Below are 134,428 nucleotides of genomic sequence, written 5' to 3'. Positions count from 1 at the left end.
TGCTTCAGCAGACCTGATACCCTTTCACATAGATCTCTAATTACATCTCCACTCTCTGTAATTACATCTCCACTCTCCATCTGTTCCCTGTGGAATTGAAGATCCTGCCAGGAGGCAAATGCCAGAAGAGTTGTCACTTACAGACAAAGTTTGTGGAATTGGTTTTATTCCTTTCTCAACAAGATTTTATTTATTTATTTATTTATTTATTTATTTATTTATTTATTTATTTATTTCCCCATTAGGGGGAGGGGCAGAGAGAAAGGGAGAAAGAATCTCAGGCAGATTCTGCAATGAGTGCAGAACCTGATGTGGGGCTTGACGTGGGGCTTGATCTCACAACCTTGAGATCATAACCTGAGCTGAAACAAAGAGCTGGACACCCAACTGACTGAGCCACCCAGTGCCCCCATTTATTTTATTCTCATCTGTTACTCTTGACCATCCCACAGGCAGGTCCTGAGAGCTTTCTACTCTTGGGGACTTTGCTAAGCTCTAAAGATACCCATAAGAACAACAGTCCCCACTCTCAAGAAAGTTACAAGTAACAAACAAAAGAAAAGAAATAGAAATGCCATTACAAACCTAAACCCTCGGGATCCCTGGGAGGCGCAGCAGTTTGGCGCCTGCCTTTGGCCCAGGGCGCGATCCTGGAGACCCGGGATCGAATCCCACATCGGGCTCCCGGTGCATGGAGCCTGCTTCTCCCTCTGCCTGTGTCTCTGCCTCTCTCTCTCTCACTGTGTGCCTATCATAAATAAATAAAAAAAAATTAAAAAAAAAACAAAACAAACCTAAACCCTCCAGTTGTATCATTGTACTCCTGAGTTAATATTATGATTATCATTTCCTAAAAATCAAAATCCTCCCAGCCATAGATCAATAGACTAAAAGTAAGCAGTTGAAAATTTTTTGTTTATGTGATTTGTGAGAATTTTACTTCTTAATCAAATCTCCACAAAATTTAAAATTTAATAATTCAACTAGAGTTTGAGGTATAAGAGAAGAGACAAAAATTCAGGAAGCCCCAAGATTTTTCCCTTTACCCTCAGACCAAATAGAGTGTTGGGTGTCTCCGTGCTTGTTGACAGTGCTGTAGAATACTTCAGGCTTATGTCTTTTTTTTAAAGATTTTATTTGTTTATTCATGAGAGACACACAAAGAGAGAGGCAGAGGGAGAAGCAGGCTCCATGCAGGGAGCCTGACATGGGACTTGATCCTGGGTCTCCAGGATCAGGCCCTGGGCTGAAGGCAGTGCTAAATCGCTGAGCCACCCGGGCTGCCCCCTCAGGCTTATGTCTTGAAACCTACCACTCTTGGAGACCTTGGTAGCCTCAAAAACTGCAGAGAATTTGGTGAGGTACCATTTATTGTGAGGCAGTCCCAAATGTTTAGAGAACATTAATGGGAAACATTCCAATGAAAGATTTAACATGGTTCCTCCTGAGTGGACTCACTCCCAGATCCAGTATTAAGAAGGAGAAGATCAGAACAGTTTTAATATTAATAGATAGATCCTTCTGCCCTGATTTCTATTCAAGTTTCCTGTGAAGTTGGTGAGTGTAGGTGGGTCCCTGTGAATCAGGATGCACCTGAGAAATACGATAGAGTCTTGTGTTGATGGGTCTAGGGTCTAGGCTGTGAGCCAGACTCCATGGGTTTGAATCCTGGCTTTTTCCTCTGCTTCTCACCTGTGAAGTGCTTAAGTTCCCTAAATTCTCTATGTCTCAGAGTGTTCATCCCTAAAATGGATTTTAAAGTGTTGCATAACAGATAATTCACATAAGTGTGCCTGGTAACAGTGAGTGTTCAGGTCGTATTAGCTGTAACAGCAAGGACGTGGGGGCAGGACGTGCTGGGTCTGCAGCCGTGCCATTGTGAGTGTCTATAGCTCCTCTCTCCACCCACCCATGTGCCTACAGTGGACCCCCAAATGCTCTTAGTTACAGTTGCATAACAGCGCTCCAATTCATACCAGCCTGCTCCTCCCAAGATCAGGTCCTCCTTGTCTCTTCCCAGAATTTTTGCAAGAGTTCCCTAACCCATTTCTCCACCTCCCAGGTCTCTCTGTATCCAGCCAGGCTTTCCTGCTGCCTCCAGAGTAATCTTCCAAAACCACAATCACACCTCTCTTCTGTTTAAAACTTTTGTTGACCGTCCATCACCCAGTATGGCAATATCCAAAATGCTGTCACTAGCATATCAGCTTCACTCTTTCTTTTTGTCATATCTTCAGGGGTCCTTGTGCCAGTTTTTTGCCTGTGTCTGTAGCCCCTTGCCCTCACTTACCACTCGCTCTGTATTTTAGGGACTTGGAGTCTACCAACTACATTTTCTGAACTCCTTTGCCAGCTGCTTCCTGTTAGGACTTCGGGCCTGCCGATCAGCCAAGCAGCCAGGAGAGTGGAAGTCAGAAGAAGGAGATGATCTTTGTAGCCGCTGTTGCTGGAAATTCGAGTGGTTGTTGGTATGCCAACAGGAGTGCAGTGACTCTAGATTCCAGCAGCCTGCCTGGGGGTGGCCCCTCTCGGGGGTTCAAGCCTAAGGCAAAGTAGCACCGCTTTACTGCATCCAGAACTGAAGGCACCAGCAACCTCCAACACTGTAGAAGCAAGTGTAGACCCCTGGAACCCAGCCTAGGGGCATTAATAGCCTCAGATCCCCTTCTTTTTGCTGGTCCAGCTCTTCCAACAGCTCAGTGACCAATCCCCTATATTAAATTTCCTCATTTGAAATGCCCAAGGCAATTTCTATTTTCTGTCCTAGACTCCTGCCCTATTAGTTATGTACTATTTTTCTCTAAGTTACTCCTAAAACAACAACTAACCTTTGTCCTAAGCAATAACATCTAGGATGTCGGGGATCCCTGGGTGGCTCTGCGGTTTAGCGCCTGCCTTTGGCCGAGGGCACGATCCTGGAGTCCAGGGATCGAGTCCCAGGATCGAGTCCCACGTCAGGCTCCTGGCATGGAGCCTGCTTCTTCCTCCTCCTGTGTCTCTGCCTCTCTCTCTCTCTGATAAAATAAATAAATAAATAAATAAATCTTTAAAAAAAACCCAAACATCTAGGATGTCATAAGTTGGTGTATATTTTTCTAATATATATTAGACTCAACAATTAACTATTGATATTAATATATTAATATATTAATATAAAAGTGTTCATCCAGGTACCATCTAAAATCACATGCTGTGCTGAGACATACCCCCATTCTGGGTATATATACGCTGTCATCTGGGGATACAATGCAGCTTCCCCTTTACCATCTAGCTGCAGCCTCCCTTTCTGGCTTCCATCCCTAGGTCCCCTACAGAAACTCTTCCCTCCTCCTCTCTATTCTTCCTCCCAGAACCTCATGCTTTGTTCAGCAACAGGCTTTTTTCCATGGCTTTGCATGCTTTGTTCTCTATTCATGAAAGCATCTTCCCTCCTTCCCTGAGCAGAAAATTCTTTCATACTCTTCATTCAATTATTCCCTACATTTTGAAGTTTTATTCAAACTTCAAATCCTGGTTAAAGTGAGCTTTAAATCTCATCATGCTCCCTACAGTACAGTGAGTTCCTTTGCAGATTCAAAACCCCCCATTCCACAAATTTCACACAGTAAGTCAGAGCATGTTTGTTGAGTGAATACTAGAGATGTAGATAAATCATCTGATGCCTGTGGCTTTGTTGAGATAGAAGCTGGGAAAAGGCTACCTTGGAGGAGGGTACAGAATGACGTGCATGATCACCATGGAGCACAAGGTGTGTGCTTCCCAGGTGACACATATGGGATATCCCAGTAAATTGAATACAGGAAGAATTGCAGATCCTAACTTTAAATAATTAGAATTTAGTGGAATATGCTTTGCACTGCACCTCTACTGAACACAAGGGCTCAGCAGCCGCCTCAGGATCTTCTATTTCTTTGAGTTCTCTCTTCATGTACGTGGACTGTCAGGTTATTTGGTCTAGAGTAAGAGGACATTTCTGAGCCAACAGTAAGCCAACCATGAATGACTCAAGAGGTCAACAGCATCTGTACTATTGTCCTATTAACATTTTCTAGACATGTACTCCATGGAAAGTGCAATGCTAAACTGGTTTAGAAGAATTTTTAGAATATATGGGGAGCCTGGGTGGCTCGGTCAGTTAAGTGTCTGCCTTCACCTCAGGTCATGATTCCAGGGTTCTGGGGTTGAGTCTGCTTCTCTCTCTACCCTTCCCCATTGCTCATGTTCTCTCGTTCTCTCTCTGTCTCTCTTATGCTCTCTCTCTCAAATAAATAAAGTCTTAAAAAATTATAATATGGAAATAATAAAGGTCAAAAAACATAAACTTTGGAGTCCAACAGACTGGGTTCATTCTCCTATTTGGCAACTTCCTATTTGCATAAATGGAAATGTTAGTAAACTTTTCATACCTTAGTTTTCTCATCTGAAAATAGGAATAATAATACCTTATAATATTGTTTTGAGAATGTGATAAGATAGTACAGAAAAAGCACCTATGAAGTGTTCAGTTAATAGAAGCTGTTGCTTTATCACTATTAATATAATGGAATTAATGAAACAGAATAGAAATTGCCACCAGGGACATTAGTCTAGGAGAGCAGAGAGCAGAGATCTCAGGGGGGTTGTATGGAGATGGAATGTGGAGCTGAGCCTTGAGGGATGTCAGTGGAGTGGCCATTCTGGCTCTGAAGGGCTGAGGACTCATAGCTCTAAAGAATGCAGGGTTGTAAAGTGGGGGTGACAGATTGGCCAAGATTGCTTGGAAGAGAGTTCTCTTTGAAGTGTCAGGCTGACTTTGAGGCCAACTGGGCTAGCTTTCAACCCTCAGAGGGCAAGGGACACATGGACACAGGGATACAGGACAGGCAAGCACTATTAGCTTTGCAGCCAAAATAGGAGCCTTATAAACCAGCCTTACAGATAAGTTTTGAGTTCTTTCTTGATTGCATCAGCCTGCAAATCATCCCCACTGCCTGCCACGTTATCCACAGGATTTTCCACTCTTCTGTGTCACAGTAAAGGAGAATTTACAGGAGTCCTTAAAATAACTCATAGGAAGGTCTTACTTTCTACAAGAAAGTTATTTGTAAAAGGACATTTTGTTGAGTAGACTTTTCAGGGCAATCTGTGCAGCATGATTCTTTTCACAGTGCAAATCACCACCCACACTGTTTATCGTATTTTCACTTTTGCTCCCCATTGGGTTCTTCGAGCTGGCAGACTTCGAAAAATGCCAAGGATACTGGATGGCTTTATTTTGATTTTTAAAAATTTGATTTATTTATTTGACACAGAAAGAACAAGCAGGAGGAGTGGCAGGCAAAGGGAGAGAGAGAAGCAGACTCCCTGCTGAGCAAGGAGCCTGTTGGTGTGGGTTGGGGGCTCAATGTAGAGGCTCAATGCGGGGGCTCAATGCAGGGTTTAAGGCGGGGCTTAATCGCAGGACCCTGGGATTGTGACCTGAGCCAAAGGCAGACAACCGACTGAGCCATTCAGGAGCCCCAGATATTCGGTGATTTAAAGGCAAATTCCATTCTAGGTATTGGATAGTTGTTTAGAGGAGGTTCTTTAAGGAAATTCAATGATCAAAGACATTGACTAAGCACATGAAAAGCAAAGCTTAAGAATGTCTTTTAAAGTTTTTTGTTGGGCAGCCCAGGTGGCTCAGTGGTTTAGTGCCGCCCTCGGCCCAGGGCCTGGTCCTGGAGACCCAGGATCGAGTCCCATGTCAGGCTCCGTGCATGGAGCCTGCTTCTCCCTCTGCCTCTCTTTCTCTCTGTGTCTCTCATGAATAAATAAGTAAAATCTTAAAAAAAATAAAGTTTTTTGTCGAAAACAAAATTCCACCAAAAGTATTTAAGTATTTAAAATGGCACATAATAAGAACGCAAGACTTTTAAAAGTATTTAAGTATTTAAAATGGCACATAATAAGAACACAAGACTTTTAGGACCTACAACACGGTCAACTAATGCAAGCTAATGCAAGCTCTTCCCTCAGCATGGCTAAAATACGCAGGTTGAACCATAACAGTTTTCAGGTATATAGCTGAGGTCACAAGGAGAAAAGAAAGAAAACCCCACAGGTTCCAGGAGCACAGAGGGAATAGAAGGAGCAGTAAGCATTGAGATCAGGCTGGGGTGCCTGGGCTGATCTCCAGACCTGGAAATAGATCCAGGTGGCCAGGAGTGTGGATTTCCATGCCCTCAGGAGCAGGAGATGAGGCCTCAGGAACTATAGAAAACACAAAGGGGGAAGTGAGATGCCTGATAGGCCAGTGTATCTTAGTGTATCAGGGATAGAAGACACTACCCAGCAGCCCAAAGGAGATGGGAAGAAGCTTGTCCCCAGGCCAAGAGATAAACATAAAAATTGGTCCTGGTCTAGAGATATTTCTGGGACACCTGGCAAAAGCCAATGTAAAGTCCTCTGATCCCCTCTGATAGGAGCTTCACACAGTGCATTCATAGGCAAGAGGATGCCACAATCATTTAACAGATAAAGAAGTGGAGGCTCAGTAAGGCTGAGTGATTTGTCCAGGATCACAGGGCAGGTAGAGAAATCTGGGCCGAAAGCAAAGTCCTCCCTCGCTACAGTCCTTTCTCTAGCAGAAGTATGGGCAGCTCAGGGTACCTCTGGGAGGTACCCAGGACATGGGCAAGATGGCACTGCAGACACCCTGGGATCAGATACAACTGTAGAGGTGCCTGACCTCAAATGGATGCCAGTCATATTCTGGTCACCAAGAGGCATGGCACCTCTTCTTCCCCACCTCCATACTGCTCATCTGAGTAGGGAGCACAAGGAGAAGGGATGTCTAGTGGGAACTGGGGAGGAATTACAGTTTGGGAATTGATAACTCTTCCCATGAAGGGAGAGTCTTTTTTTTTTTTCTTGAAAGCCACTTGAACTTTGTCTTTGCAATTAAGCTTATCTCTTCTTGTGTTTGCTTAGCTTGTGGGCAGGAGATGTCATTACCCTCTTCTAATTTTATGGAAAACTACTTGCAAGTGTTAAATTTTGAAACAGCCACTAACCTCCTTGACCTTAAGACTCACACACACACACACACACACACACACATACACACATCTGGCCCAAAGGAGGTCATTGCAGGTTGCCCAAGAAGGCCCCACCTGGGGTCCTGCAGAGAGAGGAAGTCCTTGCATCATGTCTGTCAGGCTAACCATTTGCTGTGAGAGCTGGCAGTCTTCAGCACTGTGCCAGCCTCTTGACCAGCCTCTGAGTGAATCATGCCCAAGTACTGCCTGGACTGGGTAGGCAGGTTGTGCTGGGCCAAGGAGAAGGGTCTGGAGGGAGTCAGCTCTCAGACTTGCTCTTCCTCAGTCACCAGAAAAGGTGTTTTCACCCCAGTCTTCCTGCAAGGGCTCTGGGATGGATGTTAACTTGACCTAAGGAGAAAAATTCATGACCTTTCTTCCCACTCTCCACCTCAGAGCCCAGAGAACAGCCCTTATGGGTGTGTCATGTGACATCCATGGCCGGGGAAAGAGTATCTGGATGTGGACCCAGGTATCGCTTTATCTGAGAAGAGATTCTGTGCAGGCAGTGGCTGCATGAGAAAGCATGGTGTATCCAGGGCACCACGGCCAGTAGATGCACTTAATGGCCGCAAGGAGCGGGGGTTAATGGCCTCATTGTGGCCATTTTCTTACTGATTACTTCATTGGTTTTAAGAGCTCCCATGCTCAAGTTTCTACTGATTTACTCCCTGATAAGTGTTTGAAAAGTTCTTTGGATAGGTGGTGGGTGAGGTGGGGTGGGTGTGGTCTTAGATATGACTTGAATTTAATCCAGCACTCGGCCATTGTGGTCATTAGACAGACACACACTAGTATCAGCCTGTGGATACTAGCCAACAGCACTCAGATACCATCTCGGATCACATGGCAGTCTAGGATTTGGGTAAAATTAGCTTGAATTCTTCCAGAGTCCTCACTAAGATTTTTAGAGATCTTTAGGGGGACTGTTCTCCCATAAACATCCTGCGTCCCACTAAGTCCCTGACTTATGTTCAATTTAGGATTTTTGAGTTTACGATGGTGTGAAAGTGATACTCATTCAGTAGAACCCATACTTTGTGAATTTTGATTTTTTTCCCAGGCTAGTGATATGCAGTACAATCATCTCTTGTGATGCTGGACAGCCAGTGCAAGCCTTGGCTCCATCAGCCACATGATCACAAGAGCAAACAATCAATACACATTCTGTACCCATGCAAACTTTCTGTTTTTCACTTTCAGTACAGTAGTCAATAAATTACATGAGATAGTCAATACATATTATATAATAGGCTTTGCTTTAGATGATTTTGCCCAAATGTAGGCTAAAATAAGTGTCCCGAGTACACATAAGCTAGGCTAGGCTAAGCTATGATGTTCAGTAGGTTAGGTATAGTAGATGTATATTTGACTCATGATATTTTCAGCTAACAATGGGTTTATTGGCACAAAAATCCTTTGTAAGTTGAGAAGATCTATACTGTTTGAGGTGTACTGTCTCATCTCTGTGACATCAACCCACAAATGAAACTCAGCCCTTCATCATTTTCCATTTGCACATGTATTGATTTATGAATTACCTTTTACTGAAGCATCTGAGGTGGTTGGAGAGGGAATTAAAGAAAGATGGATGGGGATTCACTACGGCAAATGAGTAGCTTCAAATTCAACATGAGGTTTCCTGGAAGCCTTTCATGCCTTACCACCAGCGGGGGTGCCTTCGTGCACCATCACCTCACACCCACTCGCTGATTCCCCTTCTTCCTGCCTGCTCTACTGCTCTCTTTCCTTTCCCTGACATCCAGGTGGGAGAAAAGTCCTCCCCGGCATCCTGCACAGCCCAGCAGGCCTTTTCTACCAGGGACGGGAAAAGAGTAGCTGGCTCTTGGGCCCAAGGTCACATGTTGCCAGCCCTTTCCACCAAGTGTTCCACAACCCTTGCTCATCATAGACCTTGGGTTTCACTCATTTTCTCTCCCAAGCAGCTTCTCTAGCCATTTACACATACACACAGTTTCCTTTCCAAGAGAATTCCATTGCCAATTTTTAAGATAATGAATTTTTCACTTCCTTACATATACATATATAAAATAAAAAGTCACTGCCCCTGGAACCCCTGGATGGCTCAGTCAGTTGAGCATCTGACTCTGGCTCAGGTCATGATCTTGGGTCATGGGGTTGAGCCCTATATCAGGCTTTGACCTCCGCTTGGGAGTGTGCTTGGAATTCTTTCCTCTGCCCCTTCTCTCTCTCAAATAAACAAACAAAAAAATAAATCTTTAAAAAAATCATTGTCCCATTTGGAAGAGATTTGGATCTTATGGGTACCTGCAATACAATGAGATACATTAAAAAGTCCACAGTCAAGATTCAGAACAAGACGTGACTGTTATCCTTTGAGCCACTCTGCCACCACCAGCTGGGTGCTAGGGCATTGGTGGTGCCTAAAAATGGCTGTGAGTTCTGGGCTTACAAGCCTGCTTAGCATTCTCCAGGGATCATCCTGACATGTAGCCTGGAAAGCACATTGTTCCCGGGCACTCAGAGGAGGCCCAAGCAGAGAGGGCAAAGTGGAGCACCCCTCTGCACTGGAGGGAGAGGTTTACTGGTGCTAGGATCTGCATGACTGCCATCAACCAGTGCCCTCTGGGCATAACACTCAGAAGGGAGTTATCCCTCCATGGCAGGGCATATGCTAACACCACCTGATGGGGATGCCAGAGGAGGGCTTTGACATTGAGCACATGGGTGGATGGGAGGACTTCTCAGGTGCTTTATTGGATCAACATGTCCAAATTCTGGAAGTTTGGGAGAGGATGTGTGAGGGGATTGGAGATGCCAGAGCATGCCTCTAGTGGGCTGACATGCTTATGTTAGCACTGTGTCCCTCAGGCTTGTCTTCCTACAATGTCAATGACTCCTATACAACAAGAACCTGAGGCCTGCCGGGCTTCCAGAGCAGATGCTCCCGTAGTCCAGACAGTTGGTAGCTAAGTGTGTAGTCATCCTGCTGATTGTGCTGCAAGTGAGAACAGACAGGGTCCCCTGGCAGGACAGAGTACTATCCAGGAAACAGAAAGCTCTGGCTACCATCTCCCCTGGTGCAGGCTGGAATGGTGGAACAGGAATGCAGAGGAAGGAGAAAGAATGGATAGGGACGGGAAGAGAGTAGCTGGCTCTTGGGCCCAAGGTCACATGTTGCCAGCCCTATTCAGGTCCTCTCACACTGGGGTTTCATCTGTGCCTGGTTAGACACACACATGTACACACATGCACGCACACACATGCACACACACACACACACACACTGATTCTGGCTGCCCAGCCCCAATGATTCAGTGATGTGAGGGGATGTGCCAACCTAATTCTCCATATAGCTTATTTTCCTTTTAACAAGAAGATCTGTGGCCTCATTATCTTTTGATGGTTTTTATTTACTGACCTATCATGGATACCTACTAGGTGCCAGGGATTGAAAATACAAAGGAAGAAATGAAAAAGAATACATAGAGAAATAATCCCAGTAGGATTGGGAATATAAATCCCTGAGCACAGAGGATTTATAGAGGAGGTAAATGGGTGACGGGTGAGGGAAGGGTGGAGGGTGTAGTGAGAAAGCAAACATGGGACAGAGGCCCCCTGACATGTTCAGTCAGCCCAGCAGGTGCTACCTGCCTTCTCTCTCCCTCCCATTCTCTGCCAAATAAAATTTAGCTCCATTTCCACACATCAAGTTTCCATTGTTCCCACCTGCCCTTCAGTATGTGGCACTTTGCTTAACACTTTTCACTGGAGACTGAAGTGGACAGTGCAGAGCTTGTAACTATCAAGAGGATTCCCAGAATACAAAATAGCTCTAGGAGCTTATGACGCTTTGTAAAAATAAAGTTTGTGTCATGAAGAAGATGGAAGAGATCATAAGGTTATGAAAATATGGTAGAGTTTTGAGTTGAAAGGGATTCTTTGGTATTTTTCTGTGTGTCTAAATCTAAGTATACGCACATATATGTGCACACACATACGTATATATGCATACCTGTCTACCACACAGGCACATACAGATGTGTGTACAGATATGTATGCATACACATACGCACACGCACATCTCATGGAGGATTGGCATATTATAGGCTGCAGGGACTTAGGGCTTTGCACTTGATTGACATCCATTAATGTTTGCTGAATTAGAGCAAACCTCCACTGTGCCCATCCTGTTTTTTTATTGCTGACCATTGCTCTTAGCAGTTAATGTTTGAACCTGGCCATAAAGGAGTCGGCAGCTGCTGACCTATGGCCAACATTCAAAGCGGAAGGAGCCCCCTATAAATCAGCTCACACTGGGCAGCCCAGCCAGCAGAGCTGCAGGTCCACTGTGGAGGGAGCCTTGTTGCCACCATGAACTTCTCCGGCAAGTACCAACTGCAGAGCCAAGAAAACTTTGAGGCCTTCATGAAGGCAGTCGGTGAGTATTGGGGTGGACACCAAGGCTGGGGGTCCTGGCAGGTGAGAGTCTGGCCCTACTGGCGGTGGCTAACCAGAGTCTCGATGCTAGGATAGAAGGAAAGTTTCAGGCTTTGCACAGCCCAGAGGCTACGTTATGGATATGACTTTCGCAGTCATTTGCAGCTTATGCTATTGGTCACTGGACAAGGTCACTCCATAGGCAAGGGGAAAGAGCACTGAACTAGAGTCTGATCTAGATTGTAGCAATCTCTGCTGATACCTCACTCACTCACTCATTCATTTTTCTGACAAATGTTGATTCAAGGCCAACTACATGCTGAGTACTGTGCTGGATGGATACCAGGGAGACAGAACAATGAGCCACATTTCCAAGTCACAGTTTAGAGAGAGAAAAAGAGAAGAGACAAATACAATAAAGTATCCCCTAACATGTACTGAGCACTGGCTCAATACCAGGCACTGTGCTAAGTAAGCTCTTAATATGGAATATCCCGTTGAATCCTCACCAAAAATCTCTGAGTTGAGTACTAATTTTTTCCCCATTTCACAGTCAAGACAACTGAAGCCTAGAAAAATTAAGTAATCCTAACCAAAGTCATGCAGGTAGGAAGCATTTGCATTGGGATATGAAGTGGACTGGATGCTGGTTCCAGAGACCCCATTTTAATCCTCTGCACCCCCCAGACTCATGTGCAGAGGATGAGGTGCTCATGGAAAGGCATGGATAGAAGGCTTAGTGGTGGCGAAGGTGAACCTTGGCTGGGCCTTGGCAGATGAACAAGTGTCCCCCAGGGGAGTGGTAAAGGGGAGCATACTCCAGGTAGAGGGAACCCTATGAAGAAAGGGGCGATGTGACACAGAAGGGTGACAAAGGGGAAAAGTGTGGGAAGACAGCAAAGGCAGAGAGAAGAGGACCTTCAGGGCTAGCAGAGAGCTAGGCTCTTCTATAGGATGTCACACCATCTCTGTTTCAAATCCCTTACCTGGGCCATAGGATCCTCTACCCCCACTGCCAGCGTGTGTAGACTTCACTTCAACAGGGTAGAGGTGCCCTGAAATGTGTAAAGTTCTGTCCCAGGGCAAGGGACTCCCACTGCACCTTCCTCAAGAGCCTTGACAGCAGAGGTCGAGGCAGGAATGGGTAGCTGGAGGCTTGCGGGGCACAGTTCTGGCTGGCCCGTGTTGTCCAGGCATATTATTCCTAGCTCCCCCTCTCACCCTCAAGAGGGACCTGGCTGGACCTCAAACTGTGTGGTCACTCTGGGTGTGGAATGAAACACTGACACTCAGAATAAAGTCTGGCATGAGATAGCGGAGCAAGCGAGAACCAGGGCGCTCACTAGAGGAACGGTTCTTTAGGGCACATGCATGACTTCTCATTGACCTTTCCTCTCAGAGGTCAAAGCCCATGTTGTTCACGGGACTCGGTACCTGCCTCTGGCTTCTGGGGATACACGGCACCTCCCCGTTTGACTCCACACCACAAAGTTTCTCTGTGACCACTGCCTTGCCTCTGCTCATCTCTGAACCTCAAATGGTTTTCACCAGGTCTGCCTGATGAACTCATCCAGAAGGGGAAGGACCTCAAGGGGGTGTCAGAAATCGTGCAGAATGGGAAGCACTTCAAGCTCATCATCACCACTGGTTCCAAAGTGATCCAGAATGAGTTCACCTTGGGGGAAGAGTGTGAGCTGGAGACCATGACTGGAGAGAAGGTCAAGGTAGGAGCTGCTCCCTTATGCCACCCTCTGCTTCTGGAGCCTGGCCCCGGGGCTTCATCCTACCAGACTCTCACCTCACAGTTCCCACCACAGATACCTTGTCTGTGACTCCACTTCTGGGATGGAAGCCAGACACCAAGACAGCTCTAGGGAAGAAGCTCTTGGGAGGCCCTTCCAGTTTTCCTATGACTGCCTGGGTTCTCTGGCCCCAGGAACCTGGGCTTTCTCGTGTGGAGGATGTGGGGGGACCAGGCGCAGGTTCTCTCAGGCCCACCAGTGGACAAGCAGGAGTCTGTGAAAAACTCTAAACAGAGCTGTGACATCATCCTTGAGCCCAAAGTAAACTTGCTTTGCTGAGCCTGTAGCTGCTGGCAACATCAAGAATAGCAAAATACCAAGGCCCCAGGCAGGCCCTCAGACCAAGCCTCCAGAGGTCACTGAGCCCCTGGCCTCAGTTGCCTCATCTGTACAATGGGCATAGCCACTCTTCCCTGACTGAAGGCAATGGGCAGGGTGGCATCACTCTGCTGGGCTGTGGCTCAGGGTGTGTGCAATGAGAGGTGGGTGTGCACTGTGGGAATGGCCAGAAGGTGATGGCAGAAAGATCCAGGCAGTGGGGTACCCCTCCCTAGAGACTTCTCTTCCTCCCTGGGAAACTCCACACACCTGGCACAGCCAAAGCCAAGAGCAGCCATCTTTATCCCTCCCCCTCCAAACAACTTTGTGCTTTGGCCTCAGCATGTTGGTCTTTTTATCTCTCTCTCTTTTTTTAAGATTTTATTTATTTATTCATAGACACAGAGAGAGAGAGAGAGGCAGAGACACAGGCAGAGGGAGAAGCAGGCTCCATGCAGGGAGCCCGATGTGGGACTCGATCTTGGGTCTCCAGGATCACACCCCAGGCTGCAGGCGGCACCAAACCGCTGCGCCACCGGGGCTGCCCTCTTTTTATCTCTTATGACAGCTTCTTATTTCTGTTTCTCCAGATATAACATTACAGGTCAGGAAATCTGTGATAAATTTTAGGTGGGAAATTCTCTTGTTATGCCCGTAGTAAGGGGCAGCCCATCATGGGTTTTACCACCGACCTTCTCCAATTGTGCATCTTGGAGGCACATTGTTAACCTTGGCCAGGGTCTTCTGTTTCCTGCTGGGTTTCTGTTGTCTCTTCCTGGATGCATAAAGCTTGAGAAAGAGACCACAAGAGAAAATAAAAATGTGCTGGAAGGAAAATACATCAAAGCTAAATAGATGTTCTTCCAACTGGCCAATATTTAGAATTTTGCTTCTACCTCCATCTACCAGTTTGGAGATTTTACCAATTTTATCTTAGTGCCTGTATTTGAGACCGCTTAGGTGTTCTATGCTCATTTCTAGTTCACATACCATACATTAAAAATTTGATAAAAGAAGCCCTGACATTGTCTTTAACTTTTAAATGCACTTCCCATCTTTATAGCCAGGAGACTGGGGGATGTGAGTGGCTTGGCTGTTGTAAACCAGGACCCAGTCAGGGGAGCCAGTGTCACTGGCAAGGGTTCTGCTGTCTCCCCAGACTTTTCCTCACAGCTCATCTCTTCTCTTCTGCAGGCAGTGGTTCAGATGGAAGGTGACAATAAGCTGGTGACAACTTTCAAAGGCATCAAGTCTGTGACCGAACTCAATGGCGATGTGATCACCAACGTAAGTTGGCACTCTGAGCTTGTGGCTCCCAGTGCTTGATGGGAGGGAGAGGTAAAGGGTGAGGTGCAGCTCTCCTACCACCTTTCCTGTGGTCAACTTCTGCTACCACTTACTGAGGACCCATGATATACCAAGCAGTTTACATACATTATCTCTATCTTCCCAACAACCCTGAATTTTCTAAGTGAGGAAACTGAAGCAACAAATAGGGAAAGGCAAAACAAGGGTTCCCTGAGTGGGATCTGTCATACAGGGCTGTCATCCACAGTTGCATACTGCATAATCCTAGAGGGAGCCACTCCCATTGTAGATGATATGTGTATTTATTATGATCTTGAGGTGGATACTGGTTAACCATCTAGGTTTTTTTTTTAATTATCCATTTATTTATTTATTTTGAGAGCAAGCAAGTGAGAGAGTGGGGGAAGAGAGACAGAGGGAGAGGGAGAGAATCCCATGCAGACTCCGTGCTGAGCATGGAGCCCTATGTGGGGCTTGATCCCACAACCCTGAGATCATGGCCTCAGCAAAAGCCAAGAGCCAGACACTCAACTGAATGAGCCACCCAGGTGCCCCAACCATCTTGTTCTAACAAGATGTATTTGGATAGTTTTCCAACAGATAGAAGTACAGTATCTTGAGGAAGGGGTACCTTTTTTTAATTTATGAAAGACTCCACAGGTGTTGGCCCTGGCCCCCAGTTGGTACTTCCCCACCTCTCCTGATTTTCTTCAGGCTGCTCATCCATCCCCACTTTCCATGCCAAGGTCAACCGCTTCAACTTCCTCCTCTTCCTTCTCTCCTCATTGCTATATCCCTTTCTTCACTCATACCCAAATAGGATGGGGTAAGAGAGGTGCTTGCTAGCAGGAGATACAAGGTCCTGCAGAGCTACCGGCATGACCCACCCTTTTCAGTCTCCACAAGGTTGTAGCCATAGGACTTGCTCACAGGCATTGACAAGGAGAATCATATTCATAGCAATTTTATGGCAGTTTATAAGAGTGGCACACTCCAGTTGTGTAATCATTCTTGATGCCTGATTGTTGGCCATGTCCATGATTTTGGGGTGAATAGTACAAGGTTTCTCCTACAGTTGTGTTCCTCTGGATCTTCTTTGCTCCCAGGATGTGCTTGGGGAGTAACAGAAGGCAGAACACTACCCAAGGGGTCTGTCATTCTCCTCCTTATCCAAGTGGGAAAATCCCTAAATTAGGTAGAGTGTGAAGGTCAACAAGGAAACATGCTGTTCCCACCCCTGCAGGGCACATTCATAGTACAGCAGGAAGATACCAGCAGGGTGGAGGGAGATGAGTTTGTCCTGGACTCAGTCCTGGCCAAAGTACTTTGATAGGCTTTATTTCTGCCTTGATATGCTTTTGATATTTTCCCCTAATCTTGCCCTCTGCTGGGAGGGAGGCAGGATGAGGGATTTAATAAATAGGTTGACCTGTCCAAAGTCATCCAGCTAATGAGCTGTAGAACCAGGGTTCAAACCTAGCTTTTTTTATTCCATTCTATTGCTGCTGAAGCTAAGCTAAGGGGCTCCTTTGTAACCCTGATGACATTAACCCACATCATTGCCACAGACTTTTTCAAGAGAACTAGTGGGAGGCAGGAGCGGGGGGTGGTTGGGGGGAGAAAGGAACAAAAACTCAAAAAACGGATGAATCCAATGAATCCAATGCTTTTGTTTGCTTCACAGCTCTTTGGGAGGAAAATTTTGCACTACCTACTATGTTCCAGGCTAGGTGCCTGCGTATTTCTATGTACATGTGTTCTTGCCCCTCAGCATGTGTTTGGTACATAAGTAGGTACTCAATGAATCTTTGGGAAATTGGATTGGACTGGACTCATTTGGATGGTCTTGCTCTAACAGCCATCAATATAGAAAGGAATTCACTAAAAGGCAGGACAACTTTCCACCCTGAGGAAGTGAAGTGAAAAGACCCGGCATGCGATTTTTAGGAAAGATTGCCAACTCTTCCTCAGATTTTACAGAAAACAGAGAAATCTTTGAGTTGTTTCCTATGCTAGCATATTTGGGATGAGTTTGTGGCCTTAATTACCTTTTACAATTCAACATCAGATGAACATTTTGTGATTTTTTTTTTTTTTTACTTTCAGACCATGACATTGGGTGACATTGTCTTCAAGAGAATCAGCAAGAGAATTTAGACAAGTCTGCACTTCATATTCTTTTACTGTGTAAAATTAATGTAATAAAATGAACTTTGTTTTAAAAAAAGTCTTCCCAATGGGCTTGTCATTGATGGTGCTATTGGTATCAATGGGCATTAATCACCTATATTTTTGTAAATCTTGATGATCTGTGTATTCTATCCTTCTGGGTCAGGTCTGAAGGGTAATTCTCACCCTGAAAGTAGACCCTATGCTGCTCATTCAGGTGATCCTATGAGAAACATGAGATGTGGCTGGATCTGTTCAGCAGCCCTAGAATGACCTTTCCCGGTCAGCCATACAGGCAAGGAGCTAGAGCAAGAGGGTGTGCTGGCTCCCTGTGGGGACAGAGAAAAGGAATGCTGGGCAGGCAAAGGGGAGCTATGCCCACCTGTGTGGTCACAGTGGCTCCACCTACTAGGGTACATGAACAAAAAGAGCAGACACTGATCCACCAAATGAATAATTCACCTTCCTAGTAGAGGGCTGACCAAGGAGCTTAGCAGGAGGCACCAGAAGTGGACAAAGGAAGCACAGGTGGACATTTCCTCCATGCTATGGGCAGAGGCAGAATGTGGGAAAAGGATTTCTTTGAACAGCACTTTGTATCAGGCTCTGGTAGCTACTACACATTGAGTGGCACACCCCTTAAAATTCACATGATGAAGTCCTAATCTCCAGGACCTCAGATGGTGACCTTATTTTGGAATAAAGATACTGCCAATATAATTAGTTCAGTTAAAATAAGGTCATACTGTAGTAAGGTGGACCCCTAATCCAATATGGCTGGTGTCCTTATAAAAGGGAGACATTTACAGGCAGAGACATCCAGATGGGAAGTATGTCATGTGAAGTTTAGAGTTCTGCTGCCATAAGCCAAGGATGTGCCAGAAGCTAGGAGAGAAACCTGGAACAGATCCTTCCCTACCCTTTTCAGAGGGGGAGCATGGCCCTGGCCTCACCTCCATCTCAGACTTCTGGCCTCCAGAACAGTGAGATAATATGTTTCTGTCATGTAAACCACCCTGTCTAGGGTACTCTGTTATGGCAGCCTTAGCAAGCTGATAGGGTGCTTGTCCCCCATATCCAAAGAGTTGTCATGTCTTTCAGCTCCCAGAACTACGCCAGGCCACAGAAAGCTCTCAAGAAAGATGCCTTAATATGAATGAATCTGTCACATTTCCCACCTCCTCTCTTTCCACTTCTGGGGCCGAAACCCCATTACTCATACTCTCTCCTAGGATAGTCTCACAGGACCTATGGCATCTCCTTGCCCTCTCTCTCTTACTGACAAATCTCTACTGACAGTCATCTTCCTTAAAAACAGCAATGATAGTAATGCTTCCTAGTTCACTGCCAGCACGTAAGAGTCAAACTCCAAAACCCGCGTTTCATGTCTGTCAGGGGTCAGGAAACTTCTCCTGTAAAAAGCCAGAGAGTAAATATTTTCAGTGTTATAGGCCATCCAATCTCTGTCACAATTCCCCAGTTCTGCTCTTATAGCACAAAACAGCCTTAGGCGATACGCCAACAAATGGGCATTGCTGTGTTTAAACAAAACTTTATTTATGGACACTGACATTTGAATTTCATATCATTTGCATATGCCATGAAGTAGTATTCTTGTTTTGTTTTTTTTTTTTTTCCCACCATTTAAACATAGAATACCATTCTTAGCTCACACATCACATAGAAACAGGTGGCAACTGGATCTGACCCATGGACTGCAGTTTGCTGGCCCTTCCTTGATTATAGCCTGTCCCACCCTGTCTAGCTTTCCTATAATATACATTCCAATAAAGCTAAACAACCTCTTATTCTCCCAGCAATTTAACTGCCACCTCCTACAAGAAGACTTCCTAAATTGCACAGCTGAAAGTGTTCTTTTTTTTTCTCTCTCTCTCTCTGATGTTTTATCAGCACCAGTCTATTGGCTGAAATTCTTCCTGCCTTGCACTATACATAGTATTTGCCATATGTTTTCCCTCCTTCTCTGGTATGGAACAAGGTTTTGGGGGAAAAAAGAGACCATAATTTGGGGAACTAAGGCACACTTAAGGAAAGAGTTTCAGAGCTCAGTAAGAACTCAGAGTTGGGAGATACAGGGGGGAAAAATCCTATAGCACACTACAATATACCATTCACAAAAATAAATTTCAAATGAACTAAAGAGCTCAATAAATAAATGTGGAATATTAAAAATAGGTGTTATATATAAACAAGTATATATTGATGTATAGACCTTAAACAATTTGCAAAAACCATGGAAGAAAAGATTAATTCATATTGCTACCTCAAAACTATAAAGTTTTGCATGAAAAGAGACTCTATAAACACAGTTTTAAAAGAAAAGCAACAATGTGGGAGAAAATATTTGTGACTTAGACAATAGAGGTCAATAGAACATAAAAGCCTGTAAGAAACCTAGCAAGTCAATGGGAAGATGAGGTGAGCACATTAATGGCAACTCACAGTGTGACATGGGCTTAGTCTCAAAGTACTGAGGGAAGAGAATTATAAGAGGAGCTATCATTTTACAGATCAAACTAGTAAAAAGTAAAAGGAGTGATAACATGGAACGTTTGCAAGAATGTAAGGAATGGCTCTCCCCAGTGGTAGAGATGTAAATCGTTACAGCCTGTGTAGAGATGTAAATCGTTACAGGCTGTAATTGTTACAGCCTGTGTTAAATGGATTCTGTCCATTTAACAATACCCACTAATATTTCTGATGTGAATTCCCTAACACCTAGCAATGCCAACATTGTATGTCTCTCTAGGAAGTGTTTAAACACATACAAAAAAAAAAAAAAGCATATAAAGCATACAATAGCCAAAACTGGAAACAAATGTCCATGAGTAAGAAAAGGTTAGATAAACTATTGTACAGCCAGACTACGAAATATCTTGTGGTAAAGTAAATCAGGGAGTCAGATCTTTAGGTGCTGTCGTAGAACTCTCAAAGCTTTTTTTTTTTTTAAAGCAAGTTTCTGAATAGTATCACCTGTATAATATCATGTAAATTTTGTTAAAATATGAAACAAAACTATCTGTTTATAGACATTTACGTGCATGGATATAACCATAGATTGTTGGAAAGCCAGATACTAGCCATCACCTCTGGTATGGGTGGTCAAAATAACTTTTTGCATTATTTATATTGAATTTTCTGCACGGAGCTAATTTTGTGGAGCTGATTTTTTAAGAAGTAGATGATTTAGAGTAAAAATATTGGGTCTGAGGTGTGTTGGTTGAGCATTGATTCTTGGTTTTGGCTCAGGTCGTGATCTCTGGGTGGTGAGATTGAGCTCCCCATCAGGCTCTGTGCTCAGCACAGAGTCTGCTTGAGATTCTCTTTCTGCCCCTTTCTCCACTGCTCCCACATGTGTGCACTCTCTCACTCTCTCTAAAAATAAAAAATAAAAAAAAATTGGTCTTGAAGACATGGTTCTAGTCAACTAATCCCTGATTTTGGATCTCAGTTTTCTCATCTGCAAAATGGGCAGCACAATACCTCTTCTTGTGGTTTTGGTAAAGAGCCAATGAAATGATGCATGTGCCATCCAAACAAGGCATGTCACTACTGTCCTTTGGATTCCTGAGAGAACTACAGTTGGGTCTGACCTCCACAACTTTAGCAGAAGCTCTGTTGTGCTCAGAGAAGCATCTGTGTGCAGATGAAGAGACACGGAGAGGAAAGAGGTTTGCTAAGACCACTCAACTGATGAGCTACACAGGAGGAGGAACATAGTAGAAACAAGATCTCTTCAACCAAGACTCTTGGGATCTGACAAAATTCCCAAAGCCTCCTCCTATCTGAGGTTCCCCTGGTAAAAAATCTTGCTTTTGGAGGGGATTGTTTGTGTTTGTGCCTGAAAAAGAAATTAATTTTATGCTGAATTTGGATTTTGTACAGGTGCCCAGAGAACTTTGGGCCTGAAGTCAACTATAAATAAATTGAATAAACAGCTGTTGATGGTATCAGCTATTTTTGCCTTGACTCCTCCTCTCCTGCCTGCCCCCTTCTCTCCACCTGTCCTGTGAGCATCCCAACAACAGAGTGCACTCTGTACCCATGAATGCTGATTGATTTGTAAAGTCAATTTAGGCGTCTATATTCATGCAAATGTAGACTTTTCCAAATATCTTCTTTTTAAAAAAATTGATTCCCATTAGGGTAAAGGAAGTGATTTTAGGGGGTGGGGTGTCTAACTTAATCTACATTCAATCTTCAGAGTACTTTTTCTATATATATCAGAGGCACATTGACCATCCCATGATTTTCTAGTATTTCATGGAGTAAACATGGGGTAAATATGGAGATATCAAATTAAATGTAGGGATGCCTGAGTGGCTCCGTGGTTGAGCATCAGGCATCTCAACTGTTTTTTGCTCAAGTCTTGATCCCAGGGTCCTGGGATTGAGTCCCACATCGGGCTCCCCGCAGGGAGTCTGCTTCTCCCTCTGCCTATGTCTTTGCCTCTCTCATGAATAAATAAAATCTTTTTTTTAATTAAATTAAATTAAATTAAATTAAATTAAATTAAATTAAAATAAATGTATCTTCTCCACACAATCCGACCTCATTCAGTCAAATCAGGACTGAACAGTGGTAAGCTCTGACAAAAATCCCCAGGAGACTTGCTGTCTAGGGGGATGAGATCAACCCATAATGGCGATAGTATGATCCATGCTGTGATCCTGGTGGGCACAAGCTCCAGACCCTGCCTGAGCAAGTGACATTTCAGCTGACTCTCAAAGAATTCAGAAGGATATTTGCATGGCCAAGAGGCGTGGTATAAATGGACACTTGGCAAAAGATGAGGCAGAAAAAGGATATGGAGTCTCTGTCATGAATATTCTTTTACTCTGATAAGGAGTCTGGACTCAATCCTGGAGACAGTGAGGAATCACCGAAGAGTTTTTAGTTGCAAGAATAACAGGATGCTAAATGCATTGTAGAGAATTATTCTGGCCATGGTGTCAAAGACCAATGAAAAGGGCCCATGCTGAATACAAAGACACCATTAAGAGACTGCGGCAATGGCCCAGGTGAAAGATGTGGGTCTTGAACCAAGGCATTGCCTGTGAGGATGAAGCAAAGTGGAAAGGTCCAAGAGCACAAATTAGAATTAATGGGTGCTAGCCACTAGAGGTGAGAAGTGCACTGGAAAGATATGTGTCAGGGATATATCAGCAGGAAATAAGGCTCACTCAAAAGTGTTCTCCTGGTGAGAATTTGATGGAAGCATTATTTACACAGGTGTGGTTTGAGTAAAGGGAGCCCTCAGGTAGGTGAGACACCCAGGGATGAGCAACCACTGAAAGCCATTACCATCCATAGGCCTGAAGGGTCAACATGGGGGACTGCATTACTTGAACTCACTGAGCACTGGAGCCATCAGAGAGCCACCCAACAAAAGCTAAAGCCTGGATAGGCAGAGAGGGCACAGAAAAGGGAGGGTTGTTCTGAGGAATAACACATCTCCTTCCCATCTTCTACTGGAGCCTCCCATTGGCTGAGCAATAAAGCAGAGATCAGCCTTCTGGGCACAGAGCAGAGTAGAGAGGGGTGGAGAAGGAAGGTAAGATAAATGGCAACAAGCTAGGACAATGGGAACTCCTTCAGTCATAAATGGGAAAAAACCACTTAATCTCACCTAGACCAAAATTAAAGTAGGATGGGGGGAAGATGGGGCTCACTGATTCAGAACTGCAAAGAGCAGATGGGTCCAAAGTCTGAGAACAATGTTACCGATACTGCTCTCTCTTCTTATCCAGTCCTTTTTCTCCTTCTGTGTTAGCTATGTTCTCCCAGAACTTTCCAAACACCAGTGAATATGACTACTAACACTTCCACGGTCACAAATTGAAAGTTGTATTCCCAGAGAAGAGCAGGGACTCTTTCTCCTCCAATTCAGAAGGGCCCTGGCAAGAGTCTAATTGCCTAGTTTGGGTCACATAGGGTCATGTGCTGGAATCAGTTAGTACCAGCTCCCAATTCAACATATAGCTTGGTTGCTTAGGATGCTGGTGATGGTGAGGATTTGTATGTATACCATAAAAATCAGCAAATGTCACAAATCAGGGCTCTTCTTAACATTGTTGTTAAGTATTTATCAGCACATCATTTTGTGTGTCAGGGAATGCTACACCATGATTGATCCAGGCTGGGTCCTGAGGCAACCTGTCCTGAGCAGCCTCTTATGAACTTTATGGTGCAGAGGAGAGTCTCCAGTCAGTGAGTCAGCACTGTTTTCAGAATTGGAGAGGTGCTGGGCAGAAGAGACCAGCTCAGAAGTTCATTATAGGGAATGAAGGAGAGGGAGGCATCTAATAGCCCAGATCTTGGGGAACTAGGTGAATGCTGAGTGGAGATCTGGAGGGAAATGATGAGTTTAGCTATGAACATGAAGGGTCTGAACATCTACTATTGTAAGCAAGGCAAAATTCCCCTCAAGAAACACACTCTAACAAGCAAGATGGTAAATAATGGGAAAGAGCTGTCCTACAAGGCCTAATGTAAATGCCACTGAAGGACACAAACCACACACCTGGACATTACCTGCTGCTTCAAATTGTAGGTCCCTGCACTGCTCCTGGCTCTTTGCCATACCCAGGAAGGTGCTTACTCTACAAAGGGATTCCACACACACCACACCTGCCCAGGACAGGTGGACAGAAGGAAGACCGTGAGACAGGGCTGTAGTCTACTTAGGGAGAACTTACAACCCCTGTCTTGGTGAATGAGGAAAAGAAGGCAAATTGCATACAGCTGTCAATGTGATGTAAGGGAAGGAAGATTCATTCTCCGGGATCCTGGAGATCCAGATTCAAGTCCCAAATCTTCTGCTCAGCAGCATAAATAACTGCTCTGAGAGCTTAATAGCAGGACTACTGTGGGAGGCAGAATCACGACACAAAAGATGTCCACACGCTAGCCATGGACCCCGTGAACAGGTCACTTTATATGGCAAAGGGCTTTTGTACATGTGATTAAGGTAAAGACCTTGAAATGGGAAGATTATCTTGGATTATCCAAGTGGGCCCAATGCATCCTTTTAAGTGAAAGAGGAAGGCAGGAGAGTCAGAGAAGGAATGATGAGATTGCTGACTGGGGCCACAGACCAAGGAGTGTGGGCATTCTAGAAGAAGTTTCTAGAAGCTGAAACAGGCGAGAAACAGATTCTTCCCCCAGAGCCTCCAGAAGGAACCCAGCTCTGCTGATACCTCAATTTTAGCCCTGTGAGACCCCACTGCACTTCTGATCACCAGAACTATAGGATGATAAATCGGTGTTATTTTAAGCCACTGAGTTTGTTTTATCTGTTACAGCAATAGTAGGACACAAACACAGCTCCTAAAGACATTTGAGAAACCTTAGCCATGCCTGGACCAGGGTGTTCTCAGACCAAGCTGAGCTGGGGGTGCTGATAATGAGGAGGAGTTCATGCCAAAGTTATTGAACCCATATGGTGGCCCATAGTCATGCTGTGTTCTGTGCTTCTTTAAGACTGACAAGATTGGGATCCCTGGGTGGCGCAGCGGTTTGGCGCCTGCCTTTGGCCCGGGGCACGATCCTGGAGACCCGGGATCGAATCCCACGTCGGGCTCCCGGTGCATGGAGCCTGCTTCTCCCTCTGCCTGTGTCTCTGCCTCTCTCTCTCTCTCTGTGACTATCATAAATAAATAAAAATTAAAAAAATTAAAAAAAAAAAAAAGACTGACAAGATTTTCCTCATCAAGGAAGGGTATTTGTATGTAATCTGAGCCTAGAGCAGACACAGGAGCTTCCAGAAGTGCTGTTTATCCTCACACACTGTGTGTTATCATCTGCAACTGTGTACGCCTTGCTTGGTCCAGGAGTTTACACCTCTGACTTCGCTCAGATATGTTGCCATTCTCTGCTGTGTGCCACAACTATACCAAATTCCCTCCTGCATTCTTTAGAGAAGAAAATCCTGAGCAATTGGCCCAAGCAGTGGCTATATCGGGCCCTTAATACATATGTCTGTCAATACATCAAAATGGTGCAGTGAGCAAGTACTTAGTCTGAAGGGGAGTAATCAGTGATCTTAGATTTGTGAGGTATGGACCTGAGGGGTATAGACTTCAGAATGCAGACTTCACCTCAGTTTAAGTAAAGATTTCCTCAATAGTGTTTGGTTTTTTAAAAAAGATTTTATTTATTTATTTGAGAGAGGGGGGAGCATAAGCAGGGAGGAAGGGCAGAGAGGAAGAAGGGGAAGCAAGGTCCCTGCAGAGCAAGGAGACCAATGTGGGCTCCTGTCACAGGACCCCAGAATCATGACCTGAGCCAAAGGCAGATGCTTAACTGACTGAGCCAGCCACCCAGGTGCCCTTTAATGGTGTTTTTAATTCTTTGTTCTGCTACTTCTATGAAGCAAACCCCATTTTTTATAGATTGACAACACCCAAATTAACCTTTTAAAGTTAAGCCAATTGGGATCCCTGGGTGGCGCAGCGGTTTGGCGCCTGCCTTTGGCCCAGGGCGCGATCCTGGAGACCCGGGATCGAATCCCACATCGGGCTCCCGGTGCATGGAGCCTGCTTCTCCCTCTGCCTGTGTCTCTGCCTCTCTCTCTCTGTGACTATCATAAATAAAATAAAAATTTAAAAAAAAAAATAAAGTTAAGCCAATTGTCCCAGTATAAATATTCTCACCATGGCCAATGTCAAGCTATCAATGTGATGTGCACAGTTAGCTCTCATGAGCTGGTAAGAGCTGGCCGCCTACTGGGGCTCATGTCTACCCTTCACCTTCACTTTCTGTAGGGGGAAGGGACCCTCAACAATAGCATGGCTGGAGTGCCCACGGAGTGCTTAGGATGGACCAGGCACCATTCAAAGGGCTTTTACATTTTAGAAGTTTAATTCTCACAGCAACTCTGTGTGGTAGGTAGAAATGTGGAAATAGGCATGGGTGAAATCACTAGTCCCAGGTCATACAGCTGACATATAGGAGAGTTGAGATAGGAACTTCACTGGTCTCAATGTCCATAATCTTAAAAGGACACTGTTCTCCAAAACTTCATTGTCTGATACAGCAACCAGAAGCCATGTTGGCTATTTAAACTGAAATTAATTGAAATTACATAAAATTTAAAATTCAGTTCCTCCCTCCTACTAGACACATTTCAAGAGCTTGAATAGTCACATGTTGCTAGTGGATACTGCATTAGACAATACAGATACAATATATTTTCATCATCACAGAAAGTTCTATTAGATAGCACTGCTCTAAATCGACTATGATCACACATATTTGCTTGGATATACAGATGATTTAATGGCCTTTGTTGACTGTAGTAACATAAAAACTCAAAATATGCAGTTTTATGTCTCTTCTGCTCTGAGATAAGCAAATCCATTCACTTATTCATTCATTCAACACACATTAGCTGAGTGCCTACTATGTTCCAGGACCCACGCTAGGTTCTGGGGATAGAAAGATAAATAAAGGGATATGGCGCCTGCCCTCCAGAAGCTCAAAATCTGATGGAGGAGGCAGACAAGTAAAAAGGCAATTATAACGCCATGAGGAGAGTACTCTGGCGGGGAGTTCAAGAATGATGTGAAGGACTCAGACAGGCACCAGCAGAACCTAAGCATTCAGGGAAGGCTTCACAGAAGGGGTGATTTCCTGATTGGATGTTGAAAGATGAATAGGAATGGTCAGGTTTTAGATATTTTAGATAGAATGTCTCAAAATTTGAAAAGAAGCCCAGGAGAACATGGGTCACCCTTAGGGGCCCATAAGTGAGTGGGTTTGAGTGATGTCTAGGATGCAATGGGAGTGACTAGAGCAGAAGGCAGGTGTTCTCAGGTGGTATGCTGAAGGACAGATGTGGGGGAGGGGACAAGGGAAAGAGAAAGAATTTCATTTTGAATTTGCTGAGCATGATGTGCCTGGAGAACATTTGAGAGAGCATCAATTTGCAACTGATGAATTATTGAATTCTACATCTGAAACTCATGATGTACTACATGTTGGCTAATTGAATTTAAATTAAAAAAAAAATTTCTGCCTCAAGGTGATTAAACAAAGGGCCTGGCTGGGCTCATGTAGGGAGTGTGTGCAGAGTAAGAGAAGGAACCAAGAATGACCAAGATGAACAAACCCAGCCCCAGGAAATGCCGACATATCAGGGGTAGGAAGAGAAATGGGGTCAGGGAGGAAGATGAAGAAACCACATCAGAGGATCATCCTAAGGAAGTGGTTTCCAGGAATCCAGGGCTGGGAGTGAGAACTGATCAGAGAAGCCAAATAACATATGGACTAAAAGCTACCCACCAGAGTTGACCTTGTACGAGTCATTTTAGAGGAGTTTAGGCAGCCAGCCTGCAGCGGGTTCAGGAAGAAATGGAAAGTGAAGAAAAACAGATAGTAGCTACAAGAGACAAGTTCTTTAAAAAAAGAAAAACTTAGCTGTGAAGATTATGATCAAAGAGTCCTCAGCATGTTTGTGGATGGCACTGAGGAAGGCAGCGGGTGGAGGAATGTTAAGGATCCAGTTTGAAGAGGGCATCACAGGTGAAGCAAGGCCCCGAGGACATCAGAAGGGCAGGGGTCCAGAGCACAGGTGGTGGGTTAGCTCATGCGAGGAAAAGGGCTCACATTCCACTGGTGTGAGGAGGAGGAAAGAAGGTCAAGCACAGACAAGACATGAGTGAATATGGGAAAGGGACTGAGGGCATTGCATCTTCTGGCCTCTGTTCTTCTATGAAGCAGGAGTGAGGTTCGGCTGAAAGCAGAGGACTGGAGGACGGGAGTCAAGGCCTGAAATAGCTAGTGTGCAAAAGGGAGAGACAGTCAACCAGGGGCACATGAAACACTTCCAGGCTGCGCCCAAAGGCGAGCTGAGGTTGGCAAGGAGTCTGTAGAAGTGCCTGTATTCAGAGAGGCACTGTTTTCCCTGGCTGTGCTCAGCATCTCCAGGAGCAGCAGAGGGAAAACAAGACAGCGGAATTAATCCAGGGTTGGGACTCTGCCAGGCAGGAAGGGAGAATAGGTAGGTAGGAAGGAGCACTGATGAACTGGCTTATTTGGAAGGAGGTCAAGACAGAAGGAGGGTGAAACACTAGAGTGTACATGATGTCATCGAGTAATCTGGGGTGGAAAAAAAAAGACAGAGTGGTGAAAAGGTAGGAAGCAATGACCAGAAAGTTAGACATCAAATATGGAGAAATTATGGCCAGAGAGGGTGTTAATGGAGAAACTGGAAAGACATCTGTCGTTGAGTAAATTAAGAATCTGTGAAGCAAGCAGATTAGATGATTTTTGTAACTGCACACTGAAGCCCCAAATTTGAGGCAGAGGGGATGGAAAACAAAACCATGCATATGGGAGGATGACCAGCAGGTGACAAAGAAGGGCAGAGGGTTGGAGGAGGTGTTTTTTTTTTTTTTTTTTTAAAGATTTTATTTATTTATTCATGAGAGACAGAGAGAGAGAGAGGCAGAGACACAGGCAGAGGGAGAAGCAGGCTCCATGCAGGTAGCCCGATGTGGGACTCGATCCCAGGTCCCCAGGATCACGCTCTGGGCCGAAGGCGGCGTCAAACTGCTGAGCCACCTGGGCTGCCCTGGACGAAGTTTTACAGGACAGCAGAAGAGTGATCATTTGAATGTGTGGTTGGGTCCCTGGGAGAATGTTGGTGCCATCTCTAGTCTTGTTAGTAATGAAGGCTTGGAAGACTTGTCAATCTTCCTGTGAAAACTTCTGGAGAAGGGGGTATCCTTGAAGAAGAGCCAAATGCCAGGTATGAGCATTCTGCAAAGAGGTAGCACATTCATAGAGCTTTGGACCAGTTCTGGGCATATTTGCAGAGCCATTGGAGAGGTTAAGAGGGAGGCAGCAGGTAGTTCTGAGGATGAAGGGGGGATGGAGAAACTAACTCTTTAGGCAGAGATGACAAATGGGGCTTGGAGGTAGTAGTTAGAGTTGCGGGGTCCAGGGTGGCATGGAAGTTTTTGGTGACACCCCCAAATGGAGAGCTTTGCTCAAGGATTCTCCTAAAACATTGGTGAAAAATTTAAGACCCCAGAAGATAACAGAACAACTAGACTGGCTGATCCTAAGACCTTCGCTTTTGGGTGGAAACCACAGAACCTCCCAGGACATAATTGCAAGTTGGTCACATCCCCAAGGAGATCCTAACCTAGGCATGCAGAGTCCAGATTAGACATTACTCCTGGTGAAAAAAGCAGAAGCCCCAGGGCATGGGCAGTGAAAGAAATGAAGCAAGGGAAATTATAATTATTCCTTACTAAGAACAGAAATTTACTGGGGGCCTATGATCATGTCTAAGATGATAAAGACCATCCAGGCACATGTAACCAAATAAAACCCCCAAAATCACCTCCTCTGAACTCATGATCATCAGGTATAGGTGTTTCCAAGTTTCTCTCTCAGCTTCACCCCGCTAAGACTTCAATCCTGGTTGGTCAATGGCCAGGAAAATCTCGGTTACTGTCCAAGTCACACCCACATCACAGGGAATCAGGGCTTGGCAGTGGGGGGTGGGGAGCAGGAGACACTCCTGTGTGTTTTAGAAATAGTTTCAGAACACTTGGAATCCAGACCCTAAAATGAAGCCTCAAGTGGCTAAGGGCAAAGCCCTACCTCTTTGTGCATATTCATCTCATTCTCATATTTACTAAGGGGTTTTGATTCTCTGAGTAGAACCTAAATGGCCTGAACATGGCCCCTTCTTCATAACCCCACACTAACCTGAGGAAACTGGGTATCACCAATCCTAGTCACATAAGACCTGAGTATTCCAGACCATGAGTAAGACCAGCAGCCCCAGAGAGACCTGCACAGATAGGTGAGCAGCCACTTGAGATTTCAGGCACCTGCCACCCTCAGCTCAAACGTAATCTCTTCCATGACATCCTTCCCAATGCATCACACATACACACACATGCACATGCGCCACATACCAGACACATGCCCTCCACTGAAGCCCCCATATAGTTTACCATTGCATTTATTAAGCTTGTTTAATTGTTTACATTTTGCTTCCCCCGCTACATTTGAAGCTTCTTTATCCCTAGGGTGTTCCACCCCATAAATATTTGTAGGATAAGTTGGGCTAGGCTGGGCTGGGATAGAGTTCAATTAAGTTGAACTGAGTTTAAATGAATCAAAATGAACTGAGGAACACAGAACAGTGCATTCCCACAGCCACAAGAGTGAACATTATCCGGCCTTCCTCATCAAGGGTCTTCCCCCAAACCCACCAACTCCAACTTCCCCCAAACCCAAATGTCTCCCCAATTCTCCAGCCATGGTGCCCAGCCCACCACCAGACAGGTCCTCATTGCTTCTTATGGAACAGAGCTGGCGCTGGCTCATTGCTGGGCTCGGCCATGACCTGCATGGGCTGGTTGTTCAGGGCAGCCTCACGCATCTTGTGGTACATGAACTCATTCTGGCGGAACATGCGCAGCTCCATCTCCGTCTGCACCCGCATAGCCTGTGGGACACAGACACACCATAAACAGTGATGACAGGCCACTGGGACATACTGGCTTCTGATCTTCCTTGGCTCTTTTCAAAAGGGCAGACAATGGAGCAAATAACTCCTAGTTACTGAGATTCAGCTGTATCCACTGAGAGGACACACGGACACACACTTATACACACTGACACACACACATACTCATCCTCTAGGGGCCTCAATGTCCTGGGACTGGGCTTGGTTTGTTAGGGAGAGGAGTCAGACCCCTGAGAGAGGAGCTCAAGGGACTGTTCTCAGCAGAGAATGTTTGTTTGCAGGAACTGGATTTGAATCCTGGATCACACACACATAGGTCCCAACTAACATTGTGGGACTTTAGGCCAGTGACAATCCCTTTAGTGCTCAGTTTCCTCACACATAAATGGGTGAGATTCCTTAATACTTCATAACAGACCAGAAAGATCATAGTGTGTGACACCTAGGAAAATCCCCATGCACCCATATTTCTATTCAAGAAATATTTCTCAAGGGCCAGTCATCATTGATGAATTGAGAATACAGCAGTGAATGATATACTAGGCATAAAGTCAGTCTTCTCAGACACTTTATGACAACAAAGTCTGTCCTCTTTCCCTGTACCATACTGCCTGAGTACAGTCCTTTGAACCCTGTCACCCTCAAATAAACAAGCCCTTCAAAGCACAAAGGAAGCCAGCAATTATAAAGAGCATGCTACTTGCTAGGCACTGTTCTGAGTGCTTTTCACACATTAACTCACTGAACCCTTATCACAGCTCTATCCCTTTTCTCCATTTTACTGATAAGGAGACTCAGGCCCACATATTCCGTGTTTGCACTCACACAGCTGGAGAGTAGTGAATCTGGAGTTCAATCCCAGTAGTCTGATTCCAGAGCCTGTGCTCCCCAGCTCCACTCTACAAAGCACATCTAATGTACATGGCTGCACCCACATTGCTGGGTAGGCTTTCTCCATCCATACTTGGAGCATCTCAGACTTCAAACCTCAGCTGTGCCATCCATTCACTATGTGACTATAGACAGGTTACTCCCCTTCCCAGGGCCTTAGTTTGCTCAGATGTAAAACAAGGGGAGTGGACTAAAGCATTTCTGAATTCCCTTCTGGTTCAGTGGGTAATCTGTGGACTTTGCAAAAGCAGAAACTGGAATCCAGCTCCCACCCTTAGAGAGAGCTTAGACCAGAAAAGGAGGCCCAGCTCTGAAATGCTACTTGCCTCTAAGTCCTTGGTGATGGGGTGGGAGGGTCCATGGGTCACCAGGAGAATGGCATAGGCTTTACAGATCATCCCATGCCCCACCTCAATGTTACCAGCATGCCAGTTGGTCAGCCCTGCCCGCATCACGGCCATGCCCAGTTGGGCATTATTGGGGTGGTAGAGCTTCCTGTGAGGACATAGCAAATCATTGTAACAGATAATCCCAACTTTCCTTACATTTGCACAGCATCTGACGACTTACCAAGTACCCTTACTGACTTGGTCCATCTGCTCTCCCACCAGTGCTGAGGCATCTGCAGCCCATGGAGCAGAAACTGAGCCACAGAGAAAGGGAGGAATTACCAAACACTCCCCAGGGTGAGCCTGTGGGAGTGAGACTCTGCCCTGGGCCAGTAAGCCTAGTCATCATGGGCAAAAGAGTCAGAGGACCCTGCAAGATAACAGGAAGCTGGGAGCTCTCGGGAACACCCCAGCCCTCTTCCTGGAAAGCAGAAGTTCAGGGGAATAAAAAGAACTTCAATGTCCTTCTTGGGACAGAACTGTATTCTCATCTCCTTGAGAATAGCTCCTAACAGAGCTTCCTTCTGCATATTGTACAGTTTTCCTGACTTTTATATATGAGTAATGTTCTCTAAAAAAAAAAAAAAAAAAAAAGTAAAAAAGAGCCTGCTTGTACCAACTTACTCTTTTGGCCAAAGAGCCAAAGATACAAAGTCACATGCCAATATAGACATGGAAGGCGAGGGCTTTGCATTTTGTAAGCAAAGATGCCTGACACTTCTTTTATTTATTTTTATTTTATTTTATTTTAATAAAAGAAAGGTTGCAGGATTGCCTGTGCTAACTGCTAGGGGGACATACCTTTCCAAGCCCTTGAAATCAAGGTGGACTTAGCCGTAAGAAAACCCAAAGCATTGGGACACCTGAGTGGCTCAGCGGTTTGGCACCTGCCTTCAGCCCAGGGTGTAATCCTGGGCTCAAGTCCCACATCAGGCTCCCTGCATGGACCCTGCTTGTGTCTCTGCCTCCCTCTCTCTCTGTCTCTCATGAATAAATAAATAAAATCTTAAAAAAAAAAAAAAAAAGCAGGATGCCTGGGTGGCTCAGCAGTTGGGTGGCTGCCTTCAGCTCAGGTAGTGATCCCAGAGTCCAGGATCAAGTCCCGCATCAGGCTCCTGCAGGGAGCCTGCTTCTCCCTCTGCCTATGTCTCTGCTTCTCTCTCTTTCTGTGTCTCTCATGAGTAAATAAATAAATCTGTAAAACAAGAAAAAGAAAACCAAAAGCAGAAGATGCCATCCAAGTGATAGATGAGCTGGAGGATTTGGGAAAGACCAGGGATGACAGATAGGCTTCATCTCAGGAACCAGCCCTGATGATTTGGTCATTATGCTTGGAGCACTGTGGTAAAAAGGCTCATTTGTAAAGATAAAGAGGACCACGACCAATTCCTGATGCCTGCTGTGGGTTACAGGAGGGAGAGATAGCAGTGTGTGTGCCATCTATTTACCATCCCTGGAATAGACACATTTCCAGGAGACTTCCTGAGACCCAGCATTGCTACCTACATATAGCCGTCCACCATCCTCCTGGCATAGTACGAGGCCTCCTCAAAGGCCTGGAGGTAGGAGAGGACCTCGGAAACAGTGCTCAGCATCCGCAGCGTGTAGAGGTTTGTGTCAGCAAACACTGGCTCCTGCTTCTGCAGGCATTCCCGGCATAATTTCACCACCTGGAGGAGACACAGGACCTGTCCATTACCACTGCACCACAACACGCCCTGCACTCACATAAGGGAGCATCATCACGACACTGGACACTCATTCTTTTAAAGCTGAGGACACTGCTGATAGGGGTGTAAAAGCAGTAGTTTGTGATCTGAAGAGCAAAATGGTCCTATTTCTCTACAGTGTAGGGATGAGGAGGGTAACGGTGTGAGATATGGGTGACATGCCAAAGCGAGGCGTTCTCATCATCAGTCAGTAAGTAGCAGAGAGTTATGAAAGGGAGAGACTGATTGATTGATTCCCACAGCAATGTAATGACATAGGGACTACTAGTACTCCCATTTTGCCAGATAAGGGAACTGAAGCACAGAGAGGGTAAGTGCTTTGCCAAGTCACATAGGTAGTAAAACATGGAGTAAGAATTCAAGCTAAGCAGTCATATTTTATCTTAACCATCAGTCCTGTGATTCTCCACCTTAGCCAGGCTCTGGAATTATCTGGAGACCTTTTGCTGTTAAAAAAACAGCAATGTCTGGGCCCTACCCCAGACCAAATGAAACCAAATATCTGGATGAGGGACCCTGGAATCCATAGTTCAAATAAACCCCTGGGTGGTCCTTATGCACGGTAAGGTTGACAATCATTTCCCAATGGAAGTGTACAAGATGAGTTGGCAGAGAGGTAGGCTCCCAGGAGGATGTTGCATTGGTCCTGGTGAGGAATGAGATGAGCCTGACCCGTGTTAGCTTGGAGTCAGGCTTCCCTGATTGACTCATGTTTACACATAGGCTTAGGTGAGTGAGACCAAAGTGAGATGGTCTCTAGATTTTAGTTGTTCTCTGTTCTCCTCTTCTTCCTTTGCCACTGCCATGGAAGAAATGCCATACAGTGCCTTCCGTTTCAAATGAGCAGAAGCTAATTTTGCTCTCAGACTCTCCCAGAGCCCCATGTGACAAAATGTGGGCTGGCAATCAATCCATCCTGAAGACAATCCTCTTAAACCCATGGGGCCAGTGTCCAACCTGACACCTGGCCCCGGTACGTTTGAACGGAGGAGGAGAAATGAGAAAGAGGAGAGAAAACAGAGGAATGGAACCAGTGGAGCCCTCCAAATTGCTCCAGCTTCTATGCCATGCCTCTGACATGGGTTTTCCATGTTGTACAATAACACTCTATTGATGTGACTGTCTCTCCATCTGAGAGAACCCCTGGGAGGCAAGGAGCATGTCTTGTGTTGTCACCCCACTCGGGGTTTGAAAATGTGCAATGAATGAGTAAATGAGAAGGATGAAGATAGTGGAAAAGCAGATAGAAATAAACATAAATTAATCTCTCACATTGCCCTGCCTTAGTGGCTTCCAAACCCAGCTACAAGCCCGAGTTGTTTTTAAAGAGCTTGGAAACAAAATACTGATTCACAGTCTGTTGCAGATTGGATGAATCACATCTGAGGGGGTGAGATGCAAGACTGTGCATTTCCAACAAGCTACCCAGGTAAATTTGATGCAATGCTCTGCAGGTCAGTGTTTGGCAGTGGGTCTCAACTTTGGGTGCCCACTGAGATCACCTGAGAGTTTTAAAAATCCTAATCTCTGGGTCCACCCCAAGAGATTTTGGTAAAGTTGTCCTGGGTCAGTGTCTGAGCATCAGGATTTTTCGGTGATTCTAATGTATAGCCAGTTGACAACTCCCATTGCTTTGAGAGCCAAGGTTGAATGCTCAGTTAGTAGGAACTGAAAACTGTTACCAGGGTATGCATTCAATTGCAAAAAAGAAACCAATCCACATGCCATCTCCATTTCTCCACCTCTGATGCCAACCTGAGAAATCACAGATCCCCCAGGGACCCCTGTCAGTCTGCCTGGGCTCTCCTCAGACACAGTATCAGTAGGTTGAACAATCACTTGAGAGCACATCTATCTAAGAGGTGCTAAAGGCTTAAGGGCAAGAGGAGTCCAAACCAAGGGATATCCTAAGAAGAACAACCTGCTTGATAGCCTCCCCATCTCCACCCTACCCCATTTCCCCCGCTTACCAGAGAACCTTTCTGCCCTCTTCCCCATCTCATCCCTATGAAAATGAATTCTTACCTCATGGTACAGACCCTCAGAACGAGCCTTGTCTATTTTTTCCAGTGTATCCTTGGAGAATTGTATCATCTCCTTTACCACCTCCTGAGAGGGCTGGGAAAGACAGGGACAGTGATTTAGAGACCTCTTCACAAAGAAACCCATTGCATCTCTGAATAGCTGACATCTTTGACACTCAGTGTCGTGCAAGAGTGATGCCGTCCTCATTCTGAATGTTTCATTTCTGTACATGTTGCTCCAGATCCCTATAGCTTTTGCAGCTCCCTCACCATGCTTCTGACTCATGTGCATTTTTCACTGACCAAGCTCTGGAGCCTTGCTGCCAGCCAGTTGTTTTCTACCTTATGCTTATGTATGGGTTTTTGGACCCCAAGGCAGAATCTAACATTGATCTCTGTGGTATTTTCTCTGGCATTTTGTATTTTCATTCTATCACTCAAAATATTTTCCATTGTTTCTCTTTACTTCAAGTTAACCACATGTTCCACAGGCACGCTCTTGCATTTTAGTCTTCACTCAATTCACTGATTTAAATACTGACCAACACAGGTCTGGGAACAGAAGCCTATGGCTTGACCAAAAAAAAAAAAAAAAAAAAAATCCTACTCTAGTTTGCCATTGGAGTTCATTAAAGAGGAAACCTATGGCTGTGGGCATTCAGATCCTTCCAAAGTATCTTAGCATCCAGTTCCTATTTCTTTGTCTTGACCAAATTATATCATGAGTTTGTCATCTGTCTCTGAAATCTGGATTTGTTAGGCTTACAGCATTTGCCAGAGCAGTCTAGTTATCTTATTTTTTTAAAAGATTTATTTATTTATTTGGGGAAGAGAGGGGCAAAGAGAGAGAGATAGAGATAGAGATAGAGAGAGAGAGAGAGAGAGTTTTAAGCAGACTCTGCACTGAGCAAGAAGCCTGATGTAGGCTCCTTGAACTGACCCTGAAATCCTGACCTGAGCCAAAACCAAGAGTCAGATGTCTAAGGTGCCCCTATAGTGATCTCATTTTTTTTTTTTTAAATTTTTTATTCATTTATGATAGTCACAGAGAGAGCGAGAGAGAGAGAGGCAGGCTCCATGCACCGGGAGCCTGATGTGGGATTCGATCCCGGATCTCCAGGATCGCGCCCTGGGCCAAAGGCAGGCGCCAAACCGCTGCGCCACCCAGGGATCCCGTGATCTCATTTTTTTTAACGAGGTTTTAATATTTCAGGGAAAGAGGTACCTTAATTAAAATGCCCATGAGGACATTATAATTTTGAAGAAAGAGTTCCAGACTTCTCAATGTCCAAAGAAAAATTTATTTGCTATGCTCATCTATATCAGAAATTCTTCTGGAATATTTTTTTTTTTTGCTTAGGCAAATCTGATAAAACTTTTTTCCAAAATGAAAATAACTTTATTATTTATTTGGACCATAAAACTGACATATGGAAGCTGTAAAAAATTAAAATATATGAAAAAAGCATGGAGAAAAAAATAGAAATCCCTGGAATCCACCCAAAGATGAACACAGCATTTTGAGGAACATTTTCCAATGTATATATACAGAAATAATATTGAAAATATTTAACAACTGATATAGGAAAGACACTGACCAATCAGAACAGATACCATAAAGAGCACGTCTTTTATGGCCTTATCAGTATGTGCTGGCTGAACTGCATTCCTGTAGGTGTGCACATGCATGTATGTATAAGCCAATAGCACCAAATATTTCTTCTAACTGGAATAGTACCAGATTTCTGCCTTGAGTTTGTTTTTTTCACTCAGTAAATATAGATATTTTCCCATATCAATATAAAAATATATCACCTCTTTCAATAATTGTAGAGTCTTCCACTGTATAAAGGCCAGAATAATTTATCTAACCAGTTTTCCAGTTTTCCAACTTTTTCACTATAAGGAGTTGAGTTCAGTGGCTCCATTTAGATTTGCCACTGACACTGTTTTGTGAGGTCACCTTCACTGAACTACTGACAAGTAACAGGAGGATGGGTATCTTAAAAATACACTACTTTAAAAATACACTACTCTTAAAAATACACTACTTTAATGGATGGATTCTCTTAAAAATACACTACTTTAATGGATGGATCAGGCTCTTCCCTCAGTCTCTCAGCTGTCCTGAGCCAGTTCTGCAGTGTCCACTTTGCAGTATGAGAGGCTCCTGGCTCCTGGCCAGGATGGCTTGCTTCTGGGTCAGGATCTTCCAAAGAACAAGCCTTATATTTATTCTTCTACCCACCTCACTTACTTCAGCTTCTGCGGAGTTCTTGATAGCCCTACAATTTTGACTATCCTTGTTTCCTTCTGCATTTAGTCTCCCTGGGTCCTTCTGCATATCTACCTATACTTGTCACATGGCCTGACTCCAACAATTGATGCATCCACCACTGCTGTGACTCCTGTTCACAGGCCTCGCTCCGGACCTAACCTTTGTCTTGACCACTGGTTATCATTTGGCCCCAGAGTACTACTTAGTCTTCTGTTAACTCAGACCTTGTCTTGACTTCAGACAAGTCATTTAAGTGCAGATTCTCTTTCCTAAACTCATTTGAATCAAGCGCCTAAGTGAGAGAGGGCCCATGTCTCACCTGGTCATAACTGGTAAGACAGAGCTCTGTAACTGGTAATCCAGAGGTATACCACCAATCTGTCAATCCTAGACTTCTGGTGTCATCCATAGTTTGTTGCCCCAAAATTGGCTCATAAAATCACATCTAGCTTATGACCACTAGTCTCTAATTTACTGTAAGTTCCAATATCTTTAAAACTCAAAATTCATAGTGAATCTTCTGGAGTAATCAGTAGCTTGCCGGATAGAGTTGGAGAATACCAAGTGATCAGATGTTAATAAAAAGTCTAGTTCAATTTGATATTGTAAGGAAGAGGTGTTACTTCAAGCTTTGGAAGTGAATCAAATTTTTTCAAGGAGGTAACTGCCAAGATTCTCAAAACAACCTGGCTAGAAGGTTGTTAATTACATGTGCAATATGTGATAAAGCTATTCTGAGAAAGGAAATGGGGCTGCTCCATTTGGCTCCACTTTTAAGAGTAAAGGTAGGAGGAAAACATGATCTGCAGATAGGATTTAAGGAACCCTGTAGAGAGAGACTCCCCTCCCTAGAAGCACAAAGTAAACAGAAAACCAGGAAGAAAAGAGTGAGGAGCTGGAGCAGGGGGAAATGCCAGTAGAGGAGGAACCAGAGGACGACTAGAGGAGGAAAGGGAGAAGTCAAAAGAGGGGGAGGAGTCATCCAAAAGGGAGGAGCCACTGGAGGGGGAGGGACTAGAAGAGGAAGAGAAGAGTGAAAGAGGGATGCTGGTGCCCAACCTTGAAACACTAGTAGCTTCCTATTGTGAAAACCAGGGGTAAGGACCGGGGAAAGCAAAAAAAAAAAAAAAAAAAAAAAAAAAAAAAATCTCAGCAATCTAAACAAGGAGACTCCAAAGCTATGGTTGAGAGGAATGTTCTACATTTTGGTGTTATTTTCTAATTTTTAAAAATATTTGGTTTTGATTTTTATCCAGGTTATAATATACATTTAACTTTGAAAGGGAGAAAAGAGTCTGGTCTCTTAATTAAAAATAAAGTAGTGGTGGGAACAAGATATGAAACAAATACTCAGGGCCACACATCAGGAAGGTGGACTGGCTGGCTTGCCATAAAACACACGTTATCCCACAGGTTCTAGAAGGTCAGGCTGAGGGTGAACACAGGAGCTTATTCTTTCCTGTCACTCCTATGGTACTGTGCTTGGTGCCCTGCCCAGACATGCCAATATACCTGGAATACCAAACCTTTGATTCTGTGAAAAGAAGGTTGTTCCTACAAAAAAAAAAAAAAAAAAAAAAAACCATATTAGGTGCACCTGGTGGCTCACTTGATTAGGCATGTGCTTTTGGCTCAGGTTATGATCCCAGGGTTCTGGGATGGAGCTCTGCATTGGGCTCCCTGCATACTGGGGAGTCTGCTTCTTTCTCTGCCTTGCCCTTCCCATGCCTCCACTTCCCCACCCCAGCTAGTGCTCTCTGTCTCAAATAAATAAATAAAATCTTTAAAAAAAAAAAAAAAAGCCCATATTAACCCCTGGTTCCCAACTGCCTGGGAAGGGTGACTCTCAACATGTCCACACCAAGCATCATTGATCTGTTGCTTACAGCCTTCCCCTCCTCCTCCTGTTTGTATCAAGCCTGACTATGCTTACACAGGCATGTGTGTGCATGGATCTGTGTGTGTGTGCGTGCGTGTGTGTGTGTGTGTGTGTATGAGAGAGAGAGAGAGAGAGGTTGTCCTTTTATTTTTTATAAATGATAGCATACTCAGTGTTATGGGTTGAACTGCACCTTCCCCAAATTCATATGTTGAAGTCCTAACCTCTAGTACCTCAGAATGCAGTCTTATTTGGAACTAGGTCATTGCAGACTTAATCAGTTAAGATAAGGTCATAATGAAGTAGAGTGGGCCCTTAACCCATTACGACTGGTGTCCTTATAAAAAGAATACCAAGTGAAGAAAAAGGGATACACAGAGGGAAGACATGAAAAGGCAGAGAGAAGATGGCCATCTGAGAGCCAGGGAGAAAGGCTGGAGCAGAGCCTCCCCCTCCCCCATAGCCCCCTGAGGGAACTGACCCTGCTGACACCTTGATTTCAGACTCCCAGGCTCCAGAACTATGAGAGTATACTCACACTCCTCAGAGGAAATCAACTCTGCTGACACCTTGATTTCAGACTCTCAGGCTCCAGAACTGTGAGAGAATACATTTCTTTTGTGTAAGCCACCCACTTTGGGGTACTGTGTTATGAAAGCCCAAGTCAACTAATGCACATGGCAATTTTGGCTTCTTAATTCTTTTCCCTCAAGAAGAGAGTTCATTCCATATGTGTACACAAAAATCTGCCTCATAAGTTTTAGTGACTGCAAGGTAATTTAATTTAAATATTTCCCTATTGGTGGTTATTTAGGTTTTATTCAATTGTTCTCGACCATGCTGCAATGTATTTCTTTATACACATGTCTTTGTGCACATATGGAAGTAACTCTGCTAGGTAAATTCTTAGAAGTAGAACTTCTTGGGCAAAGAGTTTAAAAAATGATATATTAAGAATAAAAATAAGTTAGTGGCAGGGTATCTGGGTGGCTCAGTCAGTTAAGCATCTGCCTTGGGCTCAGGTCATGACCCCGGAAGCCCCATGTCTGGCTCCCTGCTCAGTGGGGAGTCTGCTTCTCCCTATCTTTCTGCCACTCCCACCCCTACTTGTGCTATATCTCTTTCTTCTTCAAATAAATAAATAAAATCTTAAAAGAAATAAGTTAGTGGCAAAAAAAAAAGTCTAGACTGGCCAGAGGATGAACAAAAGAAATGAACCAAGTGGGGAAATAGTATTACCTGAACATTAGCACTAATACCACTGAGTAATGAATTGACAGTAGTCCCACCATCTGTACCTAGAAGTCAGTTTTGCTTGTAGTTTTTCTTTGCTCTAATCAGAGACAAATTTCTGCCCACACACAGGATGCAGAAGTTAATTAAGAAGTATATTTGTGTATTTGTATCTTAAATGCACTGGTGCACTGTGGGTTATAGAGAAGTGCTTGGATAGCCTCCCCAGAGGAGTCCAGCTCCCGGTTAAAAACCTACATGTACAGACCTGACCACAGACAATCACAAAGGCTCTACCTAGCAAGCCTGTGGGGGAAAGCGCCCTCCCAACAGTCTCTGAAGACAGTCCAGTCAAGGACCCAGGTGCTCCCTGCCGCTCATGTTTCTTTGCACAGTTGCATTCCTAGCCAGGGGGTCTTTATTCCTTGGTTTCTTTATTCGAGGCCTTGGTCACCTCAGATAAAGGTCTGAAGTGACCTCCAGAGGCCTCTTTACAAGGGAGGAGGAGGAAAACTTGGAGACTCTCTCTAACTCAGTACTCACTACTTTTCCATGCCTAGCTTTCCCCTCACACCCTCTCCCTCATCCTCCCCACCTCGGGGTCCATGAAAGTGCTGGAACTCTTTGTTCTGAGCCCTTCAGCAGTGAGAAGACCACCACATCTGTGCTGATCCACCTGACCCTTGGGGGAAAGTGGAACAGAAGGAATCCAGGTCTAGCCTTTTGTTTATACCATTGCTGGGCTCTCTCTCAGCTTAGCTGAGCTCCTGACATCGCCCTCTGTAACCCTTCAGCCGCTCAACAGTCTCACCATCAAAGAGTCAACAAGCTACTTAGGAGTGAAGCATACTAACCAATCTCCACATTGCCCCATCTCTACATTACTCATTTCCAGGGGACTAGGAGTACATTTATGATAGCCAGGCAACCAATCCTTTGCCTATCTGGTCTCAATATATGAAATTCTCAGCATTAGCCGCAAAAGGGCAAAGAGAGAAATTAAAATTTACTCAGTGCCTACCCTTTATGCCTCTCCCTTTACATATATCATTTTGTTCAATCCTCATAGCAACCCCTTCTTGTGGACACCATCATTCCTATTTTACAGATGAGAAAACTGAGCAACTTTCCAAAGAAAACTCCTGGCAAGTGGTAGCCCCAGGACACTAGCTGGGGACCTGTCATCAATGCTCTGTCCCCCATCCCATAGCAACTTTCCAACAGGTACAGGCTGGTTCTCTGGGAACTGACAGCCAGGGTGCACTGATTAGCTCTGAAATCCACCCTTGCCGGCTCCTGGAGAAGATGAGTGCAAACAGCCCAGGAGCAGGGCTACGTCTACCTTTGGGTCATCTTTCACCCCCAGGAATAGGTCATCCTTCAGCTTTTTCTGGCAGTGTTCACACGTGCAGTCAAAGTAGTACTGCTTCTTTAGCTGCTTCTTGCGGTCTTCGCTGAGGTTAAGGAAGTCGATATAGGACACTGTCAGCTCCTCTCCTTCTGAGATCTTGCCCAGGGCCCGAAGCTCAATTCTAGAGAGGGTAAAAGAAAGAGTAAGTCAGATCCAGGGCTATTAGAGTGGGGTTTCTGCTCTTCAAGGTGTCAAGGAGTTGCGTCTCAAAGACAACTTCCACCAGCACTCCAAGAAAATTCCCATTCCCCCCAAAAAGGGGAAAGGTGATCTAAAGGATAGTTGTCTGGATAATCCTGCTCTACTCATTGTAAACAAATCTTCTCCATTCAGTTAATTGCTCTGAAATCCAATTCAGCAGATTCCCCAGAGAGGGCTGGGCCTGGTCACAAAGCTATACCTAGCTTCTATGCCTGCAATTACCCCTGTACATTTAGCTACTGATTGCCTGCAACAAAGGAAGGGAGAAACAATAAAGCAAAGATTCAAACAAGAGAAGACTCGATAGTAGTTTTGCTTAGTTTGGAGGCCACTCTCTCATGAGAAGTACATACACTCAGTTGCTCACAATCGTGGCCCGTTCTGAGTCTAACTTTAAGCCCCTGCTCCCCTGTCTTTCAGTCCATTGGTTCTGGCCTACATTATGTCAGGAGACATGCCTGGAGATCACAGAAGCAAATAAACAAAGGCTGGCTCTGTTAGCCTGCTGCGTTGTCCACTTTTGTATTTACTGGGGGACATGGATTTTGGTTAAATGTGGTTAGCAAGAACAGATGGCATTTCCATCCCCTTCCAGCCTAGACCTGACCCTCCCCAATTACCTACAGCACTATCACCTTACCAAGTAAGAGATACAGAAGGTACTGAGGACAAAAGTCCACTGCAAGCTGTCATCCAGCTAAGTCAGACAAGCAGATCGGCCCATGGGCCTCTCAGCCATGCACCCTCCACAGGGAACCCAAGAGCTCCAGAAAACAACCAATGAGCCCAGCAAGCTGGATCCTAAGGTATCCTCTTATATCTCCCCAGGATCTCCTCACTGCCCAGTGGAAAGCCATCACCATAAGAATGAGTGGCACAATGCACAGGGCTGGGGAAAACATCTGCAGACAGATTCTGTTTACCTCCCAGAAAGCCTGAGTCAGACAGCAGGTAAAAGACAGCCCCTTCCATGTGCTCTGAAGTGACAACCAAGCAAGCAACTGTTGAATGGGCAGGGACATGTGTGTCCAAGCATCTGAGGTGACCACTTGAGGTTAAACAGCCTTCTCCCAAATTGGGGTACACTGACATGTCAAATAAATGTGATAATATATATACAAACAATTCATAGAGAGCCTAGCAAAGTCTCAGTGCTTGTTCATATGCCTTTGGGACTTTGTTCTTTTGTTCCCCACCCCAATTTGGGATAGCAGCTGTTACTGCAGTAATAAATGGTGAGAGGGGGTGAAGGGCTGTGTGAATGTCCTCACAGCTCTGCTTAGAATTCTCACAGTCCCAGCTGCAGGGGATCAGCCTCCCCATTTCACAAGGGAGGGCGCTGCCACCCAGAGAGGGGAAGGAATTTCCCTGGAGGTCCCACAGCACTTTGGCAACAATACAGATCAGAAATCAAGTGCCATTCGTGCTTCACCTCATCATACTGCTCTCCCTGGGCTGTCCTCAGTCTGCCTCCCAGGTCTACCATGCTCAAGAAAGGAAAGATCAAAGCCCTTGATTTTAGAGCACTGCCAGTATTCTAAATAGTTCCATGTGAACAACTCCTGGGCCAGTGTTGAGTGTGGATTTTGGCATCTGATCCTTATGGGACAAGTCAGCAGTTCTGCCCCCACCAAACCCTTCTATAGGCACAGCTCCATCATGACATTCAACAGTGAGTCAGCGCCAGCTGAGTTAGGATTTCTAGTAGCTTTGCTTCTCATCATGATTCAGCCAATTCTTGCAAGGTCTCAGAGTATCTCAAATTATTTCAATCATGTTAGAGAATTTTCAAAACCAAATTAATTTGAAGTCACTTAAATATGAAAATATACAAGCCCCATTTTTACCTTAGTTGGAACTCAGGATCAGGGGTGACTTCCACTCCATTCTCCCACTTCCATCTCTAATGCCCTACAATTCTAGAGTTCAGCTAATTGAGCCACACATAAGCAATTTATTTAAGCATTTCTTGGAGAGATTAGAAATGCAGCCCAGAGTCACAGAGACTTAGAACTAGGAAGGTCCCTAGAGATGTCTCATCTTGACCTCTGCTCTATAGATGTGGAACCAAACACCTAGAAGATGAAGGGAATCATCCAAAGTCATGTGCAATGCAGGTCAACACAGACTCCAATGCACCAACCACTCCTACCCCTGCCTACCCAAAGACCTAACTCCCACACAGAGTTTTGTTCTTAATCCAAAGAGCATTTCAAGTACTTTCAAACCAAGCCTGAGAAAAGACCCATCTGGAGCCATTAATTTGTCATTAAGAAAAGTCAAGGCAAAATCTAACCTAAACCACTAGTTGGCCAGAATCAGTAAACAGAATACTGTGAATAAATATTTATCAAAAATATCACAGTTATGGGTGCTATTTTCAGAAGCCAGTCTGGGTGAGAAGTTGGGAGTTATAAACAAACACAGTCCTTTAGTAGTTCAATAATATCAGCACTCCTTATTTTTATGATAAGCAGGATTTTGAGGGACAGTGTGGGCTTTGCTAAGGTGATGTGGACTAGAAGGGATCGTCATGCTTTGGAGTTGGGGGAGAGAGAGAAGTAAGGCGTGAAAGATGGGAAAGAAAAGAAGCAAAGAAAGCAAAAGAAAAGCAAAGGCACAGCAGGGAGTGGGTGGGTGAGGAACAAAATGATTCATATATATGCATTTAAAATACAGCATTCAGACAAGATGAGACTCTGGGGTGCAGAAGGACATTACAGCCAGAGAGCAGCCACGGAGTCTCAGGAAGGGGAGGCCCCAGCAAACCAGGCAAGTGAGGGAGATGGGTCAGAGGAGCAGGGATGCTGGCGAGGACTGACCCACCTCATCTGGGTGTGAAACATGGATTTCACTGCCTCATGACTGAAAGACAAAACAGACACCCAAATGGAAATCATTACCATAGGCTCATCAGTACAGCTAAGAGGGAGCACAGCATTCCAGCTGATGCAATCAAAGCTCTGGCCATCCAACCACCTTTTTATCCCAGCCCCTTCCAGTGGGGCTTACTTGACAAGACAGGCTGGTATAGTGGAAAGTGCACTGGATTTGGAATGAGAAGTTCTGGGTTCAAAGGTCCTCTCAGCCTTTCCTGGGCTCAGTGTCCTCAACCTGTACCTGGTAATGGGACTGCCATGAGACAGTGCATTTAAAAGTAGGTGCTAAAAAATGTAATGGAATGCTATTGTTATACCATTAACAAGCACCTTGGCCAAATAAGTGTTGCCTCTTTGATGTCTATCTTGGGGACTATGTGAACTGCGTATGGAGACTGGTTAAGTCACACAGATAGTATAAAAATGTATTGGGGTTAGAATTTGGTTCTTTCCACTATGGCAGGCAGCTAGGCCATGACAGCAAAGTCACCTTCTCTTGCACAACAGCCAAGAAGCCAGGTAAAATGTGGCTGCTCAAAATTAGTGGATGCAAATAAGCCAGAGCAGACGCCAGAAATGATCTGAAGAAAGAGCTCCTAGGTTCCTGTGGCTGTCACACATACCAACAAGGGGAGCCCTGGGTCACCACTGCTTGGAGGAATGGCATCTTGAAAGACCAGCCCCATATGTGGCTGAATTTGATCCTCAGTCATGCCAGTGACCCCAAGAGGGTTAGGAAGGGAAATGCAAATATTGGGGGGAAATGATCATCTTGGTCCCAAATAAACTTCTCTGTCTTCAGTGACTTTCTCACCTGCTTGAGTGCCTGGTGTTATACAGGCCCTTGCTTCCAGAAACAGGAAGGAAAAGGAGAATCAGAGTCCCTTCTAGATTGGGGTTTAGGCTTGATTCCTGACTGAGAACCAGAAACCATGGTCTCTGGTTTCCAGCAAGTTTTTTGGGGAAACCTGCTCATTGTTCATGGCTTGGAGTTAACTTGCATCTGTCATAAAAGCTTGTCTCTTCTCTAAGAGCAAAATAAGTAATATTGCTTAGGCATCGTTCCCCCAATCTCCCCAGCCCTGAGCCATGGAAAAGGAGGGTCTCTTCCTGTTTGCTGACTTCTCCACTTGTGCCCACCCCCAAGACACATGCTTTGTCCTTCTGTCCCCTGATCTGTGCCTTTGGAGTAGGGGGTGGCGGTGGGGTTTGGCCCCTAAGGGGCTTCATCACCCTGGGTCATTTGTTCTCTGGCTTCTGGTTGGAATTTGGCCAATGGGAGGAAATCAGAAGGTTGGAGGAGAGAGAGTTTGGGGTATTTCATCTCCTGGCTCCCTCTCATCCTCGCAATGGTTCCAGCAGTGGCTGCTTTTGCTACTAGTACAGCCAAGCTATTGGATGGGGAGTAGAGAGAGGAACCTCTCCCATGGCTGTACTCTCACCAGCTGCAGAAATAGTACAGTACACCTGCCCGTCTAAGTCTAGAGGTCATAATGGTTATATACTATTGCTAGACTCTGGACACCTCACCATTCTTTGTTAGTTTCTTAAACTTTACCCTTATTTCTGTAGATTGTCCTGTTATTAAATTCTCTTTGAGTAAACTCTGAGTGTGCCTTCTGATTTCTGCTGGGATCTTGACTAATATATGCTCCTGCCAAGCACCTTCTCAGCTGGTGCTGTTCTGTGGTGACCTTTAGATAGATAATCTCAGGCTTCGAGCTTTAAAATAGTAGTCAGAGGTTTACCTAACACATCTAGGCAGCCTCAAGAAATATGCAAAGATTCAGAAATTACCCATGTGGAAGTCTTTGCTATTTTCTTCATTACCTTTCTCCTATCCACAATGACTCTAGAATGAAACTTCCCCGTCAAAATTCATGCTAGTTCGTTCCATAATTTGGTTTAGGCCAAGTGGAGAAAATGCCATAAGGTCTCCCCATCCCCATCACACCATCCTTAGTTAAAGACATACTCACTTGCCATTGTTGAATATGACAGTGCAGTTGGGCCAACAGTCGTGGTTCACCAAGCCCAGGTTGGGGAAGATGCCCACACCCACTGCCTGTAGGCCTCTCTGGTCACTGAGTGTGAAGCCATTGCAGCTAATCTACCCAGAGAAAAAGATGAAAGAGCAAGTTGACACACATAGGTCAGGGACAGAACACCACCTTGGCTGCTGAAAGTTCAAGAAAATATAAGACTCAATCTCATCCTGGAGATGCTTAGAGAGTCTGCAACAAAACAGTTCATCTCCTGTTCTCTAGGTCACTCCAAAGGACCCTCAAGATGAGCACCATACTTGTTAAAATGCAAAGCCACCTCGGAAGTTTTGGGTAGCTGTATTCTACAAAGGCCAAAGACAGAAATGTTGGTTCTGAGGAGTCTCCCCCTTTTCTTGTGTCTGGGTCTCACATGAATCTTCCCCAGTTTCTACCTTGGTTTCTCTCTGTGCCCTGCTCTATTTTACTCTGTGTGTGTAGAGCCGGTGGGTTATATGGCCTGAGCTTGCTGATCCATAGGCATCTACCCCCACCTCTTGGACTCATGGCTACAAGAGGTCCAGCTTTGCTGCTCCAGGACAGCAGTCTCCAAAAGTCCTTCCTCTCTTTCGCTAATGTCCATAGCCCATGACTCCAGGCTCTCCATTATCTTGCCTGCCATATCTGAGAAAAGGAATGGTCTCATTTCCAAAGTGACTGGTGAGCAATAAGGGATGGTGACTGGGTCTTCATTTTCAATATGAACAGGAGAAAAAGTAGAAAATGTCGATAAACAGGAAGGTAAATTTCCATCCAAATCTACCGCTTGGAGATAACAAATAGTTTGTGTGTGGGGATGCCAGCTTCCAATAGGGTAGGAATGACTTTCTAGTAAGCAAGGCCAGAAAGGCAGAAAAAGTATGAAAGGTCTTTACTTTCCCCTGTCCTCTCTAGCCCTTCTCTCAGCCTCCCCTCCCCGCTCCACCTGGCAGCCTCTGAATACTTCTTGGTTGACCAATCCTGCCCCTGCCACATTATGAGGAATCATACCACGCCAAAGATGTGCGAGATGTACTGCATGCTGAACTGCTGGCCCTGGGGTGGCCAGTACTGCAAGAAAGTGTCCACGTCCAGCCGTAGCTCCTTTTGTTCCTCCTCCCCAAAGTGCTCCACGTGGTTCTGCAGGTCATCCACAGCGACCAGGCAGCCCTCTGTGAGCCCGGTGCCCTCTCTCTCCACCCGCCACATGATGCGGGCCGCCAGCCTGTGGAGAGGGGCAGGTTTAGGGAGGTCTCAGTGCATCCATTCATTTGGCAAACACTTGCTAAGGACTTACAGCATGCCAGGCTGAACTATATAGATGGAACTACATAGATGGAATCTCTTTTATCATGGGAGCTTTTTATAGTGGGAGAGACCCAAGTTAAAAAGATAATAATTGAAACCGAGTGTTAAGTGCTATGCAGAGAGTAAAATAGGGTCTCACAAGAGAGACTGGCTGGGGGAAGGGAAGCCAAGGTGATCAGGGGAGGTAACACGAAGAAGGAGCACTCAAGCTGAAAATGGAATGAACAGAAGGAGCTGGTTCTGTGCACATAGGGAAGGAGCAGTGAGTACAGAGACCCTGAAGAATGATGGAGAAACAGCAAGGAGACCAAAGTGGCTGCAGCACAGGGAGTGAGGAGTGGAGAGCAAATATAGGTGGAGAGGTGGGCAGGAACCAAGTCACATGGGGTCTATGAGACCATGAAAGGGGTCTGGGGACACTGAGGTGTGACAGCCTGGGTCTTTCCTGATAGTATGGCTCACTGAGATAGGCACTGGTGAAGGAGTCTAACGCCTGGGTTTAAGTCCATTTCCAGTTACTGCATGACCCCGGGCAATTCATTTGAAACTCCCTGAACTTATCCCCAAGAGGGATAATGCACATCCTGTGACATGGTATGTCATGGATGTCCACATCTGTGTGAACTTAATTATAGTCTCAGTGATTTTTTTTAAAAAAACACTATTTTTTTAAATTTATTTATGATAGTCACACACAGAGAGAGAGAGAGAGAGAGGCAGAGACACAGGCAGAGGGAGAAGCAGGCTCCATGCACCGGGAGCCCGACGTGGGATTCGATCCCAGGTCTCCAGGATCGCGCCCTGGGCCAAAGGCAGGTGCTAAACCGCTGCGCCACCCAGGGATCCCTAGTCTCAGTGATTAAAGAGAGAGGTAGGAAAGATGATCTAGGTGGGGAAACAGTGTAAACCAAGGCTTGGAGGCAGCCAGAGGCTAAGCAGATGCAGGAAACAGGGAGGGGCTGGCCTGGCTGGTGTGGAGGGCTCTGGAGGAGGAGTGGACGCAAGGTGGGACAGGAGGGAGCCCTGGAGAGCACAGGGCATTGAGTGTGAGACAGGGCTGCACTTCACCTTGAGGACAGTGAGGGTCCCCTTGTTAACTGTTAGGCAGCCCATGCCCACAAGATGAAGCCTCTGACTGAGGGACATTTTGGCAACTCTCAGCTACTCGTTGAATTCATGCTGGCCAGGCACCTGCGAGGGGCTGGTGACCCAAGGCAGATCCAGTACCCAAGGGGCTCCCTTGGCAAAGAACAGGCCCACTTCTGCTCCCATTTGGATCACAGAGTTATTTCTGGAAAGATGCCCTGCTGGGGATCCCAGGTGCTTAGGAACCCAGGTATCCCCACAGGACAGCACTGGAGAAAATAAGGCTCAGGTAGGGTGTCTGTTACCTGTAAATATTAGGGAAATGGTCCCAAAGCTCAGAGAGTAAAGAAAAATGGGTAACAGATTTCAACTCAGTATCGGGAGAAACTACCAACTGGGATTATGCAGATAAAGTGAGTGAGCTCCCCATCACGGAAGGTAACGTTTACTTTGGGCTTTAAAAACTAAGTAGGATAATGAAGAGATATCTGCACTCCATGTTTACTCCAGCATGATTCAGAAGAGGTAAGATATGGAAACAACCTAAGTGTCCATGAATGGATGAAAGGATAAAGGCGATGTAGTAAAAAACATGTTGGAATATTATTCAGCCATGAGAAAGAAGAAAATCCTGCCACTTAAGACAGCATGGATGGACCTTACTGGGGCATTATACTAGCAAAACAAACCAGACACAGACAAAAACTGCATAGTATCAGCTATATATGGTATCTTGAAAGAAAGATGAAAGAAAGAAAGAAAAAAGAAAGAAAGAAAGAAAGAAAGAAAGAAAGAAAGAAAGAAAGAAGAAAAAGAAAGAAAGAAAGAAAGAAAGAAAGAAAGAAAGAAAGAAAGAAAGAAAGAAAGAAAGAAAGAAAGAAAGAAAGAAAGAAAGAAAGAAAGAAAGAAAGAAAGAAAGAAGGAAGGAAGGAAGGAAGGAAGGAAGGAAGGAAGGAAGGAAGGAAGGAAGGAAGGAAGGAAGAAAGAAAGAAAGAAAGAAAGAAAGAAAGAAAGAAAGAAAGAAAGAAAGAAAGAAAGAAAGAAAGGTCAAATTCATAGAAACAGAGAAAAGTGGCTGCCAGGGTCTGGGGAGTGTAGGAAACAGGGAGAGGCTAGTAAAAGCACCAACTTTCAGCTGTAAGATGAATAAGGTCTGGGGATCTAAGGTAAAACATGGTGACTGTAGCTTGTTAACACTGTATTGTATAATTAAAATCTTCCAAGAGAGTAACACATAAATGTTCTCACTTGAAAAGAAACGGATAAGTATGTCAGGGGATAGATGTGATAATTAACTAGATAGGGGATGTCCTTTCACGATGTACACATATATCAAGTCACCATGATGTACTGTTTAAATATCTTACAATCTGGGACGCCTGAGTGGCTCAGTGGTTGAGCGTCTGCCTTCAGCTTAGGATGTGATCCTGGAATCCTGGGATCGAGTCCTGCATTGGGCTCCTGCATGAGCCTGCTTCTCCCTCTGCCTGTGTCTCTGCCTCTCTCTCTCTCTCTCTCTCTCTCTCTGTCTATGACTTTCATTAATGAATAAATAAAATCTTTTAAAAAAATAAGTAAATATCTTATGATCTTATATGTCAATTATACCTTGATAAAACTGAATGTTTTAAAAATTAAAATAAAGTAAAATTACAAAAGAACTTTTTAAAAAGAAGCAGTTGTTCAACAGATGGAACTAAGGAGGATGGGGAGGCTGGCAAAGCCATTTCACTTTGTGGTTTCTTAAAAATTAATAAGATATGATGATTCCATTCTGTCTTTAACTTTGCACCATACACACCCAGTGAAAATGCTCCCAATTTCACCTTTCTCATCTCCCCTGATCTTCACTTCCTAAGCACAGACCTGTGGCCCTACCTGGTTGTGTCAACACAGATTTCTGGCCATGGCCACCTAGCAACACCACTAACTATTGCAAATGCCTTTCTCATATAATGAGTACAGAGGATGGTGTACAGCACCCAGGGACTAGTAGGATATGGTGACTTGAAAAGCTCTGCCTTTTTTCTTGCTCTTTTTTTCCCCCTTTGCTCCTTTGTTTTGTTTCTTAAATTCCACATATAAGTGAAATCATATTGTATTTATGTTTCTCTAACTTATTTCATTTAGGATAGTATACTATAGGTCTGTCCATGTCATTGCAAACAAGATTTCATTGTTTTCCATGGCTGTGTAATATTCCTTCATATATATTTATATATATAAATATATATATAAATATATATAAATATATATATATAAATATATATAAATATATATATATAAATATATATATATAAATATACCACGTCTTCCTTGTCCACTGATCAGTCGATGGACACCTGGGCTGCTGCCATAATTTGATGATTGCAGATACACTGCTGTGTAACTATAGAAAACACACTGATGACTACCAAAGGGGAATGGAAAAAATAGGTGATGGAGATTGAGGAGGGCATTTGTGATGAGCATCAGGTGATGGATGGAATTGCTGAATCACTGTATTGTACCCTTGAAACTAATATTACACTGTATGTTAACTAACTGTAATTTAAATAAAACCTTTTTTTGAAAAAAAACTGTAGTTTTTAAAGGTAGCTGCTGCTATTGAGCTCTAGCTCATTTTGCCAAATCTTCAGATTTTTTTTCAAGAGAAACCAGAAATCCTAATTTTTTAAATGTGGAATTTCCCAATTTTCTAAACATTGGCAAAACAAATTTTTAAAAAAAATTTAAACACTAGGGAACCATTGAGAACATATCTGTAGCCAGCTCCAGCCAGTGGCTATGGACTGGAATGTCTGCTGTACACACCCAGTTCTAGATGAGCTCCCAGATACAGTAGTGTCCCTCTCCAGTCTCTTTGAGACTCTACCCTGATCTGTGCTCAGCCTAGCTTCCTTGGACCTGGAAATGCTTGTCACTAAGGCCTTCCCCGCCTGATTTGGGAATTCTAAGGACCACCCCCGGGGCCCCGCTCTGACCTGATATTCTCATTGGGAACCTTCCCATATCTCTTGATGGCCGAACACTCATTCTTGTGGTTCAGCCAAGCATCCTTCTGGCAGGTGCGGTCACAATAGTGGGCAAACTTGCACTGTCCACAGTGATGGAGCTTCTCCTGCCTCTTGAAGCAGGTATGGCACACAAAGTTAACAAGGCTGGAAATGGAAGGAGAAACAAATGATTGGGGTGGCACAGCAATAAAGGACCACACTAGATATTGGGTCCCTACGTGGGGGACACTATTGCACCCTTCATATAAGCCTTCCAATTTAACTCAGTAAGTATAGATTTATGACCCCTACGCAGTAGGCACTGAGAATACCTAAGCCACCAGAGGAGCGAGTGAACCTACATGAGGACGCTATGAGAGCAGACCCATGGGGTGTTCCTGTAACACACTGGAACAGACACTTGAGAAGCGCAGGAAGTCTTCCAGGCCAAGGGACTGGGTAGAAATTCTTCATGGTCCCCTTGCCAAAAGCCACAGGTCATTGGCTCCATGGCATGGGAGGGAGAACTCTGTGTCACATGACTTTCTCATTCTTGAAATGTTATGTCCCTTTCCCCAAAGAATAAAACTCATAACTATCTACAGTATGATGGAACATGAAACATGATACAGTTTACACAAAATGGGGTCTGCTGCATTGTGATACATGTCACAGTTCTGTGTGTTTTTGCAAGAGTAATAATACGAGATCACTGATGTAAGTGAGGTTATCCACTGTATTCTCCTGGCTCAGGGAGCAAGGGGCAGTGACACAGATCATGCCTGCCCACTCAATGGGAGATGGAGAGAGGCGTACAAAGAGGAGTTTCCTTACCCCATGCTTCCAGCCCTCAGTGTTCTCAAGAGAGAGCTGTGTCTCCCAGCTTAGAGCCGGCTTTCAGGTAGAAGAGGGCATAGGTTAGCATGAAGGAAACGTACTTCAAGACATAACCTGACACCCAGAGTGAGTGAAATGTTGGTATGATGCACAATATACCAATATCTCTGCAGTGTGGGAAAAAGAAATCCTGGCCACTGGAGCAAAGAAATGATGAAAACAAGCTCAGGAGTGTGCACAGAAGCACTGAGATCCCTGGGGAAAAATGGGGTATGTAAACTCATGCTGGAGTTTACAGTCTAAGGAGGGATCTCAAAAGAAGAAAACGGGATGCCAGAGTGGTTCAGCAGTTGAGTGTCTGCCTTTGGCTCAAGGCGTGATCCCAGGATCCGGGATCGAGTCCTGCATCAGGCTCCCTGCAGAGTGCCTGCTTCTCCCTCTGCCTATGTCTCTGCCTCTCTCTCTCTGTCTCTCATGAATAAATAAATAAAATCTTTTTTAAAAAAGTATAGGAAAACAGGGGCTTTTAAAATCACACAATTCTAGAGCCTGAAGAAAGGACTTTCAATAAAACATACAAGTAAGGAAATCCCTGTGTCCATCGCTGACCATGCCTTTTAAAATTCCCATAGTGAAGAAGAGTACACTGCTTCCAAGAACAGTTAGTCCACTGTTGGCCAGTCCTAATTGTGGCAGATTTCCTCCTTGTGATAGGCTCGAATGTGTCTTCCCGAGAAGCATACTCCTGTCATCTAATTTGGCTCTCTGGATGCTTGTCCTGTGGAATATGTCTGGGCAGGTCAGTGCTTCAAGAATTTGAAGACCATGGCTGTGACTCCCTTTCACTTCTCCTGTCTACATCAAACACTCCCAGTCTCTTCAATAGTCTCATTCTGGTCTCCGATGTACCCACAGAGGGTCCCTACAGCCGAAGGAAGGTGGGTACATCAGGACAATCAAGCAAGATCCAGCAACCAATGCTAGGGCATCAGGCTCAAGAATCAGCCCAAAAGCTAGGCCCTGTAGTCCTAGGACAGCATCAAGAAATGGAGAGACAGAGAGCCAAACTGAGGGCACTACACAGGCTATTGCTGCAAGCTAGGTCCTGGGCTTCCTGAAGTCCAGTGTTCAGTCTCTGGGTGGCTACCTTAACAAACTGCTGTGTCCTCATCTACTGTGAGACACCTTGCTAATAATTTGTTATTAATCATGAAGTGCTGATAGGCATGGAAAGTTAGTAGTTATTTGTAAGTTCAGAGCAAGTTTAAGGTTATCCCCATACTAATGTCTCCTCACTCCCATGCCATCCCTTAAGCTTTCCCAAAGAGAGAGGAAGAGTAGACTTACACTAGCATATTTAGAATTGCAGATTCTGCAGCCCATCATAGCTCTGCCACAGAGGGTATTCCCTGCTTGTGAAGGTCATTTGCCATGAGCGCTCCAGTAGAACAGAACACACGGGCAGGGACCCTGACCATTTAGTGGAATCTCCAAACCCCTAAAAATGGGGAACTATGAATTTCTCACATCCACCTCAAGTCAAGATGGCATTCTCTGGCAGGAATGTGAAAATCATCAGCACAGACTGAACTGCTGAAGAGCTCAAGTAATCTGGATCCCCATGAGGCTCCAAATTCTGTCTCCTGGCCTCTCAAGGGTAGATGAGGGTTCATAGTGCTTTATAATTATGGTGCCCAGAACAGAATATGGTATCCAGGTGTGGTACTATTCACACTTTTTGGATCTGGACTTGTGAATCCCATTTATAAATAAATGGAATTCAAAAATTCACAGTTAAGATCAGGTTACAAATCTAGGCATTAAAACCTCCCAAGTTTTCTTAAAGGTGCTGTAGCCAAGTCAGAGCTTCCCTCCATGTGTCCATATGATGCTGTGTTTTTAAAATACCTTTGAGGCATAACTGACATACATTTCTAAAATCTTTAACTTGATAGACACTGACATATACACATACCTGTGAAACCATCACCATGACCAAGACAGTGAGCCTAAAATTTCTGCGTGACATTGAATTTTTTTTAACCTGAAGTGGGTCTTCCCCTTGAACCCTAGCTGATAGTATTCCAAATGGTCCAGATCATTTTGAACTTTCATTCTGTCATCACTTACATCGGTATGCTGAGGCTTGAGTCATTTGCAAGGCTGAGACCAAGTCTTAGGTTCAGAAGGGGAAGGAGGAGCAGACGCCCACCTCTAGGGTATCAAGCCCCGGACCAGGAATACAAACCCAAGGCAGGAAAGAAAGGGAAATGGTCTAGAGAGAAGAGAGTTAGAAACAAACACAATCAGGGCAGCCCTGGTGGCTCAGCGGTTTAGCGCCGCCTTTAGCCCAGGGGTATGATCCTAGAGACCCAGGATCGAGTTCCATGTCGGGCTCCCTGCATGGAGCCTGCTTCTTCCTCTGTCTGTGTCCCTGCCTCTTTCTCTCTGTGTGTCTATCATAAATAAATAAAATCTTAAAAAAACAAACAAACAAACAAACAAACAAACACGATCATGCTGGCTGTCACTTGTGACTTGTCCTTTAGAGCTCTATGCCTACCTGCTCTAGGGGTGCCCATTAGGGAACCACTCCCTATCGGGACTGCTCTACCATTTTACACCCAAACTAGTAATTTTTAGAATATTCAAGCATAATATCCTCATATTTTTATTTGTACACATATATTCACATTCGTAGACATATTTCATGGGGAAACTGGAATTTGTACCTACCAAATATTACACTTTACTGTTCTCACACTGTATTTCACATTTTAAACAGAACCACAAATTCCAGGTGGTCACCTAGAATAACAGAAGTTTTGCTGCTTCATCTTTATGCGCTCTGCTTATTTCTAATATATTTAAGCTTCAGGAAGAGATAGTAGCACAAGGGCTGAAGACATGAACCACGGCCTGTGCAAGTTCAAGTATTTAAGAATCATAATAATTTGCTTTTGCAACAAACAGGCAGTGGAGGGCACAAGTGTTAGGGGCTAACCATGCAACTGCAACTGAGAGTCCTCTGGATTAACTTCAAGGCAGAATATAATGTTTATTAAGGGATATGTGATTTTAAAATGTGCTAATTTGAAGTTTATGCAACAGCTATTGTTTTGACCTGAGACCAATGTAGAATTTTTTTTCCCCAAGGAAGAGCATTTTATCCCTGACATTGTATAGAATTGCTGGTGTATGGTGATAATAAAAACCAAATCTTTTAGTCAGGTTTTTAAAAATTAGTTTTATTGTTGTTTTTAAATTCTGGGAAGGCAACACCCCCTTACTGTCTGCCCCAGGGATGGACCTCTGGCATTATCCTCTCCTTGGTCCATGTTGTCTATGAAGCTCAAATTTTCTTAGCCTGGCTCAAAGGGAGACTATACATCTATCCTGGAGCCTGCCTCCAGGATCCCATGAACTGACTTAATACACTTCTAATGGGGCCTGATTATAGAATAATCTATGTGCTATGAACTATAGCTATAATATGTCCACAAAAAATTCTAGTGGGAAGGTCCTCATATGAGTCTTCCAAGTTACTAACAACCACTTTGGCCAGAAGAAGATTGGAGATAGAGCTCCTCTGCTGCAGTGTAAAGGCTTCACCCCAGACTGGGTGATGGAGAGACGTCTGCAATCACTATACAATCAATTTTCAGACCTTTAATCAATTCTGCTATCAGTTCAGCAATGTCTCATGAGAGTCTCTGCACTTTGCTCTAATGAATTTTTAGTTGCTTTTCATAAAAAGAAAATGTGATTAATTTGGCATGATTTTTTTTCTTATAGGAACCCATAGTGAGTTCCAGACGCCAGACACTAAACCATACAAACTATTTTCTACAGGCTCACACACTTGTTTTATAATCCACTCTACAATTTTGCTAGGGCCTAGAGTCAAGTTTTAAATCCTGGTGAAAAGCATTGTGAGTTATCTCCTAATTTAGATCTCCTTGGGATGAAGCTGCCCTTTCTCTCCATCACCTCACCTGACAATAAGGCTTAGCCATGAGGCTGGAACTGAGAAGGAAGGAGTGTGTGTTTGAAGCAGACCTGGGCTTCTCGAACCTCAATGTACATACACATCACCAGAGACCTTGTTAAAACTCAGGTTCCAATTCAATAGGTCTGGACTGGGGCCTGAGATTCTGCATTCCTAACAAGTTCCTGGGTGATACTAAGCTGTAACTTTGAGCAACAAGAATGTAGAAATGAGAGCAAACCTGCTCCTTCTAGTGGGATATGCATGAAAAAGTGTCAGGCAGGCAGGAAGGGGAAGTTTAATTTAAAAAAAAAATCCTGTCCCTCTGCTCTCCACCTCCCTTATTGGTGACAGGACAAGGATTATGGAAGATGAAACCTGGAGTCAGAGCTGAGTTCAGCTCCTGATTCCAGTATCTATCAGCTGTGTGATCTCAAGCAAGTACCCTAAACTCTCTGAGCCTTTGTTGCCTTAGGTGAAAATGGGAATAACAACACCTTGATTTTGAAATCTTTCAGACAGATGAATATTACTTTTCAATGAAACATGCTTACTATTTTAAGAAATGTGGGGCACCTGGGTGGCTCAGGAGTTGAGCATCTGCCTTTGGCTCAGGTCGTGATCCTGGGGTTCTGGGATCGAGTCCCACATCAGGCTCCCTGCTCAGTGCAGAGCCTGCTTCTCCCTCTGCCTATGTCTCTGCCTCTCTCTCTGTGTCTCTCATGAATAAATAAATAAAATCTTTAAAAAAAAGAAATTCAAGCAAAAGAAAATACAAAGAAAATCCCACCACTCTCAGAGTGATTTTGAAGATTAAATGAAATGTAAAATAGCCAGCTCAAAGAGCCTTGCACCAGATGAGAGCTCCATAGCTGTCAGCCTGGTCCACCTGCCCATCTGTCACATGGGGAAGTTGGGCCAAGTGATCTCAGAGCTCCTGCTTTCTTCCAGGATCCACTAATTCTCAGGCAGCCACCAGCAAGGAAGACATCCCAGCTAGAGGAGAACCCCTGCAGGAGGGGCAGGTAATTCTCTGACAAAAATACCTCTCTTCCTTCTTACTTCCCCCAGTGAGAAAGAGTATCCAGAAGACAGGAAGTCCTAAACCCACTTTTTGGATTCCAAGAGAAAGGTGCTTCTTCCAGCCAGGCTTAGCCAGGCTTAGCCAGGCTTAGCCAGATGACCTCTGAGAAGTTCCATTTCTCTTTTTCCAGTGCCCACAGAGGATATTAACTCCCACTTTCACAATGCTCTGCAATTTTCAAAGAGATGTTGTATGCAATTCCCCTTTGTTAAACCTTCACAACAACCCTTTAGAATAGTGACCACGGTCCTACCAGGGAAATTATTCTTATAGGGATTCCCTATGTCTGCCACTGCACCCAGAACAGAGGACAGAGGAAGCCATCAAAGCCCACTTTGGGCTCTGCCTCCAGCCCTGAGCATGATTTGCCCTGGCCAGTGGGTCCCCATTAACTCCTTGCTCTGCAGCCCTGCCCTGGGTTATGTCATCTGTCAGAGTCAAGAGGCTGGAAGGGCTGCTGCTGCTTAGCTCCTTGTATGGAAATAATCAGTTACTAGATAGATAAATGCAAAGAGAAGGTGCCTGTAAGGTGGACAAGCCCTCTAAAAATATAGCCAGAAAGGACTGAACCAACACGGGCTTTCTGGACTGCTAAAAAACTCAGTCTGCCAGCAGCTCTCCCCTCAAAAACCCAGGGGAAGGGAGTGTGTCTTTAAGAACACCCCATCCCTCAAGAAAAACCCAGAGGATTTTACAATATTTTAAATTCTGTCTCTCCTTCCTTCCTTGTTCCTTCCACTCTACTTTCCTTTTACAAGTATTTATTGGGCATCTACTATGTGCTGTGCATTGACTTGGTAATTGAGGGCCTTAAAGATAAACACATAAACACATATGGGCAAGATAAGGCATGTCACTCAGGAGTGCAGGTAACTTGCTGCAGGGTTCAAGGAAGGGAGACCAGTGGGGGACTTAAGGAATCTGAGAAGTCAGTTATCTATGGGGAGGAGGCACTGTCTGTACTCAGACAATGTCAAGTTCTTCCATGGAGAAGCTCTGGCTTGAGTCAAAGACATCCATGTTGAGAGGGTGAAGGCACATATAGGAGACAGGAGTAGCTATCTGACAAGATCATAGGATTCACCACACTGGGAAATAATGCTGAAACAATGACCAGACACAGGGGGGACCTGGAATGTTACTCTCAGTAGTATGTCCATATTCTGCAGGCAAAGGGGAGCCACCGAAGGCTTTTGCAGAGAGAAGACACATGCCCAGAGTTGGGAGGCTCATTTTCCTTGTCCCCATGGCATCTACTTAATATTATTTTTACATGGCCCATGTCAACCCTTAAGGGCATCGCTGGATTCATGTTTGTACTACACATAACTTAGCATAAGAAGTTAGGTGATACTGTTTCCTTAGGTCAAAGCTAGGTATTGCCTATTTATAGGGGCATCTCTTCCATATTAAAGTGGTATTCTCAAGATTTCCTCTGCCACAACTCACACGACGAAGTTCACACACCCAACTCACTCCTGTCTGCATTTCCCACCCTCTGGCAGTGAGCATGCCCCATTTCCCATGTTCAAAACACATCTTCAGATGCATAAGACTGAAAATGATATCATTGTGGGGACAACCTGGTATTTGATCTAATTTATATTGAAAAAGCAATTATCTTCAAACTTCTGCAGTTAAGGATTATTTCAAAAAATTTAGCAATACAGCTCATGACAGGTCCTATGACATTTCATGTGTCTTGCCTCTGCAACTTAAAATGCCAGACTAAAGACATATTTCTAAGGGTGCCTGGCTGGCACAGTTGGTAGAGCATGTGACTCTTGATCTCAGGGTTGTGAGTTTAAGCCCCACTTTGGGTGTAGAGTTTACTTAAAAATAAAACAAAATAAAGACATATTTCTAAATCTGCTATGGTTATCCTCAACAACAAGTGCAAATGTTTGACAACTGTAAGTTGAATAATAAACAGTGATTCATTCATTTTCTGAACATCAAGTGTAAATGTTTAACACTGTACCTTGAATAATAAATAGTGATTCATTCATTTTCTGAAGTAACTGTTCAGGAATTTCCCTAATCCCTTTATTAAATGATTTCTATTAATAGCACCAGTTGCCCCCACCACCCACCCACCAGCTGTTATCAGTGTGTATGCCATGCTAATCCTGGTGTTCCCACAAACCCACATAGAATTACCCCAGCTAAAAGCCCAGCTGTCCCCAGTGGACCTGAAGCTCATAACTGCTCCAATTTTCAAAAAAGCCTGGCTAGCATTAATTTCTTCTAAAGTATTCTACTTTTTCTTATGTTCTTATCTTTGTTTTTTCCTACACGTGTATGCATGATCTCCTGGACACTTTCAACTCTTTAAACAGAATCACTTAGGATCCAGTCTAGTTTTTATTTAAAGAAAATTTTTTTTTTTTGTAAAAGTTCACTATCCTTGATGATTCTTAACATCTTCTGTGATGAGTCGGATTAACATGAAATTCATTTTATCAGTTGTGATAAGCTGAATAACAGCCCCCCAAAATGTCAATATCCTAATCCACAGAACCTGTGAATATTTTACACTACATAGCAAAAGGGACTTTACTTAATTCTTAGATGACGTGAGCTCTAACTAGCACTACCCCCCAAACACATACCCCATTTTGACCAGAAATATGACTCTCTAACTTCTGCTCAAGGTTCTCACCCTTCTGTCAATTAAAAAAAAAGGTTCAGTACCCTTTGTCTTGCAGACAACAGTCCAACAGTTCATTATTTGTAGATAGCTATTAGGAGAAGTTGTTCTCTAATATTATTGTAAAACATGCTTCAAATTCCTATCCTGGTCAAATCTGATTCTATGCCAGATTGGCCCAGAATCCATTTAGTTGTGGCTTTTATGTAAAGATAATGATGATGATGGTGATGGTGATGATGCTATTTTATTCAAAGTGTAATAAATGATACCCCATGGACCTTAGTCTGTAGGTCAACTGGGTTAACCAATTGATTTTTACAGTTTGGAAAAGATGGAGGTTCTATTTCAGAGTACTGGAAGAGTCCTTCCATGACCAACCAGCAAAAAAGATAAGGATCGAATCTTGTTGATGGCCTGAATCACTCTTAAGGCTAAAACCATTTCTCTTCTTCTTCCCCTTAGCATAAAATGAACTAAATAAACTATAAAAAGGAAAGTAAAGGAATGCAATGACAATAAGTAACTAAAATAAAAATAAACTTTAAAAAAAGAAACTTAAGTTTGGATATAATTTTAAAAGATATATGTAGACAGAAAAATGAGTAGTTTTTAAAATGCAAGATATGAAAAATTATAGAAAGTCAAAAGTAACTGAGGACAAGGGGTGCCTGGGTGGTTCAGCTGGTTAAGTATCCAACTCTTGATCTTAGCTTAGGTCTTGATCTCAGGGTTGTGAATTCAAGCCCCACATTGAGCTTCATGTGAGGTATGGAGCCTACTCGATAAGTGAATTAATTAATTAATTAATTAATTAAAAGCAACTGAGGATTAGAAAAGAGTTAAAATCATAAGAGCTAATAAACCAAAATGATGCTGAAGGATTCAAACAGTTTAGAAGTTCTGAGCAGGAAACAACCTTGATATCCAAAATATGGCAGTTGCTAAACTGATGTTTAACAGTCAACAAAAAGAGTACTATATAGTCATTAAAAATGCTTTAGAAGGATAATGGTTTGAAAAGTGGCTCATAATATATTGTAAGGTAAAGAAGTTACACAACAGCCCACTTTTGTGAAAGGAAGAAACGTATACATGAATTAAATTGAACCTAAGATACTGTCAATATACTAAATATATCATTTTTTAACCATTAAAAAACAAATTCTCCCAATTAAACCATGAGCCACAGATTGTACAATACATCATGATTTCAGAGATGCCTAAAATGAAATATGTATCCTAAAATTAATAAAATACATATTGTGTCATATTGCTTTCATTGTAAAATAAACTCCCATCCTCCCCATATTTTAATAAAATATCTTAATTTTAGGGAAGCATTTCCCCATCAAGGTGTACATTAATGTAGTGTTTCTCCCACTACCATCACCATACCTACAAATCATTGGAAAAATATTTTATATGCATCATATTTGCATAAAACAATTGTAAGGAGTCAGTTATACTCCAAAAACAGAACAATCATATAACAGAATAATCAATAACATATGCCAGTATGTTAACAGTAGTTTTCTCTGAATGTTAAGGTTGCAGAGAATTTTTATTTTCTTACTTTGGTTTTTCTATAATTTCTACATTTTTTAAAATAAGCTAAAAAATCTGAACAAGGCAATATCATGAATTCCCAGATTAACCCCACTTCATGTAGAAATAAGCAGGATTACTCAAGTTAAGGTATCATGGGGGCTCATATTCTGTGTTCTCCCCAAAACTGGGCACACTCAGAGTAGAGAGCATGAAGGGTAGCAAGCAGTTTTTTATTTTTTTAAAGATTTATTCATTTATTTATGATAGAGAGAGAGAGAGGCAGAGACACAGGAAGAGGGAGAAGCAGGCTCCATGCCGGGAGCCTGATGTGGGACTCGATCCCAGGACTCCAGGATGGCGCCCTGGGCCAAAGGCAGGTGCCAAACCGCTGAGCCACCCAGGGATCCCTGGTAGCAAGCAATTTTTAAGAATTCATTTACCATCCTTAGGGCTGATCCACTTGAAAAGATCATGCCCATGAAAGATAGCTCCTTGGTAAATTGACCTTATCCACCTGCTTCACCTTCATCCCTTTCCAGCCCGACCAAAAACCCCATAAGTGATGGCAAATACCTGTTCTTTCAAATACCAGTTTTTAGAAAAAAAATCCTTAGGCTAATTTGGAGTTCAGGAAGGAGTTACCCAATTGATTAGCTATACCTGGCAGGGATTGAGGTAGTGTTACATATTTGCCCAACCTAAAATGATTGTCTCTGTACTCTTGCTCCTTTATCTTTAAGTTTCAAAAAAAGTCACAATTTTCCAATCAGCAAAATTCAAGAGGTTGTCATCAGACTAAGGGCTATATTACAGGGATGCCTGGGTGGCTCAGTGGCTGAGCATCTGCCTTCAGCTTAAGGTGTGAACCCCGGGGTCCTGAGATCAAGCCCCACATCAAGCTCCCTTTGAGGAGCCTGCTTCTCCTTCTGCCTGTGTCTCTGCCTCTCTCTGTGTCTCTCATGAATAAATAAATAAAATATTTTTTAAAGAACTATATTATAAAGGCCTAGATTGTTGCTGTTAATGCTAAACTAAGTCTATCCTAGCAAAGACAATGCAAATTTGCAAGTCAACATTACACACTACAGCATTATATTTTAAAGCTACATGTCACATACATTGTGATCCAATAATTCCATTCCTAGGATACATACCTCATGTATCTGTCCACCAAGAAATAAAAACAAAAATTGCAACCACAGACAGAAGAATGGAAAAATAAACTGTGGTACATACAAACTGACACAGTTGACTCATTTTATTAGTTACACAAAACCATATGCATGAATATTTAACACTGAGTAAAAAAAGCAAGTGGCATAAAGTCAAATATATTATACCTTTGTTTCAAAGATCAAAAAGAAAACACAAAAACTAAATTATATGTTGTTCAGGAATATGTACACATATTACTCAAAAGGCAGGGGAATAATAACATAAAATTCAGGATACTAGTTACCTTTGGAACAAACCCGGGACTGAATAGGGAAAGATAGAGAAGATGCAATGTAATTGCACACTCTAGTTAAATAGGTTTCATGGAATAGTTTCATGGGTGTTCGTTTATTGTTATGCTTCATAATATTCATGTATACTATATATGTCATATATTGTTGGAAAGAATTTTCACTTAATGCAGTGCTCAACTAAAAATAAAATCTTTCCTCATGTTTGTGTTTGGAGGGTAGGGCAGAAAGCCTGGCTTGCAGTAACACGGATTAGAATGTGCCTCTTTTGTGAGTGACTCAATCCTACCTCCCCACTCAGGTTTCTTATCTACAGTGGCTGTGTCTCATGAAGTGGCAAAATGGAAGGACCCGATGGGCAAAGGTTTCCTTTGCTGCCTCTTTAGGCTATCCCAGGTATACCCAAAGAGTAGCCCCCTCATTTTTGCAGTGACAAACTTGGGAAAAATCACTTTTTAAAAGTATCTCTTTTTAATTTTTTTCAGTCAATTTAAAATCACCCCAATTTTTATAATAATAATAATAATAATAATAATAATTATACAACACTTTGTTAGCACTTTATCTGCAATGTATACTAAATTTGTTTTGTAATCATTCCTTCAAATTAATGATTTACTTACAGTAAGAAAAACATATAAACATCCCAAATATTCAGTCATAAAGAAGTGGTAGGAAAGCAGGCAGCCATTAAATACTATGTTTATGAAGAGGACATAGTAACAAAGAAGTAGCTAAATTATTAAATGTAAAACATCATAGTTTCTGTAATAAAATCCCAGCTGTGTAGTACAAATGAAACCTATGTTTTAAAATAAGCTGGAAGGAAATATACAACAACGTTTAGGGTTAGTACCTTTGTGTGAAAATATATTTTATTTCTTCCTTAGTTTTACTTTTATTTTTTTTATTTACTTATTTTTTTAGTTTTACTTTTAAAATGGAAGGAAAACCCACTCAACTCCAAACGCTCTTAAAAGGGATACTAATTGACTATATCGACTTTTAGGAAACTAGAGACACCAAAGGAAGTATTCTACATAAGGCAATGTGGCAACTCAGTGACAGCACCAAGATCATTGTTCAGAGGTTTTGTTTTCTAACTTTTTAGTCTTAATTCTGAATCCCACTGACTCCTTAACTGCACTCACCTCCAGCCACAAAACATACACAAATAAACTAATAAAGTAAGACAAACTCCTGTTGAAGAGGTATTACTGTCACCTCAGCCCCCTTACATTCCTCAGGTGACCGTCAGCCATATATTCCGTTCACTATCTTCTCCCTGAAGATCCTGGTAGGCAGGAAGAAACGAAAATCTGAATGCTGATCAAATTATCCTTGGAAAGCAGTGCCCATTCTCAGGATGGTGAGTACAGTGAGCCAAGCACAAAGCCTAGATTACCAGAGGCCATCTTGATTCAGACCACATCAATGTCAGGCAGGTCACCCCAACTTTGGGCTCAGAAAATATTCTTACAATTTAATCACTTGGCAAGGTGTTTTGTTTTGTTTGCTTTTTTAAAATAAAGCTTTAACACTAATTTAAAACTTTGGTAGTCAAGTGGGCATATGGTTGTTATATGGGAATATAAATTTAACAGAGCCACTTTGGAGAGCCTATTAAAATACAAACAGCACACTCTATGACACAATTCCTCTTCTAGCCATATGTCCTGTAGAATAATCACACATATGTACAAGTAGACATTGTCAAGGATATAACTGCAGAAATGTTTGTTTTAATGAAAAGCTGGAAACCACCAAATGTCTCTCAATAGGGAAGTGGATAAATAAGTTTCCATGTATTTATTGGGTAGAATATCTACAGGAGTTAAAATAGGCAATCCACATAGCATATTGATCAACACAGATCTACATGTGGGTAAAAGAAGTAGATCTTTGAGGATTTAAAAGAATTATCTGTAGACTTATAGTTCTCATAAGGATACATATCAAAAATATGTTTAGTGAAAAGAGCAAGTTCTAGAATGACATCTCAAATATGATGCCACTTCTGTTAAGAAAAAAAGACAAACTACAGCTATACATTGTGATATATGTATATAATAGTGCAAGAACATTCTAGAAGTAAACACATTAAAATCATAACACCTATTACCTCTGAGGAAAGACAGAGAAGATTGGGATTGGCAGAGGAAAAGATAAAAAGGGATTTCAGCCTCTTGGTAATATTCTAATTTTTCAAATGTAAATGGATTTCAGTGTTACTTGTGTATTTGCAATTGCTTTTTTAAAGTCTCAGCAATTACTTTATGCTTTAATATACTGATTATACTCAAGAAGCTAAAAACATGGAGCCTTCTGTAGGAAAATATTTCCTATAGACCACACCCACCTTTCCATTTCCCTTCCCTCTGCCCTCCCCACACACAGCACACCCACTCAGCCACGTTCCACATTCAATATTCAATGTACTGTGAAAAAAGTGCCCCAAAGCCTTTGCTTATCTTTACAACCCTCCTAGGGACCAGAGTAAATCACATTAACAATGACTCTTTGCAGAAAAAAAAAGATACCAGAAAACAGCTGTCAGAAGTGCCATTTTGTTAAAAATGATCACATGGATTCTATCCCTTTCCCTTAGGATTTTGAGAGCAAAGGATTTCAGAGTTTGGCATGAGCCACACCAACAGAAAAGGTGGCAACACCCCACATTTCATACCTGTCAAAAACTACTGCGGAATAAGCCCGCTCAGCAAAGATGACATCCGCAGCCCAGAACTCCTTAGTGGCCTTCAGACCTCTGCCCTTGCCCTCAGAAGTGAAGACCTCCACGTTCTCCATTCTCCCTATTGTCATCTCAGAGTCCCTCAGGCAGCTCAGTGGATAGATCACACTGAGCCAAGTCCCTTGTCCTTGCTATTTCAGCACCTTCAGCATCCCAAAGAGCAAGCCTATAAATGGACAAGCACCTCCCCTTCCCTACCCCCTCAGCTGCTGGGCCCTCACCTCCCCCTCTGCCACATTTCCTGGAGGTGGGAATGGGGCGGAAGAGAGGACAGTGATCTGACAAGAGTCTCATTCATCACCCAGCAAAACTGACAAGGCAGAAATGACCATGGGCTGGTGTGCCTCTCAGATTGGGTATGAAAACTGAAAAGTTCCTTTGCAAGAAGCAGCTCAGTCCTGGATGGCAGTTGTGCTCAGCTTTAGTTGGAATAGGGAGCACTTGGTCAGTATGGTATTTTTAGCAGCCAGATGCCTCTGTCAATCCAAAGCAGACAGCTGAAATGGTCCAAGAGAAGAGGTGATGCTTGCTGCTCTGGGAACCTTCAGCTGTCAGGCTTCTACTTTCTCAAGTGTGATGGGCCCCTTGTCGCCTTCCCTCTCCTCCACAGGCAGACTGTTTGCAGAATACAGCAGATGCCAAACTGACGCCCTTGGCATATACATAACATTATTATTTAGGCTACCGGGGGCATTTCTCTTCTTCAGTACTACCTGGGGCTCCCACAGCACTCCCACCCAGGGCATGAAGGTCTGGGAGCTCCCTGATGATGCAGGTGTGCTGGATGCAGGCTGTATTTGGAGAAGAGGCAAGCTTTGGCAATGAAAAGCCTCATTTCTATCCTTTTATCAAGTCTCCCTTAAACATGTGTCTGCTGCCAGGAAAATACCAACATGCTCTGTCTTTCCTCTTTCCCAGGAATGAGGGCAATGGAGGGGCAATTCTAAAATGTCCATTGACCTAAATGCCACTGTTCTTTTTCTTTTTTCCTTTTAAGTAAACTCTACACCCAATGTGGAGCTTAGACTCACAACCTGGAGATCAAGAGTCACATGCTCTACTGACTGAGCTAGCCAGGTGCCCCTAAAAGCTACTCTTCTTGATTGCCAGACAGCTGTTACTAAAGTTGAAAAGACAAATACCATATGATTTCACCTACATGTGGAATCTAAAAAGCAAAACAACAAAACAAAGCAGAGACCCACAAATACAGAGAACATACTGGTGGCTGCCAGAGGGGAGAGGGGTGGGAGAATGGGCAAAAGGGGAGTAGGAGATACAGCTTCCAATTGTGGAATGAATATGTCACAGAGATGAAAGGTACAGCACAGGGAATATAGTCAATGATATTGTAATAGCATTGTATGGTAACTGATGGTAGCTACACCTGTGAGCAGAGCATAATGTATAGAGTTGCCAAATCACTACAGCATATGCCTGAAACTAATATAACATTGCATGTCAACGACTCTTCAATTAAAAAAAAATAGAATAAAAAGCAAGCAATTTTTAAAAACAATAAATAAATAAATAAATAAATAAATAAATAAATAAATAAATAAAATAAAGTTTTGAGAGTGCCCCAAAGAGTAAACATCACATGCTCCCAAAGGGAAAAAAAAAAAAAAGATTAAAAAGGAGCTCTTCCATCTAAGTTAGCTTCAAATGAATACCTGGATTCACACTGCCTGGCAACTCAGGGCCTTGCAGCAACCAGTCTTTTCTCAGGACCCAGTGGCTCAGCCTGGTAGGGATTAGGTTGTTCTCTAGACACTATTCCCCTGGAACAGGTTCAACCCCAGCCAAGGTCAAGAAAGAAATCTAGATGCCCCAAGTCAGAGAGAGAGAGGGAGCATCAAGCCTAATGCTTTAGTTATACCTGTGAGTGTCAACCCTATCAGAATAGTATTATATTAGTGTGGTAGATAGAATATGGCTCCCAAAGATGTCCAGGTCCTACTCCCTAGACCTGGGAATACGTTACTTTATGTGACAAAAGGAACTTCACAAATGTGATTAAGGAGAGAGAGAGGGAAATTATCTTGGATTGTCCAGGTGGGCCTAATGGAATTGCAAGAATCCTTGTAAGAGAATGGCAGGGGCCAGAGACAGAGAAGGAGATATAACAATGGAAGCAAGAGGATCAGAGTCAGAGAAATATTTGAAGATACTATATTGCTGGCTTTGAAGATGGAGGGATAAGCCATGAGCCGAGAAATACAGGTGGTCTCTAGAAACTGGAAAAGACAAGGGAACAGCTTCTCCCCCTAGAAGCTCTAGAAGAACAGCCCGATCACACCTTGATTTAAACTCTGTGAACCCCATTTCTGGCTTTTGACCACCAACCTGTAAGATAATAAATTTATGTTATTTTAAGCTACTAGGTAATTTGTTATGGCAACAATAGAAAGCAAGCATATAAAATATCACATCTCTTTTTGCTACTCTGAAATGAAATGGCATATATAATATGATTTACTAGCTCTTATGCCTAAAAAATATAAATTACTAACTTGTAGTCGGAATGTTTGTGTCTCACTTCTCTCCACCCCCATTCTAAATTTCAAATTGTTGAAGTCTAAGGTAATGGGTCTTCAGTCACAAACATGGTGCCCTTATAAATATAAGAAGCTCCAGAGAAGTCCCTAGGCCCTTCTGTATGTGAGGACTACAAACGATCTGGAAGAGAGTCCTCATTCAACTGTGCTGGTGCCCTGATCTCAGACTTCCAGCTTCCAGAACTGTAAGATATAAATTTCTGTTGTTTATAAGCTACCCAGTCTATGGTATTTTGTTATTGTAGCCCAAATGGACTAAACCATTTACCTAACCTAATAAGGGAGAAATATAATCAAAGTTAGCTTATAATAAAATAATATATATTCATGTTAAATTAAATATGTCAATAAGCTCATTTTGTATATGCATGGGCACAGCTGTACTAGAAAACAGTGGTCAGGGTAGCCCAGGTGGCTCAACAGTTTAGTGTTGCCTTCAGCTCAGGGCCTGACCCTGGAGACCCAGAATCGAGTCCCACATTGGGCTCCCTGCATGGAGCCTGCTTCTCCCTCTGCCTGTGTCTCTGCCTCTCTCTCTCTCATGAATAAATAAATAAAATCTTAAAAAAAAGAAAGAAAGAAAGAAAGAAAGAAAGAAAGAAAGAAAGAAAGAAAGAAAGAAGAAAGAAAGAAAGAAAGAAAGAAAGAAAGAAAGAAAGAAAGAAGAAAGAAAGCAAGCAGTGGTCAGATGTGTGGACCTCCCCCATAGAATCACTGTCATAGTGAGAGCTAAAAATGTAGATTGATTTTGGGGACACAAACACCACACAGGGCACTGTTGTTTGTGACATGATTTTTCTGAAATGTTGAATGACTCTAAGTCAAGTTCTGAATGAAAGAAAAGTATAATCCTTCAGTTAACAAGAGGCTGCATTCCTGGAAAATTTAGCAAATATTAAAAAGACTCTATGATTACATATAAAACAGAATTCTAGACTCTGATAATTATAAACAAAGTTTCACCTATCTAGGATGTACATCTGTGTATTTGAGGTTGTGAGGGTCAGGCAAAGAATCCTCAATGTATAAGGCTTCCCCGGATAACTTGCATCTTTGGCAGGATCAATGAGATAGAGAATGTTGGCTCTAGTTATTAGGCTGGTGACAGGGAAGGGGGCACATGGTCCTATTCCACTGCTTATCAACCTAAATCCTATATAAAAATTTTTGCCCACCTGTCCCCTTCCAGTTCTTCCCCCCGCCATGGGATCTAAACCTTTCTTTGTGTCCTCAGTCCTGCCCACAATATGCCAGTAGCACTGTATAACCAGAAGTTTTCCCCTGCACACATTTCTAAAATGCTGCCTAAGTGGTGGAACTGCCTTCATGACAACTGTTGGTCTTCATCAACAGGAAAAACCCATCTAGAGTTTTTTTTTTAAGAGTTTATTTATTAATTTGAAAGAGAGGGTGAGCAGGCGAGAGATAAAGAGAGAGAGAGAGAGAGCACAAGCAGGGGAAAGGTGGAGAAGAGGAACAGATGCCCCACTGAGCAGGGAGCCCAATATGGGGCTCAATCCCAGGACCCTGGGATCATGACCTGAACAGAAGGCAGACACTTAACCGACTGAGCCACCCAGGAGCACCCCCTCATCTAGAGTTTTGGAAGGACATCTTATTGCCCTACTGGAGATGTTTAGCAGAAAAGATTCAGGTAGAACATAAGAGCTTTCTTCAATACCATATATTGAGGTATGGAAAAAACAGATTTATTTTATGTTTCCTAAGAGATCAAACTTGGGGGGAGTGTAGATATACCATGTGACAGTGTGGTATGGTGGCTAAGATCACAGACTTGAGCTTCACAGACCTTTAAAGTCATGTTTCTGTGGAGCTGTTTTCTACTCCAAGAAAATGGAAACATTTAACACTGTTAACTATTTTATTTTATTTTTTATAATAAATTTATTTTTTATTGGTGTTCAATTTACCAACATACAGAATAACACCCAGTGCTCATCCCGTCAAGTGCCCCCCTCAGTGCCCGTCACCCATTCACCCCCACCCCCCGCCCTCCTCCCCTTCCACCACCCCTAGTTCGTTTCCCAGAGTTAGGAGTCTTTATGTTCTGTCTCCCTTTCTGATATTTCCCACACATTTCTTCTCCCTTCCCTTCTATTCCCTTTCACTATTATTTATATTCCCCAAATGAATGAGAACATACAATGTTTGTCCTTCTCCGATTGACTTACTTCACTCAGCATAATACCCTCCAGTTCCATCCATGTAGAAGCAAATGGTGGGTATTTGTCGTTTCTAATGGCTGAGTAATATTCCATTGTATACATAAACCACATCTTCTTTATCCATTCATCTTTCGTTGGACACCGAGGCTCCTTCCACAGTTTGGCTATTGTTGTTAACAATTTTAATAGCCATCCAGTCTCTTTCCTTCATATGTCTGGATAAAGAAGGGTAGTGTGAAAGGGAGGGAAAATGGGACAGCTCAAGCCAGAGGACTCCCAGTCTGGGAGAGAGATCTGAGCTGGGAGATTTCAGAAAAGAGTTATGACAGAAATAACCGCCATGGTTCTATTTACCTCTATTTCAGCTGAACTTCCCTTGCACCGCAAACCACACTTTTGTGCCAAGAGTGTCACTATGGCCACCAAACACTCCCACACCCTAAAAAAGGTGTGGGGAAGCTTGCAGAAGATACTGGGCCAGAGTAATGTCAGGTCCTGTCATGCACCTTAAGGGTTAGAGAAGGTGACATGAAGAAGCCTAGTATGGAGGCTGTTTTGGAGTTTTAAGTATATCAATACTTGGGCTTCAAGTATCCTCTTAATATGAGCTCCATTTTATTAACCCGCATCTTGGGTAGGAGCTGCTCCCATAACCCAAGTTGCAGCCCCCAAATCTTTAGCCTGTATTCACACTGTATCTCTCCTGAGCCTCTGAGCAAATAATCTCAGAGGCCTTGAGAGTGGTTGCATTTCCTTCAGGATATGCTGCAATAGAAAGAATATGTACAAATAAGTGTGAAGGTGGAGACATAAATGAAACCCAGACGAATGGTTTTGAAACATTAGGACAGTTTGCATGCCTGCATTAGCATGGCAGTGGCTCATCTACCATACTGTACAGGAAAACTCCAATCATCACCCCTTCTATCGCAGACTCCCTTGCTGGGCCACACACCTACAAAGGTCTACCATCTAGTGGCTAATCAAGAGAACTTCAAGATTTATTCAGTAAAAGAACAGCCCCTGACCACTGGATTCTACCTCCTTTGTACCGGTGCTAAGGTTCATTTCCTCCAGGGGTCAACAAGTTTTCTTTGAGATCTTGAACTAAGTATGGTTTGTACCTTCTTTAATAGTTGGGGGGAAATGTCAAAAGAAGAATATGTTGTGACACATGAAAATTATGTGAAAGCTACATTTCAGTGACTATAAATTTTATTAAATAAGAGCCATACGAGGGGGCACCTGGCTGGATCAGTGGGTGGAGAATGGGACTCTTGATCTCGGGGAAGTGAGTTCAAGCTCCACATGGAGAGTAGAGCCTACTTAAAAAAAAAAAAAAGCTATTCTCGTCTGTTTACATATTTTCTATGGTTGCTTTCACACTATAACAGCAGAGTTGAATACTTGCAACAAAGACCATATGGCCCACAATGCTGAAAATATTTACTATCTGGCCTTTTACAGACACTGTTTGCCAATGCCTGCTTTAAACTAATAATAACTTAATGCCTAGCAACATTAAATAAGCCAGGCACTGCTCACTGCTTTCAGGTGAATTCACTGGCTGATTCATTAATTTGTTTCATAATCACTATGAGTGACAGAATCAAAGAAAAAGTTCTTGTGCACATCTACCACTCACATTCCAGACAGGGACAGGTTTCCTCTGTAATAGTCCCTTATATCTTGTATAACTACCTCATTGGCAAAACTTTAAACTCTCTAGCCTCTGTGTTCTTAATAAAATAGCATGCTTGCTTCCATCGCTTTTCTTTGGCTCCTAGAAATCCCTGGCTACAAACTGCTTTCTTCCCAAGAATTCCTAAATTTGCTCATTCCACATGCATTTATCGGCATATGTATCAGGCACTGTGCTCAGTGCCCCAAAACAAAGATGAATGAAATGTGGGCCCTGTGTTTAAGAGACTGACCAGAGACAATTATGGAAGAGCAAGTAAGGATGGTGAGAAGATATAGGAAGCAAAGGGGAAGGGATATCCAGGGCAGCCTGAGGAGCCAGGGAAGGTTTCAGAGAAGTAGCTAACAGAAGGCAGAAAGAGAAGCAGAGTTGCAGGTGACCATTTCAGTCCCATGGACATAGCAGCACAAGCAGAGATGTGGAGGTAAAGAAATAGCACTATGTACAGACAACAATAGGTTGGGTATTGTAGGAGCTTCAGAAGCACACATATTATATCTGTTTGTCATTCGAGCACCAGACTATAGCCTTTGTCCCAGTGTTTCATATACATTTGAAAGTTTTTTAAACTATAAATGATTGAATGTCTTAATTGTGCTTTATTAACATTACCTCGTTTTTCATAATAACTTTCGAAGTGGGTATTACCGAGGCCCCTAGCTAAAAAACAGCAGCATCTCCTAAGTATAAACCCCAGAGAAACTCTCACATGTGTGCATAAAATGACTACATAAGAACATGAGAGCGGTACTATCTATAAAAGCAAAAACTGGAAGCAAACTCGACGTCTATCAATAGGAGAATGGCCAGCTTGTGGTGTAGTCATGCAATGAAATGTTATAGAGCTGTGAAGGTGAATGAATTAGATCCTGACACCTCAGCATACCTTAGATATCAAAACATAATGATAAGTGAAAAAAGTAAGCTGCAGGTGAATAAACATATGTATAGTAACATTTACATAAAGTTTTACATCATGCAAAGCAAGATTTCATGTTATTTAGGGATACGTAGATATGTAACAAAAGTATTAGGAAACGAATAGGAAAGAGAAATGCTGAATCCAGGATACAATTTACTTCTGGAGGGAGGAGGAGGTCATTAGAAGTAGAGAGAAAACATTCAGAAGAGGAAGTAGCATATGCAACAGTTTGGTGTTTATAGGAATCAGTAAAGGTTTAATGTTGCTAAATCATAACGTGAAAGCAAGGTGGGGAGGTGACAGCAGTAGGAAGATCATGAGATCAAGGTGCCCAGAAGCCTAGTAGTGCTGTTTGACTTTCTCCAATAGACAATGGAAAGTCAGGAATGACTTCTAGATAGAATGCTTTGGCAATAGTATGAAGAGCAGATGGGACTGGTGAAGTCAGAAGGGTAAGTTAGGCATCTTTTGCCATGGTTCTAACAAGAGATGATGATCACCTGAAACTCGGCGAGGGCAGTGTGACAGGAGAGTCTGTCTACTCAAGAGAAACTTTTGCGCCATGTACTAGGAGACATGCCCACCAACAGGAAAATGGGTGGAATATTGGACAGCCCTGAAACAAATAAATAACACCTATATGCAACAGCTTGGCTGATCCTCCAAATGTTGAGAGAAACGAGTTCCAGGAGACTGCATAGAGGAAGCTATCAATCTTATGAAATTCAAAATAAACTTTCTTTAGCCACACGTGTATGTGATAAAGACACATATATGAAAGGAAATGAGGACTACAAACCAGGGTCGTGGTTTCTTCGGGAGATGGGGAATGAGATGAGGTGCGAAGGAGGGGAGACAAGAGTCATTTACGGACCAATGACCACAACGTATCACGACCAAGGCTTTTGCTCACCCTAACCCTGCACGTTGAAGACCCTAACAAAGGAACGACAGATAAAGATGATGTATTTCTCAGATACTTTGGAGGAAGAATCCAGAGGCTTCCAGACTTTTTCCCAGTCGGTTTTTAGATTCACTAACCGCATGCGAGCGGCCACACGCGCTCTCCCTTCCCTCGAACGACGAGGAGACAGCCCCCCGCCCCCGCCGAAGAAAGCGGGAACCACCGGCGCGAGCCACGGTGAGAGCGGAGCCCCGAAGGAGGAGGAGCGAAGGGGGCGGGGCCAGAAGGGGCGGGGCCCGAGGGGCGGGGCCACAGGGCCTCTCTGGACGCGGGGCGGCCTGCGCAAGCGCAATCGCGCGCCTTCCCGCTATGGCGCCGGCGCCGTCCAGTCAGCCGCGGGTGGTGGCGGAGACTTCCCCTCAGGAAGCCCGGTCTCCGCCTCCTCCTCTCACTCCGCCTGCTCGGCGGCGGAGGCGGCGGTGGCGGCAGCTGCTGTCCCTACCTCTCCGCCATCTGCACCCCGGCCTGTCCCCCGGCCGGCGGCGTTAGCGGGGAGGGGGAACAGTAGTTGTAGACGCCCGCCCCTGCCTCAGAGAAGGTGAGTTCCCGCCCCGGCGGCGGGGGCGGCCCGGGCTTCAGCCCCTCAACTCCGCGGCCCGGTGACGGCTGGGCGCGCCCCGAGTGTGCGCCATGGCCGACGGGGTCCGGGCGGGCGTCCACTCGCCTCCCTCAGCCCCGCCGACCCGCCGGAACGTGGCGCCACGGCTCCCAGGCGGAGCGTGGAGCGTGGAGCGTGCAGGGGCCTGGGACGCCGAGGCCGGAGCGGGCAGAGGCGGAAGTGCGGCCCTGGAGTGTCAGGGACGGGGAAGCGGGACTGGTGAGGAAACTCCGAGATGAGGCGAGGAAGGGCCGCAGACGTGCGGGCGAGGAGCCTCGGCTGAGGGCACTTCCACCTCCGGGAAAGTAGGTGTTGAGGCAGGAGTGGAGTTAGGACCTCGCCGAGCCGGGGAGTAGGCGGGGAGCCCAGCCCTGCGGGGGGGCGCCCGCCCGCGCGGAGAGAAGCGCGCAGAGGGTTTTGAGACGCCCCGTGGGAGAGTCTTCCTAGGCTTTTTGAGGGTAGCACCCTGTAGAGCAAGGTCCTCAGATTTTTTAGGCCTCTCTCGATAGCGGCCTGAGCTCAGTACGGATCTGCCAGTGTCCAAGATAGCAAAGCGGACGTGAGGGAGAGCGGTGAAAAACAAGTCCCTGAAGCTCCCGGCAGCAGGGGAAAGCGCTGAGCTCCGTCCGGGTTCGCGCGGAGCTGACTGGGAGTTTTAAAGGGAAAACGAGGGACCGGAGGAGAGGTGGGGTTCAAGAAGAGTCAGGGAGGTGAGGAATTACAAAAGCTGGTTCCTTGGGGATGGTGTCGGGCGGCTGGCAAGTAAGGAAGTTAGGGTTCTGCCCTCCCACCACCACGGGGAGACCCAGGCCTAACCTTCTCGAAGATTACACCTCAAAAGGAACGGCCGGCCTTCCGGTGTCTGAGAGGGACTCTTCGGAGTTGTAGGAGGTACGCATCATCTCAGACACCGGAAGGATTCACAGTCCAAAGCCATTTTGAGTTAAACACTCAAAAATAGAGATCAGGGGCCTGTCATCAAATGTTGGTTCTGAAAACAGTACATTTATTTTTTTTTTTTAAGATTTTATTTATTCATTCATAAGAATACACGGAGAGGAGAGAGCGAGAGAAAGAGAGGCAGAGACACAGGCAGAAGGAGAAGCAGGCTCCATGCAGGGAGCCCAACGTGGGACTCGATCCGCGGTCCCCAAGGTCAGGCCCTGGGCTGACTGCAGCGCTAAACCGCTGAGCCACCCGGGCTGCCCAACAGTACATTTATTTTGACAGCCCTGAGCTTTTTCTAGCAGGAGCTCCAAAGGGGATTGGGTCATCCCAGGATTCCGCCTTAAGCTGTTGGAGACCTGTTAAAATTGGGGCAAGGGGTTTGGAAGAGGTGGTTTCTGGCCAGGGTTTTCACAGTTATCACCAACACGTTACCCCTTAACACAAAAAGTTATTTCTGAATCATCTCAAACATTGTTTGAGTTCTTACAAGTCCTATATACCTATCAACAGCCTGTAAGGAGGTAAGGCTGTAAAGACAGTTTTGGAAATGATTTTAGGTGGTGGAGCTTGATCGCATTGCACATCTCAAGTAAAACATTTAACCATCTTCAGTCTCGTAATTTTTAGTATGCTGTGTTGCCTCATGTTGCTTTCTGTCTCCAGAGCAAAAGACGGTGGAAGCCAAAATATTGTAGAATAATTTAGGTTCCTCTTTTCTGGAGAGAGACATCAATAAATATAATAACTTCTTGAAAATAATTTCATTTTTACCCTCTTTCATGATTATATTCTATTTTTCTGTGCTATTCCATAATCTTTTACATACTTCACTTTGGAGGAATGGCAAAGTAGTTTTTTAAAAAAAAGTGCATACATTTCTTAAAACATTTTTGTAAGCACCTTACAAAAATTTCATACACTAAAAATGGAATTAGAAAGTCATTGCAATCAAATGATGTTCTATTCAAGGTCTCTTAATGAAAGCAACCTTTGGAAGACTAGATTTAGGGTCCTTAGTCAGCCTAGGTTATCGTTCTGAGGAAAAAAATTTGGATTTATTTGTTTTCATACCAAACTTACTGCCCCTCACCAGATAAGCCTGAGCCGTTTATAGGTTTTGAGACTACAATTCAGTTTGGCTCTCATAGCCAGATCGCAGGAAGATTTGGAAACAGTTTCTCATAGAAAAACAGTTTGCCAGATAACATTTTGTGTGTGTGTATGATGACTTTGAATGTGTGTGATTACTTAGGACTTTATACAGTGTCAGTTCACACAATGCTAGCAGTAACCTTTCTATACAACTTCAAGGTGGTATAATGAGAATGCTGGAATAGGGATCTAACAAGTAGTAGGTTCTAGTTAGTGCTAGTTTGTCCACTAGCTATATGACCTGAGAAAAGTCCCCAATTTTTCTTTCAAACTCAAAGTCCCAAATTTATTTTTTGAGATTTGTCATCTGTGGGGAGGGGGAATTGGATTACCCCAGTTGAGTGGTTCTCAACCAGGGGTCTTTTTGCAACCCCACCCCAGAGGACATTTGGCAATGTCTGGAGACATTTTTGATTTCCACCACCGGGCAAGAAGGGGCGTGGTGAGCACAGGTGCTACTTGGCATCTATATGATACAGGGTAGAGATGCTGGCAAACATCCCAAAATGGACAGGGCAGCCTCACTCCCACCCCAACAAATGATTTTCCTACCCAAGATGTCAGTGTCAAGGTTGATCTCTGCACCAACCGAACTTTAAGGTCCTTGACAGCATTGAAATTGTGAACTAACTTGACAGTTCTACATTGATATTCTTTCCATGGATTGGCTGTGTAGAACAGCAGTTCATAAAACATGAAACTTCCAACTGTAATGGCTATCAGGTGACAAAGAGTGATTAAGTCTCTGAGTTAAGACTGAGACCATTCACTAGGATTTGAAAAACAAAATATAATTCTTTACCTAAAAAATTACCTTTTGTCTCTTTATTTTGAGTAAATATCCTCATTAACTGTTCAGTTAACTGCTACCTAACAAATGGTCACTATTTGGTATATTATAGTATTTAAAACAATGGTGGGAGTCCATATATTTTTAGTTGAGATATTTGTAAAAGCCCTAAATAATTGCCGGTCAAAATAGTACATAAGAAGAGGGGGGAAAATATTACTTGTTACTTATCCGGTATTTTTTTTTTCTTAAACAACTTTTGCAAAAGGTATGAAAGAATTATCATGCATCTAGTTACTAAAATTCCAGTCACTCAAGATCCTGATAGGACTATTAACTGATTTGAAGAACATCTTCTAATCCATTTTCACCTATAGCTCCTCTAAGAGGAGCTCTTCTGATTTGGACTTGATAATGAACAGATGTAAGGATTAAATATTGGCAAACAGGAAATATATATAAGGTGTAAGATTACAAACCGGAAATTGAGAAATTAGACTTCCATCACAGAAACCTAAAGAAATACCACTTAACCAGACTTCTATGAAAAGAAATATACATAGAATTTATGGTGAAGGTGTCATAAGATTTTCCAGGACACTTTGTAATTCATTCAGTGAGGTTTCTCAATATTTTTGACACTCAAAAAAAATTTTCACTCAGTAATGATATTCCTGAGGGATTAGTAAAAACAAAGCCACAACAGACAATTCTTGCTTATTTGCTTCTCTTAAAAAAAAAAAAATTAAATGGGCTCAGTTTTAGAATAAAGGATATTTTTGACTCCTCATGGAATCATTAACCCATTTACATAGCAATTGCCTAAAAATGTTTTCCTTTGTTTTCATGATATTAAGCAGAGATTTAGATCAAATGACAGAAAAATCTAGCTAATAGCTAACATGTTAACATTTATTCAGAAAACATTGAGTTTCTGCTATGTACCAGGTACTCAGCTCAGTACTAAGGACATACAAATGAATTAGGCACAGCCCTTTTAAAGAGCTTAGTATTAATGTTAGTGAAATTAGGAAAAAAAGTGGAGAAAATTCAGGGTTTTTTTAAACCTAAGAAAAGTTTATTTCTCTCTCAAATTACAGTAAAGCTGAATGCTCCAGAGCTGGTTTGGCTGCTTTGCCATTCCTGACACACAACTCTATCTCTGAGTCTGAAATGGCTGCAGAGGAAATGTAGGATAGTGGTGTAAGGCAGTCAAATTCTCCGTAGTGGGGTGGGGAGAAGACCCATTAATTGACAACCTCTAAAATTGGTAAGCAGCAGCAGGGTGAATGCATTAGAGAAAATGCAGCTGTAAATGCGGATTAGCCAGGACTCCTGAAATAATAAGGAGTAGTTCATTGTTTTTTGTAAATTTGTGCTCTGCCCAAGACCTATTTGCCACATGCACACCAGAGCACATTATGTTGTAAATCTAATGTTGACAGCTGGATAGAATGGTTGAGGAGGAAGATGTCCGGAGAGACATTAATGATTATTTGTTTCAGATTTGTTGCCTTTATTAGCTGTCAATATGTGAAAATATTAACTAAGCATGTTAAAACAAGTAATAAGATTTCCATTACTAACTTCATCAAGTATATGTTAGGGCATGAGCAATGGGGCATGAGCATCCCTTCTTACAGACCTATTCACATTTACTAACCCTTTGGAAGGAATGGAATGCATTTGGTGGCATCCTGATGTAGGATGTCTGCCTGAGTCCAAGTAAAATTAACTTCACAAGCAGAATCCTTGAGCTAGCTAGCCATTGATGTTCAGACTTAGAGACATAAATGTTAAATGTCTATAAATGTGAAGTACTCCCAATTAATGATTTTCTTAATTATTTTGTATTTTATCATTGGAAATATGCCATGGTAGTAAATAAACCCTTAATTATTTTTGTGATTTGTTGTATTAGTGTGAAATAGCTAGAGCTTAGCAAACTCCTAGATCAGATACTAATCTCATTTCCTAAAAAGGCAAGGTTAATAACCAAAATAGCTAAGAGTATTTTTTATGGTAACAGGTACAGGGATGCATTTCTATTACAATTAGATCTCTAGGGACACCTGGGTGGCTCAGCGGTTAAGCGTCTCCCTTTGGCTCCAGGTGTGATCCTGGAGTCCCCTGATCGACTTCCACATTAAGCTTCCTACATGAAGCCTGCTTCTCCCTCTGCCTATGTCTCTCTCATGAATAAATGAATAAAATCTTTAAAAAAAATCTCTAAAAAACAGGTAAAAAGAAAGAAAAACATGCAAAGATAACAACTACAAAAGATAGCAAAGGTAAGACAGAATCCATTACCTAGTGTCCTAAAACTTAATGCGATTCTCTGCTTATCTTTCCTGAGATTATAATAATGTTAAAAGATTGCAAAACTCAAGAGCAGGAACAAGGAAGGATATCCATTCTTACCACTTCTATTCAGTATCCTGCCGAAGGTCCTAGCCAGTACAGTCAGACAAGAAAAGCAAAAGGAGTTCAGATTGGAGAGAAAGAAGTAACACTGTCTTTATTTGCAGATGATATGATCATATATGTAGGAAACAGCAAGGAATCTAGGAAAAGGCTACTAGAATAAGTTTAACAAGGAAGTAAAATACAAGGTCCATATACAAAATAAATGGTATTTCTGAATGTTAGCAACAAACAAGTTTAGATTTTAAAAAATACTATTTACTAATACATTAAGAAAAAATACTTTTAGATAGTTTTAATCGAATTCATCTCTGAGAGAAAGATGCAAATAATGGAAAAATACAAGATGTCTCCTAATACTTCTTAGTGAATTAGATTTAAAAGTATAAGATGATGCCATTTATTTGGTGTATTTTTTAAGGGGGAAGAATCGAACTAAAAGTAACCAAATCAACATCCTAATCCTAATTTTGCCCATTTTTCTCTTCAGAAATATTTAATAAACATTTTTTAAGACCTTCATGCTGTATGAGGTTTAAATGCCATGGCACAACACAAATGATGTGGGGCATAAAATTTTTTAATAAGATTTTTCACTTAAAATCAGTTGATTTATTCACCAAACCTGAGACTTATTAAGAACATTTTATATAGTGCCAAAGTTCAGGTTTTACAATTTCTAAATGAGTGGGTGGAATGGAACAAGTTCTCTCTTGACAGTTCTAGAAATAAAGTAGAGCGGTTCTTAGTTTTTTATTAAGATATGAAGCTCTATTTGGCAGTTTTGAATTATGAGTAATTCATATTACTCATGTGTTTCATATTTAACACAATAGTTGATGTATGGTGTTTTAACTTCCACAATGGCTTTCCATGTTTTTACTGAAATAAAGACCAAGCCTCCAGCTATTGAATAACCTACATAGTTTCATTTCTCTGAAATAAAAGATACCATATTCTTGCTTTTTTCACTATGATATATTTCCTAGAGGTAAATGAGCAAGTAAATAGCATTATGAGTGTTCATCTATAAGTTTGTGGTATATGTGCAGTATAAATAGGAAGTTTTCAGAATTTTGTTAGATTTTTTTCCAAAAATATTAGAAATGAGTTTTGGTCAAGACAAACTGTTTCTTGCTTAGGACCTTGTACCAGCCTATAAATAGTAAAATTAGCTAGTATCTTAGGTCTGCTTGATACTCCATACTCCTATGAGTATTAAAATATACATGACACACATTAACAGGATATAAACTGAAATCTTCAAAAAATTGGTTCAAAATCGGCAATCATAAAAGACAATATTGACTGATCAAATCTAACTTTTAGCTTTCATTTTAATTTTATTTTTAAGATTTACTTATTTTAGAGAGAGGGGGGGAGAGGGAGAGAAAATCCCAGGCAGCAGGGAGACTGTCTCGGGGCCCGATCTCATGACCCCGAGATCATGACCTGAGCCATTATCAAGAATCAGACACTTGACTAAGCCACCCAAGTGCCCCTCAGCTTTCATTTTTAAAAAGTCCCTCTAAAACATGAGTTAGCTTGAAATAAAAATTATTAGGTACTCCTGTCAGGCACTCCTGCTCTGTTTACATATAACCTTTCCTTTATTTGGCTTTCTGTAGTTACTAGAATGCTTGGGAGAACATTTCACTATGTCAGTTAAATAAATGAAATCCTAAATAACAATGAAAGTAGCTCATTCATTCAGCACTTACCATGGGCCATATACCGTTCTAAGCATTTTACATGTATTCATTTCCTTAAGGCTCACAACTCTTTTGAGGTGTATGTTATATCCCTATTTTAAAGATGAGGAACTTAAGGCACAGAGAGGTTGAGAAATTTAACCGAGCCTACACAGCTAATAAGTGCCAGAACTGACTCCAGAGTCCCTATGTCTGGCTCCTAGGAGCAGTGAGATAAGTGACATAATATACCGGCAGTAGTTCTGCATAAGTGAATTGGCCTTTGTTAGGTGAACAATCTTTCTGGAAACAAAGCCAACATTTAACAATCCAGTTTAACAAATTAAGGTAAAATTATTCCTTTCCAAAAATGTCTGTTACAGATCTTTAAGCTCCTCTGATACACTTTATTGAGATACACTGTACTTAAAATATACACATACTTAAAGTATACAAGGCAGTAATTTTTTGACAGGTATATACTCCCACACAACCATTTGTAAACAATAAATGCCAGATATTTCCATCAACAACAAAAGCTTTCTCAGGCCTCTTTATAATCCATCCCTCCCTCCACCTCTGTCCCCAACAACCACTAATCTACTTTCTATTACTATAGATTAGTTTATATGTCTAGGACTTTTTACAAATATAGAATCATGCTCTTGTGTCTTGCAGGAAGCATGGTTTTGAGATCATCCACATTGTGTGCATATTTTTGTTTCTTTTTGTTGCTGAATAATTCTATTATATAGATACACCATGTTTTGTTTATCCATTAGCCTATTGGCAGACCTTAGGGTTGTTTCAGTTTTGGGCTATTAAAAATCTGCAATGAATACTCATGTACAGGTCTTTGCAGAGATGTATCTTTTCATTTCTCTTGGGCTAATACAAGTGAAATGGCTGGGTCATATGGTAGATGTTTAATTTTTTTTTTTTTTTTAAGATTTTATTCACTAGAGACACATAGAGACACAGGCAGAGGGAGAAGCAGGCTCCATGTAGGGAGCCTGATGCGGAACTCAATCCCAATCCTGAACTCCAGGATCACACCCTGGGCTGAAGGCAGGCGCTAAACCACTGAGCCACCCAGGGATCCCCTGTTTAATGTTTAAAGAAAGTATCAAACTGCTTTGTAAAGCTGTACTATTTTAAATTCTAACTAATTGTTTAATATCCTTACCAACTTCTGGTATTATCAATCCTATTAATTTTAATCATTTCCAGTGATGATGTTAGGGTTTTAAATTGCATATATATTTTTTTGAGGTGTCCAGATATTTTGCCCATGTTAATATGGATTTGTCTTATCAAGTCATAAGAGTTCTTTATATATTCTAGATATAAGTCCTTTGTCTGATATGTGAGATGGGAATATTTTCTCCTGTTTTATGGCTTGCTTTTCATTTTAACTTTAGAGCCATATGTAATTAAGTTATATACCTTAAAACAACTCAAGTAATTTAGAGAGATACTATATATAATAGAGAAATTTTAAAATATTCATCATCCTTTCTAAAATGTTTTTGATTAACAGTTCTTAAACTCATATTTTTTTTTAGATTTATTCATTTGAGAGAGAGAGAGAGAGCATGAGCAGGAGTGGGGGGAATTGGCAGAGAGAGAGGAAGAAGTAGGCTCCCCACTGAGCAGGCAGCTGGACACAGGCCTCCATCCCTGGACCCTAGGATCATGACCTGGGCTGGAGGCAGACACCTAACCAACTGAGCCATCCCGGCATCCTGAACTCATAATATTTTTAAGCAAACTTTTTTTTACTCTATATACTGGTAACTGAAAATTAAGCTTAATTTGAAGATACCCTGTAGAACCTTTAAATCAACTTTTTATGGAGTTTTTAGTTACAGAGTAATGTTACTTGCAGAAATTAATACAGATGTGTGCAGAGAGCAAAATGTTAAATGTCTCTTACTCCTTTCCTAAACCCATTTCCCAAGCCCCATTAAGTTTAGTGTATATCTTTTCTGATTTTTTTCCTGTGGGTATTGGATACAAGATTAGACTGTCAAATCAAACTAACACAAATCAGTAATATTACCTAGTATCAAGGTTTACTACATATTTCAAGGATACAAGCAATCAGACAACTCTAAAGAAGCAGAGATATTTAGAACATGAAAGATGGCTCCTCAAACTATGTTTTCCTACGTTAGTCATGCATCTCTGGCCCAAAATAATAGATGAGGTTTCTAAGTGAGGGTCACCTCACACAAAGTATTTAAATTATGAATCATCTTCATTTATGTAATATTCCTTGGAGTGCTTTGCCTCATAGGTCCTGAATTTATTTACTATAGATAATCCTTAATCAGAGACGTCTTGCTAAGGGTATGTCAAAGATAAATTCCCCTTCTCCTAGCTAATAGCATTCATTGGTCTTTTAGTCAGGGGTCCAGAAGTCACCTGCCTTCTTCCCTCACCCCTCCCCGCCCCCAGAAAGGAAGTTAATGGACTGCAGCCTAGCTACTTTGACTCCTTTATACATATATGAATATACATATATGAATATATTTAGTTTTTGGTTCTGTATGTTGAGTGTTTTTATATTAAAATTGGGTCTTAGATTGATCAGTAGATGGGTAAATAGGTAGATAGATAGACTTCTACATCGTTTTTCCCCATTAATATATCATGGACATTTCTCCATGACAGTATATGTGGTTCCAACGCATTCATTTAAATGGCTGCATAGGGGGACACCTGGGTGCCTCAGCAGTTGAGCATCTGCCTTTGGCTCAGGGCGTGATCCCGGAGTCCCGGGATCGAGTTGTGCATCAGGCTTCTGCATGGAGCCTGCTTCTCCCTCTGTTTATGTCTCTGCTTCTCTGTCTGTGTCTCTGGTGAACAAATAAAATCTTAAAAAAAATAATAAAATGGCTGCATAGAAAGTACAACTTTGATGTTCCATGATTGGTATCAGAAAAGATATACACTCATACTGGTAACCCAGTAACTTCTCTTTCAAAATGGTATTTTCTGGACTAAATAAAACTATATTACCATATTAAAGACTAGAGGCTTCCTAAATGTTTTCATACTGAAATTTCATTGTAATTAGCAAAAAAGCTAGTATATAGCCTTGAAACCTCTCAGGAAGTTAAGATTTGAGATGATATATGAAATGATATCTATTTAAAGTTTGAAAATATTATCTTAGGGCACCTGGGTGGCTCATTCGGTTAAGCATCTGCCTTCAGCTCAGGTCATGATCCCAGGATCCCGGGTTGGAGCCCCACATCAGGCTCTTTGTTCAGCAGGAAGCCTGCTTCTCCCTCTCCCTCTGCCTGCTGTTCTCCTTGCTTGTACTCTCTCTTTCTCTGTCAATAAATAAATCTTAAAAAAATATATTACCTTAAATATTTAATATAATCTTCTATCTTATCTCCCTTTATTTTATTCATAGATACCATGTTGAATGAATAAATATTGAACTTTTACAGATACCCTTTGTAAAAGGCATATGGGGAGTAGTGATATAGTTTGAATTGCAAAGGATTTGACATTATGAGGTGGGTTGAAACTAGAGATCTTCTAGATCATAGGATTATTTCTACTGAAGCTGATACTTTGACTTGTGAGTGAGCAAAACTCTATTCCTAAACTCTTCATCTAGACTAAATATATTAAAAATCATGAATACTATCTGCAAATTTAGAGGTGGAGATTTGGGATCACTTTGTTCTAAAACAAAACATTTATTATTCTGGGGTAAAATACATGCTCAGAGAGTTAGCCTAACTTTCAGACTTACAGGAAGTGAAATAATAAGAAATTGGAGATGGATTTCTGACATGATGGATCTATGTTGATAGTAAAATTCTAAACTTTGAACTATTTAATGTAATTAAATATAATTAAATTATAACAAGATTGTACTTGGTTTCAGATGACTGGGAATGGAGTATTACACAGAAATCGATTTGGGGATCTCTGCATCGTGTTTTTTAGCTTGCTGATTGTTGCACAGTTTCACCATGTGGGGAAAGTTCATGCTAGAAAACTGAAGCAATTAATGGGTGACTATGATCAGATTTCTTCACCAAGTTCTCAGCCTGATACGAGTAAGTTCCATTCACCTCTTTATTGATCTGTGCATGACCTGTGGGCTGTGGGAACTGACTTTTTTCATTTAGCATGCCTTCAGGGTTTATCCATGTTGTATCATGTATCAGCACTTCATTCCTTTTTATTGCCGAGTAATATTCCATTGTATGAATATACTGCATTTTATGCATTCAGCAGTTCATGGATATTGAGTTGTTTCTACCTCTTAGCTGTTATGAATATTGCTGCTGTGCACATTTCTGTACAAGTTTTTGTGTGAGCATAGGTTTTCAGTTCTCTTGGGTATGTACCTAGGAGTGAAATTGTTGGGTCATGCAGTAACACTTTTTATGTTTTGAGGAATTGCCGTACTGTTTTCTTTTTTCCGGTGGTTATTCATAAAATTATTAATCAAAACAGCAAAAGTAGATTTACAAAACAGCAAAAGTAGATTCACATAGCAATAACAAAACAGGAAGGAAATGAAATGCTTAAGAGACATCTTGAAAAGTCTCAAAGAAATACAGAGTAGGCTAAAAATCTACTATGGTTGCATAACAGGTTGTATTCATTCCTGCATTTTTCTCAGTAAGTTCTTCCTTATATTTGCCTTTCTCTTTTCCAACTTGTCAAGATTTGGCTTTGCATTCAAGAATTTTATTCTGATCTTTGTCCAGTTTTAGCCTGGTGATAACCATCTTGCTTGGGTGAGTGTCCACATGGACAGTTGTGCCATTAGCCTTCTCACGTTGTACTCACTTGGTATAGATGACCTATTTCTTTTTGTATGACTGGACTGCCTGGCTAATTTGCTAACCTTTATAGTGTCCTTGAACTGCCTGGACCCCATCATCCCTGCAGATGGGCCTGGAGTAGATGTTGTACTTTTCCCACAGCTCCTTGGAAAGTAGGAAAAACGTGATCTTCCTGCGCATGTGCAGGGGAGATTTAAGTGGCATTTGGGGGTTTTTGCTACCATCTGAAGTCACAAAAGGGTGGAACTTCATGGTGACTGTCTACCTGGCTCTGGGTAGGCTCAGACCTGTGTGTACAGGGCCAGAAGCCCTTGCTGTTTCTCAAAATAGCTGCACATTTTATCTCCCCACAAGCAACGAATGAAGTTACCAACTTTTCCACATCCTTGCCAACACTTAATATCATCTACCTCTTATTTATTATAGCCATCTTTGTGGGTATGAAGTATAAAAGTTTTTTAAACATAAAAGTAGAGAAAATAGTGTAATGAACCTTCATATACCCATTATCCAGTTTCAACAATTATCAATGTCTTTTTAATCTTGTTAGTGACTTTGTAAAAATAGCTTTATCGAGGTACAGTTAATGTATAATAAACTATGTATTTAAAATACATATTTTGATTGGTTTTGACAGACATATATATATCTTCAAGTGATCAGTGTACAAAACATGCATCCAGACCTCAAAAAGTGCCCTTTATAATCATCCCACCCACCCCTTCCTGCTTCATCCCCAAGCAAAAACTATTACTATACATTAGTTTGCATTTTCTAGAGTTTTATGGAATTGAATCATATATTATATACTCTTTCTGTCAGGCTTCTTTCACTCAGCATAATTATTTTGAGATTCATCCATGTTGTTGACTGTATCAATGATCCATTCCTTTTTATTGCTGATAATATTTCATTGTATGTATATATCACTATTTGATTGTTCCATTTACCTGTTGATCATCATTTTGGTTTTTTCCCTTTCTGGGACTATTATAAATAAAATTACTGTGGACATTCATGTATCAGTCTTTGTATGGACATATATTTCCTTTTCTTTTGGGAGAAATATCTAGGAATGGAATAACTAGATCATACTTAGTGGTTGTACCATTTTACATCCCTAACAAGCAATTTATGAGAATTCTAATTGTTCCATATCCTCACCAACACCACTGAGGTCTTTTGATCTCAGTCACCGTAGTGAATGTTCCTGTTCATAGTAGTGTCTCATTGTGGTTTTTAATGGACATTGACTCCATGACTAATGGTATCTTCTCATGTGTTCATTGGCCATTTGTGTGGATTCTTTTCTGAAGTGTCTGTTTAAATCTTTTGCCTATATTTAATCAAATATTTGTTACATTATTCTGTTAGAATTTTTATATATTTAAGTTGAATAGGAGCTAAATTTTCTGACTCGCCAACTGAGGCTTCATTTAGACTTTATTATTAATCTCAAATTTCCAGAAAAGATAGCTGATTATTAGTGACCCTGGAGTGCTATTATCAGGTTTTTTTCTTTCAATTAAAGGGGAGAAATGTTCTCTTCTACATGGGTTATGCTGCCTTCTAATTTTGGGAGACAGAGTGTATCACCAAAAATATCTAGGGCATTGTCGTCTTGTAGTGTATTTTCAACTATATTTGCACTTACGCAGGATTTGAGGGAGGGGAAATCAGGAATAGTGCTGCCTCCACCAAAATTATCAAACAAGCCAACAAAAAACTAGCCTATCGGCTCTATATTCCTCCTGAAACTTTGCTCTGCATCAGTCTGACCCTCTCTCAGCTTTCACCTCTATTTCCTCCCTTAACGCTCCCACCAGTACTTTAATAGAGAACAAACCAGAAGACTTCTAGAATGCTTTTTTCACCAATCAGAACTAACAGAATGAAATCCAAGCCCTGTACGGAAGGTACAGAACTCTGTTCCCTCATCTTCCCTCATGCCCCGTACTAAAGAGTAGTTTCATCTCATAGCTGAATTTCTAATTTCCAGCATTCCCAAACTATTTTGTAAATATCCTTTTATTAAGTCTTAGAGTACTCTAGTCAGGTAAGTATGTGTTTATTTTATTTTGTTTGAGTAAACTGAAGATTTTAAAGATTAAATTACCCCTCTGTGGTCTATTACTTTTCTTAGAAAACAATATACAAGAAACTGATTAAATCAGAACTTTAGAAATCATATGAGCATGTGATCAGGCCATCTATCAGGGATGTGTAGTTCTTATCCATACATCCCTATATGCCTTATATTTTTAGCCATACAACAGAACCCTATATGCCATCTCCCTTCTGCCTTCTTCATCCCATCTCTGAGAAAGATAGAGTTATTTGTGAGTAGCCCAGGAGATATTTAACTATCCTAATGCACCTTTTTGACATATAATGTCATGATATTTAACTTTTATGCTGAATTAGGTTTTAATTCGTTTGGGCTTCTTTGTTTTGTTTTTTTGACACTCTCTTCAAGAGCTTAGAAAATATTCAGAATGAAATAATCTAGTAAGAAGAGTTTTCTCCCATCTTCTCTACAGAGAATCCCTTGTCAACCCAATGAAGCATTCAAAGAAGACCTATGACTCTTTTCAAGATGAACTTGAAGATTATATCAAAGTGCAGAAAGCTAGAGGCTTAGAGCCAAAGACTTGTTTCAGAAAGTTGAGAGAGGACTGTTGGGAAACTTGTAGGTACAAAGAGGCTGATTACAGACCAAGGTATAGAATGTTTGATCGAAGACTCTCATCTGAAACTGTGCAGACCTACCCAAGATCATGCCCTAGTTCACAAAAAGTGGAAAACCGGTTACCTCAGTGGCTACCAGCTCATGCCAGCAGGCTAAGACTTGGCTCCCTGAGCTACTGTCAGTTCACCAGGGACTGTTTCTCAGAAACACCAGCACCCCTGAACGTTAGTCAGCAAGAGTATAACTGTAGCTCATACAGCATAGAATCTGGAGTTCACAAGCACCTCTCCTCAGAAAACAGTGCCAGTCATAAACAGCTACCTCAGAAGGGGAAAAGGCACCCAGAGGAAGGCAGAAAAAAACCAGAGGAGGAACAGCCCAAGCATAAGAGAAAAAAAGGTTGTGAGGAACCAGATTTAGACAAACACAAGAACTTCCAAAGAAACAAAACACAGATGGAAACAGTCAGGGTCAATACAGAAAAGCTTAAGAATCGAAAGGAGAAAAAAAGTCGAGATGTAGCCTCTAAGAAAGAGGAACGGAAGCGTAGGAAAGAGAAAAAGGAACAAGGTAAAGAGAAGACAGAGGAGGAAATGCTTTGGGACCAGTCTATCCTGGGATTTTGAAGCTCTTGAGTTGGTTCTCCCAAGGTTAAATTGAAAAAACAGTTGAGGAGCTTGGTTTTATGACATTTGTGTTCAGATTGATTATTTCATGTGAACAGGTACCTTAACTTCTTTAAGTCTAACGACAGGCCAGGGGAACGGAACGTACTTAATACGCTTACTCTCCAACATGGAAATTACTTTTCTTCATTTTCTAAAAGCATCCTTACATTTTTCTTATATAATATAATTTCCCTTAATGAGAGTGCCTCTGCTTTTACTCATGAAATTGCTATAGAAGTATTTTTCCCTTGGGAGGTCATTTATTTTAAATTGGAGAATTAATAGGCTTTGCAGAATCTATTTCTTGATTGGGTTTGTTTTAGTTTTGGATAGGGTATTTTTATATTCATTAGTTTTCTCTGTGACACAATTTAGACTGACTTTTCTTTTTAAAATCTAACTTGCAGTGTATTTTCTAGTGGAAAATAAAATACATTAAATAATAATAATCTGAGGTTACATATAGTTTTAAAATTTTCAAAGAGTCTTGATACAAAATCAGTTTATATTCTGGAAATATTTATAATAAAGTGTTCTAATTTCTGCATTTTGTTGTTCTGTGTCAATGATCTGTTCCCATTCAACAATTTTTTTTTTTTTTGAAAGAGAAATAGCTGAGCAATGTGTACCTAAGAGGCAAGATATTTTGGGTAGGTCACACTTTACAGTTGTAAAAATTCTTTACTATACCTTGCTTATTCATATTTAAACCCACTTTTAGGGATCCCTGGGTGGTGCAGTGGTTTGGCGCCTGCCTTTGGCCCAGGGCGCGATCCTGGAGACCCGGGATCGAATCCCACGTCGGGCTCCCGGTGCATGGAGCCTGCTTCTCCCTCTGCCTGTGTCTCTGCCTCTCTCTCTCTCTCGCTCTCTGTGACTATCATAAATAAATAAAAATTTAAACAACAAAAAAATAAACCCACTTTTAAGCATAGAAATCTGTTAATGACCACAGTTTTTTCCAAATAGATGAAATTGAAGAGAGAGGAATTTATAAGTAATAAAATGCTAGTAGATTATTCTTTTGTAACCAGTGTTGTCATTCTGATAATCCCCTTTTTTATGGAAAGCATATCAAGTTTTTGAGCATCAATACCTTGTAGAATAAATAATGGCCTGAGAATCCCAGAATTCTAGTCTCAGTTATGCCACCAGTATGTGACCTAGAGAGAGTCACTTAACTTCATTTTTCTCATTATCAAATATGACTGGATGGATTGGCCTCTAAAATATCTTGGATAACAAAATTCTGTGATACGAAAACTCTCTTTGTATTCACAATGCTGTGCTTACACATCCGTTTTAATTTTAACGTTAGGATTAATTTGTTAAAGCCACTTTTAGCTTATATGCTTAAAGATACGTAATATATATATTATGTATATATGTTAAAATATAATAAATATATAATATTTATTATAATAATAATATAATAAAATATATAAATATATGTATTCCCCACACACACCCCCAACCTATCCCCTTGCATGTAACCAGTCTCCCTACCCTTACTGGGCTGCTGCCTTACTCAGCCCTGACCCTTCTCTAGGTCACCACCTTGCCTAGTCTCCTACCTCCCTGGGCCCCAAATAGCAAAGAAGGAAAGAAGAAGTGAAGGGAGGGAGAGAGGGTAGATGGCCCATTTTATTTTATTATTTTATTTTAAAGATTTTATTTATTCATGAGTGATACACAGAGAGAGGCAGAGACACAGGCAGAGAGAGAAGCCGGTTCCTCACAGGGAGCCCAATGTGGGACTTGATCCCAGAACCCTGGGATCATGCCCTGAGCCAAAAGCAGATGCTCAAACACTAAGCCACCCAGGCGTCCCGACCCAATTTATTTTAAACTAATGACCACAAACCTCCAATCCATTGAGTTTCCATATTAAGTTTCCACTCAAAGATACCATTTTTATACTCTTCTCTCTCCTCAAACCTTTCTCTTCCTTGTGCCTCCCATATAGGCGTCCTTTCTCAGCTGGTCACCTCACTTCACACTTTAGTGAGAAAATAGAAGCTTTCAGAGGGGGACTTAACTCATTGTTGTACCACCAGATTTATAAACTTACCTCAAGGACTCTACTCTGTCTTCTGTCCTGCTACAACAAAGGTGTCCTGCTCTTACTAAAGACAAGTCTCCCCTCTGGGCACCTGGGTGGCTCAGTGGTTGAGCATCTGCCTTTGGCTCAGGGTGTGATCCTAGGGTCCTGGGATTGAGTTACTCAACAGGTTCCCCACAGGTAGCCTGCTTCTCCCTCTGCGTATGTCTCTACCTTTCTCTCTGTCTCTCATGAATAAATAAATAAAATAGTTTTAAAAAAAAAGGAAAAGAAAAAAAAGACAAGTCTTCCCTCATGCACTCATGCACTGGATTCTATACCCTTTCACCTTCTCAAGATCTTCATCTCTCCTGTACCATGAATCTCTTCCCCCTTAACTGGATTATTCCATTAGTATGCAAACATGCTTCTATTTCCCCTCTACAAAAAACAAAAACAACTCCCTTGACCCCTATATCCTCTTTTAGCTACCTTCTTTCTCTTTCACATGAAAACTGTCTATACCAGCTATCTACACTTCCTCACCTCTCATTCTCTCCTCCACCTGTTCCATCTAATTTTTATCCCTCTCCCTTCTCTGAAGCTGTTCTTGTCAGTCAAGGTCTCCAATGACTTCCATGTTGTCAAATCCAATGGATAGTTTTTATTTGTATTCAGTCCAGCCTCTCAGAACTCCCATCTGATTGTTCAGTCCCTCTCTCTTGAAATGCTCTTCCCTTAGGCTCATAGCACCACATTCTCCTGATTTTCCTTACCTCCATAGTTCCTCCTTCTCATGGGTTCCTCCTTCTCATACTGGTTCCTCCTCCACCTACCTCTAAATGCATCACCATGTATGGTGCATCAGGAGCCAATCCTAGACCACCAGTCGGTAACCACACATCCTAAGTGATCTTATCCAGACCCATGGCTTTAAACTAACCTGTATGTTGTGGTAGACTACATGTTCCCCACCCCCAAAATTCCTATGTTGGAATCTAATCCCCTGTGTCATGGTATATGGAGGTAGGGTCTTTAGGAGGTAATTAGGTCATGAGGGTAGAGCCCTCATGTATGGGATTAATGCCTTTGTAAGAAGGCAAGAGAGGTAGCTCAGGCACCTAGTCTATAGTAATTTATTATAGTAGCCCAAAGTGTCTAAGACGACCTCTAAATTTCTATCTAGACTAGATTTTCTCCCTGAGTTCTAGACTCATATCCAGCTGCACTTGATATTTACACTTAGCAACTCTAAAGAGTACTTGCTTCCCTTATCACCAGTCATTCCTACCAACCTCCTTTCCACCCAGTTTCTCCATCTCTGTGAATAATAACACCAACTCAATTGTTCAAGGCTTCCTCTCCTACATGAGACCCATCAGTCATTCCTCTTGGTTCTATCATCAAATTCTCTCTCCTGTTGTCCAATTCTCTGCATCTTCATTGACACCATCCTGTCCCAAACCATCATTTTATCCTGTACCTCTCTTGTATTCTTTTTATTTCCAAAATGATTTTTTTTTCTTTTGCTAATTTTTTCCTGTGTCTGTCAGGGTCATTGTTTTGTAACCAGGACTGGCTCAAATTTGATGTTCAATGAATATTTCTGACTGAAAAATAGAATAATTTTTTTAAACTGTATTACATTTTATTTTCCCTAGAATTAGAACTTTTTTTTTTTTTTTCAGTTGTATAGTTGTCTGGCCATTTTATTGCAGAGCTGTTTTTCTGGTTGATGCACTCTGCATCAGAACAGATAAATCTAAAAAGAACTGCAAAACTGGAATAACTCATCACAGGTTCTGAGTTGGTGAGTGTAAACCTGCAACAGAGGCACCTGGAGATCAACTGCTATTATGGTCATCTCCACCCTGAGGATTTCAGAAATACCCAGCAACTATTTCCTTTAAAAGGACGAAACTTTGCCTTAAAACAAAAGAAAACAAAAAAACCTGCTAGATTGAGAAACTAAATTGATCAGGGAAATAACATTAGGAGTAAGAAGAAGAGAAGGTTCAAATAGGGAGCAGGGAAAGGTCCTACATGAAACAAAACCCAGAAACTACTATCACAGCAAAATACGACATCTAAGGTTCTCACCTTGGCAGGGTAGACCTGGAGGCCAAAATAGGAAATACAGCAGACTTTTCTGAAGCAGTTTAGCCCTGAGAGGCAGAGAAGTAACCATGTTTGGCACCCTTCACAGTAAAAAAGAGGTATGAGCTATGAAGCTGGGAAAGGTACCCCAAGCCATTCCTTTCTCAGAAATGTCCTTCCAGTAGTCAAGGTTAACACATTTTGCTTAAATTTTGGAAAAGAGAAGAATGTGATCTAGTCACACATAAGGTAATTCCAAGAGAAAAATGAACTGTAAAATATTTTGTCAGGAAGATACCAGAAAAATGCAGACACAAAACAGATGAAAACTGACCTAACACTTCAAAAAGGGCTGAAATAAGACAATAATGAAAGCTTTGAGAAAAGTGCATCAATCAGAAAAATAGCTCTGCAATAAAATGGCCAGACAACTATACAACTGAAAAAATATATATAATTCTAGGGAAAATAAAATGTAATACAGTTAAAAATAATTCTATTTTTCAGTCAGAAATATTCATTGAACATCAATGACCTGGTTACAAAACAATGACCCTGACAGACACAGGAAAAAAATTAGCAAAAGAAAAAAAAATCATTTTGGAAATAAACGGAATACAAGACAGTATAGACAACAGAGAAAAAATAAAGGGTAAAAGGGAGGATAATGAAAATAATGCAACAAAAGTAAAATAATACAAAAGACTTGCAAGAAATTGATAAAGATAAAAAGTAAGCAAAGGAAACTCCAACAGACTTGGAGTCTCTAAAGCAGAAAACAAGCAATGAAGCAGAACAAACACTTAAAACTGTTTATTGGGTATAATTTGTGTTTATTAATGGCAATATGTATATACATTTGCAAAACAGTTGCGGGTGTGCATGCAAAAGGTTGTTGACTTGTTTAGGCAATGCATGGAGTGTTCTGGATTCTCAGACTCTGGGCAATAACCCCCAAGACAGTTTTGAACTTTCAGATCTAACAAACTTGGTTTTGAACTCCAGTTGGATAGTTACAAGCTATGTATGGTACATTCTTTGTTGGGGCAAATGGCAGCAATAATTCTTTCTCCCTGTATTATCCTTGAGTTAGTTCCTTCCCATGCTACTGGGCTTGGCCATGGGATTTGTTTTGACCAATGGGAGAATAGCAAATATGATGCAAGCTAGATTTGGAAAGTGCCTGTGCTTGCCTCTCATGCTACTTTTGGAACTCAGCCACCTTTTACAAGCCCTGTTGAATCATGACAGACTCGTGGCCATGTCTCCATCACCCAGCTGACATTGAACTAACTCCTCCTCCTCCTCTTCACCAGATACCAGGCACCTAGGCCTTCCAACCCCCACTGAGCCAGGCTGGCCAGCTCACAAAATTGTAAGAAATAAATGTTTGCTGTTTTAAATCATAAGTTGTTGGCTGGTGTGTGATGCTGCAAAAAACTGATTTATACACTACGTGATTTTAGATGAGTTTCTTAACTGGCGATAAGACAAGTATACCCCCCTGCATGGCTATTTTGAGGATTAAATAAGAAGATATATGCAAAGAGCAGGGCACAACATAAATACTTAACATAATAAAAACAATCTCTACAGGCTGGAATGATGGCAGCCCTCAGGCTGGGGCACACTGGTTTAGTACTTTGTAAGCAGTCCTCACACCTCGGATGCCAGAGGGAAAGCATATGAAAGAACTGGAAGGAAGAAGGGACAGTAGCGGCTAAGATATGAAGGTGTGTGCTTCAGGTCACAACTCTAGTCACGGGAAGAGAGGGAGTGCACTCTAGGCTTTTCCCTGGCACCCACCCCCATGCTACTGCCCCAGAAACAATGGATGCAAGGGCACTCAGCAGTTCAGCTGGCTCCTCCGGGAGCATAAAGTATGGACCTCCATGGACAGGAAACAAACCAAAGAGAAGGACAACCCTCATAGGCAGCATGGATATCCAAATGTATCTTGGATTGCCTGAGACCAGAGTCCCTATTAACAGTGCATGCTAACTGGGCCCATTTGGCTTTGTTTTACAACTCATCCCTGTAGCTACCATAAAGGAAACTGCCATTGTTCGCGCCATTTTACATGGAAGAGAGCAAGACTCTGAGAATCACTCTAATTTGTCCAGGGATACACTGGAACCCAGCCCTATCTCCTTCCAGGTTTGAGGTTTGAATCCTAGACCTTTAGGGAACTGGAGGAGGCGTGGTGGATGGGGGTACCTGGAAGATGAGTACTAGCTGGACTTCAGAGGATCTAGGGGCTTCCTAGAAGGGCCAAGAGTGAGGAAACAGGTTACCATAGACCTTGAAGGAAAGGAGGGAGTCACCTTAGTGTGTATGAGAGACTGCAGAGGATGTGAGGGCAAGGAAGGCCTGGGAAGGCCTTGAAAATTGAAGTCATAGTCTGATGGGAAAGGGGTGATGTGCTGTTTCTAGGCAGAAAAAGAGTGCCTTGGACTAAGTAGTCTTGAAGGTTTCCCTCCAAATGAGGAGAATGGAGCCAAGCACCATGAAATTTCACATTTTATTATGAGCTGTCCATCAAAAGATGCTACCAAGAGAAGAAAAACATAAGGCAGAGTGGGAGATCTCACAACTGTAGAACCAGCAAAGGGCTCATTGGCAGAATATAGGGAAAATGCAAGCAGAAAAATGTCCAAGAGACCTCCACCAGAATTTCACAAGAGAAAATCCAGAAAGCCAGTAGATAGTAAGAAAGGTACTCAATATTCTTGGAAACTAGGAAATTCCTGGGGTTTTTTGTTTGTTTGTTTGGTTGGTTTGGTTTGGCTTTTCTTATTCCAAATTTCACTTTGTCAAAGAAACTTTGACAATTAGATACAGAATTAAGGTCTGATAATTCCAAGCATTAGACAGAATGGGAAGCACTCAAACACTTCTAGGGGAGGATTGCAATTAGTAGAACCTCTTTCAAAAAATATTTGGTGTTACTGTGTTTGATAACGCTGAATATGCAATGTCGTGTTTCACAGAAATTCCACTGTTCAGCAAACAGCCTCTAGAAATGCAGACTTATGGATATCAGAAGATGTATACCTGAATATTCATGACAGCAGTGTTTAAAATGCCCTAGATTAGAAACATTTGTGAGCCCACAAAAGGATAAATGATCTGTGATTATGTATTTTGTTAATAGAATGGTGGGGCCCCTGGCTAAGTGGTTGAGCATCTGCCTTTGCTCAGGTTGTGATCCTGGGGTCCTGGGATCAAGCCCACAGCAGGCTCCTTTTGGGGAGCTTGCTTCTCCCTCTGCCTATGTGTCTGTCTCTCTCTTTGTGTGTCTCATGAATAAATAAAATCTTAAAAAAAAAAAAAAAAAGAATGGAATACCAGACAACCTAAAAAGGAATACAATGTGGTAAAATTCAGAAGTGTGTTGAATAAAGAAGTGCATACTGTATGATTCGGCTTATGTAAAGTTCAAACAAAAGAACTAAACTATCATATTTTGCAATGTCTATTCAAGTGATAAGCTATACAGAAGGATGAGATTACCACAGAGGTCAAGCTCTTGCCCCACAGTTAAGATGTAGAGGGGAAGGAGTCAGACTTCTGGGGTGTGGGCAGTGTTCTATTTACTGACCTGAATGTGGTTTGGTGAATATTTCCTTTGTCATAAATCATCATGCTTTATATTTTTGTTTTGTGCACATTTCTGCATGTGTGCCTCATTTTACCATGTAATGGTGTATTTAATTTAATTTAATTTTTTTTTTTTTTCAAAATAAGCTTCAAACAAGATATACTAGTGTTGATTAGGTTAGAGACAGATTGCATTTCAAGGTAATGCACTTGGGTGGCTTGGGTGTTCCTTAATCACTTTAAAAACTGTGATGGGATTTGTTTCTCCTGATAGCCTGGATCTGTAGGATGATGAAGTCCAAAACCCAAAACCCTGAGACAAAGGAAGGGGCGTGGCTTGCTGCTTCCTGGCTCCTAGGAACCTGGTTGAGAAGTCAGCAATGAGGAAGTTGGGACTCTTCTCCTGGAGCTCAGAGTAGAACTTCCACCTTCCATGCTAGGGCTTCTTATTTCCTCTTTGAGATTCTAGCTCGGTGGCCTCTGCTCTCAGTAGGACCACAGGACTTCTCCTTACACGACCTCAAAGACTTGTAAGCTTGAGGAGGTAAGGGTTCCATCTGTTTGTGGAAATTTCAGTAAGCTAGTACATTGCAGGTAAGAGATGAACCAAACATGTGGGTCTTTTGCTCTGTTTGGTGTCATTTGGAGCACTAGTTGGGAGGGAAGGTGGCTGAGGAGTGAACCTCAGAGGAGGGTGGTGGGAAGGGCCAGCCCAGGCAGGTAGGACTTCTTGGATCTGGGCTTCCTACTGGGCCCATACATGGAGGATGAAGTGTCAGGGGAGGTCGGGGCCTCTCCTCACTTACGTATTCATTGTCTGGACTAAGCATCAACTACATGTCAAACACACTTTGATATGGTAAGGAACTTCTATTCAAGTATTGGAGATAGAAAATAGACCAAATATCCAACTTAAGTTGTATTTAGATCCTTGCTACTCAAAGTGTAGCCTGGGTACAAAGCAGCATCAGCATCATCTGGGAGTTTGGTAGAATGTCAGCCCCCAACCCCCCACCCCGCCCGATCCCAGACCAGTGACTCAGAATCAACATTTTAATAATCTCAAAACATGGTGTTAGATCATGGAAAGTGCCAGGGGGAAAAACAAATGGGGAAGGAGCATAGAGTGTCCCAGGGGTTGAAAGGGTCAGTCAAAGCTGTGCGAAGGTGACATTCTAACTAGGGCAAGAAGGAGGAGTCTTCAGAAGGAGATTAGTACTTAAAGAGCTTTGTAGGCTTCTGAAGGAGGACAAAGGCCCTGAGGACAAGGTGTGCCTGCCTGTTCCCCTCCAGCCTGGAAAAGGGTGTGGCTTCCAGGGAGGAGCTATGGGAATGCTGTCAGAAACCAGAAACCTCCCATCAGTGGGACAACCAGTGGTGTCTGGGCTTTTGGGCACTTCGGGATTTGGGCTTCCTTCTGTGTGAGGGAGGACAGGACATCTGATGGACTTTGAGGGAAAGGGTGACTTTAAGCAGGATGACGTAAAGGATTATTCTGGCTGCTGGGAAGCTCTAGGAAGAGCAAGCTCCCCAAACGTCCTGTAAGTTCCCTTGGAGAGGCTCAGACTAGAATTGCCTGGGTCTGGGGCTGATAGCCTTACACAGAAGGAAATGCCTCAGGGAACTGGATTTCACCTGGATGTTATTTTGCCAGTTCAGCTTTCTACTCTATGGTGTAGCCCTGTTTGTCTTAATATACAGCACCCCAACTAAGAAAACAAAGCCAGAGGGGCAGAGACGAGGCAGAGAAGTAGGCAGGGCTGTGACAAGCTAGCAGAGCATGGAGAAAAGTAGAAGTTGAGGTAAGGGAGCAGAGTTCCATGACCTGAGGAAACGTGTCTCTTACAGAGAGGCTGGCGTCTGGGAAAAAGGGGGTATAGTTGTGGCTGGTACTTGGAGACTGAGGAATCAGTACAGGCCAGCAGCGGGGGACCTGGGGTCTTACAAGGAACTATTTTAAAACAATAGGAAACATAGGGGGTTTGATAGAGAAGGCATAATCAGTCTGACTTTAAAAACAACAAAAAAAAAGTGAAAAAAGTATGTAATTCCTCTGGCTGCTTCCTGGAGCACGACTCAAGAGTTTGTTAAAGTGGAAGCTGATTTGTAGTGCAGGTGAGAGAAGACTGGGCTTGAACAGGGAGGGGACAGTGAGGATGGAAGGCAGGCAGTACATTGCAGGGGTGTTTTTCATAGGTAAAATAGGCCAGACTTGATGGATCTCACGGTACAGACATCTGCCAACAGCTGAGTCTTTTGTAAGCAGGGCCTACTTCACTCTGCTCAGTGTGCCTTCCCCCTGCCCACATGCCCTCCATCAGCCTTCCAGGACACAGCCGGGACCTCTCCTCTCCCAGCCAGCACTTGTCTCGGCTCTTTTGCATATTGAGGGGGCGGGGTATGTCAGCCATCACACAAGACTGTCAGCTTCCCCAGGGCAGAGGCCATGCCTGTTGAGTTCACATACTTGCCCAATACCAGGCATACCACCTGGCTCAGGGTGTATGCTCCACTGAGCATGCGTCCCAGCTGGGCAGCGATCAGTAGCACACCTCACACCACAGGGGACACTATATAGGAGGAAGCAGAGACCCTGAAAGCATAAGACAATGATACAAGTCAACCCATGGGTAAGCAACCAACCCAGCTGCAAATCAAATCCATGTCTGCCTGCAGTTGTGACCTGCCCAAAGGCACTCATACCAGAAGTGAAACCCAGCCCTGGCCCAGCACCTGTGGGCCAAGTCCTCCCAGGGCATGGACGCCCTAGAGCATATACTCTGGCACCTTCCTCTTTTAGGGTAGGCACCCTGCGCTCTTCACCACCATCCCGTACTAACAGATCCTTTGCCGGTGGAGCATTCACTCTTCCTTATTCTTCCATCTTGAGGAGGGGACCTGAGACCTGAGGCCTCTCTGAAGTTATTTCATTTTGCCAGGATCCAGAATTGATTTAAGAACCTCTACAAAGGTCTCAGTTTAGGTGAGATATAAATTTTCTTTCTTTCTTTCTTTTTCTTTCTTTCTTTCTTTCTTTCTTTCTTTCTTTCTTTCTTTTCTTCTTTCTTTCTTTCTTTCTTTCTTCTTTTCTTTCTTTCTTCTTTCTTCTTTCTTCTTTCTTTTCTTTCTTCTTCTTTCTCTCTTTTTTAAATCACGGTCCACACCTGTTCTGTCATGGCAAGAACCCTTCCTCAAAATGACCCTTTGTGCACTGAAATAGGAATTGGGCCTAAATACATTGTTTGGGATGAAAAGCTGAGTCGAGAACCAGAATGTGTCATCTGACTTCACACCTGTTGGATCAGAGTTTAGATAAAAGTCTGCAGGAATACAGTAGTTATTCCTGGAAGGGGAAACCAGGGAAAACTGATTTTACAGTGTATAATTGTCACTGTGATTTTTTTTTTAATTTGTTTTAGGGGTTTTTGTGGTTTTTTGTTTTGTTTTGTTTTACTTTTAGCACAAACAGGTATTTATTTTGATTAAATGGAAAGACAAAATAAGGTAGAACTGATAAAAGTTCTCCAAACTTTTAGAGTTCTCCAAACTTTTAGACCACCAGTAGCCCATTGGATGTTGCCACATCATTCCAACAACCTCTGGGAGTATTAATCATTAACAGCCAATGACCGGCTGCTCTGTACCCAGCACCGTTCCAAGCCCTTCATTTGTAATTACTCTTTAAACCTCACAACACCTATAAGGTTGGTACCAATATTAGAGCAGTTAAGTGAATAGGTTCTGGACCCTCTCTCTCTGATTCAGACCTTGGCTCTTCCCCTTCCTAGTCGTGTGACCTTAAGTTATTTGAACTCCAACTCAAGTTTCCTCATTTGTAAAAAAGAAATCAGGGATCCCTGGGTGGCACAGCGGTTTAGTGCCTGCCTTTGGCCCAGGGCGTGATCCTGGAGACCCGGGATCGAGTCCCACGTCGGGCTCCCGGTGCATGGAGCCTGCTTCTCCCTCTGCCTGTGTCTCTGCCTCTCTCTCTCTCTCTGTGTGTGACTATCATAAATAAAAATAAAAATTAAAAAAAAATCGTGATAGGTCCAGGTTTTACCACAATTAATAGCATCTTCCTTTTCTTCCATCCAGCTATGAAGTTATGTGTGTGTGTGTGTGTGTGTGTGAGAGAGAGAGAGAGAGAGAGAGAGAGAGAGAGAGAGAATGCTTGAGGACCCCTATTATTTCTTGGTGCATAAGCACAGGGACAAGCCAGTTCTATCTTTATAGAACTTATGAATGATTTTAGTTTCAGTTAGTTGCTTGATATCTTTTTGTTTTCTTAGAAATAACTTGATGTTTTTTCAATACACAACTAATAGCATTTATGCCAAAAAATCATAACAATTAAGAAAGACTAACATCCATAATGCCCAAACCTAGGCATAACCACTGGTAAATTTTACACATCAATTTTATATTTCTAATCCTTGGATTTATAGTGTTTTAGGACTTGTTTTCTTAGTCTGTTACGTTTTATGATTCTCAGCCTATGTCAAAAATATGCAGTTTCAATATCAATGGCTACATTGTATTTATAGTATATGAACATAATATAATCTCCACTAGAAATTTGAGAGCCTAGTCTTTTCAATGACAAAAGAACGTATTTGTAGCAAAATGATACATTTAATAAACTTTTTCTTCCATCTTCCCTAGCAGAGATTCATCTATAGTCAACATAATGGAAAATTCTAAGATTTATGACTCTTTTCAACATGAACTTGAGGACTATGTTAGAAAGCAGAAAGCCAGAGGGTTACAACCAGAGGTTTGCTTTAGAAAGATGACAGAGGACTCTGCATACAGAGAAAGGAGCCACACTGCACCCAAACCTCTAATGCTGGAGCAGAGACCCTTCTTCAGGAGGTCCCATGCATTTTCCAGTTCCCATGAAAGGCAGAGAACAATGGAAAATCAGTTACCCCCATGGTTCAAATTTCATCACTCCAGACAAAGACTGGAGTCTCTAAACCACTGTCAGGAAAAACATGACCATTTCTTCAAGAATCTGTGGCTTCCAAACCCTGTGCAAGGAAAGACCCCCATCCCTCAGGCTGCACAACACAGAAAAGATACCAGCCACCTCTGGGAGCAGGGTCCCACCAGAGCCCATCAGGCTGGAGATCAAGAAGGCCGGAGGCGAAGGTCCAGGGAGGAGGGGAGAGAAGGACGCAGCAAGGAGGGGCAGGTTGAGGGGAAGACAAAGCATCATGAGGACGGAGATTCCCACAAAGAGAGCAAGAAGGCCAGGGTGCAGCCAGTCAGCACAGAGAAGCCGAAACACAGAAGGAAGCGCCACCAAGATACCACAAAGGAGGGAAGAAGGTCTCAGAGAGAGAAGAAGCAACCTGGCAAAGAAAGCACGCCGGAGAGGGACCTGTGGGATGAAGCTATCCTCGGCAGTTGTTACTGATTTTGGAGGATTTGGGGCCCTGATATAAAATGATGTGGATATGTTGGAAAGGCTGGATTAAATGACATTGAAGCAATTCAATGGCCACCACTTCAAAAAAAAATAAAATTTGATCCCCACCTCAGATTCTGTTCAAATGTAAAACACAAATGGTTTCAATGATGTCAGTATAAAAACTAAAATGTAAAACTATTAGAAGAAAAGATAGGAGAGGGGCTTTTAATTTGGGACTGTGAATGGCCTTCCTGAATGAGACACATTAGTCAGGGTCCATAAAGATGAAAAAATAATAAAGGTAATTGCAGAGACATTTAAAATCTATAGAACTGAATGTCTTTTTGTAAATTCTTCTGAGAACAAATTAAAAGACAAACATTGTATATATGTGCAGAACAACACCTCCAGAAAGATACACTGAACTGTTGGCTCTGGGGGCAAAAAACCAAGTGGGTAGGGGACAGAGGTGGCAGGTAGACTAAATTTTCAAAGTGTTCACTTATTTTTGTTTTGAATTTGGTAATATTTGTTACCTTTTATTTTTTAAAAAATATTTTTAAAAAATTTTAAGGAATCAGGGCGCCTGGGTGGCTCAGTTGTTGAGCATCTGCCTTCAGCTCAGGGCGTGATCCCGGGGTCCTGGGATCGAATCCCACATTGGGCTCCCCAGAGGGAGCCTGATTCTCTCTCTCTATGTCTCTGCCTCCCTCTCTGTGTCTCTCATGAATAAGAAAATAAAATCTTTAAAAAAAATTTTTAAGGAATCTCTCACAACCCTGGGATCAAGAGTTGCCTGCCCACTCCACCCGCTGAGCCAGCCAGGTGCCCCAAGATTATTACCACTTAAATAAGCAAATATTTTTTACGGCAAGCAACACACTGGGAAAAAAACATTTGCAGCACTCTATATTAATATCTTTGTGTCAGTTATCAAATTATTGCTTCTTAGCTCCAAAGAACTTCTTTGCCCCTCTGTGCAACTGGACAGAGAAACTGGTCTCCTTTGCCAGCTGGCTTGATGTTATTCTCAGCCAGTAGAGGGCGCTGGAGGGACACCATAAACTGGGACAGGAGGGCCTTCCTTTTCCCAAGGTTGCTGGTTTTCCCATAGCAGCAAGTCCTTGCCTCTGTGTGTGTGATGTACCTGCAGTCCAAGTCCTGTGACAAATTTTTGGTCCCTATTGAACTGTGTGATCAATGTGTTCCGTATTTTCTCTGCAGAGGTCCAAATCTCAGGCATGTGGGGAACTCCTAAGTTTCTCACTTTCTTCCATGTTCACTTCCCTCAAAGGGTCAAGGGTGGGCAAATGGCAGCTTGCAGTCCAAATCTAGATGCCTTCCGGCTTCTGTACTGCCCCCCATTTAAGAATAGTTCTTACATTTGAACCCCAACCAAGCAAAATGTTATCCCAACAAAATGGATCATTCCCATTCTTCTCATTAAAGAACTTTATTCCAAAGCTGGTACTCACTTACTATTCTATTTTTATTTTTTTAAAATAATTTTTTAAAGATTTTATTTATTTGAGAGAGAACATGTGAGTGCAAGTGCAAATGGGGGAGGGGCTGAGGAAGAGGGAGAGAATCTTAAGCAGACTCCACCCTGAGCCCAGAATCCCAGACAGGGCTCCATCTCATGACCCTGAGATCATGACCTGAGCCAAAATCAAGAGTCAGACACTTAACTGACTGAGCCACCCCGGCACCCCTACTATATTTTTATCAATAAAATATTGTGGAGATTTGTATTCTATATTATTATACATGATATTACACAAAGCCTAAAATATTTACTACCTGACCTTTTACAGAAAAAGTTTGCAATCCTTGCCTCAGAGACTTCTTGTACCACTTTTGGTAGTTAACAACATTTTGTTTACATTTTTTCCTATTTAATTTTCTCTTTAAATTACTGGAATGGGGGATGCCCGATTGAATGTCTGCTTGAATGGTTGAATGTTGCCTTTGGTTGAATGTTTGCCTTTGGCTCAGGGCATGATCCTGGGGTCCTAGAATTGAGTTCTGCTTTGGGCTTCCTGCAGGGAGACTGCTTCTCCCTCTGCCTCTCTCTGTGTCTCTCATGAATAAATGAATAAAATTTTTTTTAAATAAATAAAATCTTGATTTAATTAATTAATTACTGGAATGGTTTGTGTTCTGATTGAGCCCTAACTGATACAGCCCTAATAGACAAATAGCATCTACCAATTAATAAGAAAATATACAACTCAACAGGAAAGTAGGCATTTACCTATAGATTTAGTTAACAAATATTAAATATTGTTTCAGGTACTAAGATAAAGCAGAAAATGAAATATAGATGAGAAACACAGACGGAGAGAAGAAAGGAAGGCTTTGTTGATGTATAAAATGGAACTCGTTTCTGGGCTTGGGTCATAATGAGCAAGTAACTCACCAAGATGTAGGCCTGGAAGGACTTTGAGGATCTTGGAGGTTGTGGGAGTAATTGTTTGCTGATTGACACCATCCGACAGTTGTTGAACATTGGCATCCCTAATCCCCATCTACAAAATGCCAGTAGCTCCTTCTCCCTACCTAAATGTTGAGACAATCAACACAGGCCCCCTCCCAGAGGTTGCTCTTCATTCTGAGAAAGCCTGGCTTAGCCTCTGGAAGCTCAACTGACAGTTTAAAATCAGATCCTTGATTCCCTTTGTCCCCAGTGACAACCCAGTTATGTAGGCAAGAAGCAAGGCTGGTACCTTATCCCCATTTATCAGATGAGGAAATCAAGGCTAGGGGACTGGAAGAACCAGGAAATTACTCTAATCAAGATGCTCTGAGACCTGACCCACTGTTCTTTACACTCACCTTTGTTTCCAAATGTTACTTTAAAAATCAATCGGTCTACCACATTAATAGAACAAAGGGAAAAAAGCCTCAATTGAACAGAAAAAGCATTTGACGAAATCCAATAGCCATTCACGGTAAAAACAAAACAAAACAAAACAAAACAAAAAACCTCAGAAAACTAACAATAAATGGGACTTCCTTAACATGATAAAATACACTTATGAAAGACCATAGCTAACATATTCAATGACAGAAGACTAACAACTTTTCTAAGAACAGCAATGAGATACAGATACCTACCCTCATTGCTCCTATTCAATATTACATTGCTAGTTTTACCAGAACAATTAGAGAAGAAAGAGAAAGGCATCCAAATTGGAAAGAAAAAAGTATAACTATCTATACTCTCAGATGGCATGATCCTATATATAGAAAAATCTCAATCCACAAAAAAAAAAAAAAAAAAAAAAAGACTAAACCTGCTAAAGCTAATAAAATCAGCAAAGTTGCAACCTGCAGGGTACAAGAGCAACACATAAAAATCAGTTGTGTTTCTGTACCCTAGCAATGAACAATCTAAAAAGGAAAATGCTTTTAAATTTCATTTATAATAGAATCCCCCCCCCAAAAAAAAAAATACCGGAGAATAAATTTAACCAGAAGGTCAAAGATTGTACATTGAAAACTAAAAGACATATTGCTGATGGAAATTAAAGAAGATTCAAAGAAATGGAAAGACATCCTGTGTTTATGGATCGTAAAACTTAATATTGTTAAGATGGCAATACTATCCAGAGCAATCTACAAATTAAGTGCAATCCCATCAAAATACCAATAGGCTTTTTTGCAGAAATGACAATTTGTATGAAAATATAAGGGGCCCCAGCTAGGTAAAACAACATTTAAAAAAAAGAACAAAGTTGAACAACTCACACTTCCCAATTTTTTTTTTCACACTTCTGATTTTAAAACTTATTACAAAGCTACCTGTAGTAGTCAGGGTCCTCTAGAGATACTAAATTAATGTTAGACATCTTTTCATGTGCTTATTGGCCATTCATATCTCTCTTTTGTGTGTCTATTCAAATTCTTTACTCATTTTAAAAATTGGGTTGTCTTTGCTATTGAGTTATAAGAGCTCTTTATATATTTCAGATCCTAGAGCCACACACACACACACACACAAACACACACATGATTTATTTTAAGGTATTGGTTTATGCAATTATGGAGGCTGGGAAGTCCCATGAAATACTATCTGCAAGTTGGATACCAAGGAAAGCAGAGGGTGTTGTTTGAAGGCCTAAGAGCCTAGGGGCCAGTGATGTGAATTCCAGTCCAAGTTCAAAGGCCTGAGAATCAGGAGTGTGTGAGGGCAAGGGAAGACAGATGTCCTAGCTAGGCATACAGGCAGAGGGAGGACAAATCTAACTTTCCTCCATCCTTTTGTTTAATTCAGGCCCTCAGTGAATTGGAGGGTAGTCATCCATATTGGGAAATCTACTTAGTAAAGTGTATTTCACTCAGTACACCAGTTCAAATACTAATCTCTTCCAGAGACAACCTCACAGATACACCCAGAAATAAAGTTTAATCAGATATCTGGGTATTCGTTGCCTAGCCAGGTTGACATAAAATTGAGCATCCCATTACATCAATCAAAATAGTGTGCTGCTGGCATAAAGATAGACATATAGATCAGTGGAACAGAATTGAGAATCTAGAACTAAGTCCGTACATTTATGGTCAATTGACCTTCAACAAGGTTGCAAAGAATTCAATGGGAAAAGAAGAGTCTCTTCTGATGCCAAGACAACTTGCAAAAGAGTGAGGTTGAATTCCTACTTCACACCATATACAAAAACAAACTCAAAATGGATCAACTGAAATATAAAAGCTAAAATTATAAAACTCTTAGGAGAAAACATCAAAGTAAATATTGGATTTAGCAATGGATTCTGAGATGTGACACCAAAAGCATGAGGAACAAAAGAAAAATACATAAGTTGAGCTTCATCAAAATTAAAGTTTTATGTGTTAAAGGACATTAAAAGTGAAAAGACAACCAACAGTACAAGAGAAAATATTTGCAAATCATATATCAAAGAAGGCTCTAGTATCCAAAATATATAAAGAGCTCTTATAACTCAAGAAAAAAAGACAACCGGGATCCCTGGGTGGCGCAGCGGTTTGGCGCCTGCCTTTGGCCCAGGGCGCGATCCTGGAGACCCGGGATCGAATCCCACGTCGGGCTTCTGGTGCATGGAGCCTGCTTCTCCCTCTGCCTATGTCTCTGCCTCTCTCTCTCTCTCACTGTGTGCCTATCATAAATAAATAAAAAATTAAAAAAAAAAAAGAAAAAAAGACAACCCAATTCTTTTTTTTTAAGTTTTTTAAAAAATTTTTATTTATTTATGATAGTCACACAGAGAGAGAGAGAGAGGCAGAGACATAGGCAGAGGGAGAAGCAGGCTCCATGCACTGGGAGCCCGACATGGGATTCGATCCCGGGTCTCCAGGATCGCGCCCTGGGCCAAAGGCAGGCGCTAAACTGCTGCGCCACCCAGGGATCCCCCAATTCTTAAAATGAGTAAAGAATTTGAATAGACATACAAAGAAGAGATATAAACGGCCAATAAGCTCATGAAAAAATGTCTAACATTAATCATTCTGGAAATGCAAATCAAAACCACAATGAGATATCATATCAAAGCCACTAGGATGGATATATATTTTTTTAAAAGTAACAAGTGTTGGTGAAGATGTGGGAAATTAGAGCCCACATACATTATTGGTGGGAATGTAAAATGTAACAGCTCCTATGGAAAACAGTTGGGCAGCTCCTCAAAAAGTTAAACATAGAAATACCATACAACTAAGCAATGACACTCCTAGGCATATGCCCAAAAGAACTGAAAACAAGTACTCAAATACATATTCGTACAAGAATGTTTATGGCAGCCTTATTCACAATAGCCAAAGGTAGAAATAACCAAAGTGTCCATTAACAGATGAATCTATAAACAAGTCCTCTTATGCACATGCAACAGAATATTACTCAGCTATAAGAAGAAATGAAGTACTGATGCTACAGCATGGATGAATCTCAAAAATGTTATGCTAAGTGAAGGAAACCAGATACAAAAGGCCACATGTTATATGATTCCATTTATATGAGATGTCCAGAATAGGTAAATCCACAGAGATGAATTGAAGATTTGTGGAAAAGGGACAATAGAAGGTGACTACATACTTGGTACAGGGATTGCTTCGGGGGAGATGAAAATGTTTTAGAACTAGACAGAGGTAGGTAGTGTTTGCATTACAATCTGAATGTACTACCACTGGATTGTACACTTTAAAATGGTTAATTCTATGTTATGTGAATTTCACTTCAATTAAGAAGAAAAAAAAAAGCTCACTAGTGTGGGTCTCCCCAGGGCTGTCTGCCCTGTGTGTACTCAGCCTCACACTTGCTCACAGGAACAAGGAAACTGTTGAGGGAGACTCAGGCCTCTGGCTGAGCTGTAGGAGCAGCCCTTCCTCCCTTGCAAATGTGAGCCCTTGAAGGCAAGGCCTGGGTCTTTTTTTTTTTTTTTTAATTAGTTTCAGAGTAGAAATTAGTGATTCATCAGTTACATATAACACCCAGTGCTCATGGCATCACGTGCCTTCCTTAATGCCCATCACCCAGCTACCCCATCCCCCACTCACATTTCCAGCAACCCTCAATATCTAGAGAACCCTCGAGTTCCCTAGAGTTCAAAATCTCTTATAGTTTGCCCTCCCTCTCAATTTTCATCTTATTTTGTTTTTCTTTCCCTTCCCCTATGTTCATCTTTTTTTTTTTCCCTATGTTCATCTGTTTTGTTTCTTAAATTCCACATATGAGTGAGATCATACAGTATTTGTTTTTCTCTGATTGACTTATTTCACTTAGCATAATATCCTCTAGTTCCATCCACATCATTGCAAGTGGCAAGATTTCATTCTTTTTGATGCTAACATTCTTTAGTGTATATATATATATATATATATATATATATATATGTATGTATATATGTATATATTTATACACACACAACACATCTTTTTTATCTATTCATCTGTCAGTAGACATCTAGGCTCTTTTCTATTGTGAACATTGCTGCTATAAACATTGGGGCGCATGTGCATCACTTTGTTTGTATCCTTTGGATAAATACCTAGTAGTGCAATTGCTGAGTGGTGGGGTAGCTCTATTTTTAACTTTTTTGAGGAATCTCCATACTGTTCTCCGGAGTGGCTGCCCCAGTTTGCATTACCATGAACGGTGTAAGAGGGTTCCCCTTTCTGCATCCTTGCCAACATCTGCTATTTCCTGAGTTGTTAATTTTAGCCATCCTGACCAATGTGAGTTAGTATATCTCATTGTGGTTTTGATCTGTATTTATTTCCCTGATGCTGAGTGATGCTAAGCATTTTTTCATGTGTCTGTTTCTGTTGGCTGTTTGTATTTCTTCTCTGGGGAAATGTCTGTTCATGTCTTCTGAGGTCAAAGCCTGGGCCTTGGTCACTCTATACCCCACTGAGCCTGAAGGCCTCTGGAAAAGAAGAAAAGTTTAAAAAAAAAAAAAAAAAAAAAAGAGAGAAGAGGAGGAAGAGAAAAGAGTGACCAGAATTAGGGTCCAGCTCCACCCTTCACGTCTGTGGGACCTTGAGTATCCGGACTTTTCTGAGCCTCAGTCGCCTCAGCTGTCTTGGGGAGTCATGACCCGCCCAAGGCAGGAGGCGATCGTGCAATTGCTTGGCTGCAGGACGGCGGTGTCACCTCCTCACTGGAAAGCAAGAGATCCCAGCGGGCTCTTTAGAAACGCACCAAAGACTTTTGAAATACCGGGAGGATGAAGCGGAGACCTTGCCAGCCTCACACCAGACTCCCTCCCCTACCCAGCTCGGTCCGTCCTCCCCGCCCCCGCCCCCCCCCCCCCCCCCCGCCACAACCAACCCACCCCAGCGGCCCCGCCCCGTCCCGCTCCCCACCCACCGGCAGCCAGGACTGTCTGAGCAGAGTCCCGCCGGGACCTGGCTCCCAGGCCTGCCGAGATGCAGCCGGGGCTCTGGCTCCTCCTGGCTGCGCAGCTCGCAGGTAAGACGCCGAGACGCGCGGGGCGCGCGGGGCGGGTGGTCTGCCCTGGACCCGGGAAGGGCTGTCCCGGTAGGATGAAGAGCCCAGAGGCCAGGACTGTGGGGACCCTCGAGAGGCAGGAGGCGGCGTGGCAGGCAGAGACCCTGAGGGTGGAAAAGAAATCGACCCCCCCCCCCCCCCCGAATTCATTACTTCAGGAATCCCTGGAGCCCCAGGATTGAGGCTACTTGCCCCAAAAGCCTGGAGGGGGAGGGAAGAGAGAAGAGAGGGAGGTAGGGGGATAGGATTTAAGAAGGAAGAAAAGAGAAAGGAGAAGGAGGAATAGAGAGGAAGGAAAAAACGCCCTCGTCTAGGGTTCCTACAGGGATGTGACCCCAGGAAGATTCCAGAGGCTCTGTTCTGGCCTTGGTGTCCCACGCTTGGCCCAGGGTCCGTAGACACATTTTTAGTACTTCCAGGGGTACAATCTGCTGAACACCAGTCTACTGCCAGTTCTGGGACAGGTAGGACAGAGTATTGTCTGGGGGTTCCCCGTTTCGCCAGTACTCCCTGGCTTGTGTGTGCGCTGCGTGGTGTGGCCCCCAGAACAAGCCCATTCCATTTGGAATGTTGCAAATGGGCATCTCCACCAGCTCTCTCACAAGCCCAATCAGACTGCCTTTTGGAGGCACCCCAAACGGCCCCCTAACCTGTGGCTGATTGCTCTCTTACCCCAAAAGCCCAAAGCTGGCCATCCTGCCAAAGGTGGCAAGGTTTGTCAGCCTCCTGCTCTGACCCAGTGAGCTCAACCGTATCTCAAGTAGAAGCTAGTGGAGGCTCTTCAAAGCTAGTGGTTATTGCTGATCATTTTAGAAACAGCAGGTCCCTCTGAGAATGGAATCACGTGAGGTCACCTGGGTAGCAAGGCCTGGCTCTGTGTCTGGCACATTGATGGGGCTTAGCCACGGCCCGGTGGCACAACAGGGACACAACAGAGAGACCAGGCCGTGTCGCAGCTTGCAAGTCTGCATGTCAGGACACAGGACACAGGGGAACATACACAAAAAGCCCAGGGTCCTTTGGGGTCCCTTTGTCCCTTAAGAAGACACTTCCGGGCTTTCTTGGAAGAACTTCAGGAGTCTATGTATTTGCAGATTCATAGATTCATTTGCAGATTCACTATGTGCACAGGGAAACATGACAGCAATTCAGGAGAGGATCACAGGTCTCCTCGATTCATGAAGCGGGTCAAAGCTCAGGTTCTGGGGTCCCAGACCTTAGTTTGAATCAGGATCCACCACATTCAGGCTGTGTGACCTTGAGCATGCTCTTAACTTCCTTGAGCCTCTGTTTCCTCATGTGTAAAATGGGTGTAAAACAAGATCTGGTGAGGATTAAGTGACATAATGCTGGGCACAGTTCAGTAAAGATAGGCATCACGGTTTCTTATTATCTTCCCCAAGATGCCAATGACCCCCAAGCAGTGAAGAACCTCTGCTCTGCTGAAAAGACAGTATGGGGTTTAGGGAGAAAAGAGCAGGGCCAGTAGGCACTTGGGCACTAGGTACCATTTCATTCTTCATGCACGCAGAAGCTCGGAGTGGTGTGTGAGTGGAGTCAAGAAGCTTACATTTGTGGCCTGCGATGGGGCCATGAAGCCTGAGATACAAGCATTGGCAGGATTGTGACTCTAGGCCACAACCTCAATAGGCCAGCTCCCCTTGGGTAAACACACACACACACACACACACACACATACACACATCCTCTGGCCTCCTCTGCCCACCCAAGTCTGTGCCCTCCCATTCCTTGCTGCTCCTGGGTCTCTGCCTGGGTTTGTAGGATCTCCCTCTGCCCCACAGCTAAAATGGAAGGCTCACCAGGCCAGATTCTGTTTGTTGGACTTGGCTGTGAAGGACCCATTCAGATCTTTCCTAAGATGTCATCTGCTGCCTATAACAACCCCTGTTGAATGAGACACTTAGACAATGATTTACCCATGTGGAGTATTTTACAGTTTGCAGTAGGTTTTCTTGGACATTCTAACCCTCAGAGGCAAGCAAGACAATGACCCCAAACTGCACTTCTCTTAAAGAGCAGAGACAGACTAGTTAGTTGACTTCCTGCAATCCCACTGCAGATAGTGGGCAGAACCTGGGTTCAAGGCCAGGTCTCGGAGTTCTGGTCTAGTTCTCCACGAACTATACCCTACTTGCCAGTGCTTCCCATCTTGAGATGAAAATGAAACCCCAGTGGTGCTGCTTCTGGGGTGTCTGCCCTTCGCCTTGGGAATGGGGACCCAGTGACATATTACTTGCTAGGCTGAGGGGTGACAGGCTATAGTTGCACCTATGGCAATAGTGAGTTTCTCTTGCTTGATGACCCAGTTGTCATCACTGTCCAGAAAGGGTGGCTGGTCCTCTTTAAGACTGGCCAGCCCAGCGCTGGGCGCTGCCTCTGGTTCAGGGCTCCTCTGGGCTGCCTGAGTCTCCTTTACCCACTTTGAGCCTGTTGATGATCTGTATACAGATGGCAGCAGGACAAGGTGAAAGGCAACCAGCTTTGACTTCAGACTTTGAATCTTTGAGTAAGGTCACTTACAAGCTGTTGGTGGGACTTTGAACAAGTAACTTCATGCCTTGGTATCTTCATCTGTGTAATGGGGATAAAAAAATCCCCAAATAAATTTGAGATTGGATTAAGATAATTTATGCAGAGTCAGGCATATAAGCAAGCAATCGATAAATGGCCGCTCTTTCCCCATCCCCTCTGTCAAACTGACCGTAGGAGACACCTGCCTTGCAGATGGTCTCCGGGGAGGTGGGGCGCTTGAACTCTGAGTCCATGAGCCATCAGCTGCGGTTAGCACAGTCCCTGGACCCTGGAACTGGGCAGATTCTTCCACAACTTTCCTTTCGATGCTTGACTCTGACTCAGAGGGAAAACGCGTTGATGATATCTGCTCCTTCTGCTTTTTGTAGCTCTCCGTGGCAGCTCAGTACTCCAGCAGGTCCCTGTGTCCATAATGGTTCAGACCAACCAAATGGTGACAATGTCTTGTGAAGTCAGAACCTCCCCCACCAGCACTCGTATCTACTGGCTGAGACAACGCCAGGCTCCCAGCCCGGACAGTCACCACGAGTTTCTGGCCTTCTGGGATCCCAAAAAAGGGATTGTGTATGACCAAATGGCGGAGCAAGAGAAGCTAACTGTGTTTCCGGGAACAACTCGGTCCATTCTCAATCTCACAAGACTGAATCCTACAGACAGTGGCGTCTACTTCTGCATGACCATTGGGAACCCCCAGCTGACTTTCGGGAAGGGAACTCGGCTGACTGTGGGTAAGAATCTAGCTCAGTGATATCGAGGAGCATGGAGCACCTACTGCGTGCTGGGTGTGTGCCTGGCACTGGAGCTGCCTCCACTCTCAGCGAGCCCCCCTCTACAGGAGCAGATGCCAGCCAGGAGCAATAGTGCTGTAGCTAGAAGGAACAGACTTATCCGGGGCCAAGCACATGCAAGTGTTTCAGTAGGCATTTTACTTCCTGCTGCCATCTACCCTGGGAGGTAGGAAACCGACTCCTATTGCAGATAGGGTGATTAGAAGCATTAATGCTTCTTCTGGGGACAAGGCAGTGCTGTCCTTCAGCTACATCAGCCCTACCTGAGGCTCTACCTAGATGGGGCTTCATTCCCTGACCTGACAGTGGCCTCAGAAATTCCCACCAAGTGTGCACATCAGAAAAGAATGTCCTCACTGCCTGGACATCCCCAGAGAAAGCATTTCTAGGGCCAGCAGTTGTCCTTATGTTCTGAATGGGGTGCTATGGCTCAAACCTACTCCCAGAGGTACAGGGAGTAAGGAGAATAGAGCCCAGGCCTGGCTGCAAATCCTGCTGTGTATTCACTGTGTGCATTTGCATCGGTCCCTCTCCTCCCTGGGCTTCAGTTTTGCCATCTGTATCATGTGGCTGCTGTTGGCCTCCATGACCCCCTCGAACCCTGAGAAGCTGCAGCTCTGGCAGTTAAGTCAGTGTGCCTAATAGAAATATATTATAAGCCACAGATGTGATTTAAAAATATCTAATACCACATTATAAAAAGAAACAAGTGGGATTAATTTAAATACTGTATTTTTAACCCAATGTATCAACAATATCATCATTTTAACTTATAATCAATATAAAGATTATTACAGAAATATCTCACATTCCCTTTTCGTACTAAGTGTTCAAAACACACCTTGAGTCAGACTGGTCAGTAGCACACATGGCAAGTGGCTGCACCCTTGGACAGTGAGGATTAAGCTCTGGGAGGTGTGAAGGAATCATGGTAGAAATTCTCACAGGCCTGCACCTGGCTTTAGCTCCCTCCCCAAGGTAGCCAATGGCGGGCCCATTCCCTGTGCTCCTCTGGGGGTCCTGCCTTTACCTCCTGCCTGGGTTATCTCAGGCTGGGTGCTGAAGAATGACACCCCCCCCTCAGGAACTAGACCACTCAGCAGGGGAAGATGCAGGGATGGCTGGGACAGCAGCACAATCGGGAAGACAGAAACAGAGTGAGGTTGCTGTCTGTCACATCTCACCAGCTTTGGGTCCTCGGTGGGTCAGGAGGCAGGGGTTGGGGGTGAGATGTCTGGGCGAGAAGCTGAGACATCCTCAGCAGGATGTCGCCTATTCCTGTACTGAAAATTGGGCTTTGGGTGGGGGGAGTTGGGGTTTTGATTTGGTTTATTGTTTTTGTCTCTACAAGCCCCACATTTTCCCACTCATGAGATTTTGGGGTCTGAGAAAGGTAGATGATGAAATAAACAAAACTGATTTCTAGAAGTTTCCCTTCTACCTACACCACCACCCACTCACTCCTGGCTTTGTTATTTCCAAAACTCCCCTCACACTGCGCAGCTCCCTGAGAACAGCAGGACCCTTCCCAAAGAATGTGCTTGCAACTGCATCACCTCCTCAAAGACAGGGTGTCCAGAGCCACACCCTGCCCCTCCCACCAGAGGTCAGTGCCTATTGAAGGAGGAAGCTCAGGTGGTAAAGGAAGCATCTAGGGAAAGACAAGGCCTTTAGGAGGCCGCTTAGCCACACCATGGACTCAAAAGTTCTATCCTTTTCGAAGAGAAGTGGGACGATTTGAACAGGGAGCAGGGGTAGTCGGGAGGAATCAAGGGGACCCAGCTCTGGGGAAGAGAAAATTAAAATGAAACAAGTCACCTCGCAAACCCCTCATCAGACCCAGACCACCGAGCCCAGCCAAGACACTAAGGTCCTATAGAGCTGGCTCCCTTGCAGGCTTCCCACTGATCAGCCAAGAGACCTCTGTGCCTTGTGTATAAAGCAAAAGGCACTCTCTCGGGCCATGAGGAGGAAAGGAGAAAACAATACTGGGTCCCCCTGAGCAGAGGGCCAGGCTCCCACAGTCTGTGAGAGCACCATACTGAGTGTCTTTTTCTTTTTTATACTCCTTTCCCTCAGCGTTCCAGTGGCCAAGGGCCTTGACCCAATGTACCTAACATTTGTCAAAAAGCATTTGCCCCTGAGGCAGTGTGGTGTCATGAGAGCCTAGAATCAGTCTCTCGGCTCAGATCCTGGTAGTCCTGTTAAAGGCTTCCTGAACTTCAGACAAGCTATTTCAGTTCTCTGAGCCTAGGCCACCTTAGGGATAAAATGGGGTACTAGCACCCGTCCCCAAATTGTTGGGTTAAATAAACTTAATTTGAAGTGCTTGGCTGGTGAGGGTCCGAAATGTCCACTTTTTTTTTCTTTTTTTTTTAGATTTTGTATTTATTCATTCATGACAGACACAGAGAGAGAGAGAGAGGCAGAGACACAGGCAGAGGGAGAAGCAGGCTCCACGCAGGGAGCCCAACACGGGACTCCATCCTGGGTCCCCAGAATCATGCCCTTGGCTGAAGGCGGTGCTAAACCGCTGAGCCACCGGGCTGCCCCGAAATGTCCGCTTTTTATGTGCAAGATGCCAGCTCCGAAATGACCATTTTGCCAGAGTGCCCCTCCCTGTCTCCCTGACACTAGAGTTTAAATTTATGGTGTCACCATCACTCTCTCACCATTTTGCAGAAAATCATTGTAGTGAAACATCTTTGCTCAACACACACAGAAAAGTGTTGGATTCAGCAGCACCCAGCGCTCCTAACATTCCTAGCACCTCCAAGCCTCAAGCGTCTCCCTTTGCTCTGTGTGCTTGTCCCACTTCCCTGCCCCAACACATCAGAATGTGACACTGGATTAGAATGAAAGAGAGGAGTGACCCACCCAGGAGTCAGGAGAGGGGTCGGAGGGCCCAGGCGGGGGCTTTGCACTATGGGGCCTCGGGGCCAGCCCCTCACATGGCTGGTGTTCATCTTTGAAATAAAAGGTTGAGACTAGAGGTCCTTCCAGATCTGATAGTAAATGATTTGTAAAGGCACTTGAGAAGGAAAGAAAATCCCCACTGCAAGCTGCATGGTATTGGACCTACGGTAAAGAGCACCCACCTCCTTTCTATGAGCTTTCTCCCACCACTTAGAAATTGGCAGATTGGGATCCCTGGGTGGCGCAGCGGTTTGGCGCCTGCCTTTGGCCCAGGGCGCGATCCTGGAGACCCGGGATCGAATCCCACATCGGGCTCCCAGTGCATGGAGCCTGCTTCTCCCTCTGCCTGTGTCTCTCTGCTTCTCTCTCTCTCTGTGACTATCATGAATAAATAAATAAAATCTTTAAAAAAAAAAAAAAAAGAAATTGGCAGATTGGCTGAGGGGTTGGTCTTCTCAAGGGTTTGGGGACTCTGGCTTCAGCTCAAGGTGTTCGGCCAGGGGGAGCCATGTCCACTGCACAATTTCCTGGGCATGCTGTCCCCTTTAATTCTCATGACAACCCCAAGCAGGAACTGAGAGTCATTTTTATTTCAGCAGATGTGGAAACTGAGGCACAGAAAAGTGATAGGCCCAAGTCACACAGTGGTTAATCAGGGCTGCTGGGGCTCTGTTCAGGACCACATGGGTGCAGAGCCCCTCTATTTCCTGGACGCCAAAACAACCCCCTGCCCATGCCCTCAGATAGGTATGAGAGTTGAGGAAACACCTAGAAAGTTCTATTGCTCTGTAACCTTGGAGCCCTGCAGCAACCCAGGGAGCAATCATAGGGCCTTTAGTACCTGGATGGAAAACATGAGATTTTAACTTTTGTCTGGAAATCTACACACTGTTTACCTGGCTAAGAAATGTGTCTTACTTGCTTCCTGTAGTTGATGTCCTTCCCACCACAGCCCAGCCCACCAGGAAGACCACACCCAAGAAGAGAGTGTGCCGGTTCCCCATCCAAGTGACCCAAAAGGGTGAGTTCTCCCATCCTCCTGGACCCTCAGAAGCATAGCAGGATGTCTTCCTTCCCTCCCTCCTTCCATTCTTCCTTCCATTCTTCATCCTTCCTTCCTTCCTTCCATCTATTCTCTCTTCTGTCCATCCTTTGCTCCATCCATCCTTTCATCCAACCTTCCTTCCTTCCATCCTTCCATCCTGAACATCCTTTCTTCCACCTTTCTATCCTTCTTTCCTTCCTTCAGCCCTTCCCATGTGTGGACTCCAGCCTGTTTCTCTGGCAAGCTGGGGCCAGAAAGGAAGTTGAGGGTGACCACAGTGCTGCTGTTCAACAGCTCACAGTCTAGTGGGGGACACGCTCACACAAATCATCACAAGGCGAAACCTAAAGGAAGATATGTCCACCCAAAAACCTGCACACCAGTGTTCTTAGCAGCATTATTTATAATCACCCGAAAGTAGAAACAACTCAAAAGTCCACCAACTAATGAAAAGATCCACTAAATATGGAACATCCATACAATGGAATATTATTTGCCCATAAAAACAGTGAATTACTGATATGAGCTACAATATGGATGAACCTTGAAAATATTACACAGTGAAAGAAGCCAGACACAAAAGATCATGTATTATGTGAGCCCATTGGTAAGAAATGTCCAGAATATGATATTTCATAGAGATAGAAAGTAGATTCATGGTTGCCTAAAACAGGGGTGGAGGGGGTTAGAAAGGAATGGGGAGTGATTGTTAAGAGATGCAGTATTTTTAGAGGGGGTGAGATGAAAATATTCTAAAACTAGATTGTGGTGATTGTTAGTTGCACAATTCTGTGCATATACTAAAAACCATTCAATTATGTAGTTGGAGCAGGTGACAAGCCACCACTTTAGAGCTGACTTATGCTACCTGGGGTTGTTTGGTCTTAAATACTTAAAGTAACAGAGAGAGCCTTAGGAGAGGCATATAATGGGATTCAGGGGATGAGAGCAGGAAGCTACCCCATGAGGTCACAGTAAAAAAAGATAATCAGAACCCATATGCCATAGGGCAAAGTCTTAGGGACCATAAAAGTGGAGATAGAATGACCTCATTTGATAAAGTATGTATGCCCCACAACTTTGCCTATAGGATTTCAGGTAGGTTGCAACAAAAAAACAACACAAAAGGCAAATACAACAGGGCCCTTAAGGTGAGGGTGCCAAAACTAATCTGTGCTGTGGCCCTAGAGAAGCAGCAAAGCCAGCTGCACCAAAGACCATACTCCTAATAACATGGCACAAAACCCCTGTCCCCCATAGTGATATAAAGAAACAACCCCCAGGCTCCAGGCTTCAAAGCCTTCATCCCAATGTTAAGTTAGAGAAGAAATCTGCTCTGTTCAATCTTCTGTAAGGACTACTGAACAATAGTGAATTCACTAACACTTTTATAAGTGATGAAGACGAAGGTCTTTGAAGTTCTTACATTATTTCTTATATCGACCCTCAGTAAAATCCCAGGGCAAAAATGCAAATCCAATTATTAATAGGTCAGTAAGAATAGCCAGGATGTGTGTGAAAGTGGCCAAGTGGGGGGGGGGTGGGGGGAGAAATAAGGGGAGGTTGCTTTGGGGGTGGGGGCCATGGGACAGTGTACCCTAGTGGTAAGTCAGCCAAGCATAGGTCTGAACCCCTGTCTACCACCCACGCCTATACTATGTGACCTTGGGCAGGTGATTCAGCATCTCTGAACCTGTTTCCTCATCTGTAAAATAGGGATGTTTGCCTGGCTGAAGGGAAGGCATGACTAAAAGAGGTGGCATACATAAGACACCTTGGGGGGCACCCAGATAGAGCTCAAAGGTGTTGTCATGAATGAAACTGTATGGCCACCCTAGAGAAGAACCAGCTCCCTAAGGCTTAGGGCTGTCCCTTGAGATGACACTGAGAGGTGCAGGATGGGGTGGAGGGGTGGAAATAATAATAATTGGGGAATTGAAGTGAAATGTCATGTTGAACCAACTACACTGGCCAAAACAAAACACTCTGATAATATCGAGGGCCAGCAAGGTGCACAACCGGTGGTTAGGAATGAAAAAATCAGTGCAGCTTTTTTGGGAAGGCACTTCACGGTGTCTATTACAACTTCAAATGGACAGTCTATGGTTTGGTGGTTCCTGTTTTCTGTATCTGCCTCAGGCAGGCTCCCACATTAGGAAAAATGTACCAGGATGTTCTCTGCAGAGTGATTTGTAAAAGTAAAACCTAGGAAACAAAAATACCCATCTGATGGCTAAATAATCCACGGTATGTCCATACTTCAAATGTCACTCTGCTAGAAAAAGTGTGCTGACACATTTTTTTAAACAATTTTATTTATTATTTATTTATTTATTTTAGAGACAGGCAGGAGAAGGGGCAGAGTGAGAGGGAGAGAGTCTCAAGCAGATTCTGTGCTGAGTGTGGAGCCCAATTCCGGTCTCGATGTCAGGATCCTGAGATCACGACCAGAGATGAAACCAAAAGTCACCACCCAGGCTCCCTTGATATATTTAAGTGAGGGAAAAAATGGTTTGCAAAACAATTTGTATAATATGCAGCTACTGTATGCTTAGAAAAACCTATATGTGTCTGTGTAAATTATGTATGTGTAAATGCACAGAGAAAGGTCCCAAATTAACCATGGCATTTTTTTCCTGTGAAGGAGCTAGCATGCCAAGGAACACTCTCACCATATACTTGAATCCTTTATGATGAAAATATATTCAGCTATCTCTTGTGTAATTAAAATAAAAGTTTTAAAAATAAATCGTAAAAATCTCATTACTAGGCATGAAAATTATCTCCTTTGAACACAAGCAGCTCCTGAGTTTAATTAATTTTTAAAATGATGGTGTGGGACATAAGATTTTCTATGTAAAATTATCTCAATGTGTATAAACTATCCAGAGAAAAAAGAGATGAGAAAAGTATGCAAACGATGGGAGTTCCAGGTGATTTTTCGGTCTTTGTATTTTTATATGCATGACTCAGATGTTCGGTTTGTGCATCTTTTCCAGCCCCATCCTGTGGCCCCCTCACCCTCAGCCTCCTGGTGGCGGGAGTCCTGGTTCTACTGGTGTCCTTGGGTGTGGCCATCCACCTACACCGTAAGTTGTGTTCTCTTGGGCCACCATGGTGACTCCTTTTGCTGTTGGAGGTGTCGGTGAGAGTCCTTCCTTCTCCAGGGAAGCAGGCCAGATGGCAATCTGGTGGAAGTTTACACCCACCCCCACCCCATGCTAGCTGCAGAGGTGATTCTTGGACAGAGGCCTTGCCGCTGGGATCAGAGACCATCCTGGCTCTGGAGTCAGATAAACCTGGGTTTGAATCCAGCTCCACTATTTGCAGATCTAGTGACCTCGGGCACATGCCCTGATCTCTCTGAGCCTCAGCCGTCCCATCCAGGAGTGGCAATGTTCCCCACCTCCCAGGGTTGCTGTTTGTAAAGTCCCACCCAGAGGGCCCATTGTGGGGTATGAGCTCTGGAAGTGGGAACTCCCATGGGTGGTCAGTATGGAAGCAGTACACAGAGACATTGCAGTGGAATTTGGGTTATGTTCCCAGAAGCTTGAGCTGCTCTCCTCTGTGACGCTGCAGGGAGACTGTAGGTGACAGCCTCCCTCAGCCACTCTGGAGTTGAGATCATCTGCTTGGGCTCCCAGGCTTCATAAGAAAGGGCGGGGGGAGCTTCAGGAGAGGCTGGCATGGCTGCCCAAGAGCCCTGGGCTCTACCCCTGGCTCTTCTGCTTACCTGTGCCACCACAAGCAAGTCACTGACCCTCTCTGGGTTTCTATAAGATAGGAGATGGTGGCTCACAGGGGCATGGACAAGATAAGTGGCTCTTTTGTATAGGTCACAGATCCCTTTAAACTTATGAGAGCAATTATAGATCCTCTCCTGAAAGAAATGTGTCAAGAGCACGTTTTTGCATAAAATTGCCATTCACAAAAGGATCCATTTGTCCCCGTTAAAGTTCCGTGCTCTACAAACTTTTTTGATCAAAGATCTCATTAGTAAGAAATTTTTAAATTATGAACCCCAACTGCAAATAGATCTCATTAGTAAAAAATTGTTAAATTATAAACTCGAACTGCAATTAGGTGTACTTATTTCATATGTTAAGTATGTTATTAAATGTAATAAAGGATGATATAGACCTGTAAATAGACATGCTCACACTTCCTTCCCACATCCCAATGGGAAACATTGCACATGCCCTGAATGCACACGCCCTAGCTTGAGACCCCCTGACTGCACACCTCTCATTCCTGACCTGCTGTGAAGGACAAACTGGCATGTTTAAGGACATAGGAGTAGATTAACTGAGTTCAAATTCTGACTTTACTTCTTACTAGCTGCATGACCTTGGGGGCAAGTTATTCAGTACCACGCATGCTCTGTGACTCAGTTTCCCCATTTACCAAATAGAGGTAATAAGAGTAAGAGTAGTAGTCATAGGTTTGCCGTGGGTTTTAAGGGAGTTAACATTGGAAAACAGCCTGGCACCAGGGAAGTGGTCTGAGGTGCTGGCTGCCCCCCACCCCGGCCCCTGTCATCTCCCTCTTTGCTTTCTGGGGCTTGTCAGCGGCCCACAGCCCATGCGAACCCGCATTCTTGTTTTCTTTTTCCAGGCCTGCGGAGGAGAGCCCGGCTTCGCCTCCTACAACAGTAAGTGCTTGGGGCCTCAGAAAAGTGCCTGTGACGTGGCCCTGGGTGGGGTCCCTGGCTTCCTCAGCCCCTGCTGCAGCCACAGCCTCCCCTACAGGGAGCCAAAACCAGACACCACCTGCAAACAATTTTAGACTGAATAAATAGATGGAGCGATAGAGTTCAGGAGGAGAGATCGTCTAAACAAACAAAAATACTGATTAGTCATTCAAGTGTATTTCCGGCACAGAAAGACTTAGTTCTTAGCTCTCTTTATGATCACAATCAACTCTTGCAAGCATAGGATACACTAGGATACCCCAAATTCTTTCCACCTAGCATTTCATTTGACTTGGTCCCAAACAACATAGAAGGGTTACTTTTACAGACCAGCTGAAAGACTTGCTCAAGCATCTGGGATCATAAAGAACCTAATTGGATTGGAAGATGAGTCAGTTCCCTGCTGGTGTGGGGTGTTGGGCTGCCTTGGTCCTGGCCTCCACCCTGCACCCCACCTGGGCCCCAGGAGTTGGCAGATCAAAAGGCTGAATCACATAGACATGGGAGCTAAAAAGCACTGGCTCTCTGGGCCCACTGAGCTGTGTGAGCACAGACACCCAGAGGCCCTGGGAGGCCAGTGGCCACGGGCTGCTCCCAGCCTCAGGGACTTCCAGGCCTCAGTAGGGCCACAGGCAGTGTTATTGGATCGCTTTTTCTTCCTCGAAATACTCTTTCACGTCTACCTAGCTCATTAATGGCAATCCCCTCCATCTAGAGGTATTTGGGAAAAAAAGAAAGCCTATCATGCCTCTAGATGGAAGAGAGCAACATGGCCTTGTACTCAAGATGTCTGGCTCCAGCTGTGGGTTTGAATCTTGTCTGCCACTCACCAGCCATGTGACTGCGAGTCACTTCACCCCTCTGAGCCTCTGATTCCTCATCGGTCAAATAGGAAAACAGGACCAACCTCATGGCTCTTGTGAGGACTTATGGATATTACTGGGATAATACTCATGAAGTGCTCAGCCCTGGGATGCCTGGGTGGCTCAGTCTGTTGAGCATCTGCCTTTGGCTCAGGTCATGATCCAGAGTCCTGGGATCAAGCTCCCTCTTAGAACTCCCTGCTCAGTGAGAAGTCTGCTTCTCCCTCTCTCTCTTCTGCCTCTCCTCCTGCTCATTCTCTCTCTCTCTCTCTCTCTTTCAAAAATAAATAAATAAAAATCTTTGGTCCCATGGAGTCAAAACACGAACTCATGTCACTTACGAAAGTCAACTCTACAAGCCAAACAACCAAGATGAAAATGTATTTCTAAATACTTAAAAATTTAATCTCCATATAAACTCTGTATTATATTCTCTACATTATTATATACATTATATTTGTATATATATTTGCTTGATTATTTGATAGTCACTGAGACATGCCTGCTGTATTTTATGGGCGATTTTCAATGATAATTTTGATGTTGTACAGTTTTCACAATTTTATGGGCTGGAATTTAGAAATTATCCTCTACCTAAGAGATAGTAACCTGAGTGTATTCATCTGAGCTTAGATCTGCAGAATGTCCTGTCCAGTATCTTCCCCATGGTGACCTCTAATGGAGAATGAGTCCCCATTGAGGCACTGCTCCCACTCACCCCATCATTTTAACTTGTTCCCCCAGTGATTTGATGCCAGTTTTAGGGAACCTCATGCTTTGGCAAACCCAGGGGTTCTGAGGATCCACTGAAGTGGGGAAGGCACTGGGGGATGGTCATGGGGGGCCGTGAACTCCCTCATCCTCTGCTCACAGTACCGCTGTCATCGGCCACCTGTAGTTACATTCCCCTGTGAGATATCATTTGAACAAGAGGGTTTGCAGCTTTAAAAAAGTTTGGAAACCACCTCTAGGTTTACTACTGTAATCCAGGTGTGGGCAAAAGAGTCCATGGGCCTCACAGATCAGCTATGCCAAACGCCAGTTGCAATTTGGGGCAGAGACTCCCCAGCCCGTAACTGAACCTAGAAAATCTTCCCATCAACCAGCCACCTTCTTCTGACCCCTTAATGTACATTTGTGAATAGCTTATCTTAGAAGGTACTTCAGGAAGTAACACTATTCAAAGCTAGAGTTCTTTGGGCTTTGTTTTTTGAGCTTCTTCTATTTTTTTAATGAGTAAGTTGGGCCCTTAAAACATACTAACAGAAAACTCCTGGCCCTGGGCTCCTTACTGGAAGTGGAGCCCTGCATCCTTCCTTTGTCATTTGTCTTTGTTACAGGAAATTCATATCATTTCCCTGAAAATAAATGGTGTCTCGATTTGCTGTTGTTTTTAGGTTTTATAAATGAGGAAAGAAATATGCTTTTGGTGTCCTGCTACAAAAATATGTTGGTCAGTAACAAGAAAGATCTGGAAAAATGAGAGAGAAGGACCACGCTCAACTCACTCAATGTGGAAATTTCACAGACCTGCTGAAGTTGCCTGCTTTTAATTGCTGCGAGTTCTTTCCGTGGGCCTCTTGCATAGGAGCAACTTGTTAGTTGGTCCTAGGAAGTCTCAGAAAGAAAGCTTCAGGGCCCCAGGGCACTTCCTGCAACTTAGGAGCACACTGGAGGAGTGAGTCAGAAATGCCACCATGACACCAGTTCCAGCTCCCATAGTCCCCCTGGGCTGGGCCAGGACCTATGTGTTGGCCGTCCAGCCACCGTCTCGCAAGTTGCTTTGCCCCGGTAGGGCAGTGACTTGGAGTCCTGAGTCTCTCATGGGATGGAGCTGGGCTGGCTCCTCCTTGATCTTCCCAGGCTGGGGCTGACTACCTTTACTGGGAACCTCAAAGACCAGACCTAGCTTGGAAATGCGTTTTCTGTGAAGGACTAGCCTGACTCCCATAGTTATTTCAGTCTTCGGGGACGTTCTCTGCAGCTGGGAAATTGTGGCTTTGAGAATGGAAAGTCATTTTATCTCCTATTAGGAAGTTCTCCGGCTTTCATTTCTGCCCTCCCATGGCTTGTATATTTCTTCTCTCCCTTTCTGTTCTTTTTATGAAAATGTCTTGGTTGTAAAAATAAAGTCCTGAAGAAAAGATGCAAATGGCTCCTGTGATGTAAAAGCACAAAGCCCATCTGTACAGCAAAGATGTTGATGCTCAGCTGAAAAGAAATAACAAGGATAAAATGTGCCTGTCCTCATTTGCCCCCACAACACGTTGTCATCTGTGTTGTAGGCACAGAGAGAGTCTGAGAGGTTGGGAAGCGCCCAAAGCACCCAGAGCCAGGCTGGGGCCCCAGGGGCTGACCTCCTCTGGCCACTCCATGCCACCTTCACTAGCACCTGTTCAGTTCTACAGAGTGGAACCCGATGGACATCTAGCCACAGACTGGTGACCTTATCCTAAAGAGAAGGTGAGGGGCATAAGATTCTCTCTCTTGGCTTTGACAGGGACAGAAAATGCAAGGGGAAAACACTGAGCTGGAAGAGGGAGTTGAGATGAAGATCTTGTGCCTTCTGAAAAACCCCGGGGATCTGCTCTTAGCTCCCCGCCCAGGGCTTTTGCAGTATAAGAGTTTCTGAGCCAAAAATGAGTGCAGCCTTAGGCTCTGTTGACAGAAGCACCATGCACAGGCCAACAGAAAACAGAGCCTCACCTGCTTTTCCTGGCCACCTCGGAGGTCCATTTGAAGAAGGGCAATGGTAAACCAGGTTCTGCTCAGAGGCCTCTGGCAGCCACAGAAACCAGGAAAGGGAAGATGGCTCAAGGGGAGGGGGCAGTGTGGCCCTCTCACAGTATCTGAGATGCTGCCCGTGGAGTGAAGGGCACAGGACTAGGTATGGTGAGTGGGAATTAGAAGGGTGTAGATGCAGGAGGTGCTTGAGAAATAAACGCCCCCTATCCATCAGCTCTGAGGACGACAGGACAGGCTGCCTCCCAGGGCCCTGGAGAGGGGAGAAAGGAACCAGGGTGGCCTGGGCCCGACTCCTCTAGGGTTCACATCTAAGGTGGGCTTCTTGGGGCATCTGGGCAGCTCAGTGGTTGAGCGTCTGCCTTTGGCTCAGGTCATGATCCTAAGGTCCTGGGATCAAGTCCCACATCAGGCTCCCCTCAGAGAGCCTGCTTCTCCCTCTGCCTATGTCTCTGCCTCTCTCTCTGTGTCTCTCATGAATTAATACATTAAAAAAAAACTTTAAAAAAATAATAAGTAAAAAATAAGGTGGGCTTCTTGCTCTTAGACATCTCATTTAGTCATAAGAGACTAAAGCCCAGATGTGCGGCCTGCCTTTCCCGAAGGCTCACACCCAGTCCACAGCGGAAATAAGAACAGGCCTTCTAGGTCTCTCAACCCACTTCAAGCTCTGCTATATAACAGCATCTCCCCATTGCTATCCTTGCAATTGTGTTTAGTTGTCTGCAAACTCGCATGGGGTGAGGTTGGGGGACCAGGGCCGGGGAAGGTGGGAGAGGGGGATACACTCTGTCTTTTCTGTGCAGCAGGCACCTGCTATGGCTTGATCTACACAGAGAGCTGGAGCAGGCTTGGCTGCCAACAGCAGGGGCTGCGGTGAAGAGGTCTGCACTCAGCACCTGACTTTTGTTTTGAAAAAGGAACTGAGCATTTTTGGAGGTCCGTTACAGCAAAATATTTTTTAAAATGTTTTTTAATCTAGCTATCTTTTGACTAGCAATTCCACCTCCAGGCAATTATCTTTAAAACACACACACACACACACACACACACGCACACACACACACATCTCAAAGTTACATGCACAAAGAAATACACATCAGATTGTTTCTCGTAGTGCTGCTTATTAGCTAGAAGTTGGAAACCATCCAAATGTCCATCAGAAAAAAGCCAGTTAGATCAGTTGTGGTACAAGGGACTCCAAACAACTGTTAAGGAATGAGCTAGATCCATACATGTGGGCATCAAATCATGGCCACTACATCTTTTACATATTTTGACATCTGATTGATTATCCTTGTTTTAAATGCAATATATGGCCACTGTTAAAATTCAAGCACAGATAAAAACAGGCAAAGTAAATATATGTCCAAGTCAAGATATGTTACCCTATTGCAGGGGTGATCAGTAGGAGGAATTATGAAGTTTAGGGATTGGCATGTCCTGCTTCCCCATCTGGGAACTGCTCCTGTGGGTGTGTTCAGTCCATGGAAAGTCACTGAGCTGTACACCCATGATATGCCAACTTTCATATGTACATATATAGATACAGATTATACTCCAATAAAGAGATATTTTGAATATCCAAGTACCAAGCATTGCAGAGATATGTAAAATTAATATTGAAAGTTTCTTGTCCTTCCAGGTTTTTCCCACATGTATTGGTTTAAACAGATATTGAAATCTTATCAAATGTAATATGTAATACATTAGATATAGAATATAAAAAATTGAATCTTATTATTCTGAAAATTTGATTTTTTTCTCTAATAATATATCAATGCTTCTGATCATATTTGTGTATGCATAGAAAAAGATCCAGAAGGATGTACTCCAAGCTGTTAATGGTAGTTAAGTGAGGAATTTCCACTTCTGCATTGTACAAATGTGCAGTTTGTGTCATGCAAATTTTTACAACAATCATGTGTGACTTTTATAATGGGGCTTTAAAAGTTTGGAAAAAAAGAAACAGCCTCTTTTTAAAAAGAGGCTCTGATCATCGTAATGTTAAAAAACTGGAATCCGCTTAAATAGCTATCAATGAGAGATTTGTTCATGAGTCATGATTTTTAAAAATCCGTGCAATGGAAATCATGTGACACATTGGAGGCTGCAGGACAGCACAGCCTAAGTCCACCGGTCATGCCAACTTGGGCAAGCCCCTGTAACACCTGTGGGCTTCGATTCCCTCCTTTGCAATGGGAGCAGCAATAGTCTCACTCTGTTTTGCTGTGGGGCTTGCAGATAGCAGGGTCTGGGGACAGTGCTGCTTCCCCGGCCAGCCTTCCTCTCAGCAGGAAGCAAGGGTAGAGAATTCTGGGCGCCAGCCTGCAGGTGCGGCCCCCAGCAGCATGAGTTCAAAGGAGGAAGGGGGCTTCTACACCACCCCCTCCCTTTCATCCTTAGTCATCCTCCCACCTGCCCCCCCCCGCCCCCCGCAACTTGTGTCTCTACCTGTAGGAAGTGGGCAACTTGTTTTCACAAAGTGATCCCCAGCCCTATGTGGGCTGCGAAGCTGATCTGAATCTACCACCCAGTCAAAGGGAAAGAGAGAAAGAGCCCTGTCTTCGGAGGTCTTTCCAGGGGTGGAGGGCGAAAGAGATTTCCTCCATCATCTCTTGGGAAACCTCCTCAGATGCGTCACTGACACTCCTTGGTGACTGTGAGTCACTGGTTCCTGGAGTCCCGTGCTGCATAACTCAGTGCCTTGGCCCAAACAGAAGGAAGCCATATCCACCACCACCATCCACCCACATCGGTTTGGGATGCACAGACGTATGCCTGACCCGTGTGGTTGCTGTCATGCCGAAAGCCGAAGTGCTGAAAAAGGACTCTATTCCTGCACGGTGTCATTGGCTCTCCTGGATCCTGCTTGCTCCCATTCATTTACTGCCTTTTATGCTCAAGTACCCATCTGAGGTTAGCTTGGGCATCTGAATTTGAACAAAAAATATCTACTTTTCTTTTCATGTATTTGTAATTGCAAACCATCTCCCATCCTGGCCCCTTTGACAAGTGAGCTAATCACCTGCCCCTTCTCTGCACTTTGTGCTCCTCTTCCTCAGGCTTCTCAATGCCAGCTCAAATGTATTTATTTGCTGCTCAGTTCTGGGACTGGGGGAACCAGGACAGACACAGCCTGGCCCCCAGATCCCTCCTTACTGACCAGTCCCTGATCTCCTGTCCTACCACCGGCATATACAGACAGCATTCCCCATCCGCGCGGTCAGAATCTGTATGAATAAATGAGAGAAGCAAGGAGCTCACTTGCCGAGCTAGGAGACAGCCTGCCCTGGCACCCCGTCGGTCCTGTGTGCCAGCTCCCCAGCCCAGCCCTCCCCTGCCCACCCCGAGGCTGTGAGGACTCAACTTCTCAGGGTTTGCTTTGGCAGGTACAATCAACAAACCCCTTGGAGAACATACGCTCAACAAACTAGTTATTAACTGAGCACCTATAGAGCTCTTGGTGCTCACAATGGGTTTAGCACAGACTCTATCCCTAACTCCATACATTCACACCTTCATGTGGGGCTGGGACACAGACACAGGCCTGGGCACTTGTGTGACTCCAAGAGTGAGTGCCCTCGGTCGCCTGCCCTAGAGCCAGCCCTGGTCAGACGGTAAACAGGTGCACAGTTAAGTACCCAGATGATGTTAACCCAAGCAAAAGGCATGAATTGTCACCTCACACAAAATTGTGCTCTGCAGATGGAGGGGTATGAGGCCTTTCACAATAGATTTTGTGGAGGTCTCTGCGGTTGGGTGGGGACAAAGCTAAGAAGGGAAGATTTGAAGTGTTGGTGGGGAGGCGGAGGCCCATCTTCCCCAACACACCCCTCCGCAGCACCCCTTCAGCATCCTGTGGGCCGAAAGCTGGCTGCTTGCTAGACCTGCTGTCTAGGTCTAGCCTAGGGCCAGCTTTTGGCCTACTGGATGTTGATGGGGCCAGGCCAGGCAAAAGGGAGGCCGTGACTCCTATTCCTCTACCTTCACTCAATCCCAGGCTTCTGCTATGCTTGGGGAGCCTAGGTGGCCTAGGGAACAGACAGCAATGGGAGGCTCACCCAGCACAAAAGATAGGACTGGCCTGAGACATCCCAGCCTCTGGGTGGGCAGGGCAGGACAAGGTGGGGTGTGAGCTGCACCTTCCTTCTACTCCATCATTGTCCCCACAGCCACGCTAACACATCTGGGTTGGGAAAGGGACAGAAGGGCAACTTCCACAAGGCAAGTAGGCCTTTGCAGAAGCCCTTTCCTGGACGGCACTCAGAGTCCACCTGGCCAGAAACTCAGCGTCCCATCTCTCACGGCCCACCTTGAGGTGTTGGGGATAAAGGAGGTGGAGAAGGAAGGAGTGATGGGCCTCAGAGAGGGGCCAGTGTTTGTCCAACAGGTCTTAACATCCTATCTGGCACCTGCGGAGCTTATCAATGGAAGAGGGATAACGCTATTGGGATTTAATCTGTGTCACTTCAGAGGGAGTGTGCTCCTGCGTGGGGTGGGTAAGGTGGGGTGGGGATGTTTGTCTCGTAAACTATTTCCGATTATTGTGCCATACAGGGCCTTTCAGTGGCTGTCCCACGGTGGAGCCTGGACAGACCCTGCTGATGTTCACTCAAAACCTCCTTACCCTCTTCCCTGCCCTGCCATTAGCATCCAAATACATTAAGACCCTTGAGTGTGCCTGCGTGTTTAAGAGAGGACAGTTCGTTCACATGGTCTCATCTCTCCCTCCGTGATCTCTACATCAAAGTTTCATCTTCAGAGAATGAGTGGTGACTCAGTCAAGGTTAAGAATACATTTTCCAGGAAAATGGAAATCTGTCATTTGCAGACAAATGTCACTGGGTGGGTGAAAATGTAAAAGAGTGATAGTGCTCACTGCTGGAGAGGACATGGACAAGGGCTCTCACAGGAGTGGCTGCTGGTATCATGAGACACTACAGCTGTTTTCCTTTTGGAAAAACAGTTTGGTAATATCTAGCAATGTTGAATATAAATCACATACTCTGCCTCAGCAATCCAGGGAATATGTCCCTATAAAGAAAAAGCATTACTGCGTAGGAATAAGTATATAGAAATGATTCTTTTTTTCTTATCTTTTCTTTCTTTCTTTCTTTCTTTCTTTCTTTCTTTCTTTCTTTCTTTCTTTCTTTCTTTCTTTCTTCTTTCAGATTTTATTTATTCATGAGAGACACACAGAAAGAGAAGCAGAGACACAGGCAAAGGGAGAAGCAGGCTCCTTGTGGGGAGCCCGAGGCAGAACTCAATCCCAAGACTCCGGGGTCACAACCTGAGCCAAAGGCAGAAGCTCAACCACTGAGTCACCCAGGCACCCCAGAGATGATTCTTTTGATTTCATTTATGACAAATAAGAACTGGAAACAACCCCGAGTTCATCCATAGGGAATTACTAAGTAAAATGTGATCTATACATGCCCTAAAATAAGATTGCCATCAAAAGAATGACTTGAGAATGATTTGGTCAGATTGCCAGGAATCTTTAAGGAGGAAATGTAGGATGCAGGGAAGAATTTAAAATATGATCCTATTTTTGTAAAGCAAGTAATCACCTGCAGGAAACCGTGTACCTGTCTAAAGTTGAGGGTACACAGCCACATGAATGGGCAGATGCCACTGTGGAAGGAGACCCAACTGCCTGCCAATACTGGGCATGAGCACTAAAAAGCAAATGTTCCCCTAGAAAAGAAACTAGTTTTACTGAAGTCATGAGAAATTGAAGCAAAAGAATTCCTCCTTTTATTTTAACTTGACTGTTAAAGTTCTATTTTATAATCCATTGGAAAGCACCTAAGAATCAATATTTTTATTTATTCTTGCACTCCCTAATTTCAAAAAGGATTTGGGGCAGGTTACAAATCTACACACGCAAACAGAACACTACAAAAGGGTGAAATAGCAATGGAAGGAAGAGTGGGGATGAAACAGTGGCATGCCAGTGGCGACGGCACCTGATAGCATTCAACACGTTTCCCACTCAAGTCGAGTTGTCCCCTAGTACATCAAGACTTAATGGTACTGTAGCCTTCATCTTACTTGATGCGTTATCATCGCTTTCTAGTTTTAGTTTTCCAGTCACTCCAGGTACTTTATTTTCTCCTCTATATCTGCTTAAAATTACCATTCACCACCCCAAAGACACTGTGTTGCTCTGGCTGTGGGTTCGTGGTGTAAACACCCAGGCTGCTCAGCAGGACAGTTATATGAGAGAGCGCAGTTTCCCCTCATTTAAACTTTTTTTTTTCACAGTAGAATTTGTACAGTAGCTAAACATATTGTCAGTTTCTATATTTAAAAAGATGGCATTTCAGGACAT

At 43.3% G+C, this 134,428-nt stretch overlaps 4 protein-coding genes, 1 long non-coding RNA gene and 1 pseudogene across 10 annotated transcripts; 4 read left to right on the top strand and 2 right to left on the bottom strand.

Moving 5' to 3' along the window:
- Positions 1-11,324: 11,324 nt before the first annotated feature.
- On the top strand, positions 11,325-17,135 carry FABP1 (fatty acid binding protein 1). The gene is made up of 4 exons (XM_072770133.1): positions 11,325-11,481; positions 13,032-13,204; positions 14,795-14,887; positions 17,015-17,135. The coding sequence occupies exons 1-4, from the start codon at positions 11,415-11,417 to the stop codon at positions 17,063-17,065; spliced, it is 384 nt and encodes a 127-aa protein (XP_072626234.1). The 5' UTR covers positions 11,325-11,414; the 3' UTR covers positions 17,066-17,135.
- Positions 17,136-30,064: 12,929 nt separating this feature from the next.
- Positions 30,065-67,422, bottom strand: SMYD1 (SET and MYND domain containing 1). Of its 2 annotated transcripts, XM_072770130.1 has the most exons (10): positions 67,179-67,422; positions 52,905-53,081; positions 48,538-48,751; positions 47,485-47,615; positions 45,453-45,491; positions 42,357-42,546; positions 35,626-35,718; positions 33,377-33,540; positions 31,808-31,976; positions 30,065-30,569 (listed from the first exon to the last, which is right to left on the bottom strand). In XM_072770130.1, the coding sequence occupies exons 1-10, from the start codon at positions 67,313-67,315 to the stop codon at positions 30,411-30,413; spliced, it is 1,473 nt and encodes a 490-aa protein (XP_072626231.1). In that variant the 5' UTR covers positions 67,316-67,422; the 3' UTR covers positions 30,065-30,410. The 2 variants fall into 2 exon arrangements, with proteins under 2 accessions (XP_072626231.1, XP_072626232.1); XM_072770131.1 differs by lacking the exon at positions 45,453-45,491 and having other exon boundaries at positions 67,179-67,398.
- An 8,447-nt stretch (positions 67,423-75,869) lies between these two features.
- On the top strand, positions 75,870-91,906 carry KRCC1 (lysine rich coiled-coil 1). Of its 5 annotated transcripts, none has more exons than XM_072770128.1 (4): positions 75,871-76,114; positions 77,199-77,329; positions 87,152-87,264; positions 90,543-91,906. In XM_072770128.1, the coding sequence occupies exon 4, from the start codon at positions 90,562-90,564 to the stop codon at positions 91,315-91,317; it is 756 nt and encodes a 251-aa protein (XP_072626229.1). In that variant the 5' UTR covers positions 75,871-76,114; positions 77,199-77,329; positions 87,152-87,264; positions 90,543-90,561; the 3' UTR covers positions 91,318-91,906. The 5 variants fall into 5 exon arrangements, with proteins under 5 accessions (XP_072626226.1, XP_072626229.1, XP_072626228.1 ...); XM_072770126.1 differs by having other exon boundaries at positions 75,872-76,114; positions 87,090-87,264; XM_072770125.1 differs by lacking the exon at positions 77,199-77,329 and having other exon boundaries at positions 75,870-76,114; positions 87,090-87,264.
- Positions 87,781-88,254, bottom strand: LOC140600789 (ribosomal protein uL24-like pseudogene; annotated as a pseudogene).
- Positions 91,907-99,665: 7,759 nt separating the features above from the next.
- On the top strand, positions 99,666-106,650 carry LOC140601343 (uncharacterized). The gene is made up of 2 exons (XR_012004359.1): positions 99,666-102,080; positions 103,763-106,650. It is a non-coding gene; the product is annotated as an uncharacterized lncRNA (long non-coding RNA).
- Positions 106,651-112,316: 5,666 nt separating this feature from the next.
- Positions 112,317-127,495, top strand: CD8B (CD8 subunit beta). Its single transcript, XM_072770124.1, has 6 exons — positions 112,317-112,455; positions 115,416-115,775; positions 119,683-119,772; positions 122,796-122,885; positions 124,411-124,447; positions 126,747-127,495. The coding sequence occupies exons 1-6, from the start codon at positions 112,413-112,415 to the stop codon at positions 126,757-126,759; spliced, it is 633 nt and encodes a 210-aa protein (XP_072626225.1). The 5' UTR covers positions 112,317-112,412; the 3' UTR covers positions 126,760-127,495.
- The last annotated feature ends 6,933 nt before the right edge of the window (positions 127,496-134,428 follow it).

Source organism: Canis lupus, chromosome 12 (genome assembly GCF_048164855.1).
Source record: "Canis lupus baileyi chromosome 12, mCanLup2.hap1, whole genome shotgun sequence".
Taxonomy (NCBI): Eukaryota; Metazoa; Chordata; class Mammalia; order Carnivora; family Canidae; genus Canis; species Canis lupus.
This window is presented reverse-complemented; position numbering and strand designations above follow the sequence as displayed.

Bases quoted from the DNA above. Each gene is read 5' to 3' on its own strand.
- FABP1 (XM_072770133.1), top strand. From the start codon at position 11,415: ATGAACTTCTCCGGCAAGTACCAACTGCAGAGCCAAGAAAACTTTGAG. The intron at 11,482-13,031 runs GTGAGTATTGGG...GGTTTTCACCAG, and splicing joins GGCCTTCATGAAGGCAGTCG to GTCTGCCTGATGAACTCATC. The intron at 13,205-14,794 runs GTAGGAGCTGCT...TCTCTTCTGCAG, and splicing joins TGACTGGAGAGAAGGTCAAG to GCAGTGGTTCAGATGGAAGG.
- SMYD1 (XM_072770130.1), bottom strand. From the start codon at position 67,315: ATGACAATAGGGAGAATGGAGAACGTGGAGGTCTTCACTTCTGAGGGC. The intron at 33,541-35,625 runs GTAAGAATTCAT...TGTCTCCTCCAG, and splicing joins CTGAGGGTCTGTACCATGAG to GTGGTGAAATTATGCCGGGA. The intron at 30,570-31,807 runs GCAAGTAGCATT...TGTGTCCCACAG, and splicing joins CCATCACCAAGGACTTAGAG to GCTATGCGGGTGCAGACGGA.
- KRCC1 (XM_072770125.1), top strand. From the start codon at position 90,562: ATGAAGCATTCAAAGAAGACCTATGACTCTTTTCAAGATGAACTTGAA.
- CD8B (XM_072770124.1), top strand. From the start codon at position 112,413: ATGCAGCCGGGGCTCTGGCTCCTCCTGGCTGCGCAGCTCGCAG. The intron at 112,456-115,415 runs GTAAGACGCCGA...TGCTTTTTGTAG, and splicing joins CCTGGCTGCGCAGCTCGCAG to CTCTCCGTGGCAGCTCAGTA. The intron at 122,886-124,410 runs GTAAGTTGTGTT...TTCTTTTTCCAG, and splicing joins TGTGGCCATCCACCTACACC to GCCTGCGGAGGAGAGCCCGG.